This window comes from Podarcis liolepis (assembly GCF_965112155.1).
Source record: "Podarcis liolepis genome assembly, chromosome: 1".
In the NCBI taxonomy this organism is placed as follows: domain Eukaryota; kingdom Metazoa; phylum Chordata; class Lepidosauria; order Squamata; family Lacertidae; genus Podarcis; species Podarcis liolepis.
The window spans coordinates 7,131,100-7,275,278 of NC_139554.1; the positions used below are offsets into that span (position 1 = coordinate 7,131,100).

The window sequence follows — 144,179 nt, forward strand, 5'->3', positions numbered from 1 at the left end:
TTCAGGTGGGCCTTTTGTCCTTGCACAAAGAATTGTCCCTGGACTCCCAACTCGCATCAGCTCCAGTATGCATGGGCAACAGGCAGGGACAAAGATGGCGGTCATTCCTCCTCTGGTCGATGCTATGGATAAACAACCTGACTGTTTGCAGGCACTGCAACTGTCTATTCACTCTCAGCGATTTTGCAGTGGCAAGAGGATGCCACAAAACAGGCAGGAAAGCAGGGTAATTTATCTGTTTATTCGATGAACGATCGTGCACCCACAGGTTTAAAAAAAACACCTCTCAGAGCAGCTAATTCAACGAAAAACGAAAACAAAAATGAAATATACACATAAAAAAGCGAATGTAGAGGAGCATCAGAAAATTGCCCTTCCAAGAGAATGAGGGAGGTGTTCACAGTGAGAGCCAGCACCTCTTTTTCTGGAAAAATAGCACCGGGTTCAACTAATTCGAGTTTTTGTCTCCATCCTCCTCCCTGCTGAGTTCTACAAGGGCAACTCTGAGATTAAGGAGGAGGAAGCTAACAGGCACTGGAGATGGATGTAAGAGACAAGTCAGGCAGGTTGGGGATGTTTAAGAGTCAAAAACAGCACCCTGAATTAGCCCACTTACCCACCAACCCAAAAGAGATGGGGAGCTAGTACAGCTGTCTTAAAACAGCCGAAATGTACCCAGTCCCAGTTAGCAACCTAGCGGGTGCGTTTTGTACTAACCACAGTTTCCAAACTCAACGACAGCTCCACATTCAGTGCATTATGAGCATATGAAGCTGCCTTCTACAGAGTTAGATTATTTGTTCATCTAGCCCAGTATTGCCTTCTCTGGCTGGCAGTAGCCATCACCATAAGGATAATGAATTTTGTATTGATGGTGAGTAATCCTGATTTAAGTCCGAAGGCCAGAATTCAGAGGAAGGTATAAGCTGCTTTATACCATGCCAATGGTCCATCTAGTTCAGTATTGTCTGCACTGACTGGCAGCAGCTCTCCAGGGTTTCAGGTAGGGGGCATTCCCAGCCCAACCGACAGATGCTGGGGATTAAACCCGGAACCTTTTGCATGTAAAGTGGACGCTCAACCGCTTGATTTATGGTCCCACCCCTTTGGATAATTACAACAATCCTGGGATGCCACCAGAAAATTTGTAACTTTTGTTCGGAGGCTGCAAATGGTGCACGGAAAGGAGTGCTGTGCCGATGAGGCTGCTTGGCTCTCCAAATAACGGGCTGGATTTCGTAGCCCTCAAGAGACTCCGTTGAAAGTTCCCATCGACTCGTTTGCAGGGGACTTATTTGGCAATGAGCACCGCTCCTCCGATTGCTCCTGATCTGGCCGAGGGGTGTTGGCACATCTTCTCATCAAGTCTTTCCTTCACTTCTCAATGCATTTTCCTGTTGCTCTTCTGACTGCAAAAAGGCTGTTCCTTTCTGAAAGTGGATTTGTTGCACTTGGGCCACAGAACACTTCCATCTGTTTTAAACACCTGCCCTTCAATTTGTGCACAAACTACTGATAGCATTGGATGACTAAAGGTTTCAGTAAGGTAAAGGGACCCCTGACCATTAGGTCCAGTCGTGGTCGACTCTGGGGTTGCAGCGCTCATCTCACTTTATTGGCCGAGGGAGCCGGCGTACAGCTTCCGGGTCATGTGGCCAGCAGGACTAAGCCGCTTCTGGCAAACCAGAGCAGCGCACGGAAATGCCGTTTACCTTCCTGCCAGAGTGGTACCTATTTATCTGCTTGCACTTTGACGTGCTTTTGAACTGCTAGGTTGGCAGGAGCAGGGACCGAGCAACGGGAGCTCACCCTGTTGCGGGGATTAGAACCGCCGACCTTCTGATCGGCAAGCCCTAGGCTCTGTGGTTTAACCCACAGCGCCACCAGTACTATCGGCAAAAAGAGAAATGCTTCTCTGTTGCTTTCCCAGCTTGCACATTGTTTTTGTTTGTTTGTTTGATGCCATTTCATAAAGCCTCTATCATTTCACCCCTTCCTTAGACTCTCCCCCAGTGCCAGATTTATGTATAAGCTAGCAGTTCGAAAGCACGTCAAAGTGCAAGCAGATAAATAGGTACTGCTCCAGCGGGAAGGTAAACGGCGTTTCCATGCACTGCTCTGGTTCCACATGACCCGGAAGCTGTACGCCAGCTCCCTTGGCCAATAAAGCGAGATGAGTGCCGCAACCCCAGAGTCGTCCGCGACTGGACCTAACGGTCAGGGGTCCCTTTACCTTTAAACAAGCCATAGCTTAGGGCCCCACTCTCTTGGGGCCCCAAAACAAAATTTAAAGGGGGAAAAACTGGATGCACTTTCCCAAAATATAAGATAAAAAACCAATAAAATAAAACCTACATACAGCAGCAGTGCTTTGTATTGTGTAGGCTCCTATGATGTAAGTCATGGGCCCCGCCTGCTAGCCTGCTCCCTAAAATATCACTGGTTTGCCCATTTCTGTATCAATTACTTTGATAAAACACATATTTTGTTATGTGCAAATGGCTTTAGATACCTGTTAGGTCCATCAATTACCATATAGCATATATTCAACATAAAAAACAACGACCATTTGTTGTTGACAAAGGACAGCTGGACATATAAAGGGCCCCATTACCTTTAGTAGCTTAGGGCCTCATCAATCCTAAATCTCTCTCCATTTTTTTAAGCAACCCAGAGCTTGGCTTCACTTCCACCCATAGACTGTTCAACTTACATTATCTTCTTATATTTCATTATTTCCCCAAGAGTTATTTTCTATGTGTTGTCCACAGCTCCTTCACTTTGTGCCTTGCTGAAAAGTCTCCCCACCCTTTTTCATTTGTCTCAACCCCCGAAGTTCCTTCTTCAGGTGTTTCACGGCTTGCAAGATACTGCCCTGCTGGGGCTCGTCTTCCGCTTTCTCCGTGTAAAGAAGGAAGTGCTTGATGGCTTCTGACAATAGCAGTTCCGGGTCTTCCCTTTCTGGCTGAAGGTGCAACATCCTCTCACAGGCAATTGCGTAGTTCTTGTGCCAGTTGACCGGGTGCACTTTGTGCGTGCTGACAATCTCCCTGTACAGCTAGGGACAACGGGGGAGAACTCAGTTTTGAAGGCTCTTCCGAACAAGATGGATCTGATTTAAATCACTAGTCAAATATTTACAACCAGATGAAGGTTTCATTTTGGGAATAATAAATTTTCAGAGTAGTTTTTACAGTTACAGTGGTACCTCTGGTTACGTACTTAATTCGTTCCAGAGGTCCGTTCTTAACCTGAAACTGTTCTTAACCTGAGGTATCACTTTAGCTAATGGGGCCTCCTGCTGCCGCCACCACCGCGCAATTTCTCTTCTCATCCTGAAGCAAAGTTCTTAACCTGAGGTACTATTTCTGGGTTAGCAGAGTCTGTAACCTGAAGCGTCTGTAACCCGAGGTACCACTGTATATCAAAAATTACTGATTTGGTTATACTGTTAGAAATACATAGACCGATCATTATGAAATTATTGTGAGGTTTAGTAAGTTACCGTATACAGTGGTACCTCGGGTTACTTACGCTTCAGGTTACATACGCTTCAGGTTACACACTCCGCTAACCCAGAAATAGTGCTTCAGGTTAAGAACTTTGCTTCAGGATGAGAACAGAAATTGTGCGGCGGTGGCAGCAGCGGGAGGCCCCATTAGCTAAAGTGGTGCTTCAGGTTACGAACAGTTTCAGGTTAAGAACGGACCTCCAGAATGAATGAAGTATTTAACCCGAGGTACCACTGTATATCCGAGTGTAAGCTGACTTTTTCAGCACATTTTTTATGCTGAAAAAGCCCCCCTCGGCTTATACTCAAGTGTGGCGGGCGCTGTGCCCCTCCTATGCCTGCTCTTGCGAGTGGCAGCGGCAGAGGGACAAGTGGCCCGAAAGCAGCCCTTTTGGGCTGTCGCCACCACCCATAGCTGTCAACGTTTCCCTTTTTTTAAGGGAAATTCCCTTATTCCGAATAGGATTCCTTGCAAGAAAAGGGAAAAGTTGACACCTATGCCACCACCAAGTTTGTGGTGTGGTGAACCGGCTTATACTCGAGTCAATAAGTTTTCCGAGTTTTTTGTGCTAAAATTAGATGCCTCGGCTTATATTCAGGTCAGCTTATACTCGAGTATACATGGTAACTGTTTATATTTGGACAACTTTTCCACTGCACTTTATTAGAAGGAGAAAAATAATAATTTCCTTAATAACAATTTAAACAATCTATTTAACTAAAACAATAACATTATAGCATATGTATGCACGTTTGTTGACTAATGTGGTCAAACGTTTTTTATAAAAAAAAACTTAGACTGAGTTTTAGCACAGATGAAAAACTTAAAACAAATTCTTATTTCCTGATGAATAGCCTTTGGACAATAATGTAACTTAAATAGAAAACTATCCTTAGAAATATTTTTCCTCCAAAAGCATTTTATTTTAAAAATCCGATTTATTTATTTTTTAAAAAAGTTAAATAGAAAAAAATCTGATTTAAATAAAAAAACTTTTTAAAATTTATTTTTTTTAAAAAATCATGGATTTTTATCCACCCTGCTTCCAAAACATTTGCAGAAAACCCGCAGAAATGTCGCATGTTCATACCACGCCCTCATTCTTCTCAAATTTTAAACTAACACTCACTTAGGGTTATTTTTTTAAAGGTCGCGCTTGATGCACCAAATATCCATAAAAAATAAGTTATATATTCGTTCAAAACTGCAGAAAAGTAGTACATGTTCAACAAACACACATCGTAAGACACAGCTCAATCTGATGCATATCTATGCAGAGGGAAGTCCCGCTGAATTCAATAGGACTTACTCCCAGGTAAGTGTGCACAGGATTGAAACCTTTGAAGTTTTGTGCCTGCAGCTGACAAAGCCTCAGGCAGTAATTGGCTGTGCTGCTGTGATGCCACAGGAAGACTGGTCCAGCAGAGCGAAAGGAAAGTAAAGGAGAGAGCTTTGGAAAGGAAGATGCTAGGGAAGGGAGCGAAGAATGGAAGTTTCCTTGGATATCCAGGTCAGAAAGCAGGACACCACTCCATCATACAGACTAAGCCTTCCTCTCTGCTTCTTTAAGTTAAAGAATATAAGGTACCTACCTTGTAAGCGTATGTATAAAGCTGGGCTTTCACATCCGTAGACACACGAGCCGTTTCCGCTAGGTCAAAAATGAAAAAGGCTGTCTTCATCCTGCAAAAAAGTGGAAGCTGTTAGGAGCTTGTCCCACACTCGAGTAGGACCCTGGCAGAGACACATGCCCGACTGGCATGTTCTCTCCCTCCTGGTCGATCGGGAGCTTCATAAGCTTTCTTCAGCCCGAACGTCACAGCGACTGATGCCAACCGACATCGGCACACTTAGGGATCCGCAGAGTTTGTGCACCTTGCGTAACAGGCCTCAGCAACTCAGCATTTTGGCTAATCTACTTTATTTACCCATAAACACACAGGGAGCACTGCAACATGGCTCCCTCTCTCTCTAGCATCAGACAACAAAGAGAAAGAACAAAGGACAATAGTCCCACTACATGGAACACAGTAACACAAATATCCTGTCTCCGTCACTTCCCACTCTGTGGAGTCAAAATATATGCCATCATGTGATAGACAATAATCCCATGACTGCAATCATAGAGCAGGAATTCTAACAGAAGCACATGACTGTCAGGGTTAAAGGTTCTTTAAATACCAGTTGGTGCCCATGAACCAGGGTTGGCTGAGGACACAGAGCCAGAGAAACTATGCCAGAGGTGTGGTGCCCAAGATGGTGGCAGTAAAGAAAAATAAAATTCTAGAGTTGGAAGGGAACTCCCAGGGTCATCTAGTCCAACCCGCTGCAATACTGGAACCTCAACATGCAGGGGGCCCCATCCAATTTGAAACCGTACAGGACCCTGCTTAGCTTTGCAAACAGGCTAGCAGTTGTATTGCTGTATTATTGCTGGGTTGGGGCTAAGCAAAGGAGGCTTCCAAGCAGCCTTCCTCTACTTGACGGTGTTGGACTACAACTCCCATCATCCCTAGCTAGCAGGACCAGTGGTCAGGGATGATGGGAGTTGTAGTCCAAAAACAGCTGGAGACCCAGGGTTGAGAAACACTGCTTGAAATTATTTGCATTCACAAAGGTTCACGCAGACACTATTTGCATCTGACTGCAGGTCACCAAATGCTGCTTCCTATATTTCTCCAGTGCCTTCATTGTGTCACCTGCTTATTAATTACAGAACTGCGGAGTTGGAGGGTACCCCCAGGGTCATCTAGTCCAACCCCTGCATTGCTGGAATCTCATCACCGAGCTCCCCCACCCAATTTGAAACCATACGGGACACTGCTTAGCTTTGCAAACACGAAAGCAGTTTTACTGCTGCAGCTTCTGGCGCAATTCTCACAGGAAGGTAGGAAGCTGCCTTATGGCTGGACCATTGGCCCATCTAGCTCAGTATGGTCCACACTGAACGGCAGCAGCTCTCCAGAGTTTCAGGACAGGGGATCTGGAGATGCAGAGGATCGGAGCTGGAACCTTCTGTGTGCTCCACCAATGAGCCATGGCCCTCTCCTTAAAGGAAGCAACCTTACACTGTGTTGGGCCATTGGTCAATCTAGCTCAGGATCGCTGTCACTGATTTGTGGTGGTTCTTGGGGGGTTTCAGGAAGGGGCACTCTCAGTCCTACCTAGAGATGCTATCAGGGACTGAATCAAAGACCTTCTGCATTCAAAGCAGGGGCTCTTCTACTGAGCTATAGCGATTCTTCAACATCAACTTCATTGGACTGTTCATGTTGTTCGGATGCCTGATTATCGTCTTCCAAAGCAACTACAGTCATACCTCGGGTTACAGACACTTCAGGATGCATTTTTTCAAGTTACGGACCCACCGAAACCCGGAAATACCAGAACGGGTTACTTCTGGGTTTCAGGGGTCACACACACGCAGAAGCGCTAAATCACAACCCGCGCGTGCGCAGACACGCTGCTGCAGGTTGCGAATGCTGCAGGTTGCGAACGTGCATCCAGCACGGATCACGTTCGCAACCCGAGCGTCCACTCTACTCTACTTAAAAATGGACTACTTAAAAACTACTTAAAAATGGAAGGCGTAATGCTGGTGGTCAACAAAAGAGGTTTAAAACTCTAATCTAAAAAAAATGTAGTATAAGCACTGACAACTGGGAAACACTGGCCTGCGAGCGCTGTAACTGGAGAACAGCCTTCGCCAAAGGTGTCATGGACTTTGAAGACGCTCGAACTCAGGACGCGAGGGAGAAACATGCTAGGAGGAAGATACGCTTGGCAAATCCACACCGTGATCAACTCCCACCTGGAAACCCATGTCCCCACTGTGGAAGGAAGTGTGGATCCAGAATTGGCCTCCACGGTCACTTACGGACTCAATGCTAAAACCCTGTTTTGGAAGACAATCTTACTCGGCTATGAGGGATCGCCAAAGAAGAAGAAGAAGAAGATAGTCGTTTCCCAAATGAAGGCCTGTATGGACACCATGCTGTCTCCCTTCCTTTTAAAACCCATTCAGAAGGGGAAATGTGGGGGGTGGGTGCATTGGGGGCTCTCACCTGGCTTGCCACATCTCTTCGTTTGCCACCAACTCCCATGAAGATGAATCGAACCTTTAAGAAGTGAACAACAGGAGCTGATTAACTGGCTCATCAGACATGAAAAGGTCACAGAGAGACTGAGAATATTAAACAGGGTCACGCTGTACAAACACTGGAATCTGGCGCTCAAAGACATTCTAAGTCGGGGACAGCAGAATTCTGTGGGCCGCCTGAACTGTGGGATGTCGAGCGCATTTGCACACCATGCCTCATTCTGCAAAGCATTCTAGTTATGATGGAAGAGCAAAGAGCAACACGGGACAAAAAAACACCCCTCCCTCTAATTCTTATTTAGTTGCCACTCCAGCTCCTGAGATTTCAGAAAGCACAACCCACGTGCCCACAGACATATCTTCACAATTAGAAGGACTAAAAGCTTGATTTTTAAAAACGCCTTTAATGTTTTGCCCGTAACCTAGCCCTGTGGATGCTGCTGGGCTACAATTTCCATCACCCTTGACCACTGGACCATGCTCGCTGGGGCTGATGGGAATTGTAGTCCAAAGCTCCCGGGGAAGTCTGGTGTAACGCACCATATTTTTCGCTCCATAAGACGCACCTAGTTTTTAGAGGAGGAAAGGGGGAAAGCCCCATTTTTGGGGAGCTCTGCTCACAGTTGTGCAGCTTCTTTTGCAAAGGGGGAAAGCCCCCTTTTTTGAGGATCAGCTCAAAGTTTTGCAACTTCTTTGCAAAGGGGAAAAGCCCCCTTTTTGGAGGATCAGCTCACAGTTGTTGAGCTTACTTTGCAAAGGGAAAAAATCCTGTTTTTATGGGGTTCAACTCACAGTTCTGCAGCTTCTTTAGGAAAGGAAAGGGAGCAGTTTCTACAGTTTCCAGACAGATAATCAGCCAGTCACATGTTGCTGGGAAAACATACAGCCTCATTCCGCAGAACATTCAACAGTGGAGACCTGGGCAAGGGTTCAGGGCCGGAAAGGGAGCCAGCGGCAGACCACACACTCACTCCATAAGACGCACAGACATTTCCCCTTACTTTTCAGGAGGAAAAAGGGGTGTCTTGTGGAGCGTAAAATACGGTATAAGCCACCCCACCCCCCATTTCTGAGGCCAACACCAAGGCTCAAGAGCTAAGGTTGCCAAGGAAGATTGGGGGCAACTAGGCCAGATGTAACTGCACCCAAGTTCCTCATCCAGGTTTGTGAACTTTCAAACCCAGCCACCAGTTCTGCTGTTCTCACCTCCCATATTCCTCACTCCAGTTGTAGAGGTTTCTGGTTCTCTCAATCCACTCTCCGGGGTCGAAGGGAGTTTCCGAAGGCACCAGCTTCTCGCAAGAGCCCCACGGCCAAAGGGAGTGGCTTTTCTTCCAGGTGGGGTCACCTTCGTGGAGCCCAATGCAGACAAAGGTTTCTTTGCTGTTGCAAACAAGCCACACAAAAAACAAAATACAAATGGGAAACTATTTTTTTAAAAAAAGATTTTTATTGATACAGCAAGAAAAAACAAAAAACAACACAAATACCAAATTACACACTAGAATAACCATAGACACATAATTTTCTTAGCAAACAATAAAACATATATTGGTCTTAACACTAAAGACCCAACCTCCCATCTATTCCATATTTCGATTTCATATTACTTATTGCCAATACACACTTTTATCATAATTAAACTTACTCTTAATATATCTAATTTCTTATATCTACTTTGCAACTATTACTGAAGTTCCTCGAATGCTGCAACAAAATTTAAACTACTATATTTATTTTTCAGATATTCTTTAAAAACCTCCCATTTTGAAACAAATTCCTGTTCTGATTTATTCTTTATTTTTTCTGATAGACCATGGGAAATGGGAAACTAGAGCTGCAAAAAAAATCACCACCACCAATATTATTTATTAATTTGCATTCAAGATTGGATTTACTGCAATGCACTCTGTTAAAGCAGCAATTAAAACATTCACAGCAGGGGGTTAAAGTTAAGAGAACAGGTGGAACGCTCATCTAAACATGGGTCCTTTAAGAACCGGCAGAATGCCAGTACTGATGGAGGCCTCTCGTATGTCAACAATGTAGCTTGGTTCTGGGTAACAAGGAAACCACCACATGCAGAAGGCAGAGTTTAACAATTAAAACTGTTAAGAGAGTGATTAATTAGGCTAGACTTCCCACAGCAATTTAGAATCTGTGGAGAAGACGTTGCTGGACTAGAGAAATCTGTGGTCTGCTCTCACCATAAAATTAAAGACTCAGAGGACCTTGCAGGTCATGTGTTCCAGCACTGTACACAACTGACACCCACCTTCCTGTAACTCACGGTCACTCTGGAGCAACACAGAACATATATTTTGCCTTCTGCTGTGCAATTAAAAGGTGTACCATCTCAGGATCACTGGGGAATGAGGAGTGGGTAGCGAGACGATTTGCAAGGTACTCTGGTCACATCCTGGCTTCAACGGCCAAAACTCAACACTTTCAACTGAGCTCAGAAAAAGACTGGTAACCAATATGTACACAGCCCTCCACAGAAAACCAATAATTGCAAGGATATAGCTATTCCTATTAACAGACTAAACATACGGAATAACTTTCTGACAGTAAGAGCTGTTTGACAGTGGACGTTGTGGACTCTGTGTCCTTGGAGGTTTTTAAGCAGAGGTTGGACGGCCATCTGCCATGGATGCTTTAGCTGAGATTCCTACATTGCAGGGGGTTGGTCTGGATGACATTTGGGGGCCCCTTCCAACACTATGATCATGTTAAGACTTCTTAGTTCTTTGTTATGCAAATGTCTCCAAGCAACTGACGACACACTTAGAAAACATGGCCAGAAATACATTACACCAACAAAAGAATTTGTACGGAGTACCCACAACTCATTATTTTTAAGGACCCACCATATTAACTTGTTTTAAACTGTTTTCAATACTCCCAGTACATTTCCGAGCACAATTCAAAGTGTTGGTGCTGACCTTGAGAGCCCTAAATGGCCTAAGCCCAGTAGATCTGAAGGAGCGTCTCCACCCCCATCGTTCAGCCCGGACACTGAGGTCCAGCACCGAGGGCCTTCTGGCGGTTCCCTCACTACGAGAAGCCAAGTTACAGGGAACTAGGCAGAGGGCCTTCTCAGTGGTGGCACCCGCCCTGTGGAACGCCCTCCCACCAGATGTCAAGGAAATAAACAACTGACATTTAGAAGACATCTGAAGGCAGCCCTGTTTAGGGAAGTTTTAATGTATTTTTAATGTTTTAATGTATTTTTAACATTCTGTTGGAAGCCGCCCAGAGTGGCTGGGGAGACCCAGATGGATGGGCAGAGTAGAAATAAATTATTATTATTATTATTATTATTATTATTATTATTATTATTATTATTATTATTATTATTATTTCAATAGTTTTGCTGTAACCCACCCTGGGACATCATTAGGGTGAAGGTAGGTAATGAATTATAATCACAAGAAAAACGTGTGTGTGCTCAACATATATACATACACACAACACACACCTATACCCATTCTTGATGTAAACATGAGTGTTCAGGAGGAAAGCTGTATTTTGGATTGCAGGTTCAGACACTATAGAAAGCAAGGGTGGTTAACTTTATTTTTTAATGAACCCAGGAAGAATCAGAGCTTTATGTGACACCAGAAGCCTACTTTGTATTTAAAAAAAAAAAAAAAATGTTGCCGCTATCAAACTTGGGCCGGGCGAGTAGTTTTTGGGGACACAGAAAAACGCTTAGACGATCCCAATAAGGGCTCCAGGTGGGAGATTAGCCTCCCCTAACACAGAGCAATTTGAGAATGCAACTGATGCATTTTTTATGGGAAAAAGGAATGCTATTACGTGAACAGGAATGCTTACTGTTTATTTACTTTGAGAAAGTGATGGAGATTAAATGTGGTCGTCCCATCGGGCAGCGTCCCTTCCAGAGGATTCCACCGGTTCCCAGGAAAAATGACGCCAGGCAAATGTTTTGACATCTTCAGTAAGTACCAGTGGTAAGTCATCATCTAGCGCAGGCAAGACGAGATGAAATTAAAAACGAGGCCTGTGGGCTTCTCCAACACGAAGCACCATCGATGTAAATAAACATACCTAAAACCTGACACTAAGGCTGCTGTGATGGCCTGGGATTCGGACTTGGAGGCTAAACCTGAGGAATCCCAGCCTGCACAGGAGTCCCCGCCTCCAGAACCAGCTGATCCAGGGCTGGGGCTTGAGCCTGAAGGGTCCTCACCTGTGCTGGATCCTCAGGTGCAGGCATCAGCTGAGTCTGCTCTGGCTCCTGAGGTGATGGAGGACCCATTGCCTGCAGGTGCTCTACTCTCAGCCCCGTCAGGGGAAGGTGAGGTTGCTTCTGGGTCCGGTAACCCTCCAGCCTCTCCTGAGCTGCAGAGGCTCAGGGCAGAGAGGCGGAGGGAACTAAGGTTCCGCAGGAGGAGTGCTTGCCTCCAGGCCAGGAGAGGCGAGTCACCAGAGGATCGGTGCTTTCCCATAGAAGGTAATGCAAAACGGATTAATCCGTTGCAGACTTTTAAAAACAACCCCTAAAACATTGTATCTCACTATTAATATACTTCTTCTTAATTGTATTTCAGTTCAAGAATTACTTTGATAAAATACATTTTTTTGTTATGCCCAAATGCCTTTAGATACCTATTAGGTCCACAAATTCCCATATAACATATATTCAACACAAAAACCAGTGACAATTTGTTGTTGACAAAGGACAGCTGGACATATAAAGAAGGGCCCCATTATCTTCAGAAGCTGAGGGCCTCATCAAACCTAAATCTGGCCCTGGCCAGGAGTGTCACCTGCCTGACCTGAAACTCTGGTTTAAACTGCTCTCGGCATAAGCAAGACTGAGCTACATGGACCAATGTCTGGCCAGCACAGCAGCTTCTCATGCCTTGCAAGTAACTGTCATCCCGCACTCTGTAATGTATGCAAACCTCGCTTTCCACCTACTTCTTGGTCCACCAAGGTAACGTCAGGTCTCACTCCCTCACAATAATGGAGGTAACGGAGAGAATTGCCAGGCAAGTCCCCTCTCAGCAGGACGATGGCGTCCGGAGGCATGGAGGACAAAAGGTTCCTCCCAAAGCGGTCGACGACGTAGTTCCGGCTTTGGTCGCAGACGCTGGGCGGAAAGAGATAATGGGAAAGAAAAGGGAAAGCTGTTTTGTGTTGCTGTTAGTCCATCCCCAAGTAGCTCAGCTAGATAAACAGGAGAGAGAGAGACACAGCGCGGCTTTGAATCCCAGGATTTGTAGCATTTGCAAACCCTTCCAAAAGCAATGACAGGCCACCCGGCAGCGTAGTGTTTGTTTATTAAGGACCTGACATTCTCTACATTCAATGCAATAATAATAATAATAATAATAATAATAATAATAATAATAATAATAATAATAATATAAATAAATAAATAAATAAATAAAAATAATAATTTTTTATTTATAATCTGCTCCTTCCCGGTTCAAAAACCGGGCTCAGGGCGCCTAACAACAAATTTAAAACACTTAATTGTAAAAGCAGCATAAAATGTGGTATACAAACATGAATAACAATAAAATTCAAAAATCAAAAATCAGATAATCCCCCGGACTAGCTGGCTGAATTAGTCCTACTTGGGCCAGCGAGAAGGCCAGGGGAGAATTAGCTGTGGGGTCTCAGAGCGGGTGATCTTCATAAAAGGGGGAGGGGGAGGGAAGAAAAGGGAAATAAAAGATCAGGCTGAATTCAAATTAAAGGCCAGGTGGAATAGCTCTGTCTTACAGGCCCGACAAAAGGATGTTAAATCCTGAAGGGCCCTGGTCTCATGGGACAGAGCATTCCACCAGGTCGGAGCCATCACTGAAAAGGCCCTGGCCCCGGTGGAGGATAGTCTGACTTCCTTAGGGCCCAGGACCTCTAAACTATGGTTGTTCATGGACCTTAAGGTCCTCTGCGGGGCAGACCAGGAGAGGCGGTCCCGTAGAAGAATGACACAGGCCCTGCCCTCAGGCGTATTATCTGTAAGAGGCAAGAAAAAAGGAGTGCGGAGGGCAGAGGAAAGGCAAGAGAAATCATTGCTGCCTCCAGCAGTGGAGGGAAGAGAACAGGCATCACGGCTGGTATCCATCAACAGCCCTCTGCTCCATGAATTTGTCTAGCCCTGGTGATCATCTAATGTTTATTGGATGGATTTCCCCCCTAAATTGATTTTTGAATTCTGAATTTATTCTTATTCACGTTTAATACTGTATTTTATGCTGTTTTTTGTTGCATCAATTAAGTGTTTTAAATTTGTTGTTGGCCGCCCTGAGCCCGGTTTTCTGAACCGGGAAGGGCGGGGTATAAATAAAAAATTATTATTATTATTATTATTATTATTATTATTATTATTATTATTATTATTATTATTTCCTCTGGCAAAGGAGTTTGCAAAAGAACAAGGCTCCACATCCATTCAGCAGACAGAGATGAACTCGACCAGAGATGGAGGACTTGTTGGAGTCGATCTCGCAGCAGGTCCAGCCAGCATCTGATGTTGGGAGTTGCATTTAAAACATAGGGAGGGGCAAAGATTCCCTGGCCTAAATAGAGCCAATCATCTCACATAGAGCCAATAGGCCTAAATAGAGCCAATCATGTCACATAGAGGAGGGAGAAAGGTTGTTTTCTGCTGCTCCAGAGAAGCGGACACGGAGCAATGGATCCAAACTACAAGAAATAAGATTCCACCTAAACATTAGGAAGAACTTCCTGACAGTAAGAGCTGTTCGACAGTGGAATTTGCTGCCAAGGAGTGTGGTGGAGTCTCCTACTTTGGAGGTCTTTAAGCAGAGGCTTGACAACCATATGTCAGGATTGCTCTGATGGTGTTTCCTGCTTGGCAGGGGGTTGGACTCGATGGCCCTTGGGGTCTCTTCCAACTCTATGATTCTATGATTTTATGATCTCATTCAGCAGACGGCAGCTTTGGATGGTCAATGGCAGAACTAGTATTGAAGCCCTGATGCAAGGCTGGATTTAGGTTTGATGAGGCCCTAAGCTACTGAAGGTAATGGGGCCTTTGATATGTCCAGCTGTCCTTTGTCAACAACAAATTGTCACTGTTTTTCTGTGTTGAATATTTGCTATATGGTAATTTATGGACCTAATGGGTATCTCAAGCCATTTGCACATAACAAAATATGTATTTTATCAAAGTAATTCTTGAACTGAAATACAATTAAGAAGAAGTATATTAATAGTGGACGGATGCGGGTGGCGCTGTGGGTTAAACCACTGAGCCTTGGGCTTGCCGATCAGAAGGTGGGCGGTTTGAATCCCAACGATGGGGTGAGCTCCCGTTGCTCAGTCCCTGCTCCTGCCAACCTAGCTGTTCTAAAGCACGTCAAAGTGCAAGTAGATAAATAGGTACCACTCTGGCAGGAAGGTAAACGGCGTTTCCGTGCGCTGCTCTGGTTCGCCAGAAGTGGCTTAGTCATGCTGGCCACATGACCCGGAAGCTGTACGCCGGCTCCCTCGGCCAATAAAGCGAGATGAGCGCGGCAACCCCAGAGTCGGCCACAACTGGACCTGATGGTCAGGGGTCCCTTTACCTTTCTATATTAATAGTGAAATACAATTAAGAAGAAGTACAAAGTGAGTCTTTTAAAAGAGGCCCCGTGGAACATGGGTACTCTGTATCCACAGGGCCTCACCCTGTATATTAATAGTAAAATAATTATTAAGCTCTAACTTTAAATGATTTTTTATTCATAGCAAACTTAATAATGCAAACACATTGGCATTTGGCAATAACAAAAGTTCCTTTAGAAACAAAATTTACAAAGACTCATAATTTTTGGGGGGCCCCCAAGAGAGTGGGGCCCTAAGCTATAGCTTGTTTAGCTTATACGTAAATCCGGCACTGCCCTGATGCAGCGTTTTTGCTAAGATCCCAGGTGGCACGTTTTTAGAAGACGCTCCCATCCTGCCCAAGCAGTGCGAAGTCTTAAAGGGTTCTAAGCAAGAGCTAGTGTAACAAGATGATTGGACTACAAGAAGGGAGACCTGGGTTCAGATCCACGCTAGGCCCTGTATCCCTGAAGGAGCGTCTCCACATTCATCGTTCAGCCTGGACACTGAGGTCCAGCTCCAAGGGCCTTCTGGTGGTTCCCTCACTGCGAGACGTGAAGCTACTGGGAACCAGGCAGAGGGCCTTCTCAGTAGTGGCGCCCACCCTGTGGAACGCCCTCCCGTCGGATGTCAAACAGATAAACAACAATATGACTTTTAGAAGACATCTGAAGGCAGCTCTCTCTACAGTATAGGGAAGTTTTTAATGGTTGATGTTTCATTGTGAATACGGTGGTACCTCGGGTTACATACGCTTCAGGTTACAGACTCCGCTAACCCAGAAATAGTACGTAGGGTTAAGAACCTTGCTTCAGGATGAGAACACAAATCATGCTCCGGTGGCGTGGTGGCAGGGGGAGGCCCCATTAGCTAAAGTGGGGCTTCTGGTTAAGAACCGTTTCAGGTTAAGAACGGACCTCCGGAACGAATTAAGTACTTAACCCGAGGTACCACTGTACAGTGGTGCCCCGCAAGACGAATGCCTCACAAGACGGAAAACTCGCTAGACGAAAGAGTTTTCCGTTTTGGAGGTGCTTCGCAAAACGAATTTCCTATGGGCTTGCTTCGCAAGACGACAATGTCTTGCAAGTTCTTGCTGGGGTTTTTTTCCTCCCCCCCCCCTTTTTCTAAGCCGCTAAGCCGCTTATCAGCTGATCCGATCAGCAGATAAGCCGCTAAAAGCCGCTAATAGCGCTAATCCGCTAATCCGTCAATGGGCTTGCTTCGCAAGACGAAAAAACCGCTAGACGAAGAGAATCACAGAACGGATTCTTTTCGTCTTGTGAGGCACCACTGTATTTTGTTGGGAGCTGCCTAGAGTGGCCGGGTACGAATAAAAGAATAAAAAAAAACCTGTAGTAGTAGTAGCAATAGTAGTAATAGTAATAGTAATAAATAGGCCAATTGTTATCTTTCAGCCTAACCTATCTGGCAGGGGTGTTGTGAGTAGGGACATCAGACAATTTCAATGGAAATGGAAACGGAAGGGGAAATGGCTGATGTTGCTTACATGTCCCATGTGCAGAATGGAAATCAAACCAGTTCGGGATTTGTTGTTGTTCCTGCTCCTTCTGATATGTAACTGATTATGTCCCCCTCCCTGTTTGCATTCCCTTTCCTTTGCCCAGGGTGGAATGGGATGTAGCAGCGAGGCAGCGAGATGAATAACGTAGCATTTGGCGGAAGGCGAACTGCAGTGGAACGGAAGCGGCGCTGCATGCGATGGATACAAGGCAGAACAGAAGACGATGCCTCCTTACAACACGAGTTGCGTGGCTAAATAAGGAAGCAAGAAGCAGGTGTGGCTGCCCTGAACCACTTGAGGGAACAGTGGGAAATGAACACGACGCTATTGGGCTTTTAAGCCCACTCTGCAAAGCTGAAGCCACTGTGCTCTTTCTTGCAGTTACCTGTAATTAGAGTAGATTTGCCTGGTAACCAGAACGGCAGCAAGAAGCCATTCCAGGCAGCAAAGCACTCGCCTGTTTCCAGCTACCCCCTCTGCAAAAGCGAAAAGCGAGGAGAAACCGAGGCCGGCTAGAACAGCAACCACCGCATTGCTCTGCATCCAGAATCGCTCGACCTGCGGAAGGACAGACAGACAGTGTTTCCCCAACTGCGTAGAAATGTGATGGGTATTAGACTCATAGAAACGCAGAGTTGGAAGGGGACTACGGGGGTCATCTAGTCCAACCCCCTGAAATGCAGGAATCTTTTGCCCAACATGGAGCTCAGGCTCCACCAACTGAGCTATCCTAGGTATCATAGTAAGGATATATTAATTATAACTGATTCTCTAGAGACCCGTGTGTTTGGATTAACACAAAATGGCTTGTGCATGTTTTTAAAATGCAGGGCTTGCACCTAAAGAGACCCAGTACTGGAGTTTAAATCTCACTGTTAGGCAGATTTACTGACGCCTAAGAATAGGTTTTTAAACCTTTTTAATACATCCCAGCTCTTAAGGCACCTGGCCTTAAGACCACAGACTGCAAGGTAAGTTTAAAATGTTTTACTTACAGTCACTAGGTCTCAGAGTTGAATTTTCCTTAGTAACAACAATAAAATGCAGGTAAATGTGCTTAGATGAAATATATACAGCAAAGCAGCCTCAGATACATATGAGAGGCAGAGAACAAAGTTGATGTATTTCTGCTTCCTTGCTTGCAGCGTGATAGAGAGACAGAGAAAGGATGTGACATCACAGAGGCTACTCTAGTAATTGAGAACTCTGTGGTCCTTAACCCCTTCACATACTAACTAGTACTGTTAGGTTTGACTGCAAATCTCCCACACAATGCATGTTTGCAAAACGCTGCATGGAGTTCAGCTTTAGTGAATATAGACCTGGGAGATTGTCTTTCGATTTTCCAAAATCTAGAGGAAGGGCCACAGCTCACTGGCAGAGCATGTGCAGAAAGCCCTAGGTTAAATCCCTAGCATCACCAGCAAAGAAGGTAATCTCTGCCTGGGAGAGGTGGAATTTTCAGGTTTAAATTTTAGTTGCTTGTAATTTTAGTTACAACCTGGCATCTTCTTTCATTTTGCAGGTTTATAAGAAGCAGGTATAAAACAACAGAAACAAGGGAACACATCAACATTATAGAAAAAAGAAAAAAGTATAAGGTATGCTGAAAATTATTAGGTTTTCTCCAGTCCTCAACAAAGTCAAGCAGAGATACAGCACTCATGTCCATAACATGTTTTCTGCGAAAAAGGGAAGGAACCAAGAGTTGGTGAATACTATAAATTTAATCAGTCTCATTATCTGAGATATCACTATCAGTTTCTCTTTTGGCTTCTTTGTATTTGTCACCGTATCTATCACAGACTTTCTAAAAGCCGAAGGTTTGCCCAGATTGAAACAAACTTCTACAGCCTTTCACATGTCACAGTGCTTTTCCTTTTTCATTCTTTTCCAGAAACAACCTCTCCCCCCTCCAAAGAAATTGGCTTTGGGGGGAAATGGAAAAATACTTTCTTCCCCCTGAACTTTTCTCTCCTTCCCCCAGACATTCATCTCTCTACTCAGATATCACAGAGCAATTTCTAAATCCTGAAATAAGCTTTAAATTAAATTAAAACCATGTATTTTGTTGTTGTTTTTTTAAAAAAACATAAATAGCAACCTTGAAAGCAAACCTACCACTCCTTTAAACAGCGGCTTTGAAATATCCAGATTTGCTCTCCAAGCAAAGAAAAACGAATAGGCGAGGAGCATTGAAGTGAACAGCCAGACTAAATTTGGCTTCTCCACCTTGGGCCTAGGAGAGGGGAGAGGGACTGCGATTAAGAGAGTGATTAAGGTGGAAAAATGCAAAAGACAAAACTGTGTTTTAATTGAAGAACGGCAGAAGATGCAGCACACACAACTAACATCGCGAAAGGTGCAACAGAGATGTGATTCCAAAGAGAGCCAGGCGAAAGGTGGTTGCCGTTGGCTTAAATCATTATTTTTAATGTGATTGCTAAAACTACGCTTCAAACAGGGTTCCCAGGGTGGAATACAAAGACTGCAGTGAAATAAATCAGCTACACAGCCATAAAATCACTAATCGGTACAATAAGCGGTCCAAACGCTCCACAAAGGCCTGGGTTTTAGCAATGCACAACGGAGGAGGATACGAGAACAACTTTTTGAAGAGTAAACCAACGAACAAAAAACGGCTGCTACCTCACTGCTGCACACAAACACGCGATGATAGCAAGGGCTTGGGTGATGGCGGAGAGCTCCGTCCCCATGTCAGTCACTTGGAAACTGCAAAGGCATCAAAAGTCAAAATATAAGTAGTGCAATAGCTAAAAGCAGATGTTGCAAAAGCCGTCAGATCAATGCATCCACAAATCACAGCACTACAACTGCTGGCAGAAAAATCACGGGGTCTCAGGAGCCATGGAGTGGAAGTCATGATGTCCTATTCTGACAATTGGGAAGACTAAGTTGGGGCCCTGCATGGCCCACAGTTGACACCTGCCCTGAGCCACCCTTTAAAGACGTATTTTGCCTGAGGTTCCAATGAATATTTGGCCGCTGGTTCCCATGGTGTTTCAGGGTGAAGTGACGCAGCCTGCGTCAAATTCAACTGTGGTTTCCCAGACATCTACACCGTCAAATTGCCATATTCATCTGCACATTAAAGGTAAAGGTAAAGGGACCCCTGACCATTAGGTCCAGTCGCGGACGACTCTGGGGTTGCGGCGCTCATCTCACTTTATTGGCTGAGGGAGCAGGCGTACAGCTTCTGGGTCATGTGGCCAGCATGACTAAGCCACTTCTGGCAAACCAGAGCAGCGCACGGAAACGCCGTTTACCTTCCCGCCAGAGCGGTACCTATTTATCTACATGCACTTTGACGTGCTTTTGAACTGCTAGGTTGGCAGGAGCAAGGACTGAGCAACGGGAGCTCACCCCGTTGCAGGGATCTGAACTGCCGACCTTCTGATCGTCAAGTCCTAGGCTCTGTGGTTTAACCCACAGGGCCACCCGCGTCCCCATCTGTGCATTAATCCTCTCAAAAATGTGTTTAAAGATTGTTAAACTCATTTTTTTGAAAAGCATCTTCTTTCAAAACATGCATGTCCAGCGTTACATCAGTATTTTTTTTTAAATACAGTGGGCGCTCGGGTTGCCAACACGATCCGTGCGGGATGCATGTTCGCAACCTGCAGAGGCGCACCTGCGCACGTGAGGGTTGCGATTCGGCGCTTCTGCGCATACACAAAGCGCGATTTAGCACTTCTGCGCATACATGACCGCCGGAACACGGAAGTAACCCATTCCAGTACATGTGGGTTTTGGTGGGTCCGTAACCTGAAAAAACGCAACCTGAAGTGTCTGTAACCCGAGGTATGACTGTACATTCTGACAGAGACCCGTGGACAATGAAGTTCCAATCTGCACATTGGTTCCAGGAGGTATGAAGGTGGTCAGCTGTGTGAGAATTCACGGAGCTCAACCCCCCTGAGCATCCCTGCCCTGGAACAATGTTATTACACCAGCGGTATTGTGGGAAGTCAAAATGCTGCTGCCTGATGCAGCCGAATAATCCCCAGGGCCTTCTGTGTGGCTGCTCCAAAAATTTGGAACTCCCTCCCTAGAGAAGCCAGCCTGGCTCCCTCCTTGTTATCCTTCTGCCAGCAGATGGGAGACCTTTCTATTCCAATGTGCTTTGGGGAACGGACCATTTTTCATGAAAGGCTTGGTGTGCCGTGCTGCTTTTATTAAAATTATTTATATGATGTGTGTGTGTGTATAATTTTTTCAATGTTTAATTGGATCTTAAATGATTTTCCCTATGTTTTTAGCAGCTCCTATTTTTATCAATTGCCCTGAGTCCCTAGCAGTGAAAAAAGAAGGATATACATATAATACACATAATAATACACATAATAATAATAATAATAATAATAATAATAATAATAATAATTTATTATTTATACCCCGCCCACTCTGGGCGGCTTCCAACAGAATATTAAAATACAATATTAAACATTAAAAGCTTCCCGAAACAGGGCTGCCTTCAGATGTCTTCTAAAAGTCTGGTAGTCGTTTTTCTCTTTGACAAAGAAGAAGAAAAAGAAGAGGTCACCAGTGTAGGATTTTGTTATGAGCCCTCCCAGACCAAGAAAGAAATTAAACGATTCACTTACAGCAATATATCAGCCATACTCGATCCATTCTCTAATTTTGCCTACACAGGAAAGAAAAACATTCAACAAATGCTGCAATAGGTTCCTGCCCTCTTTTTCCAGAGGTTAACCCCAGGATTTTTACATATTGTCAGAGCCAACTCCATGGGCGGAAATACACTTTATTTTCCCTGTCCTGAATTTGCCAACATTCAGCTTTGTCGGAGGGTCCCAAGTTCTAGAAAAGAAGAGAGGGAAAAAATCCCCATGCACTTTTGTAGTGGTTGGGAGTTACTCGTGCGTAATCCTGCCCCATTTGAGCATCGGATTGCCTGGTTAAACCCTCCGGACTGCGCAGCCCATCTCAGCGTGGCTGCCCTTAGTCACTCGTAGAATCTGACTGTGGGCGTTTCTTAAAGAGCTGCCAACATAACAGTTGTTTGACGCCCAATCGTTTCCGCCTCTAACTGCGCAGGAGTCTCCGGCGCAGGGTGGGCGTGGGCAGCGGGGTGCTTGGGCTCTCCTCACTAACTTCCAACGAAGAGTCCTGGAGCCCCTGCACCTCCCTGTCCCGTTGTTCTCCTGGATATCTGGTGTTACACTCATTCTCTTCCCCTTCTTCCCAGCGGAGTCTCCCTCTAGCGCTGGGACCTTCTCCTGCAGAATCAGAGACCCTCTCCTTCTCCCGTGCCTCTGATGGCAGTTCCCTGACAACTTTCTCCAGGCATAAATTTTTGCGCCACTGCCATGTCCTCCCTTATCGCGGACTTTCCTCAGAGTCACTTGCCGCTGGTCCCGGTAACGTAAGGAGAGCCTACAGGATCAGGCCAACGGCCCATCTAGTCCAGCGTCCTGTTCTCACAGTGGCCAACCAGATGCCTGTGGGAAACCAGGGAGCAGGATTCGAACACAGGAGCCCTCTCCCCTCCTGCTGTTTCCAGACAATGCTCAGAAGCATTGCTGCCTTCAACCGTGGAGGCAGGGCAGAGCCATCTTGGCTCATAGCTCTTGATAGATTTATCCTCATTTTCTGAACCGAATCCACTACCTTTTCGGAAACTGCTAGCAGCTGGATATCAGTTGGACACCCCTTGCCCAGGGCACCTCCAATCATGGCTGTCAACTTACAGATTTGAAAAGAAGGGACCAGCAGCCTCGAAAATAAGGGATCAGCAGCCAAAATAAGGGATTTTGCGAGCACAGGTATGTTCAACTTCTGAGCCCCTCCAAGCCAAAGGCAGAAAGCCCAGCCAGCAGCCAAACGAAGCCTCAAGCGGTGGTTCCCACAGTGCAGCAACCCGGCAAAGGGGATGCAGCAAGGAAAACCACCGTCACCTCTCCACTGGGAAGCACAGAGCAAAGGCGAGTCCCCGGCAACGCGGCCGATTTGATTGGCACAAGGCATGCAAGCTCCACCCCCAGTCGTTCTTAGACTCCTTATTGGGTGAGCAACGCAGCCAAGCAACACAGTTGGAGCCTTCCTCCTCCCTGGCTGGCAGGGAGGGAGGGAGAGGAGCTGCTTCTTTGAAACCCGGGAAATTTAAGGGACATCATCAATAAGGGACAGCAGCGGGACATGGCGCTGGGATAAGGGACTTTCCCGCTAAATAAGGGACGGTTGACAGCTATGCCTCCAATTCATTGCATATGTTCAGCCTTCCCTTTCCATTGACACGAGCAAAGCAGAGTGTCACACCGCAGCTGTGACGGCCTCACCGGCCTGCTCATTTTCCCTTCGGAACAAAATAACTACGATTAAGCGGCACGAGGGAGATCGCATTTATTTCTCTAGCTACCAAGTGGTTTAGCCACCCCAAAGAAGAAGCACAGGGGCTACGAAACCGCTATTTGAGAAATAACAATTTTTAAAGCTCTTCTGCCACTAGGATCCCAGGCTGTGCGTCTAAAAGATTCGGAGCCACGCGGACTCCAGATACATAAGAGAAATCTTGTTCTCTGGAAGAGAGCCCCTCTCCACCCCCGCAACCCCCGGTTTACCAAATTGAAGGTTCCGTATTCTTCCCTGAGAAGATGGGTCGTAAATCCCTTAAGGGTCGTCTGGTCTCCCCAGGTCCAGCGAGCTTCGTTGAGGTAGGAAGAGGCAGGCAGGTAGAGATACGGCAGGCAGCCAGCCAGGAAGCAGAAAGTCAACTTTAGCATGTGGCCTAGGGTCAATTCCTGCACCAATATAATGAAATAAAATAAAATGTCAAATTGCACCACCGTGATTATTTCGGTGGGGTCGTGCCGGAACTTTGCCATCGGACATCAAGGGTTGGGGAGGAAAGGCAAAGGAAATATGTGGAGATATATATATTGACACACACAGAACTGATCTCTCAATTTGCACGTTAAGTCCCTGCGAAAAGGCGATGTTGAAAACGGCACCATCTCCGTGGATTACTCGGGGGAAATGACATCGCTCTGATCTCTTCTGCTTGGCAGGATGAATTTTTAAAGTGAAGCGAATAATATTAGAGGCTCCCCGAAAGATCATGTTTGTGGCGCGTTTCGCCACTGAAACTGTGCCATGGGTGGTGGGAAACGCTGCAATGCGGAGATAAACCACTTTGCGATGATCAGACTTGGCTGGTTTTCCACCTGCAACCCCCTTCGCCCATAATTAAATTAAATAACTAAGGCTTGCCCCCCCCCCCCACACACACAACATGCTCTTCGTCAATAACTTGATCCCATTTATTTTTCTAGCTCTGGAGTGCCAGGACACAGCCACACAGGATTCAGAAGAGAACGGGTGTATGTCTAACGGTAAAAGACAACGGTTCTGTTTGCATGTCACAGTAAACCATGGTTAACGGTTTACAGATTGTCCTCTCCACTGGGTGAGAGGAACCACAAACCATGGCCTGCGGCTTAGCGTTTAGTCTGAAGCACTGACTATCATTTCTTTTGCTCACACCACAATTAGTAAGTAAAGAACAAATCTTGGCTTTACATTACAGCTTTTTGGGGAGCAGAGGAACCCACAATCCCTGGTTCAGACATCCCACTAAGCCTAACATTGGCAAACCACAGTTTACTGTGACAGGAAAACGCAGCTAACAGGGCAACTGAAAGGATTATTGCATTCTTTCTGAGGCTAAAGTTAGACAAGCTCTTGAAGGAAGATGTTTATCAATAACTACTAGCAAAGCAAAACCTCCATGTTCATGCACTTTAACACATAACAAGCAACCCATTCTAGATTGTAAAGTCCTTGGGAACAGAGACCTATTTTTTGCTGTCTGAAATGATAATGAGGATGATGATGATGATGATGATGATGATGATGATGATTTTATTATTTGTCCCCTGTCCATCTGACTGGGTTGTCCCAGCCACTCTGGACAGCTTCCAACAGCTATAAAAACATAAGGGCTGTATTTTTATATATGGTTTTAATATGTTAAAAAAACCTTTCCAAGCAATGTATAGAAAACTAAAACAACAAATAATGTTACAAAAACACAGAATAAAACCATTAATACTAACGAATACTGACTATTCCCAGTTCTTTCTCCTTCTGAGACACCTGCCAGCTTCCTGGCTCTCACCCAACACTCCACGCATCTACCTTGGCTCTCTCCCAGGACAGAAAAATAATTCACAAAACCACCCCCTCCTCACAATAATGGGGGTTCCTGGAACCAACTGGCAAACCCCCTAACCCTTCACTGTAGGCTTGCTTTTATGCGCAGGTCCCAAGGGGAATAGCACTTCCTCAAACCACCCAGAGATGTCTTCCATTTTGCACTCGGTCAGTTGCACTGCAAGGGACCAGTTCCAAGTTACCTCCTCCAAGCTATTAGAATCTCCCTCCTGCAACTTTGGGTGGCAAGCTCTGCCCCTTTCTGCATGCCCAGGTAAAAGGCAAAGGACCCCGGGACAGTGAAGTCCAGTCAAAGGCGACTCTGGGGTTACAGCGCTCATCTTGCTTTCAGGCCAAGGGAGCCAGCGTTTGTCCACAGACAGCTTTCCGGGCCATGTGGCCAGCAGGACTAAACCACTTCTGGCACAATGAAACACTGTGACGGAAACCAGAGTGCATGGAAATGCTGTTTACTTTCCCACTGGAGTGGTACCTATTTATCTACTTGCACTGGCATGCTTTCAAATTGCTAGGTTGGCAAGAGCTGGGTCAGAGCAACAGGAGCTCACTCCATCGTGGGGATTCGGACCACCGACCTTCCGATTGGGAAGCCCAAGAGGCTCAGTGGTTTAGACCACAGCGCCACAGAGAGAAGGCTGCGAAGAGTGTCTGGCCACGCTCATCCCTGGACTCTCTCAGCCACCCAAGTCTTCTTTCCAAAGTGCACTAGTGAGTACTCACCCTCTCCCTGAGCAAGCAGGAGAAAACCCACAGAGCGACACAAATCACATAGACGACAATGGTGTGCTGGTTGCACAAGCTGAGGCCGCAGCAGAAGGCGCCCGCTTTGCAGATCTGCAAAAAGGAAACGAAACGAGCATCTAATCGTTGCTTTTTAAATTGTTCTTTCATAATTTTTTTTATAAATATTTATTAAGTTTTCACAAATTTTAAAAAGACATACAACACACACAATACAAAAATATACATACAATAACAAACACGTATAATTTCCACACATTTCCCCCCCTTAAACTTACTTCATCGACTTCCCCATACCTCCCCTTTCTACATTCCAATTCCCAAAATTATTTCAGCAAATCTTTCCCCTTGATTTTATCCGATTTTTTCCTTTCCTTTACTTTTACTTAATCTTTAACAGCTGTAAACCCTTACTTTATATAACCACAACATTTTAGCAATCATTAATTTTACAATATTTCTTAAGATAAATTTTAAATTTCTTCCAGTCTTCTTCTGCCGTCTTTTTCCCCTGGTCTCGGATTCTGTCAGTCATTTCAGCCAGTCCCATATAGTCAATCACCTTCATCTGCCACTCTTCCAGAGTGGGTAGATCTTGTGTCTTCCAATACTTTGCTATTGTTTTTTCAGAACGTAAGAAGAACGTGCTAGATCTGGCTAGTCCAATTTCCTGCTCCCACAGTGGCCAACCAGATGCTTGTGGGAATATTTTATATAGAAATATAATAATCAGATGGATGGGCTATAAATAAATTGCTGTATTCTTATTAGTAGTAGTATTGTTATTATTATTATTTCTGAAAATACATTTCCTAATACAATGCATTTCTAACTCCCCTCCCCCTCACTAATCTGTGCATTTTTATACACACTTCAGTCCAATATATGCATTTTTGTGCACACTATGCTTTGCTGGAGAACTGCATTGCACATTTCAGAGAAGTGCAAATTTCAAAGGATCACTGTGTTTTGGTAACCAGAGTCCAGGGACGTCCAACTAACTCCCAAGGGACTGGGATCAACTCACAGAAAAAAAAATATGGCAGTGATCAGAGTTGTTGATATTTGGTCAAAGTTGTTGACCTTTTGGGGGGAGGAAAGTCAATGTTGTTCACCTTTTTTTAGAGGGGCAGGTATAAAATGTTGAGCTTTCTTTAGGGGGGAAAGGGAAAAGTCGCTCACCAAACTATCAATCAGGAAACAAACAGCCTCGCAGCGAAAACTCCGTCTTCCGATCATGTGTAAATGGAGGACAGCGCTGGGCTGGATCCTCTTTTTCGCCCCCGATCGACTGTGATCGACTCTAACATCCTGGGAATCGACCAGTCGATCGCGGTTGACCGGTTGGACAGCCCTGCCATAGTGTTTCTGAAAGTGTGAATTAGGTAAAATCTCTTTCAGAGGTGAACTGAATTGAATTTTGCCCCCATCCCTAATAACCAGGGACTGAGGTTAAATGGGATTAACAGGGAGAAGACTGTTGTTTTTACTGGTTGACCACTGAGGGAAATAAGACTAAATGGACCTTTGGCATGAATATTTCAAAAATTAAAAACGAGGGCAGCCTGAAAGTTATTGAGATTTTTGTTACAAAAATACAAAAAAAATGTAATTTTTTGATTGACTTGCCTAAGATCCAGGACAAAGCTCCACCTTTCAGAAATTCTTACATGCTTAAGTCTCTTCTCTCAACTGTGAGACAGGCTACAGAGATAAACTGTTGGGGCAGTAGCATCTCAACTCATGCACCACATTTTTCATTAAAAAAATAAAAACCCCACCACCGCATTTTTTCTATAATCAGAGAAATTAATTAGAAAGAGAGAGAGAGAATGCCTCTCATTGGGGCAGCACATATATTATCATTTATTAATTTATATTCTGCTTACTGTATTTTTCGCCCCATAGGACGCATCAAGTTTTTTGGGGGGGAAATAAAGGAAAAAAAATTTATTTCCCCCCCAAGCGCTTCTGGGGCCAGCAGCGGGGAGAAGCGCTCTTCTCCCCGCCGCCCGCCTTCAGATCAGGTCCGGGGACAGCGGGAAGACGCGCTGAGCCTCCCAGCTGTCCCCGGAGCTTGCGGGGCTGGCGGCGGGGTCTCCCCGCCGCCAGCCTCCAAACCATTCCAGGAGACAGCGGAATGGCGGCGTTCCGCCTCCCTCTGTCCCCCGACCTTGTGGGGCTGGCGCTGGGGCTCTCCTGAAGCCTGGAGAGCGAGAGGGGTCGGTGCGTACTGACCCCTCTCGCTCTCCAGGCTTCAGCGAAAGCCTGCATTCGCCCCATAGGACGCACACACATTTCCCCTTCATTTTTGGAGGGGGAAAAGTGCGTCCTATAGGGCGAAAAATACAGTATATGCGAAAATGGCTTCTACACGGTTTACAGCTATAAAATAAATTCATATTTAAAACACACATTAAAAAGATAATTAAATTAAACAATGAATCATTAAAAAAAACGCATAACAAGTAAAACAAGTGAAAATAAAACAAACAGCTGAAACAATAAAACAAGAAATTCTGCTCAAGGGAATGCTTGCGTCTTCAGGAGCCGACGGAATGCCGACACTGATGGGAGTCTCTCATATTTCAGCAGGGGGGGAATTCTACAGCACTGGTGCCACCTTCCAGCCATCTATGGGTTTAGAAAGAGGCTCAGGTAGCAGGTGTTGTGGAAGTCTCTGGGAATAAGAGCAGGGATGATGGGATAGGTGGGCTTTTGGCCTGATCCGGCAGCCGAGCTCTTCTCATGTTCACAGGAGTTGCTGCCTGTCCGAGCGGACTATACTGGGCTAGATGGACAAGCAGTCTTAGGCAGTAGGAAGAAGTCTCCCGCGTTCCTACAGGAACAAATCCGGGTTTAGTGGAAGAGCATCTGTTTTAAATGCAGACGGCCCCAAGTTCAAAACTTGGCAGCACCTCCAGGTAGGTCGATCTGAACCTCAGGAGTGCTGCTGCCAGTCAGGGCAGGTAATATTCAGCTACACGTCCAATGGTCTGACTCAGTAGCAGACAGTTTTGTCTGTTCCAGGTGTCTTAAACCATCATGTGCCATTCGGCCCAAGATAAACCTTCCCAGACTCAGCTTCTTCCAGATGTTTTGGACTACAACTCCCATCATCCCCAGCCGTCACGGCCATGCGCTGATGGGATCTGTAGTCCAAAACATCTGGGAAGGCTGAAATCCAGAACGCGGCAGCCAGACTGGTGACTGGGAGCGGCTGCTGAGACCTTATAACACCAGTCTTGAAAGACCTACATTGGCTCCCAGTACGTTTCTGAGCACAATTCAAAGTGTTGGTGCTGACCTTTAAAGCCCTAAACAGCCTCGGTCCAGTATATCTGAAGGAGCGTCTCCACCCCCATCATTCTGCCTGGACACTGAGGTCCCGCTCCGAGGGCCTTCTGGCGGTTCCCTCCCTGCGAGAAGCCAAGTTACAGGGAACCAGGCAGAGGGCCTTCTTGGTAGTGGCACCCGCCCTATGGAACGCCCTCCCAACAGATGTCAAAGAGAACAACAACTACCAGACGTTTAGAAGACATCTGAAGGCAGCCCTCTTTAGGGAAGCTTTTAATGTTTGATGTATTACAGTATTTTAATATTTTTTTGAAAGCCACCCAGAGTGGCTGGGGAAGCCCAGCCAGATGGGCGGGGTAGAAATAATAAATTATTATTATTATTATTATTATTATTATTATTATTAGGCCCGGGTTGCTTCCATTAATGGTGTAGGTGGGGAGGGAAATAATCTATCGTGATGGCTTTTGATCGTGAGCGGTCTACCTTTGATCTCTCCTTGGCGGTCGCAGCCTCCCGGAACAGCACGCAGAGAGTCATCAGCAGCCCCACAAACAGATTGTTTAAGCTGAAAACCTCTGCCGTGATGGACCACTGCCATGTGAGGCGAGAAAACGAAAACATCCCCACAGCAAAGATTCCTGCAGCATGCTTGCCAGAAAGCCTGCAAACACAGATAACAAGAAAATTGTACCGTCTCATCCAACAACTCTTAGTACACACCCCACCCCTCACACGGAAAAACAAAATTGAAGAAGCCTTCGTTGTCCTTCTGGGCTGACGCCCCCACCCATCTGCAAACCCAAAACAGCAGCAGCAAAATACAACTTTCTGGGGGGACGCACCCACTGCAAGGCTTTTCTTGTTTTGGGTTTGGGGTCTTTTTAAAAGCATGCCTTAATCTGGACTTCTGGATCAGTTCTTGATTACAAGCTGTCAGGGGCTCAGGAACAGAGGCACAGGGGAGAGAGGAAATGGAGAGCGAAGGGGAAGAATCGGAGGGCAGCGTAGGGGAGTATGGCAGTGACCCGAGAGATTCCATGAGCTTCTCCAGCGAATCAGAAGATTCCCAGAAGGAGGCGCCGATGGTCATGGCAAGGGGGGCCAGCGGGGACTCCCAAAGCAGCAGCTGGAGATCAGGACCAGCTTCCCCACCAGAGCGTAGTGGGGGGGAAGAGTCCCATGTGTCAGGGCCAGCATCTCCTCCAGCAGGGAGAGAAGATGAGTCGGGACTGACCACGCCTCTATTGGAAAGTGGGGGAACGGAGGGAAGGTCAGGTCCAGCTAGCCTCCCCGAAGGGGGAAGCAGTGACAGGAGCAGTGTAACGGTCAGGAGGAAGGTTGCCGGCTGGGCGCGCGCGCCAAGTTCGAATGTACAGGCGCGCGGGACAGCAGAAAGCCCGGATTGGGAACCAGGTCCTAAAGCCCGCCGGAGGCAGGGGGAAGAGTCAGGGAACTCAGCGTCAGAAGAGTCTAGGAAGGGCGAGACCCCAGCTGACAGGCGGACCCAGAGGAGGAAAGAGCAAAGGAAGAGGTGGAGCAAGGCTAGAGCCTTAAACTGGTGTCTGGGGGGAGGAGATTCAGACGGAGCTTCAGCGGTCTAGAGTTTCAGACGTAGAGCTGCACGCTGCGGCTGTGAAAGCGAAAATGAACTTCAATAAAGACTTTTGTATATAACAACGAACTGGCGTTGGTCCTTTGTGAGCTGGGACCTAGGGCAGCTCTGACACAAGCGTTCAGCTCTGAAATGCTTGGGGGAAGCAGGACGCATTGGTTGAGAGTTCAGAGACAGCAAGTGAGGGCTGGAGACTCTGTACATGCACAGGAGTGCTCTCTCTCTCTCACGCGCACACACAAAAACACCCGTTGCAATAGCTTTCACATCAGTTTCCAAGCATCCTGCAGCAGCCCCGGGTTCAGCAAAAGTGTGGTTGAGGGGACCGAGGATGAAACTGGACTGCGGTTCTAGATTCAGGTAGGTAGCCGTGTTGGTCTGACGCAGTCAAAATAAATTAAAAAATTGTCCAGTAGCACCGTAGAGACCAACTAAGTTTGTTCTGCATGCTCCCTTGTTCAGATACGAACTGTGGTGGTGGTGATGGGGGGGGGAATCTCCCATTTGCACAGTTGAATACCATAAACATAGGGGCCTCAATTTCCACCAGGACTGCTGAGCGAACAAAGGTTTAAAGAGCTCTCAGAGTATATGATTTTTGAAGCCATTATGTACCTTAACCTTCTCGTACTCTAGCTAGGCGTGCCATCCATACCTATTGTCAAAACTTTCTAGATTTAAAATACTAGTGTTTTCCAATATAATCCATTCTTTTAGCCACGCCAGACATTCTGCTTCATAGTATAATTTTAGATTTGGTAATGCCAGTCCTCCTCTCTCCCTTTTATCTGTTAATAGTTTATACTTTATGCGTGGAAGGGAAGTAGAGGGTGGTGGGTTTTATAATTAAGTGTATAATTATGCAGCTGTTGTAATTTAGATATTATATTTCATGTGAGGGAATCATTGGGAAGTTTGGTTATTATGTATATATGTTAAGTTTCAATAAAGATCTTTGGGGAATTTTTTTAAAAAAAGTTTAAACTGCTCTCACCACGATCTTGGTCCATCTCAGACCCTCCCAATGCAATGTCTTATTTTTATTTTTCAAAACAAAAAATAAAAAAACCCTTACACCTTAAGGCTGCATTCAAACATGACTTGACTGGCCTGCACAAACCGTTAATGATAGTTTATTGGTATTTTTATAAGAGAGAACAGGGTCTTGGGGTTATTTTTCCGCCATGGGCTGGCTGGCTCTGTGCCAAAAACCAGCCCTGTGGTTCTGTTCGCAGGCTGTCAGGTGTAGTGTTTCGGTGTTTTCCAAGGACGAAATTCACTGACCCCTCCCGGCTACGCTAACGCAGCTTCCTCCCGAGGAATATTTTGAGAGAAACAAAATGGCGGACCGCCACGCCAACAGGGAGCCAGTTGATTGTGTGTCCACATGTGGCTTCCTCCTGGAGCGTTCCAGAACGGCAGCCAACCGCTGAAATGTTAGTGATTGTTGCTCTCTGCCCCCTCCCTGCACAAAAAAATGACGTAAAGCACTTTCCTTGCACCGCACTTCCTCCCCTCAAATATTAGCCAAAGGTTTTGCTTTTTAAAGAAAAGCAATCCCAAAACTTTTGACCCAGGCACACATTAATGCTGCTGTTCAAACAAGCATGGACAAAAAAAATTGGGGGTCAGCTATGAGACTGTGTTGCCCCCCACCTTTTTAAGGCCTGGACTACACAACAGCAACCACAGATATCTGACCGGGAGGCTCAGTTTAATGGACTTTGGCACAGGTAGGTAAGGAAAGGTAAAGGACCTCTGGACAGTTAAGTCCAGTCAGTCTGTCTCCACATCTGGGATGGGGAAAAATAAGGAAGGGTGGTGGGCAATGCTTACTTCATTTTGCTTCATTTAGTCAACTACCTAATTTATATACCACTTCATGGCATAAAAGGACTTCTAAGCAGTTTAAAAGTATGCAAACACAGGCTTTAAAATATAAAAGACCTGTAATCAAAATATGTAATTAAAAATACACAGTAAAACAGCAACAGCCATTGATTGAAATATGCGATAAAGCAATGTAATATGTTGTAATTTTTCTGTGCTCTTCCCATGGAGCCAGCTCAAGGTCTTATTTATAAAAATATTTGCACATCACTATATCATAAAATATATCAAAGCGGTTTACAGCAATGTCTATATGTAATAAGCACACGTTGAAAAAATAAAAAATCACGTTCCAACATTATAGCCACTACAATACGCCAGTGGCGCCTTCTGCCCCGATCCCTAAAAAACACAAAAGCCCTATGCATAGACAACATCCCTCTAGATCAGTCACCAATTCTAGCCTGATCCAGGAAAGTCTTACAATCAGCTACCAATAAGGACACTGTGAGGAGAGAGACTCCATCAGGCAAGGCCTTCTTCCACCTGCCTTGCTCCACCCTCTAGTCTTTGCTTCTCAATTTGTATTGTATTATTTTATGTACTGTGGCTTGCCGTTGTTTTATCGATTATAGTTTAGAAATTATTTATTGTAACTGTTGAGTGGATTTCTCTTTAACTTTTATATGTTGATATTATTATTTTGTACTTTTCTAATAATTGTTCTAATAATTAGAGGGACGCAGGTGGCGCTGTGGGTTAAACCACAGAGCCTAGGGCTTGCCGATCAGAAGGTCGGCGGTTCGAATCCCCGCGGCGGCGTGAGCTCCCGTTGTCCGGTCCCGGCTACTGCCAACCTAGCAGTTTGAAAGCACATCGAAGTGCAAGTAGATAAATAGGTACCGCTCCGGTGGGAAGGCAAACGGCATTTCCGTGCACTGCTCTGGTTCGCCAGAAGCGGCTTAGTCATGCTGGCCACATGACCCGGAAGCTGTATGCCAGCTCCCTCGGCCAATAAAGCGAGATGAGCGCCGCAACCCCAGAGTCGGCCATGACTGGACCTAATGGTCAGGGGTCCCTTTACCTTTACTAATTGTTGAATGTTACTTTATTTGATGTAGGTTGCTTATTTTAAAGTTTTGTTTTATTATCACATTTTGGTATTGCATTAGATTGTTAAAAGGTGTACATTTTTTGTTTCTTCAGCTTGTAAACGGCCTTGAGTATTGTAAGATAGAAAGACGGTATACAAATAAGAAATGATGATGATGATGAAGACACGCTGCTGCATCAGGCCAATGGTTCTCGCAGTGGGAAACCAGATGTTGTGTGGCAAACCCACACTCAGGATTCGAACACAAGAGCCTTCTCCCACTGGCTTCGAGAGCCAGTGTGGTGTAGTGGTTAAGAGCAGAGGACTCGTAATCTGGTGAACCGGGTTTGATTCCCCGCTCCTCCACATGCAGCTGCTGGGTGACCTTGGGCTAGTCACACTTCTTTGAAGTCTCTCAGCCTCACTCACCTCACAGAGTGTTTGTTGTGGGGGAGGAAGGGAAAGGAGAATGTTAGCCGCTTTGAGACTCCTGAAGGGGAGTGAAAGGCGGGATATCAAATCCAAACTCTTCTTCTTCTTCTTCTTCTCCCCTCCTGAAGTTTCCAGCAACTGGTATTGGAAAGCACTGCTGACTCCAACTGTGGAGGACAGAGCGTAGCCATCCTGGGAAAAAGCCATCAATGGCTTCTCCTTCTCCATGAATTTATCTAATCCTCCTTTAAAGCCATCTTGGTTGGAGGGACGGAGGGAGTTCATTCCACAGTTTAACCAGGTGCTGTGCGATGAAGTCCTTTTTTTATCTGCCCTGAAAGAGAGGGTCTCCTTCCTTCTCACCTGAAGTGAACCATTAGTAGCAGCTGTACGAATAAAAAAACCAAACCAATAAGAATTGGGGGCTCTCCCGCTATTTAAAAGAAATTCTTTCAGAAGTCTAAAATGAGCAGTAGCTGGAAAAGTGAGCCAGGAAACATTTCTCAAGAGCTACGAAGCGCTGTGGGCCAATGTGTAAGATGGCTCCAGAATCACATTTATTTATTCGTTTTGTTTTGGAAGATTTATTCAACCACTCAGTCAAGAAACTTTCAAAGTAGCCACACAGAGAATAAAACCGCACATCAAACACAGGCGAAACCTACCTGCAAAAAGAATTACCGTGAAAAGACACAGGTAAAAATTGGTAGAAATTGGTTTTAAAAAAATATGGGTGCTTAAAATTGCACGCCTGGGCAAGCTTGCTGAAATAAAATGTTTATCGCTATTTGCAAAGCTAACACCATTTATTTAATACAGCGGTTCCCCATTAACTAAGTACTGCTTTTCAAAATCCAAGCCATGGACTTTTGAAAATTTTGATATCTGTTTGGTTGTTTTTGTTATGTGAACGGTGCCACGGACCCCCTCTGCTGACCAGCAATTGGGAACCATTGATTTAATGTATTACTAATTTATTCATTCTATATATTTATATCCTGCCCAATAACAAAAGTTTTCAGGAGAACTCACAACTACCATGAGAGGTGATTTAGGGTAAGTATGATTGACCCAGTAAGCTTCATAGCCGAGCGAAGATTCGCGCCAAAGTCTCCCCTTTACATGCTGCATTTTCTTGAATTGGGCCCCAACCTTAAAAATTTGGTGGGGCTATCAGATAAAATTCCCTTGGGGCTGTTGCATCTGCGCAGTGAGGACAGGAAGCTACGTCATACTGTGTTGGACCACTGGTCAACATCGGCCAATGTCACCCACTCTGACAGGCGACAACTCCCCAGGGTCTCTGACACAGAAAAGTCTCCCCAGTCACCTGTCATCTGAGATCCCTTTAAAAATGGAGGTGCTGTGTGGACTGAAACATGCATTCACAACACGTGCTCTACTGTAAAGTTACGGGCCCTCTGGGGGCCGGTCCAGTCCCCCAGACCTTGTCGGAGGCTGGACTATATGGGGGGATGAACGAATTCCTATGCCCCACAAATAACCCAGAGATGCATTTTAAATAAAAGCACACATTCTACTCATATAAAAACACACTGATCCCTGGACCATCCGCGGGCCAGATTTAGAAGGCGATTGGGCCGGATCCAGCGCCCAGGCCTTAGTTTGCCTACCCATAGGCTAAGGATACGATACGATAATCTTTATTGTCATTGTCCCATACAGAACAACAAAATTGAAAAATCTACATCAGACATTCAAAAACTAGCAAGCCTGCTATCCCAGCCTGGTTAACCCCCTAAAAACTCTGATACCCCATAATTAAATGTAATATACTCCCATAGAGACTACCTTACACTGTGTTTAAAACCAAAATCGCATTTGGATAGAAACTATTTCTCAGGTGGCTAGTCCTAGTCTTTATAACCCTGCACCTTCTTCCAGAAGGCAGAAGCTGAAAGAGATCATTTCCGGGGTGCGCACTATCCTGCGCTATCTCTGCAGCTTTCTTATGGCACCTGGAAGCAGAGATTTGATCCAAGGTGGGAAGAATGCACCTAATTATTCTCTCCGCAGTCTTTACAACCTTGTAAAGTAAACCCTACACAAATCTGGAGAGGAATCCCTAAGGCAGTTGGATGTGGCACTTAGTATGTCTCCTTCCAGCAACTCCTGCAGCCAAGCTGGTGCCAAGCGTCTTGCTTGGTTGGGGGGGTGTGTCTTGTCGCCTGGGGGCAGCCCAGGGCCTCCATGCACACTGCCTAGGCTTGTGCCATGGGGAGGTCACTTCAGCGCTGCTAACGCAGCAGAAACAATGCAGGAGGCAGCAGATATGAGTTACTTCAACCACAGCAGGAGTCCCCGGAGGTGAACTCTGCTATCTCTTGAGACAGATGGACGAAAACAACGACGCCACATGGAAGGTGTTTTTTCCTGCTCCAGAAGAATGTAGGATCCAAGCCAATGGATTCAAATGACAAGGAAGGAGTGTTAGGATATTTTTAACAGAGAACAACTTGAGGTTTATATACAGAGCTTGCAATTGGGTTGAACCACAGGTGCTACACGTTACACGGAAAGGGGGAGGATGTTAGGATATGGTTCCGTTCCACCTTAAAAGGAGCAGGCATGACTGTTGTGTGTCACATGCCTGTTTACTTCCAGCACAGTCTGCTGGGAACTTCCGTTTCCATATTGCTTTTGCTATGCTGCTGCATGCTTGGACACAAAGGGAAGCAGACATGTTTTTTCCTTTGTTCCTGAACTATACTGAATAAATGCCTGTAAATAATGCTTACACATGTCTCTGTCCGCCACTTCCGTTGTGAGACGTTACTCACTCTGCTGATTAGAGCGTGCCAAGTCTCTAAAGGTCTCTGAGGCTTGTGTCGCTGATTGATGCTGTTTTGAGAACCGCAGAACCGGCTGCCAGCCAGTGGCTGGAGCCAGCTGGGGGCCTGCCAAATGCCCCCGTCTCCCAACAAGGAGATGCTGACTCAACATCAGGAAGAACTTTCTGACGGAGAGAGCTGTCCAACAGTGGAAGGTGGTGGACTTTCCTTCCTTGGAGGTTTCTAAGCAGAGGTTGGACGGCCATCTCTCAGGGCTTCTTCAGCTGCGATTCCCACTTTGCAGGAGGTCCCTTCCAACTCTACAATTCTACGATTCTCAAACAGATCCCAGGGTGTGGCCTGAAGGCAAATGAGCAAAACCTTTATTGTTTTATTGTTTGTGGGGCTGAGAAGGACCATGGGATGCTGATGCACACTGAGTCAGACTGTCTAGTTCAGTAGAGCCTGCACTGGCAGGCAGCAGCTCTCCAGGGTTTCAGCCCGAGGTGTGCTACTGGAGACTTTCACCTGGAAATGCCGGGGGCCTTCTGAATGCCTGGCGTGTGTCCTCTGCCGCTACACTATAGTCCTTCAATGGTATACAGTGGACGCTCGGGTTGAGAACATGATCTGTGCAGGATGCATGTTCACAACCCGCAGTGGCGTGTCTGTGCACGCGCGGGTTGCGATTCGGCGCATCTGCGCATGTTTGATGTATTACGGTATTTTAATATTCTGTTGGAAGCTGCCCAGAGTGGCTGGGGAAGCCTAGCCAGATAGGCAGGGTATAAATAATAAATTATTATTATTATTATTCTGCGTATGCACGACCACCGAAACCTGGAAGTAACCAGTTCCGGTACTTCCGGGTTTCGGCAGTCCGTAACCTGAAAAAACGCAACCCGAAGCGGCTGTAACCCGAGGTATGACTGTACTGACGACTGGTGTCAGAAAGGTACAAAACACACACCTGGTGCTGCCTTGGTGATGGCGAGCCAGACAGGAAGCTGGAGGAGGAAGAGGAGGAGCACTTCACCCACTGAACTTTGACCTTTCCCAGAAGGGGCGACTGGGATGACAGGGCAATGATGCAATACTCTGCGAGGTTTTCCCTGCCAGATTTTGCTTCCTCAAAAAGCCTTGTACAGTACACGCCATACACTTAAAAGCACCTTTCCTCGCCCCAGAGATTGCTGAGAACTGTTGCTCGCTCCTCACAGCGCTACAATCCCCAGCAGCGCTACAAACCCCACCTGGGTTTTCGACTCCTCCCTTTGGAGACCCTAAGGCAGCGGTTCTCAACCTGTGGGTCCCCAGATGTTGTTGGACTACAACTCCCATCATCCCTGAGCTCTGGCCTTGCTAGCTAGGGGCGATGGGAGTTGTAGTTCAACAACATCTGGGGACCCACAGGTTGAGAAAGGCTGCCTTAAGGCAACTGAAAACCTGAAACTTTAGGTCAGACCTTGGGATATAGCCCCATAAAGATGCCTAGCTAGCAGAAGCAGTGGTCAGGGATGATGGGAACTGTAGTCCAAAACCAGCTGGAGACCCAAGTCTGGGGATCCCTGCCTTAGACCAAGAGGTCTAAATATCCCACCCACTTCTAAAAGGCCACAGAGAGTTAAAGGCCAAAGGCTTGGTTACAGAGGGACGTTTTTGCCTGGCACCTAAAGATATGTAATGAAAACACCAGGCCAGCCTCCCTGGGGGAGCGTTCCACAAATGGGGAGCCACTGCAGAAAAGGCCCCGTTCTCATGATGCCACCCTCCAGGCCTCTCACGGAGGAGGCACACAAAGAAGGGCCTCAGGGGATGATTGCAGAGTCTGGGTATGTTCATATGGGGAGAGGTGGTCCCTGTTTAAGGCTTTATAGGTCAAAAACAGCACTTTGTATTGGCCCCAGAAACTAATTAGCAACTAGTGCAGTCGGGCCAGGTTCAGTGCTCAAGCCATCTTGTGTTGGTGAGCAACCAGGCCACTGAATTCTGGACCGGTGGAAGTTTCCGAACCATCTTCAGAGGCAGCCGTGTGTGTGTTTGTGTTTGTGTGTGTGTGCATGCGTGCGAACTGCAATACTAACTAAATTAATGCATTATCTGGCAAAGCCTAACTGAACGAGGACACGATCCAGAAGCTTACAGAATCACTAACATAGGGATTTGTTATATAATCTGTGCAGTCATTACCGTAAATGGGATCCAACTTCCTATTTGGTTTTTGCACTTGTTATTGGTTGCAAAAAGTTAACTTATTTAACTTACCTGATTTCTTTTATTTTATTATTTGCTAGTGTCCTCTGAAATGCAAGATATAACCTTTCATACTGAAAGGAGAAAAGTCATATTAATTCAAATGTCAAGTTTAAGCATTTCATATATTAGAATTTCATATTAGAATGAGCTGCAAACCTTATACTAAAGGTAGAATGCAATTCTATCCAAAATTAGAACACACCTATTTGTAGATCATCAGTCCCCAACTTGTCCTGTCTACATTATGGAGTTGGAAGGGACCCTGAGGGTCATGGTGTCCAACCCCCTGGAATGAAGGGATTTCAACTAAAGCATCCATGATAGATGACCATCCAACCTCTTGTGCTAACTATGAAAACTTGGCTGAGAATTGTGGGCAGTTGCCGTCACCACGGCCCCACCCATTTACATGGGGAAGTAATGGGCGGGTTGTTGTTGTTTAGTCTTTTAGTCGTGTCCGACTCTTCGTGACCCCATGGACCAGAGCACGCCAGGCACTTCTGTCTTCCACTGCTTCCCGCAGTTTGGTCAAACTCATGCTGGTAGCTTCGAGAACACTGTCCCACCATGTAGTCCGCTGTCGTCCCCTTCTCCTTATGCCCTCCATCTTTCCCAACATCAGGGTCTTTTCCAGGGAGTCTTCTCTTCTCATGAGGTGGCCAAAGTCTTGGAGCCTCAGCTTCAGGATCTGTCCTTCCAGTGAGCACTCAGGGCTGATTTCCTTCAGAATGGATACGTTTGATCTTCTTGCAGTCCATGGGACTCTCCAGAGTCTCCTCCAGCACCATAATTCAAAAGCATCTATTCTCCGGCGATCAGCCTTCTTGATGGTCCAGCTCTTCCATACATCACTACTGGGAAAACCATGGCTTTAACTATACGGACCTTTGTTGGCAAGGTGATGTCTCTGCTTTTTAAGATGCTGTCTAGGTTTGGGCGGGTTACAAAGGAGCATTTCTGGTGCCCCAATCAAAGGCTCGATCCTATTTAGAACAGGTCAAGTCTCTTTCTCTTTTCCAATTCTACCAATGAAACCTGGCGGAAATTCAGCAGGTCCAGTGATTAGAAAACACTTGCTCTGGAGTGACGGTTCTGAGGAACGTTTGAAGAAGGTGGAGCTCCTACGATTTCTCTCGCACGAGAAGTATTACGTGAAAGCAGCCGCACAGTGCAAACACACTCCAAAGGGCACTTTCCCCCAGAAGTTGCAAAAATGGTGTCATCAGAAGTTGCTCCTAACTCTACGGCGGGCGTCTATCTCCTTAAGGCAGCCAGGGCTGACGTTACGACCCAATCACACTTTTTCCCAAAAAATCTCTCTAGATACATACTTTTTTTAAAAAAACCCAACCTGCACTTTATTACAGCTTCAACTGGTGTAGTTTAAGCAGAGATGCCCAGATGCCAAGTGGTGGAACGGAAAGTTAGGGGTATGGGGTAGGAAGGGGGGAGGTTAGAGGGGGGAGGAAGGAAGGGAAAGAAAAGAGGAAACTCTGCAGGAAACAGATTTAAGCAATTTAAATGTTTTATAAGTTTTTTTTTGTAATTGAGGAAACTTTTCATAATCTGACATTTGTTTAAAAAAAAAAGAGCCCACTTATTAGAAATTATGCAGCAGAGAGGGCTGTGGAAATATGAGCTCGCTTCACAATTATGAAGGCAGGCTAGGAAGCCCTCCTCTATTGTGTGAAGTGGCATAAACCCCACAGAGGGGCCTATCAGCTCACTAACAGGCGGGGGGCTGCGCCTTTCAAAGTGAGAGATACAAGCTTCAGGGCAAAAACCTGCCAGCTCCCTTCTGACCCCGCAATCCCCTACTGGTGACAGATCCAAGCTCCATAGCAAATTAGACCTTCTAACATTACAATTGCAGAAGACAGATTCCATTAGCGGTATCTGAAATTGAGTGGAGAGCAGCCGCGTTATCAGACCTGACTCATAAGCGGTGCTATTAATCAGAGCTATGATAGCATTTATATATTTCAAGCTATCTGCCTCGGCTGTGATATTCGGCTACAAAGGGTTGATGGGACTTAGGGACGGGGACAATGGAGCTTTCTTGGAAAAGCAGAGTAAATCAAGAAAGTCTATGACTTCCGCACATTCTGAAGGGATTGCGGTTTACATAAATTTTCTCCCAATTGGAGATTGAGCTCTTCCCCATCTTACACATGGGATTTAGTTGTCACTCAATGGGAACAGCTGTGAAAAGGTGAAGCAGCCCACCGTTCAGAATACTGCCTCCGCTTTTAAAGCAATTAACCCGTGAACAGGAGGATACCTGGCGATATCAAGAGGATTAGGCCAGGCAGCGCTTTATTAACATTTCCTTGAACTAATTCTAACTCTGACTAGCTGTCACGAAAGACTCCCTTTTTTGGGGGGGGGAGAAAATTAAGGGTGGGAGGGGGTGCGCTGGCCTGCTTTTTTCTTTCCAAAACCCCCCTCCCGGCTCCCAAAAATGAAGCATGGATCCTTGAGTCTAAGAAGAAAAAAAACAACCCCAGCATGTGCTAAAAAAAATTTTTTTTAAGCAAATGCAAATGAGGGAAATCGGTTAAGGTCCCTATAAAGTCTAATTCAATGCAACTTTGCTGCAAGTGAGAGAGAGGGGGAAAATATCTCCCCGTGTGTGTGTGTAAGAGAGAGAGAGATCAATTAGCCAAGGGGTCACGGTAGATAGTCTCCTAAAAGGGAAATTAATACAAGAGCTTTCTACAGCCTATTATTCCACACCCCCACTTTGCTAAAACTTAGAAGCTACTTGTTACTTAAGTATTAGCTGCTCCCGAAATTATAAAGAGCCTTGCAAGAACCGCAGACAAAGGGGAATAGTCTAATCTGGGAGAAATGTACCCAAATATACCTTAAATCAGAAGATTCCGCGCTCCCTTTTCAAAGCGCGGCGTTTTAATTTTCTGCTCGTCGGTGAATGGGATGATGGTCAGAGATACAATGTTTGAAGAGAATAAGCTCTGGGCTTAAAGAGTAAAGTCTCCATTTGCTCCAGGCTGGCATATGAAAGCAAGGGAGACACCCGGGAAGGTGGAAAATCTGATCAATTAATTTGCCTGACAGTAGGCAGGTAAGGATTCTTTCGGGATTGGGGGGTGGGGTGGGGAATTGATACAGCGGCCTCACCAGGCCATAGAAGGAAGGAGTCAAAACTGCATGGTCAAACAAAGGCAAGCACCCTCAAATTCTTCAAAGAAAGCCGAACAACTCCTCAAACGAGCCACAAGTTTATAAAAGATCGAGAGGTGGCTGGGAAAGGGAATATAAATCCAAATTGGGATTCAACTCGTCCCGTTTAAACTCAGGATCCGAGAGCTGCAAAATGGGTGCATTGCAAACTCGCAGAAAAGAGCTAGCCTTTCACTTTAGCAGACTGTGACTTGAAACCAAATTTACCTTCCGATTTCCACAGTTCTGGCTTAACTTTGGAGAAGCCGCCTTCGCCCCACCCCCTCCACGGCATATTTAAGATTCCTTTCACTTCAGGGTAAGGGGGGGGGGGGAAATGTCAGTGCTGTTCTGTGACTTTCGGCTGCGGGTGCAAACTGGCAGGAGCATCGATGTGGCTCGTCAGCTGCCCTGTGGACGCCTTGCTTTTATTTTAGATGAGCCATAAGTCACGGCTTCCGCTTCCAAGAGTTTCCACACGCCAAGAATGAAAGCTAAAAATTAAGGGAAAGGGGGCAAAGCTTCCTCTTGCTACGTATTTCTACCTAGGAAAAAATGTAAACGTCTCCTGCCATAATATAAACGAAAGAGAATTTTGTAGTGATTTCGCCCTTCACACACACAAGCAAAAAGTTAACGTTTGCTTTTAATTTATGCTTTTGTCCTCTCCTGAATACACACAGAGGCAAAACAAACATGAGGGTGGCCTTATAGCCTAACGCCCATCTTGCAGTTTCAAACCTGGATGGGATGAATTATAACTTTCCACTTTGGGAATGCTGGTTAATGTGAATTTGTTTCTTTTCGGCAGTCTTGGGAGAACGCAACATTCTCCAGCACAGCTGCGAAACCTTAGGAAGAGGCATTTTGTAAAAAAGAATTACATCCCAGGTCTGCAGATTTCTGCTTTTTTTCCTTTCTTCCTCCATGTGCAAAGCAGCACATGTTTCACAACTGCTAAAACGTGTATTGCTAAACACCCTATAACGCCATCCCTGCTTAACGAAAAAAATGCAAGGGTTTCACTTAGGAGGAAGAATAAGCAAATATTATGGCTCACCTAAGATTCTATAGAACTTTTGCTTTCAATGATGTTGGACCTCACAGGTAGATTAACACTTTTGTCTTTCCACTTTTTCGTTATTTGCAAAGGGAATCCTGGTATGAGTCAATACTTTACTTATTCTTTTGGAGCTGTGCTGTTATTTTGTACTTTTCCCCTTCCACTTTATGTTTTACGTTTCTGATTCCTTGCTTACTTTATTTTCGTTGTTTGCACTTCCTGACAAATAAATAAAAATATTTTAAAAAATAAATAAATAAAATAAGCAAGAGAATGAATGCATATGGATTGTATTGAACAACCACTGCAACATTTGTTGAAACATGAAATGCTGAAACGTTAGCATACAAAACATAAAAAGGTGCTCCCTCCTCAAAAGGAAAAAGGAGATGGGGGAACCAGCACACCCACGCAAACCAATTCTGTCAAAAGGATATCTTAAAAAATTAAACTGGCATTAAAAAAACACCAAAAAGTTAAAAGAGGGAAAATTCAGGAGCCGAGTCGTTTTAAACCTAATCAGTAACAGCTGTTAAAAACAGTGGTTTTCATATCAAATCTGCTCACGCAGAAATTGAAGTGATAAAAATTAAGGAGATGACTAAAAGAGATTTTTCTGGGAGGGAATTCCTATTTCAGGCAAGAAGTATAGATGGAAACTGGAAGACGGTTGTTGTTTTTCATTCACAGAAAAAGTGGGGGGGGGGAGGGAGTCCTAAATACCTGGCAGAATTCAAACCATGATTAGAAGAACAAAGTGTCAGAATACAGTTAACACTAATCCCGCGTGTAGAACAATGTCCTCTTAAGTGGGAATGAATGAAACTATTGTACGAATCAAAAAGCCTCCTTCAATTAAGCATTAAAATGAAACTATCTTGACCCGAAAACGAAGAGGAAAACTTGGGGAAGATGCCTCAAAACACAACACTGGACAAAGGACCAGAATCTGTTAAAAGAACTGATTTACATAGCATATACAGAGAGGAAATTGTGGAAAGTGATGGCTGGGGGGGGGGGGAGAGAGAGATGGTTCGTTGGTTGGTTATAAAACAACAGAACCAAATTAAAATAATACACACAAAAAACAAACAAAAAATGCTAGCGAGAAGCCAAGCAACGATTCTTTACTGTACTCAACTGTCAGCGCCGCAAACAGCCTCCGTGCGCTTATATGCGCACGGAAGGAAAAAGGTTTCCAGAAGGTTAAGTTCAGGTCAGGCAACAAATGAAATTGTTAACAACCCCAACTGACACTGTATAATGTCTTCTTCTGCCAAATCAATAGGCCGCTCTCGGCTCCAGATTACCATAGAGATGGTCTGCTCCTTTCTGAAGGGTGCCTATTGTCTGAGGGGGGAAACAGATTTGCCACTTGAACTGCCGTTGTTCCCTGGAGGATCCGCACTTCATTAATTATTTGCTGCCTTAAAAAAAAAGGGAAAAAAAGAAAAGCGACAGACTTTCCGTATATTTGCAAGCACCTATCGGGTCACAGAAGGAATTTGAGATATATATTTTTCTTGTTTCTGAGCCCCACCACCCAAAAGAAATCCCGGAAGACTTTTTTAAAGGTCATTCTGCAATATGCAAATATAGGGGGTTGATATCGTATTTGGAGACACCTCGGGGGCACCTAGAAGTCAGTTGCTCCCACTCCCACTACCCTGAAATGACGTACCTTGGAATTTCTGCAACCTGGGGCACGGCCAGATGTTTTGGACTGGTGGGAGTTGCATTCCAAAACATCTGCAAGGTGCCAGGTCGGGAAAAGCTGCAGTAACTCTTTCCTGAATCTCTTTGGGTAGAAGAGCAGAAGGCAAACTCTTTAGGCACTTAAAATAAATTTAAAAAGCAAGAATGTCCCAAAGCATTCCTGTGGCTGTTCTACAGCGAGTCATTTAGACTTAATTTCACTTTAAAAAAAGAAAAAAGAGTTTATCACCGGGAGGGGGTGGGGAAATGCATATAAACGACAGCTGAGGTACGTGTGGTCTGCAACCCACAGTGACAGCGCAACATCACAGCGTACAACGTCCCGCAAACATTGCTGGAGTGGAACACTTCTGTGGCTTATTGTCAGAGCTGGCTGTACAATATGTTCCGCGCTGGAGGTTGCAATCTATGTCTGCCTTTGGTGTTCAAAGCCCATTAACGTGGCAGGAAAGCTCTGTCCTCAAATTGTAAAACTCCAGAGAAGGCCTACTAGCTGCAGCGAGCTGGGACAGAGTGGGTGATGTAGAAGAAGTTGCGACTGCACCCCTCCACTGCTGTTCCGTGGGTGTATTCTGCAACATCATCGCTGATGCAATGAAAGTGCATTACCGGTGGGTTTTATAGTGGACAGTCCAAGCACCCTTCTGAGTTAACAGTTGCTCTGTAATGCTTCCCAAGGCACGCGGGTGGCGCTGTGGGTTAAACCACATAGCCTAGCACTTGCCGGTCAGAAGGTCGGCAGTTTGAATCCCTGCGACGGGGTGAGCTCCCATTGCTCGGTCCCAGCTCCTGCCAACCTAGCAGTTCGATAGCACGTCAAAGTGCAAGGAGATAAATAGGTACCGCTCCGGCGGGAAGATAAACGGCGTAAGCGGCTTAGTCCTGCTGGCCACATGACCCGGAAGCTGTACGCCGGCTCCCTCGGCCAATAAAGCGAGATGAGCGCCACAACCCCAGTGTCGGTCACGACTGGACCTAATGGTCAGGGGTCCCTTTACCTTTACAGCACGATTGACGTCTAGAGCAGCACCCCAGCGCTGGAGCCCAAAGAAGGTGGTCCAAAAAAACAAAACAAAAAACAAATTAAAAACCTGGAACATTCGTGGTTCATTCTGCAGGAAACTACAGGACACACACGGATTGGAAACGAAACACTTGGATTTATTGGGTATATGAATGATTATTGTAAAAATGTGAAGACACTCGCAGGACTGATATAAACTCTGTGAAGAAAAATCGTAAATTCTAAAACCTTTTGACCAAAGAGACAGAGTTGGCTATAAGGATATAAAGGTCAGAGGTGGAGGATATAAAGTGTGAAACCAAGACTTGAAAATAAAAAACCTGTTGAAGGGATGGAGGGAAGCCACAAGCTCAGTAGAGCAAAGAATTTATTTGCTTTGTTATTGGTATGTTGAAATATTGTGTTAAAAAGAAATTAATATAAATTGTATTTTTTAAAAAGGAAATGAAACAGTTGGTCTGCCCCAAAACGTTTTAACAAAACAGTGATTGCCCCAAATACTGTCATAAGCAGAAATCATCATGAATGCACACTAAAAAGGACAGTTAAAAGAGCCTTATTGACATGTTCCTGTAAGACTGGGTTTGTGGATGTGGTGTGTAAAACAAAAAAATGCTCTTCAAGATATTTGAATGACACATTTGGCCACTCTTTCCCAGTAAATACACCCCCTAATATTATACAGAGTTTCAAATGCCTGGTGTCTGAGGCATGAATTGTTAATGCCCTAAAAAAGATGTTTTTTTAAAAAACCTCCCAAAATTAGCTTGCCACTGCGATTTTATTTTCAATTTACCTGTTTATTATTTTTCTCTTTCTGCTGTAGGACAACAACAACCACAAAAAAACCCACACGCAAATGTAATTCCTTTGTAAGGCTTCATCCTGTGATGTTTAGAATAAACAGAGGATGAGGTCGTATCCTTACAAAGAGATGCATCATTAGGAATGCATTAGAGATTAATATAAAATAAAATGTATAGACGAGGGGATTTCTGCCCCCTCGCCCCCCTGCGCCACCACTAATGGAACTTGAGAGTATTATTATTTATTCTTCTCCAACATTAGGCTCAACGCTGCTCCCAGCCGATATGACAAAAGCACTCTTTGCCTTGAGAATTCGCGCTTTATATATTTCCTTCCGAAAAGCTTTGGGGCCCTTTCCCCATATTATTGCTATTAACCCTACTCCTTTAACGACGCTGAAAATTAGTTAAGGATGAATTATCTGATAGGGGAAGCCCCTATTCATGAAATATTAGAGAGGTGTACTTAAGCAAATAAGGCACTGAAGGCAGCTCTGCCAGAAGGCACACAGTATGTAAAACATTTATCACAGCCTCGGAGCAGCCAGCCAGCCAGCGAGAGCGCGGAGTCCACCAGGCGCTTTCCCCTGAACAGCCTTGCAATCTCTTTCAAGGAAGCCTGGCAGGAGTGCTTGGCGGAGCAGGTCTGGGTTTCAAGCAATGTTAATTCTTATTTGGTAGAAAAGAAAATGTGTAATGAGGATCTTCAAAAGAGGCTGGCTGCTCCCCTCTCTGCTTGCAGGAGGCTGCTCACGCACAAGCCCCGCAAAGTTCCCTTTCCCTTGAAATTTCACTCATAAGGAATTAAAGGGTGGCTGATCTAAGGTGCCCAGTCTGCCTCCGAAACAAGTCGTCTGCAGAAAGCGGCATTTGGCATTTCCCTAGGAAAGCCCCAGAGCCATAAAAACGAGCATGGCTACACTGCTGGCATTTGGAGGTGGGCGGCTTGGGTTCAGCGCATCACCCAGCCGTGAAATTTTTCATTGAATATCCCGGGGGCAACTTGGTATCGGTTGGCCTCAGCTCCACGCCCATTAAACGGGATTATTAAGGGTGGGTGGTTTCCGCCCCCGAAAAATGAATGGAATAAGGATTGTCAAAGCACTCCTGAGCTTTGAAAGCAATATAGGAATGGTTAATAATGAATAACGGGGGTTCGAAATAAAAGGAGGCACCTTTGACAAAGTCTGCCCATGGGCAGTTGGGTAAGGCCAACGCATTGCCATCGAACTAAATAATTTGCTAGCATAATAGGGTTGGGGGGCAGGGAGAGAATGTTATGCTTTATTTGAAGTATCTTCGAAACTGCCCCTGTACAGAAATACTCATAAACCTTCAGTTTCAGTTGGAAAAATGATTGGTTTAGCTGCACACCCATACCAGTCCAAGAAACCTCTCTTGGCAGAGTGCTATCGGTTATAGCCAAAACAAAAACTGCATTTTGATGTGGGTGAGGCAGCCTTTGCCGATTTGGCACAGTCCCAAGGCAGGGTTTCTTAAAAATTGCCTTGACACTGGTCTTGTTCGCATGTAACACTAAGCCATGGTTTGTTTAAGAAATCACATCCCACAGATGATCAAACAAACGAACGCTGGTGTCTCCAAAAATCTGGTTTGTTTCCCAGCTGCTCTTGCATCAGTGAGGGATGAGGTGGAAAAATGATCAGTGGTTAAGGGAAGGATTCCACACAGCGGCCAAGCCACGGTTAGAACAAACCAAAGTTCATTGGCACCAAAAAATCACTGTGCCAACAACAAACCATGGTTTCAGGCAGGAAACAAACTATTGTTAAGTGGCTAGGCAGGATTAATACAAAACGCTAGGCATGTGCAAAACAGGCTGCTCTCCTCTACAAAGTCATACAAAAATAGATCACCAAAGCAACTACTCCAGAGTAAGGACTGTGGACAAGCAAACAAATAAATCACATTTATTTCTGCAATTTATTTGCTTGCTTGTCCACACTCCTTACTCTGGAGTAGTTGCTTTGGTGATCTAGTTTGGTATGATTTTGCAGTGTGCCAGTATATCACTGGCCTGTATATTGCTTGTTGAAATGCTCTCCTTTGCAGTATTTATCTCCCTTATACTGTTATCCCCAAGTCATTAAACAAGCCCTATTTCTCTGACCCTTGTCACACATAACAATCCTTCCACAAGAAGCCACAGAGGTGTGGATGCTGCTTCTCCTGTGTCTACTTCATGCATGTGACTGCCCAGGTGGGTGAGGCCTATCATTTGGGTTTTCCCCACCCGGCTGATGCCCAGCTGAGAGAATGGGTGAGAGGAAAGACTGTTATGGCTGGCCTTGGGCCCGAACACTGTGGTCAGTGTGGTTGCATATTGCAGCTACAAATCGGGAAGTCACCAGTTCGAATTCTCTCATTAACTCAACAGGTGGCCTTAGACAAGCATGCCCTTACACAGAAAAATAGACAGATACCCCTCAGTCCTTCCACCTGTAGCATGGGCGATGTTGACTTATCTTACAGGGTTGCTGGAAGACTTACAAGTAGATAGTGCTCTCAAAGCGCTTTGAGCACTTGAAAAAATGGTATTAATTGTAATAACAAGATGATAATAAGATTAGAAAGGGAAACCAGGTAAGGCAGGAGATACAGTGGTACCTCGGGATGCGAACGGGATCCATTCCGGAGCCTCGTTCGCATCCCAAACAGAACCTAAGACGCGACAGCGCGTCTGTGTGTGTGCGCGGGTCGTGTTTCGCGACTTCCGCGCATGACGTCATTTTGACCTTGAAGTAATGCGCTCCGTTACTTCCCGGTCGCAACCCGAAAGAGCTCAACCCGAAGCATATTTATCCCGAGGTATGACTGTATAAGCATCCTGAATAGGAACACCACCACGCTGCAACATTTTGCTGCAGCGCCAATTTGTTATCAGCGTACGTAACAGGGGCCACTCGCAGTCTTACGCTGGACATTTGGGAAAGACCCACATGGCTGCCCTCTCTAAATATATCACAGTTGCCTGGGATCACAGTAGGGAGGGAGAAGGGGGCAGTTTCCCACCCTGCTGGAAGCGAGGGTGAAGAGGGCCGGCACCAATTCAGGTATCCACCAGATTCTGGAATCCTCTCCCGGGGAACACAGCTGGCATCTCCAGTGACAGCTTTTAGATGCCAGGCAAAAACGCTTCCATCCACCCAGGCCTTCTGTGGTTAAGTTAGCCCAGGGGTCAGCAACCATTTTCAGCTGTTGGCCGGTCCACCGTCCCTCAGACCTTGTGGGGGGCCGGACTATATTTTTTTGTGGGGGGGGGGGATGAACAAATTCCTATGCCCCACAAATAACCCCGAGATGCATTTTAAATAAAAGCACACATTCTACTCATGTAAAAACACCAGGCAGCCCCACAAATAACCCAGAGAAGCATTTTAAATAAAAGGACACATTCTCCTCATGGAAAAACACGCTGATTCCTGGACCATCCACAGGCCGGATTTAGAAGGTGATTGGGCCACATCCAGCTCCCGGGCCTTAGGTTGCCTACCCCTGAGCTAGCCTCTACAGCTGTGGTCATCTTTGAGCAGAGTCAGGAAAGGCTTGTCCTTACTGTGTTGTTGGCTGAGGGTTTGGGGAAATGTGCGTTGTACGTCATTGGTTACATTTCTGGCTTCTCGGGTTGTATGTTATCTTCTTGAGTCACCCTGAGACTGAAAGAATTAATATAAACTCCTGTGAGCCCCTGACAGCACAGGCAGCACAGTCTGAACTCTCTGGAGGCCACTGGGCTGGCCAAAGCCGGCCCAAAAAGATGGTTTGAACCGTCCAAAATACCATTTCTCACCTGTGAGTTAGGATACAGAAAGATGGGGGGGGGGGAGCTAATGTACGGTAATACCATTATTTAAATGTAATTTTGAATTACTGTAGCAGCTGCCACCCTGGGCTCCTTTGGAAGGAAGGACAGGGGTATAAATTTAGCAAATAACCAAGCCAGGCCACCCCAAAATGCTTTCTCTTTTGCACATGGTTAGAAGCAGAGAATCCTGCAATGCAAAAAAAGGGAAAGATTGTTCATATTTTCTTGCAAGTCGGTATAACCTGAAAATTTCCCGACACACACTTCCAACTGATGATCTTCCATTTCCACTGCAGCCCCTGGCAATCCAAGCTGCATCTCAATATTATTTGGTCAGTACAGTATTCCAAGTCACTGTACTGTACACACAGGTGGAATAACGCAAATGACGCCATCAGCAGGCAGCTGCCTCCCCTTCGTAACGCCAGCAATTAAAAGTTTGCCAGTGCAGTTGATGCATGTATTGTTAACTTATTAAAAAAAAGACATCTGTGTCTTTTTGTAATGACAAACATTGTTACTTCTGGTTAGATAAACCTGATCAGCATCAACAAGACTGAACAATGTTGCCACTCTTTTGAAATAAATTAGTTGGGGTTTTTCCGGCAGGCGGGGGGGGGGATGTTGTCTGTGCATGTGTTTTTAACTTTTGTGAAGACTCCAAGGCCCGATACAAAATTTAAATTATATAAACTGTAGCCAGATGAATCAATGAGCAGTTTGCAGCAAGCGCTGGGGTGGAAACTGACAATTCAGCAGCCGTGACGATTCAGCTGAATGTTGTTTTTGACTTTAATGTAGAGTTGTACAGCTAAACCAAAGAAGGGAAGGGATTTTAGTATATAGCAGATATTTCCTTGTGTGCGCCGTTTGTTTAAAGCAAAAAAGTTCACGGAATGTATCCCAATGAATTTAGATTGATTGCAGATATTATTATTGTTTTGGAAGACAATTTATGAATGACGTTTTCCCACTAAGGATATGACTACGAACGACAATAAGGTTAAGAGAAAGGGAGAAAGAGGAAGTGGGTATAGAAGGGAGGGAGGCAGAAACAAGCAGGAAATTGAGAGGGGAAAGGAAGGGGATACAAGATTGATAACTAGATCAGCTGCTTACTTCTAAAATCAGGGGGAAGGGCCGTAGCTCAGAGGCAAAACATCTGCTTTGCATTCAGAAGGTACCAGGTTCATTCCCAGGCTTCTACAGGTAGGACTGGCAGAGACTCCCTGCCTGAAATGCTGGAGAGCTGCTGCCAGCCAGTGTTGACAATACTAAGCTAGATGGACTCAGCAGAAGGCAGCAGCCTATGTTCCTAAGATCATGTCCCAACGCCCCCAGAAATTCAGTCCGGGGTACGCTCTTGCAAGGGATGTTTGAAAACGAAATGCTTTATGCTTGGGGATTTGTGGGGCCAGCACATGCACATGCCTTGGCTAAATGCACATCCAGGGCGCATGATGAGCTCTGCTGGCCCCCAAAGACTCCCCTCCTTCATAGGCAGGCGGTGCCAGCTCTGCTTACGCAAATGGAACACGCCACGGAGAAGCAGTCTGAGTACAGGGACTCCAAATTCAGGCAATGGGTCCTCTGCCTATTTCCCCACAGGTGAGAGTGGCAACCAGGATAAGTGCAAAAGCTGTACAATCTGCATGGCATACTTTGCCCTCTGATACATGGGCTGGGCGATATCCAGTTTCCAACATCGCGATATATCACCAGCTAAACACCGTGATATATCACAGTGTCTGAAATAAGGAAGGAGCTACGCAGAGGCATCGGCTGGCGTCAGGGTTTTTCCTACATTGTGATTTCTGCGTGGCAGACACACCCACACACCACGGTTCACAATATACTGCCAGGTCAAAAATGAACGCCCATCACAATTCGCAATATCTTGCTGGGTCCAAAACGATGGACTTCAAAAAGCAGTTTGGGGACGATATATCAATACAGAGCTTCCCAAGCCTTGCGTGCTGGTGATGTACTTTTTAGACATGCATCCTTTCGTGGCACAGCAATTCAGTTTGGCTAGCAAACCACCAGGCCGCTCGCTCCCTTTCCAGCCCTGGGGGGAGCGCAGGGAGCATTTGAGCAACACACCTACACACTGCAGCCGACACACAAACATGTTGTGACGCATCATTTGGAAAGCTCTGTGTCAATAGACTGCCCAGCCAGTGGCGTAGCGTGGGGGGTGCAGGGGGGCCGGCCGCACCGGGCGCAACATCTGGGGGTTAGGGTTAGGGTGCGCAAATCCACAGGTTAGGGGGCACAAATTACTTGCCTTGCCCCGGGTGCTGACAACCCACGCTACGCCACTGTGCCCAGCCCTACTGATACGGTGGATTTTCATTTCCCAAAGTATCTGGTTTGTTCCGTAACCCCAATCGGGCAGCTTCCACGAGGGAGCATCCGCCAGCTTCCGCTTCTGGAATGGAGCCAAGATGCATTAGGGCAGACCGAAGTTAGTTCTCTGATGCTCTGTAGTTTTTTCCACAATCGACTGAGCTTGGGATCCAAAGGCCAGCTTACACTCATGCAAGGGACCTGAGCTAGCCCTGCACAATTTCTGACATCCCCTGTCCCCGCCGCTTTCCCAAAACTGAATCCCCAAAACACCCATGTTACAAACTGCTCTTGAAACTCCTTCGGTGTTTCAGAAGCCATTTGCCGCTCCAGGAAAGCAAGGAGATGGGGGGGGTGAGGAGTCCTCCCTTGGACTCACACAGAGCTAGCACCATGTCCTGTCAAGCCCGGCCTTCACCCAGAAAATTATGCATTTTGTTCGGTTCTGCATGCACAGCCTGTCACGGACAGCAGCCACTGCCGCCGCCGCTGCTGCTTTTGTGTCGGGGAGAAGCTCATCTCCACAATTAAAGATCCTACCCAGTAACCGCAGATCCCGGGAAAGCAGGGGGGAAATATATACCAGCAGCATCTACTTTACCTGGCCACGGTGTAAAAGAAAAACGGCGCTGCGGCGGCTCCGAGCACAGCGCAGAGCAGGTTCACGCGGAAAGCGACCGAGCCAAAAGGGAGCAGCTCAATTGCCAGTTTAGCCAAAAGAGTGAAAAGAGGATAGCCTGGGGGGTGAGCAACCTAGGAGGGGAAAACAAACAGAGAAGGCTTTGCAGTGAAGATGTCACACAAGGGCTGTCTGATGGAGAAATAAGTGCCTTATCAGCCTCATAATAAACACACAAGTCAGAGCACAGTCCCTTTAAAAAAAAAAAGCAGATTTTCTTCCCCACCCCTTCTCATCTCATCTTGTCTCTCTAAAGTGCCAATTCTAAACTTTGCAGAAATATTTGCCTTAGTGGATTTGCTACACTCATCAAGGAGATGAATGCACCACTTAAGAGATGCGGTGGGACTCGTCGCCATTGTCCTTTAAATGGCTTGAAGTTTGGGTTCATAGTATATTAAGGTCATTCAAAAGGCTGGGATTCCAAATATATATATACATATACAATTCGACCAAAATAGAAAGAACAGATTCTGAACTATTTTATTGGTTAGCAAGCTGAAAGACCACACTGCTATCGGATTACCACCGCGATGACAGTCCTAAGGTCTCGCCTAAAGGGGATCACACGCCGTAATAAAAGTTTAGTAAATAACAAAACTTATTAAAATTGTTAACCCGATTTATTTTATTCTCCCCAGCTTATACAAAATTTGGGTTGATAATAAGCCAACTACTGTATATACAGTAAAGCCTTTGCTTTATAATTTAGTTTAATTGGATTTAAAACTTGGGAGTAAATTGTCGCGTGCTGTACTTATAAGTTAGCAAAAACTGTGGTTTGAAAATAAATTAATCTACTTTAACTCCATGCTTAATTAAACTTCCTTAATTCCTAAAACTGTTAATGAGAGCATTGATTAAACAATAAAACTAATACTTACTCCAAGCTCATAGGCGGCTGTGATCAGCTCCCCTGTGAAAAAATAATGTAAAACCAATAATTACTATTAGGGAACGACACTCCTCCCAAGTTTTGAAAATCCAAACCCTTGCGTTGGGGGTTTTGCATTAATTTGACTGGATAAAAGTGTAAATCTGTAGAGATTTAACAGCATGAAATTTTTCCAAGAATATTTTCTTCCCCCACTGATGTCGTTGCACAAAATATCTTTTGTTGCATGTTTTTCTCTCGGCACTTCTATCAGCAGATAAATGAAGGTGCATTGTAGTAATAATAATAATAATAATAATAATAATAATAATAATAATAATAATAATAGAACTATTTGGGTTACGCAAACAGTATTGCAGGAGGGGATGTGAAATAACCATGAAAACTGCATTTCCACAGCAGCTCAGCTCATTACCGATTTACCGATATTGCTCCTTGTCTCCCAAAATATCTGCAGCTTCGCATTTTGAAGCCGGGGGACCGCCCTACCATGGCCATATACCTGTGGCAGTGTATTCCCAAGGGACTTGTGAATTCTCTGCAGCGTTGCCATTATATTTGGCCTCAGTTTATCATGTGCGAAAAGCCCTGTTTTGAATTATTTTTCCACCTTTTTTGCAATTTCTTTTAAAAAAATGAATGAAAAGAGTGGTGTCAAGTATGTTTGTTGAGAACTTCCTTCGGCCAGTTGCATCTTCAAAGCACCGTACATGGGATCAGATGCACTGTAAGATAAGTCAGACTGCATTAGCCAAATCTATTTCACATTACTGTTGGAAGGATAGTACTTTTGGGCAGGTCTGAATTAATCACAAGCGTCCAAACCAAGGCACTCCCACTGGCTCCAGCGCCCACCACCAATAAATATTTGGAGGTGCACCTGACATATTATTTAGGTGGTTTTCATCATATGCCTGAAGACACACCTGTACCATGGCTTCTGAAACATGAGATACGTTTTAGGACCAACCCTGGGCTCTCTCGATTGTCATTTGTTGTAAACCAATCTTAACTTAAAAAAAAAATTTGTTGCAAACCGCCCTGGGAACTTACTGGGAATAGCGGCAAGAAATCAGATTATCTACTTATCGAGCTAACTGGCTGTGAAATGGATACCAATCCTAGCACTGGTGGAATTTTTTGCTCCGTGCTACGTTGAATGAAACCCCTGGAGTCCAACAGTATCTGGAGGGAATCAAGCCAGCTATTTATAGAACCATACAGTTTAAAATAAAATAAAAGCAAACTTGAAAGGTTTAAAGGCACTTAAAAAGCACCAAGAACGTTAAAAGCAGTGGCGAATTTCAAGGTTGCCAGGGCCAGTATCTACCAGCCATCAAATGCCTGGGTAAGCAAGGATGCCTTTATAAATTTCCGCTGGGAGCCAATAATGAGGGAGACAGATGCAGCTCACTGGGGAGGGCAGGGAACAAACATGGAGCCACCACCAAGAAGGCCCTGTCATGGGTCAATGCCAACTTGGCAGTAGCAGGAGGCAGCACCACCACTGGGTCTCCCCTGGCCAACTGTAGGGCCCAAGATGGTTGTTACTGGGAAAGTCGCTATTTTAGGTACTTGAGTCTCGTACTATTTAGGGCTTTTTGCTCCAGCACTGACACCTTGGGCTCAGTAGCTCACTGGCAGCCAGTGCAGAGCTACAGCGTCCAGACCAACTTCAAGGCTGACTGACCGAACCCAAAGGGTGCTCATCAATGGTTCCTCTTCATCCTGGAGAAGAGTGACTAGTGGGGTAACACAGGGTTCTGTCTTGGGCCCGGTCTTATTCAACATCTTTATCAACGACTTGGATGATGGACTCAAGGGCATCCTGATCAAATTTGCAGATGACACCAAACTGGGAGGGGTGGCTAACACCCCAGAGGACAGGATCACACTTCAAAACGACCTTGACAGATTAGAGAACTGGGCCAAAACAAACAAGATGAACTTTAACAGGGAGAAATGTAAAGTATTGCACTTAGGCAAAAAAAAATGAGAGGCACAAATACAAGATGGGTGACACCTGGCTTGAGAGCAGTACATGTGAAGAGGATCTAGGAGTCTTGGTTGACCACAAACTTGACATGAGCCAACAGTGTGACGCGGCAGCTAAAAAAGCCAATGCAATTCTGGGCTGCATCAATAGGAGTATAGCATCTAGATCAAGGGAAGTAATAGTGCCACTGTATTCTGCTCTGGTCAGACCTCACCTGGAGTACTGTGTCCAGTTCTGAGCACCATAGTTCAAGAAGGACACTGACAAACTGGAACGTGTCCAGAGGAGGGCAACCAAAATGGTCAAAGGCCTGGAAACGATGCCTTATGAGGAACGGCTAATGGAGCTGGGCATGTTTAGTCTGGAGAAGAGGAGGTTAAGGGGTGATATGATAGCCATGTTCAAATATCTAAAAGGAAGTCATATAGAGGAGTGTGGTGGAGTCTCCTCCTTTGGAGGTCTTTAAGCAGAGGCTTGACAACCATATGTCAGGAGTGCTCTGATGGTGTTTCCTGCTTGGCAGGGGGTTGGACTCAATGGCCCTTGTGGTCTCTTCCAACTCTATGATTCTATGATTCTAAGGGCAGCCCCGTAAAGAGCACACTGCAGTAGTCTAAGTGGGAGGTCACTACGACATGGGCAACTGAGGTCACGCTATCCGAGTCCAGGGGCATCCACAGCTGGCAAACCGGCCTAAGCTGGGCATAAATACTCCTGGCCACAGAAACAAACCAACCAATAAATAATAATAATAATAATAATAATAATAATAATAATAATAATAATAATAATAATAATAATTATTATTATTATTATTATTATTATTATTATTATTTATACCCCACCCATCTGGCTGGGTTTCCCCAGTCACTCTGGGCAGCTTCCAACAAAATACTAAAAATACAATAAAACATGAAACATTAAAAACTTCCCTAAAGAGGGCTGCCTTCAGATATCTTCTAAAAGTCAGATAGTTGTTTACAGTATTTGCTTGACATCTGATGGGAGGGCGTTCCCGCAGGGCAGGTGTCACTACCAAGAAGGCCCTCCGCCTGTTTCCCTGGAACGTCCCTTCTTGCAGAGTCCGGGCAGAACAATGGGGGTGGAAACGCTTCTTCAGGTATACTGGGCCGAGGCCATTTAGGGTTTTAAAGGTCAGCACAAACACTTCAAATTGAGCTCGGAAATATACTGGGAGCCAATGTAGGTCTTTCAAGACCGGTGTTATGTGGTCCCGGCGGCCACTTCCAGTCACCAGTCTAGCTGCCGCATTCTGGATTAGTTGCAGTTTCCGAGTCACCTTCAAAGGTAGTCCCTCGTAGAGCGCATTTCAGTAGTCCAAGCGGGAGATAACCAGAGCATGCACCACTCTGGTGAGACATGAGAATGTCTGGTGCACAATACTCCCGGATCTGTGCAGCCCCTCCCAGAACACACCTAATACTTTATTTCCAGGAATCAGCCACCCTCAGCTCCCCACTGCTTCCAGGGACTGGTCTAACGCCTTCACAGCCTCTCCTGATTCAGAGGGAATGGAGAGATAATAGCTGCTTGTCCACAGCATATAGGTGACATCATGCTTCAAATCCCCAAATGACAGCTCCCAAGGGGTTCCTATAGATGTTGAACAGCACAGGGGACAGAATGGACTAATTTTCAACTCAAATGCCATGGGGCCAAGCAACAATCTCCTAGGACTAATTTCTGATCCTATTGGCTTCCAAATATATTCCAGGCAAGACTACCTGGGAGACTGTCTGTCATACATTTCTACACTTGGGGGACAATTTGCTTAAAATACTGCTCCACCTTGGTTGTACTGTACGTGCAAATCACAAAACGTTGCTACTGTAGAGTGCAACTGCATTTTCAGGGCGGGACTGAACTGAGAAAAACAATTGCAAATTATATTTTTGGTATTTGCCAAATCCACACTCTGCAACAGCGGCGTAACGCTAAAGTATCTCAGCAGCCTAAACTGCAATCCTATAAAGGCAGTAAGCACCACTGAACCTGTAAGTTTGTTATCTGGTTAGTGAGGAGAGCGCCAAACCATACTCTGGGCGACACTCTGAGACAAACCTTGGTTTAGCTTAGCAAGGCACGGCAGTGGAAAGGACCAGGGAGAAGCAAAGTTCTGCTAAGGGAGACTGACGTTTGCACAGTCCCAGTAACAACCCTGACGGATGAATGGCTGGCACTTGCAAATATAGCATTAGGCAATCTGAGCAGTTTCAAAATTTCTTTGTTTACTAAGCATGAGCGAAGCAAACATGCTAAACTATTACCACTCTCCAATGCAGCGGGGAATTTTCCTGGTGCAAACTGAAACAATTCTGATGTACGGGGGGGTGGGGGGAGAGAGAGAATCTGATTCAAACTTTTTCCAGGAAATCCATACTTGGCAATGCCGCAGTGATGTGCAGAATGCAGAAAACAGGGAGCACCTCCTTTTTTCCAAGACCCACTTCTCCCATCCTATGGCATGCAAGATCAGTACTGCTGCAAAGGAGTGGGTATCAGCCGGCTTAGTTGAATCCCAAGGTCAGGTTTAAGGTAAAGGTAAAGGGACCCCTGACCATTAGGTCCAGTCGTGGCCGACTCTGGGGTTGCTGCGCTCATCTTGCTTTACTGGCCGAGGGAGCCGGTGTACAGCTCCTGGGTCATGTGGCCAGCATGACTAAGATGCTTCTGGCGAACCAGAGCAGCGCACGGAAACGCCGTTTACCTTTCTGCCGGAGTGGTACCTATTTATCTACTTGCACTGGTGTGATTTCAAACTGCTAGGTTGGCAGGAGCAGGGACCGAGCAACGGGAGCTCACCCTGTTGCGGGGATTCGAACCGCTGACCTTCCAATCAGCAAGCCCTAGACACCTTGGTTTAGACCACCCGTGTTTGTACAGAAGCACAAAATACCTTCATGGGGAACTCCCCCAACAGCCCAATGAGAAGCAACCATAAAGGCATAAGAAAGGACGTGCTGGATCAGGCCAGTGGCCCATCTACTCCGGTAGGCTCACAGTGGCTGACCACCAAAAGCAGGATTCGAACATAGGAGCCCTCTCCCCTTCTGCGATTTCCAGCAACTGGTATTCCAGAAGCATTGCTGTCTCCAAAAGTGAAGGCAGAGAACAGTCATCATGGCTAGGAGTCGTGGAAAGCTCTCTCCTCCCTGAAGGTCTAATCATTCAAGCCATGGGTAGGCAAACTAAGGCCCGGGGGCCGGATGCAGCCCAATCACCTTCTAAATCCGGCCCGCGGACAGTCTGGGAATCAAGAGTGTTTTTACATGAGTAGAATGTGTCCTTTTATTTAAAATGCATTTCTGGGAACTCCTACTTGGGGACTTCCCTGGCTTTTTTTCTGGCCCACGTAGGACCGGTCCGGATAGTTAGCCCTGGTGAAGACTTGACATTTTCACCCCCCTAAAAGTTTGTGAGTTTCTGCTGAAATGAGGCTGCATTTTAATGTTGTATTTTAATCTTGTTTTTCAAGTTGTATTTCAATCAATTGTTTTATATCTGGTGTTAGCTGCCCTGAGCCCGGTCTTGGCTGGGGAGGGCAGGGTATAAATAAAATGTATTATTATTATTATTATTATTGTTATTATTATTATTACTACTACTACTATTATTATTGGTTATTTGTGGGGCCTGCCTGGTGTTTACTTGAGTAGAATGTGTGCTTTTACTTAAAATGCATCTCTGGGTTATTTGGGGGGCATAGGAATTTGTTCTTCTTTTTCCCCCAAAATACAGTCCGGCCCCCCACAAGGTCTGAGGGACGGTGGACCGGCCCCCTGCTGAAAATGTCTGCTGACCCCTGGACTCTAATCATCCAAGCCATCTGAGTTGGTGGCCCCACTGCCTACTGTGGAAGGGAGTTCCACAGTTCAACTATGTCCTGCATGAAGGGCTTTCTCTCATCTACCCTTAATCTTTCAACATCCAGCTTCGTTGAAAGCCCCGAAGCTCTAGTGCTATGAAAGGAGAAAAACTTTTGTCTATCCAATTTCTCAATGCCATGCAAATTTTGTAAACGTCCATCAGGCACTGCGCTACACAGGGAGACTTTCTTGAGGAGCGGCTTTCCTCTGCCCTTTAGAAGCTCGCAGGGCCTTCTCTGTGGTAGCCCCAAAGTTGCGGCACTCCCTCCCCACAGACGTGCTTCTGGCACTTTCCTTATAAATTCACCCCGGCTTTTGACACACGAGGTGTATAATTTTAGAACTCACCCTTTTTCCATGACTCTAAGCTGTTTTAAAGTGTTTTTAACATGTTTAATTTCTTGCAACTCTGAGAGCTGGAAGTCAGGTAATAATAATAATAATAATAATAATAATAATAATAATAATAAGTGCTTTAAATGTATGTTGTGGATGTGAGTTTTGAACCTACCAAATGGGCAGTAACAGTGACCTCCTTAAAAAGCTTTAAAGTAGGGTTGAGAATTCTTGATTTAATTGTTTTATCTTTTTGTAAAATGCCTTGGAGGGGTTTTTGTTTTTTACAATCAAGCAATGTATAAATTTTATGAAAGTAAAGAAAAACCCATGTATTTAACTGTTTTTCAAAACGTTTGAATATGCAGCATTTCTGCCATCCTGTCTTGCTGTCCAAGAAGCCAAAGCTTAAACCCATCGCCGTCACTTGCCATAGTCTTGGCCAGCGCAACCTGCCTGCTTTGAACATGCATGCGCTGCGCATGACGGCTGCAACATCTAGAGATGGGTGTACAATGTGGCCCATGGCCGACTCACCTCGGCTTAGCTCAACGCTTTTCAGAGGAGGAGCTACCATTACAGACGTTCAACTGCCAAAGTGAAGTGCAAAGAAACAATGGAAGGACCTCTCTGGGCATCTGTATGGGGGGGTCATTCCATTTGAATTCCTCACAACAACGACCCTCTGAGGTAGGCTAGGCTGAGAAGAAGAGAAAGGGTGGGTTTTTGAACTGGCAGGGTCAACTCCAATCCATATCGCCATCGTTGCTCTTTTGAACCTCGGAATCATAGAATTGTAGAATTGGAAGGGACCGTCGCAAGAACCAAGGATCTAGGAGTCTTGGTTGACCACAAACTTGACATGAGCCAACAGTGTGACGCGGCAGCTAAAAAAGTCAATGCAATTCTGGGCCTCATCAATAGGAGTATAGCATCTAGATCAAGGGAAGTAATAGTGCCACTGTATTCTGCTCTGGTCAGACCTCACCTGGAGTACTGTGTCCAGTTCTGGGCACCACAGTTCAAGAAGGACACTGACAAACTGGAACGTGTCCAGAGGAGGGCAACCAAAATGGTCAAAGGCCTGGAAACGATGCCTTATGAGGAACGGCTAAGGGAGCTGGGCATGTTTAGCCTGGAGAAGAGGAGGTTAAGGGGGGATATGATAGCCATGTTCAAATATATAAAAGGATGTCACATAGAGGAGGGAGAAAGTTTGTTTTCTGCTGCTCCAGAGAAGCGGACACGGAGCAATGGATCCAAACTACAAGAAAGAAGATTCCACCTAAACATTAGGAAGAACTTCCTGACAGTAAGAGCTGTTCGACAGTGGAATTTGCTGCCAAGGAGTGTGATGGAGTCTCCTTCCTTGGAGGTCTTTAAGCAGAGGCTTGACAACCATATGTCAGGAGTGCTCTGATGGTGTTTCCTGCTTGGCAGGGGGTTGGACTCGATGGCCCTTGTGGTCTCTTCCAACTCTAGGATTCTATGATTCTAAGAAGTAACCCAAAAGTTTCTTCTTAAAATAGTAATAATAATAACCATGCAATTATACATAGAGAGAGAGAGAGAGCACCCACCATTGCCCAGCAAAAGCAAAGCTCCACTTAGCAATGTCAGGTATATGAGTTTTTAGTCTATTCTATTGCGGTTTTAACTTTCTATGTTTTAATTCAATTTAATTTGTTGTTTTTTGTGATACTTTTATTGCTTTATATTTTTGTAAAACCACTCTGAGGCGCGTATTTCCCCCCACCTACAATTCTCACATTTTTATTGCATAAAATTAATACGCTGCTTTTATTAAAAAAAGGGGGCATTACTAAAAGGTAAAGTAGCAATAACTTGAGTGTGGGGTGGGGTGTAGAAAAATCACAACCCTACTTTTAAGCCTATTTTTAAACCTAAAGTACTGAAACAGATTAAGTTCACCTCCGCTTCCTAAGAACCTGGGTAAGCAAGGCTTGTCTGAGGAGGAATATTTTTAGCCCTCAATAGGCGGGGAGTTCCAAAGTTGAGATGCATAAATTTTATGAAACCAATAAATATATAATAAAATATGTAATACATAATAAACAGAGGGAGAAGGAGAAAGGGGGGGCAACCCGCACAAACCAAGGATGTTCCATATTAACATAAATTAGAATATGCAAATATATGCAGATTAGGCCAAGAGGGTACCGCCTCCCTCGCCCCGCGGTGCATCATGGGGATGAGAGGAGGGGGACGGGTACGTTACCAGAGTCTCCCCCGGGCACGGAGAGGGGCAGGGCCGCCACGTACAAGGCCGCCACCCCCGCGCCCACCGCGCCGGCCCCACTCAGCGGCCCCATGGATCGGAGCCGCGCATGCGCGCGCCCAGCCAGTCTCGCCGCCCGCTCGCCCGCTGGCTTCCGGGTTGTGGGCGCGGCCAACGCCGGCCTGTTCCATTCCCCGAGGGCGCGGAGGAGGGAAGCTTCCTGCACCCCTTTCGCGGTGGTTGCGCCCACGCCGGAGCGCTCTCCGCTTGCCTGGCCTGGCTGCGGCGACGCGCTCCCCCGCCCGGCAGGCAGCGGTACTGCAGGCACGAGGGGACCCGGGAGATTGCGGGGAAACGGGGTCGCTAAGATGGGGAGTCTTTGCGGAGGCGTGTAGTTCCTTGAGGGGTTCCTTGAGGCCCCAGATCGCCGCATCGAGGGCAGACCTCCTTCTTTGCACCTCCTTCCCGCGCACCACGCTGGGGGAAGCCTCACTTTGCTACTGAGAAGGCGCAAATGAAGCTCCCAATTGCGCCTGGTGCGCAGTTCTGTTGCTGTTGTTCTAGTTCCTTTCTTCTGCCTCTGACCACTCATCCTTGTCCCACCACCACTGCCCAGGCTCTGAGCCTTCTTACCTTGGGGGTTCCCCAGCTGGTTTCTCCCACCATCCCTCTGCGTCCATGGCACATGTTCCTTATTTGTCATACAGATGGATTATCTATCATCTTCTCTATCTATCTATCTATCTATCATCTATTTCTCCACCTGTGGGTCCCCAGATGTTGTTGGACTACAATTCCCATCACCCCAGCCAGCAAGGCCAAAGCTCAGGGATGATGGGAGTTGTAGTCCAACAACATCTGGGGACCTACAGGTTGAGAACCGCTGAATCATCTCTATCATCAATCAATCAATCAATCAATCAATCATCTATATACAGTATCTATCATCTATCTATATCATCATCTACTTTGTATACTGCTTTATACCTTTTGCTGCATACCTCAACAAAAATCAACAGATATTCCTTAAATGAAGTGAAGGCGGTGAAGGTCCTGTGTGAGTGTCTGGAGGCGGTTGGAGGGTGGATGGCGGCTAATGGATTGAAGTTGAATCCTGACAAGACAAGTATTATTTTGGGGGGACAGGGGGCGGGCAGGTGTGGAGGATTCCCTGGTCCTGAATGGGGTAACTGTGCCCCTGAAGGATCAGGTGCGCAGCCTGGGAGTCATTCTGGACTCACAGCTGTCCATGGAGGCACAGGTCAAATCTGTGTCCAGGGCAGCTGTTTACCAGCTCCATCTGGTACGTAGGCTGAGACCCTATCTGCTTGCAGACTGCCTCGCCAGAGTGGTGCATGCTCTGGTTATCTCCCGCTTGGACTACTGCAACGCGCTCTACGTGGGGCTACCTTTGAAGGTGACTCGGAAACTACAACTAATCCAGAATGCGGCAGCTAGACTGGTGACTGGGGGCGGCCGCCGAGACCATATAACACCGGTCTTGAAAGACCTACATTGGCTCCCAGTACGTTTCCGAGCACAATTCAAAGTGTTGGTGTTGACCTTTAAAGCCCTAAACGGCCTCGGTCCAGTACACCTGAAGGAGCGTCTCCACCCCCATCATTCTGCCCGGATGCTGAGGTCCAGTGCCGAGGGCCTTCTGGCGGTTCCCTCATTGCGAGAAGCAAAGCTACAGGGAACCAGGCAGAGGGCCTTCTCGGTAGTGGCGCCCACCCTGTGGAACGCCCTTCCAGCAGATGTCAAAGCGATAAACAACTACCTGACATTCAGAAGACATCTTAAGGCAGCCCTGTTCAGGGAAGTTTTTAACGTGTGATTTTACTGTATCTTTGGTTTTATGGAAGCCGCCCAGAGTGGCTGGGGAGGCCCAGCCAGATGGGCGGGGTATAAATAATAATAATAATAATAATAATAATAATTATTATTATTATTATTATTATTATTATTTGTCATACAAATGGATTATCTATCATCTCTATCTATCTATCTATCTATCATCTATTTCTCTACCTGTGGGTCCCCAGATGTTGTTGGACTACCATTCCCATCACCCCAGCTAGCAAGGCCAAAGCTCAGGGATGATGGGAGTTGTAGTCCAACAACATCTGGGGACTCACAGGTTGAGAACCGCTGAATCATCTCTATCTATCAATCAATCAATCAATCAATCATCTATCTACAGTATATATCTATCTATCTATCTATCATCTATCATCTATCTATATCATCATCTATTTTGTATACTGCTTTATACCTAGAATCATAGAATCATTGAGTTGGAAGAGACCACCAGGGCCATCGAGTCCAACCCCCTGCCAAGCAGGAAACACCATCAGAGCACTCCTGACATATGGTTGTCAAGCCTCTGCTTAAAGACCTCCAAAGTAGGAGACTCCACCACACTCCTTGGCAGCAAATTCCACTGTCAAACAGCTCTTACTGTCAGGAAGTTCTTCCTAATGTTTAGGTGGAATCTTCTTTCTTGTAGTTTGGATCCATTGCTCCGTGTCCACTTCTCTGGAGCAGCAGAAAACAACCTTTCTCCCTCCTCTATGTGACATCCTTTTATATATTTGAACATGGCTATCACATCACCCCTTAACCTCCTCTTCTCCAGGCTAAACATGCCCAGCTCCCTTAGCCGTTCCTCATAAGGCATCGTTTCCAGGCCTTTGACCATTTTGGTTGCCCTCCTTTTGCTGCATACCTCAACAAAAATCAACAGATATTCCTTAAATTCCACATTCACTACAGCTGCTCCTCTTTGACACCCAGGGTCAAAAATCACAGCAGAGCTGCCGGTGTCTGTAAGAGCAAGAGAACACAAGAAGCGCTGTTCTGGATCAGGCCAGTATCCTATCTAGTTCTTTTCTCACAGTGGCTGACCACTGGGGGAAGCTTGCAAGCTCAGACAGGAGCACAAGAGCCCTCTGCCTTCCTAAAATTTCCAGCCACTAGTATTCAGAAGCAAATGAGGCACAGCACAGACGTCATGGTTAGCAGACATTGGCAGCCTTTTCCTCCATTATTTGGAGCCATCCAAATATGTGGCCATTCCTGCCTCCAGAGAGACGCAAGCAATACACTAATGGCAGGACAGTCAAGTCACATTCTGTTGTTGTTTAGTCGTTTAGTCGTGTCCGACTCTTCGTGACCCCCTGGACCAGAGCACACCAGGCACTCCTGTCTTCCACTGCCTTCCGCAGTTTGGTCAAACTCATGCTGGTAGCTTCAAGAACACTGTCCAACCATCTTGTCCTCTGTCATCCCCTTCTCCTTGTGCCCTCCATCTTTCCCAGCATCAGGGTCTTTTCCAGGGAGTCTTCTCTTCTCATGAGGTGGCCAAAGTCTTGGAGCCTCAGCTTCAGGATCTGTCCTTCCAGTGAGCACTCGGGGCTGATTTCCTTCAGAATGGATACGTTTGATCTTCTTGCACTCCATGGGACTCTCCAGAGTCTCCTCCAGCACCAGAATTCAAAAGCATCAATTCTTCGGCAATCAGCCTTCTTTATGGTCCAGCTCTCACTTCCATACATCGCGACTGGGAAAACCATAACTATACAGACCTTTGTTGGCAAGGTGATGTCTCTGCTTTTTAAGATGCTGTCTAGGTTTGTCATTGCTTTTCTCCCAAGAAGCAGGCGTCTTTTAATTTTGTGACTGCTGTCAGCATCTGCAGTGATCATGGAGCCCAAGAAAGTAAAATCTCTCACTGCCTCCATTTCTTCCCCTTCCTGTAAATAGTCCACTGTATATAATAAACACCTAACTACAAGTTCCTGGTTCCTGTTTCATCCATCCTGTCTGCAGCCGAGTTGCCAGTTGCTTCCGTGAACTCTGGGTTTTCTCTGCTAGGTCTGGTTAAGGTCCTGCAACTAGTCAGAAAGTTGCGAAACACCAACAGGTTTTGCCAAAAATCCTTAGGTTCTTTTGACTAAAGTTAGTGAATACACTGCTTCATTTTCTGTAATGGACCAGCTTCCACTTCTTGCAGAATTGTCCTGCAGCTAAGCCCCTGATCCCTTGCAGCAAGGACAACATATGCATGTGATTTATATGTAAAAACTGTTGGGAGGTTGTGTGTGTGTTTCTCTCACCTGAATTCCCATTTTCAGACACTGGTCTTAGTGCATCATGCGGAGCATGTTTGTATGCCAAACAGAAGGATATCCAAGAAAAAACACACACAGAGAGAGACGCAAATCTGGCCAAGGATAGCAGTAAAGGATATTTTTTTATTAAAAAAAACAGTAGTTCAACGCGTGGCAGTAGTTTAGAAAGCAAATAGAGTACAGGGAAGTATTGATAGAAGAATAAAACACACATTCACAGAAATCATTATGGGATTGTAACAAAAGACTAGAGAAGCTGTACCTGGAGTACTGGAGGAGATTAAAGAAAGGGTTTTGAATACAAATGGAGAGGGGGGGCTTGAGAGATATAGCGGAACGCATAACCGGGATGATAAAACAGTCATGTGGATTAAATCTAAGCAGAGACGTTTGGGAAATTAGGTTTGCATTTCATTTATTTATTTTTTTTAAGGAAAGGGGGGAGTGGAAAAAGAGAGGAGATTAAGGGATGGCTTGATTGAAATGTTGCGTATCAAATTCTGAGCAGGTGGGCGATCGTGGACTATCTAAGGTAGCCACCCCGGTTCAGAGGTCTGGGTGTGCCCAGGTGCTCATGTGTGGTTTGTGTGTCCCCCTCCCACACACACCTTTTCAATGCACATAATGTTGCTCCGTATAGTTAAAGCTATGGTTTTCCCAGTAGTGATGTGTGGAAGTGAGAGCTGGACCATAAAGAAGGCTGATCGCTGAAGAATGGATGCTTTTGAATTATGGTGCTGGAGGAGAGAGTCCCATGGACTGCAAGAAGATCAAACCTCTCCATTCTTAAGGAAATCAGCCCTGAGTGCTCACTGGAAGGACAGATCCTGAAGCTGAGGCTCCAAGACTTTGGCCACCTCATGAGAAGAGAAGACTCCCTGGAAAAGACCCTGATGTTGGGAAAGATGGAGGGCACAAGGAGAAGGGGACAACAGAGGACGAGATGGTGGGACAGTGTTCTCAAAGCTACCAGCATGAGTTTGACCAAACTGCGGGAGGCAGTGGAAGACAGGAGTGCCTGGCGTGCTCTGGTCCAGGGGGTCACGAAGAGTCGGACACGACTAAATGACTAAACAACAACAAATGTTGCTCCCTCCATTGAAATGAATGGAAGTGCTGGCGGGGGGGTCAGATTCAAGCTGGATGGTCAGTGATTTGTGTTTTCCAGGAAATGTTGGACTTGAACAATTTTCAGTGCAAGTCAGGTCATTTGCATGGGGTAATTGACAGTTTGCAAAAGGAATTCTGATGCCGTAGAGAGTGATCTAATTTACCGTGTTTTCCTTGCATTTAGGAAACGATGGTAGAAACTTTTTTTGGGGGGGGTAACAAATGTTCATTCACTTTCAGTATCTAACATGGAAACAGTAATTCCTTCTCCCCCACTCACCCATTGAACAGATCAGATTAATAAATTTTGTGAGAGTCTTTTGTGACAATCTTCAGGGTTATCATCAGAAAACGTTATGAAAGGATAAATAAAGTTAGAAACTTTGAAAATGTCAAGCTTGCCTGGTGTTGTATTTGCAACCTGCATCCATTCATTGTTACTAACAGTCTTACGAAAGGGACATTTTTATGTGGAAAAATAAGCACTACAAGTTTTTCAGGGAAATCTTTCATTCTGGGAAATTTAAGACACACATGCGCACAGACACCACTGGGGAGGAGTGAGACAGAAGCGATCTGGCTACATCCACTAGCATTCTGCTCTAGTCTATGATTTATTATACCAAATTTATTGTCTCACAAATAATCAGTGCCTGTGAAACTGGTGCCCTCCAGGAGATTTTGGACTACAATTCCCATCAGCCCCAACACCACAGTGTTGCACTGGATGATGGGAGTTGTAGTCCAAAGGATCTGAAGGACACCCAGTCAGTGAAGCCAAAGTCTGCATTTAGCGGGTTTTTGGGAAATGAGATGGACATGACATTTTTAGCGGTGTGCTTTTTTTTTTGTTAACCTTATTTGATTCAATTAATATATTTTGCTGTAGGTGTGGATTGGTGTTTTCTGTAGTTTTCTATAATTAAGGTGTTTTTTTGTTTTTAAAAAAAAGCTGAAGAAAAAACAGGAAAATACTTTCCCCTTCCAGGTATAGAGCTAGTCCTGAGATTAAGCTTTAAGTTTCTAACACTTCACCTTGCGCTGTAACTTGTGACACTTGAGCATACTCTAGTGGAGAGACAGCGAAACAGAACTGGAGGAATCTGGGGGGGGGGGGATCAGTTTAAGGAACGGCCAAAGCTAAGACCCTGAACGAGTCAAGAAAAAGTCAAGTATCAGTATTGTCTAAAGAGAAAGGAAATTAAGGATATAAATAATGTCAATACAAATTATGAAATGCGTAGTTAAAATAATGACTATAGATGATTTGCGGAGAAGATGAAGGAAGTCCAGAAAAGAAGCAATTTGTGAAAACTGGATGTGAAATTTTATGTATGTTTTGTTTTGTTCTAAATTAATAAAAATTATATATATATATAAAAGAAAAAGTCAAGTATCTTTAATAAAATCAGCAAGAGATGCAAGGAGGGACTTGAGAGCATCGGAAATGGAGGAAGGCAACAGCAGGAAGAAAATGAGGTGGCGAGGGGCGAAGAGGTGGGTCTGAAAGAAAGGAAGCCCAGTATAAACTCAAAATTGTGATATGCCAAATGCACGTCGCATTGCACAGCAGAGTGTAATAGATTTAGAAAACCTTTCCTCGCTGCTATCGGTTAGCCGGAAAGCGTTTTCTTTTCCCCCCTTTTTAAAAAAATAATTTTTATTAAGAATTTCAACATAACAATTTATCAAAAACATATCATCTCCCCCCCCTAATTTTCCCTCCCCCCCTCCCCAAAAGAAACCCACCGTCCCACCCCCCGCCCAGACTTCCCTCAGCTCCTCTCTCTGGTTTTTCAACACATGCTATTCTCTGCATATTATAAAATTGTAAAGATCCTTAAATTATCTGTCTATATGTTACCAATAATACATTTGTGTTTGTTTATTCAAAACCTGCCAAGAAGTCCAGTTCGTTTTGTTGTTTCTTTAAGTACTTTGTAAAAGGTCCCCATTCTTCTCAAAAGTCACAGTTGTCCTTATCACAGAGTTTGTGCGTCAATTTCGCCAGTTCCACGCCGGAAAGCATTCTGTAGCTCTGGGGAAACTGAGGTATCATCTGGGCAGTGGGAAAGCCATGTGGTTCATTCATACCCCCAAACATCCTGGTGCAGGCAAACGAAAGGTGGTCTTTGAGACCATGTGCATAAGCCGTAAGATGGCACAAGATTGGATAGCTTGGTGCTGATAACAGCAAGGTTGAAGGTTCAATGCCCGTGGGGTACGGCTGCATATTTCTGCATCGCAGGGAGCTGGACTCAATGAATCTTCTAACCCTACAATTCTGTCATTCTATGACTGTTCCATGTAGTCCGCACACAATCTAGACCTCACTGAATCAGGCTGATCAGCTTTGCAGGGTTAATTAAACCGAATAGTTTTACAGTGGTGCCTCGCAAGACGAAAATAATCCGTTCTGTGATTCTCTTCGTCTAGCGGTTTTTTCGTCTTGCGAAGCAAGCCCATTGACGGATTAGCGGATTAGCACTATTAGCGGCTTTTAGCGGTTTATCTGCTTATCGGATCAGCTGATAAGCGGCTTAGCGGCTTAGAAAAAGGGGGGGAGGAAGAAAAAAACCAGCAGGAACTCGCAAGACATTGTCGTCTTGCGAAGCAAGCCCATAGGAGATTCGTTTTGCGAAGCACCTCCAAAACGGAAAACTCTTTCATCTAGCGAGTTTTCCGTTTTGCGAGGCTCTCGTCTTGCGGGGCACCACTGCAACTGAATTTTGGTGAAACGTGCAATTCATTGTTACTGTTTTGAACTTTATGATGTTATTTTGCTCCTTAACAGGCCGTGCAAACCGCTGTTTTGAATAACGCTTTCATCGGGTAGCATACCCTCCAATATTTCTCTGATGAAAATAGGGACGTCCCTATTATTACTACAGCCGCCCATCTGATTAGTTTGCCCCAGCCACTCTGGGCAGCTTCCAACATATATAAAAACATAATGAAACATTAAACATTCAGCAAACTTCCCTATACAGGGCTGCCTTCAGATATATTCTAAAGGTCGCATAGTTACTTATATACTTGGATCATGGGTTGCATAACTCCAACATCTCTCCTATGAAAATGAGGACATCCTAAGGAAAAGTGGGACATTCCGGGATCAAATCAGAAACAGGGATGCTTTCTGCAAATCCAGGATTGTCCCTGGAAAATAGGGACACTTGAAGGTGTAAGAGGCAGGGCCGGATATAGGTTTGATGAGGCCCTAAGCTACTGAAGGTAATGGGGCCCTTGATATGTCCAGCTGTCCTTTGTCAACAACAAATTGTTGCTGTTTTTGTGTAATGAATATATGCTATATCGTAATTTATGGACCTAATACAGTGATGGCCAAACCTGGCCCTCCAGCTGTTTTTGGGACTACAACTCCCATCATCCCTAGCTAACAGGACCAGTGGTCAGGGATGATGGGAATTGTAGTCCCAAAACAGCTGGCGGGCCAAGTTTGGCCATCACTGACCTAATAGGTATGTATCTAAAGCCATTTGCACATGTTGCCGTGCGACCAGTCCATGCAGAATGTAGGCACCCTATATATAGAAATGAGCAAACCAGTGATATATGAGGGAGCAGGCTAGCAAGCGGGGCCCATGACTTACATCATAGGAGCCTACACAACACAAAACACTGTTGCTGTATGTAGGTTTTATTTTATTTGTTTTCTTATCTTATATTTTGGAAATGTACATCCAGTTGTTCTTTTTCCTTTACGTTTTTGGGGGGCCCCCAAGAGAGTGGGGCCCTAAACTATAGCTTGTTTAGCTTATACATAAATCCAGCACTGGGATGAGGCACCGGGGATGAGTTTATCTACAGTATGGGAATGTCGGTCCTGGATATGAAGACTTGCTTAACCCTTAGAAAGTCCATTGCACACGGGCAAAATTTGAATCCGGGACTTCCTGCTTTATGGCACCGCCTCTCTCTCTCTCTACGATGCCCAACTCTTTCTCTCTCTCGCTCTTTTGCCTCTTTTCCCCTTCCTGCTCTGTATTAGCAAGTACACAAGGTGGAAAGAGAGCAGGGGGAAAAATAAACAAGATATTTGTAAAGCAATCTCAAACGCAGCTGGAGCAGGCATCTCCAAAACCAACCGAAGCTGTGTGTACTCAGCGAGGTGCCTCTCCTGCCGGGCTCTGTTGCAGCTTTTCTCCTGAGAGGCCTAGTTTAGAGGAGAGGCGGGAGATAACGGAAGGGAGAGAGAATAATACTTAGAGCAAATTCTCTTCACCCATGGCATTGTCATTACAAACTCCAATGAGCACAGTTATTGCAAATAAATAAAAACAATGGACCAGAACCAGTTTTACATAAGAAAATACAGAAATGCCACCCAATTAGGCCTAAGCTTCCGTTAAACCTTTTCTTTCGCCCATCAGGTGATAAGGTTAATAGGAAAACACTCAGAGGCACTTTTTGGGGTGGGGGTGGGGGGCAGGAGACAGGCGAGTCATTAAAAAGAGAACTAACAGGCTGATCATAAGACAAAACAGTATTCACACACTTAAACTGGTTTAAGAGTTAGGGTGGCCATGTTCCCCACTCTGCAGAGGATACTCCTCTATTTGGAGAAATAAGAACATATGAAGAGACCCGCTGGATCAAGCCAATGGCCCACCTGGTCCTGTGGGAAGCAGCAAACAGGTTGTCTAATTGCAAACCCCCCCCCCCCAATGCAGAAATATTGCATTGCAAGAATCTTTTTGCCCGACGTGGGGCTCAAACCTGTAACCCTGAGATTAAGAGTTTCATGCTCTACTGACAGAGCTCTCCCTCATCTTCCGACGTGATCTATGCCGCCATCTTCCCATAACGCCCTTCTCCATGAACCATACTGTCAATTACAAGCTTGATCAGGATAGATTGTGGGTTTCTAATCTCAGTGACACAAATTGTCCTCTGACATTACAGTGACTGAGCAGCGCCTATATTTACACAGCTATTGAATGCATTTAACAGGACCAGGGTTCACTGGTGGAGCCTCTTTTCCCCCCTTCACGAGGTCTCAGCTTGAAATCCCCAGCGTCTGAAGTTCCGGGAGAATGTTTAGTACTTTGTCAAATGACAATACCCAGGATTCTTTAGAGGACGCCAGGACAGAAAAGGGGATATAAAATCAACCACTCGGCAGGGCAGAATATCGTTGTCATGTTATGTACTAGCTGCCAACTAACCACTGGGGTCTCAGTTGAAGGTGCACACATACCTTGCTCTCCAGTTGAGAAGATGGCCTGAGTGGTTGTGACGTTGTCAGTTCCTAGGCCCATCTTCTTCCCATCTGACAACAACATCTCGTAAGGCTATCTCTGCTAAAATGCCAGTAGTAACTGGGCAATGATGAAGTTTGCAGCTGGAAAGATTCCCAAAAGTCCACATTCCTATTGTGCACTGGCTGGATGAAGAAGAAAGGAGGCAGGCACTAGCTGGGCTCAGTGGGAGAAGACTGGAAGGAGGAGGTGTCAGAAGCTGAAGTGGCAACAGGTTGTAGTGAGCAGGGAGAGTCTGTAGCAGAGAGCAGTCCAGACTCAGAGGCAGAAGCAGAGGCAGGAGAAGAGGAGGGCCAAGAAGCAGAGATGAAGCAGGCTGGTGAGGAAGCCAGGTTCTCTCCCCTTCCTGCTGCAACCAGCTCCCTTCCCCACTGGTCTGCCAGGACCAGAAGAGGTATGAAGAGGGCAAAGCAGAGACAGATAGGGAGACAGAATCTCAGATTGCTTAGAAAGCACCTGGGAGAGGAGGAGACGTAGGGAGCTGTGGGAAAGTGGAGACCTTCAGCCTACACAACTGCCTCATTGGGGCAAGATCTGGGAAGAGTTGCTGTGCTCACTAGGCCTGACCTCCTGAGCTGTCTTGTTTCTTTGACTAACGAATTAACTTCACGGACGCCATGTGAGTTATTACTGATCCTCTCCTGGCACCTGCCCCTGACCATTCCTTTTTGGGCAACATTTTGGGGACCACGTGCCAGTGATGGGCAGTGCAAGAGGCAAAGGTGGGCAAAGCAACGAGTGCTAATTTTACCTTTCTAAAGCAGGTTCGTTTCTACATACACACCAGTGTGTATGTAGCCAGTGTGGTGTAGTGGTTAAGAGCAGTAGACTCGTAATCTGGTGAACCAGGTTCGATTCCCTGCTCCTCCACCTGCAGCTGCTGGGTGACCTTGGGCTAGTCACGCTTCTCTGAAGTCTCTCAGCCCCACTCACCTCACAGAGTGTTTGTTGTGGGGGAGGAAGGGAAAGGAGAATGTTAGCCGCTTTGAGACTCCTTAAAGGGAGTGAAAGGCGGGATATCAAATCCAAACTCTTCTTCTACCTCTCTATCCTCTACCCAGGAAGGCAAGAGGTGTGATCAGAGTTCAAGGATACATTCTAGCCTGGTACTTAAGGAGGGTGAGGAGCAGGACAGGTAAGTGGAGGTAAGCTGGCTGCAGGGGAGATGTGGTTTGGCCAAGGGCCACACGGAGATCCCCAAAGGGCCGCGCTTGGGTTTCCCCACCCCGAGCCAAATTTTGGTCCTCCAGTCGTAGCCACGGCCTCCCTGGCCACCAGTCATGAACTGTCTCTGTAATCCGTTTCTCCACAATCAGTTTCATAATGGCTCTCAAATCTTTCTTTCTCCACTAATTGGAGGGGGGGGGGAGCAGAAGGGAAGTGATGTTCGGAGCGTAATCTAGTCTCCTCCGTTGATCTCCACGTATTTGGCTGGTCCCCTTTCGCTAATGCATTTGTTTCATAAACATATGTTTTGTCGCCAAAGAGAAAAGGGGGACGCTGCGGCCCTCTCACGCTCTGTGCCAGTTACAGGGACTAATGCCTTAAATATCACTTTTAATACTAATGTCAGATTATTAAAATCATAATCCATTCTGCTGATTGGAACTGGCGAAAGCGAAAGGATAAGAGGGGTTCTATCCGTGCATTAACACATTTCATGGAGTGCAAAGCTACTTTCTTCCGACTGAAACATAAGGTTGTGAACTAATAGATTCTGCACTTTGAGAAGAGTTAAAACAAAAAACAAAAACATAACCCAAACACATATACGGACACATATGCAGTTTAGTGGAAATCTTAATCTATTGCAATTTATTGTGCCGCTGAGCTGCGTTGTAAACAAGACTCAAATGGGGCACGTCTCCAGTTCGCTCTTAGGCAGCCCACCCCCCTCCTCCACCCACCCCAAATGTGCTTTTAAAAACATTTTTATATGTTTAAATAGAAACAGAAAAGGAGACTAAGAAGCACTCAGCCCAAAGCAGCTTTGCAGAAATGTGTTGGAAGAGACTAAAATAAAAAGTAAGCTACCAAATCTCTCAAAGATGGGCAGATAAAAGGAAGAGGGGGGATCCAGCTGTTTTGCCCCCCACTCACCTCCCCCCGCCTCCCCAAAAAACATGGGGACTTTCCCAAGGATGAGATCGGTTCCAGAGCAAGATGACGTCTTGGTCCCTTTGTCCTGAGAGTTTGGAGCACTTCTGAACAGGAGCAGGCGCATCATCCCTGAACCTTTGCATTGTCCCTGGACATAAGACACTGCTTTATAGCGAATCGGACCATTGCTCCATCTAGCTCAGTATTGCCTACACGGACTGCCAGCAGCTCTCTGGGGTTTCATGCAGGAGACATTGCCATGGGGGACTGAACCCGGGACCTTCTGCACGAAAGGCAGAGGGGAGAGCACTGAGCTTCCACTCTTCTGTGTAGTTTTCTTCTGCCAGCCCTGAGGGGAGAATGACCAGGGGCCACAGCCCAGACGGAGTGGGAGGCAGGACCAGCAGGAGCTAGGGGGGCGTGAGAGACAGGGCCAGGAGACCCAGGCCAGCTGGGCACCTGTCCAGAGCTGAGTCCGTAGGGATAGGCATTGCCCACTGGTTCTGAAAGGGTGTGGCGGAAAGATTCATGGACAATCAAGGAAATGTTTGAACAAGGCATGAGACTCTTAATCTCAGGGCTCAAGCCCCACGTTGGGCAAAAGATCACTGCATTGCAGGGGGTGGGACTAGAAAACTCTCGTGGTCCCTTCCAACTCTACAATTCCATGATTCTATTATTTCAGTGTAGTGTAGAAGAAGAAGAGGAGGAGGAGGAGGAGGAGTTTGGATTTGATATCCCGCTTTATCACTACCCGAAGGAGTCTCAAAGCAGCTAACATTCTCCTTTCCCTTCCTCCCCCACAACAAACACTCTGTGAGGTGAGTGGGGCTGAGAGACTTCAAAGAAGTGTGACTAGCCCAAGGTCACCCAGCAGCTGCAGGTGGAGGAGCGGAGATGCGAACCCGGTTCCCCAGATTACGAGTCCACCACTCTTAACCACTACACCACGCTGGCTCTATACTCTATACTCACTGTAAAGGTAAAGGTAAAGGGACCACTGACCATTAAGTTGTGACTGACTCTGGGGTTGCGGCGCTCATCTCGCTTTCTTGGCCAAGGGAGCCGGCGTACAGCTTCCGGGTCATGTGGCCAGCATGACTAAGCTGCTTCTGGCGAACCAGAGCAGCGCACGGAAACGCCGTTTACCTTCCCGCCGGAGCGGTACCTATTGATCTACTTGCACTTTGTGCTTTTGAACTGCTAGGTTGGCAGGAGCAGGGACCGAGCAACGGGAGCTCACCCAGTCGCGGGGATTCGAACAGCCGACCTTCTGATCTGCAAGCCCTAGGCTCTGTGCTTTAGACCACAGCGCCACCCGCGTCCCCTATACTCACTGTAGTATAGCATCAAAATAATTTGGGGGGATGTACCACCAAAAACATTATCCCTGCCTCCTTTCGAGGGTGTTGGCTATTCTTCAGCAGTTCTCCACAACATATTGTTGTGAGCAGTGCTTTTCAAGTCTGACAAATATGAAAGATTGGGAGAGAGAAAGGCTTCTTTGTGTTGATGAGGAACTGAGAGGTTTTTTTGCCTCAAATTAGATCTGTTATAAATGAGGTTGCCCGGCAAAAGCAAGTTCACACCTTTCATTGAGTTTGTGTACATACTTAAAGTACAAATGTAAGAGGCTCATTTATTTTGGAAATTATTGGTATTCTCTTGTAGCTGCTTTATACTTTCTGGATATCCTGCGATCGTATTATAAAGTAATTGTGTTCTGCGTTATAAATCAAGCACTGCTAGGTGGTGTTTCTTCTTGTTTCCCAATGTATTCCTTATCAATAAAAAATTTGGTGTGGCACGAGCAAATTTTTATTCTGAAAGTGTGGCCCAGAGGAAAAAACCCTTGGAGAACCCCTGGCATAATCTACAGCTAGACTGGCTCCTCATTTGTCCTTCCGCCAGCAAGTGAAGACTGTTTTATTCTGCCAGGCCTTTGGGAACTGACTGTTTTCTTAAGAATTTTGCTTCCATAGTGCCATGCTTTTCTTTTGATCTGTATTTCAATACATTTGTTTTTATATTGTTTTGATTCTATTAGAGTTTAATTACTTTTTGATGAGTCTCTTTTATAAGTGTTTAGCTTTTTGCATTTTACCGGTGTTGCTTTAATTTTTGCAAGCAGCTTTGAGTCCCAGTCTGGGGAAAAGTTGGAAAATAAATTGTTGTTGGCGGCATCCGTCTGTCTCAGGAGTCAATAGAGGAGTGACTAAATATAATAATCATAATAAATCTATATACCCATGAAGGGTTTTGAGCAAGAACTCGGGGGAACTAAGTTCCCTTACCTTTTTAAAATTAAATAATTGTTTTTTTGTTGGGGGCTGGAACAGACGTACACCCAAAGCTGATTATCATCTTCCAAAGCAACTACTCTATTCCAAACTTAAGAATGGAAACCGTAATGCTGGTCGTCAACAAAAGAGGTTTAAAGACTCTCTCCAGGCAAATCTTAAAGGAATGTAGTATAAACACTGGCAATTGGGAAACACTGGCATGCGAGAGCTCCAATGGGAAAATAGTCTCTACCAAAGACGTCATGGACTTTGAAGAAGCACGAACTCAGGATGAAAGGGAGAAAGGTGTTAAAAGGAAAGCACATTTGGCAAACCCTCAAACCCAAACCTATGTCCCCACTGTGGAAGGACGTGTGGATCCAGAATTGGCCTCCACGGTCACTTAGGGACTCACTGTTAAGACTGTGTTCATGGAAGACAACGAGTGATTGCCAAAGAAGAAAGAAGAAGTAGTGTTAGTGTAACACTCAGGTATCTGATCTTCTGTTGTCGGCCTTTGATGAAAAAATTAGAATGGCCACTACTGCTAAACGTATTTAGAAAGCCATTTATTTAGAAATATCAGCTCATTTGCTTAAGCACGGCAGTTCTCTTCGTTGTGTTCAGGGATGGTCTCTAGAAAACCTCACCAACTTCAGAAATCCAGAATACAGGGAGCAAGAGACAAGGACCACTTGGCAGCATCACCCAACCACCTCTGCCAGCTTCTTCCAATCTCCATCTTGCCAACTTCCCCAGGCCTGTCTCACTATAGGGCAGCTTCCCACAACCCTATGTCTCTTGACCCTCAATCTTTGTTGTTGCTTAGTCGTTTAGTCATGTCCACCTCTTCGTGACCCCCGGACCAGAGCACGCCAGGCCCTCCTGTCTTCCACTGCCTCCCGCAGTTTGGTCAAACTCATGTTCGTAGCTTCGAGAACACTGTCCAACCATCTCGTCCTCTGTCGTCCCCTTCTCCTTGTGCCCTCCATCTTTCCCAGCATCAGGGTCTTTTCCAGAGAGTCTTCTCTTCTCATGAGGGGGCCAAAGTCTTGGAGCCTCAGCTTCAGGATCTGTCCTTCCAGTGAGCACTCAGGGCTGATTTCCTTCAGAATGGATAGGCTTGATCTTCTTGCAGTCCATGGGACTCTCAAGAGTCTCCAATCTTACCAGACCCTCAATCTCAGGAGTTTCCAGTGCCAACATCAAATTTGTTAGGTTTATTGCAAATTTGTTAGGTTCCAGAAGTGGAGAGACAGGTATCAGGAAGTGGGTGGGTGGGTTTGGTTACAGAAGAGTGATAGAAGACAGAAGGGATCTTGTTGCAAACTTGGTGGGAGGGGCCCCCCGTCATATTTGAAAGCGGATACTCTTTAGCAGATCAGGGAATTTTGAAAAGAAAGGGGTCCAAAAGCTAATTATATGGAAATATTTCTATTTGCACATTACACTGGAAGGCAGAGTGGAGTGGGCAACTAATATCTGCACAACTGACAAGAATATTAAGTTCCCCATCCCTTTTCACCCAGCCTGCCTTACCTTCCACAGCAGGGATTCTGTCCTAGTTCCTATTAAGGTGAGCCCAGATTCAAACTCATTAATGGGCTGCATTTTAGATATGATAAGAATTTAGTGGCTGGTGTTAATTAAACTACAAAACAACTCCTCTCGCTGTGATTTGCATTCCAAGTTGGAGCAATTAATTCGCTCACTTAAACTGATCAAGATTTAATTACCATCACTCTGTGCAATTACTCCATAATTAAAGTAATTTGCTTCTTTCCACTCGCTGACACTGTCATTGAACAGCCATTCAGGGTACCCAAAGAAGTGATAATTAACTTAAAGAACAGCTCAAGGCAGTTTTCTTCCACAGATATTTTCTTTCTCTCTCTGTAACTCAAGGCCCTTTCTAAAGTCTTCTTTGGCACCGCAAAGCCAGGGGCAATTGGGGGGGGGGGAGAGAGAGAGATGATGTCAGCAACTCTCTGTAGGGCCTCACTCACACTGAGGTGGGGAAACCTGTGTCTGTTGTGCAGCACTTTGAACTGCACCTGGAGGCACACAGAATTAAAGCATCCTCCTTTTCAAAATATCCTTCCATCTCAGGGAGGTGCTTTCTGCTAGTTTTCTGTGATTTCTGGAAGGGCACCAGTTCAGTGGGAGAGCATCTGCTTTGCATACAGAATGTCCTAGATTCCATCCCCATCGCCAGGCAGAGCTGGGAGAGACATCCTGGACTCTGGAGAGTCACTGCCAGGCAGGGTATACCGTACAGAGCCTGCTAGATCAATGGTCTGGCTCTGTACAAGGCAGCCGCCTATGTGTCAGAAGCAAGCCAGCAGTAAACCACACAAAGTGAAAACTCTTCGTCAGAAGAAACAGGATCTGCTCGGGAGTGCCAGGCCTAATGAGCACAGCAGCTCTTCTGCAAAATAAAAAAATTCCTTCCAGTAGCACCTTAAAGACCAACTAAGTTAGTTCTTGGTATGAGCTTTCGTGTGCATGCACACTTCTTCAGATACACTGAAACAGAAGTTGCCAGATCCTTCTATATAGTGAGAAGGTGGGGAGGGGTGTTACTCAGAAGGGTGGTGGGAATGGGAGATTGGCAGATAGCTGAGATGAGCCTGTTGACGACTCTTAACGACTGTAATAGGTCTTACAGGAAAAGGCAAGGGGTGAGAAGGTGAGAAATGGCTTAGTCATGTATAATGAGATAAGAATCCAATGTCTCTGTTCAGACCAGTTCTCTCCATGGTTTTAAGTTTGGTAATGAGTTGCAATTCAGCAGTTTCTCTTTTCAGAAATAGACTGAATTTTTTTATTTTGACTATGGCAGACCAACACGGCTACCTATCTGTAACTCTTCTGCAATTAGTCTTGCCCCTCTGAGGCAGCTGCAGAGTCTGAAGGTCCTTGACTTCCCACAGCTGCTGAAGGTTCCTCCTCTCCTGGGACTTTCCCAAGCGATCGGAGACTATGCCGGTATGCCTGCCTTTGCTCTTCCCACTTCATGCCTCTCCTGGTCCTGGGAGACTGGGGGAGGGAGAGCTTGCTACCGGGAGGTGAGGCAGGGGGAGAGACATCTGAGACTCTTCACCAGCCTGACTCACCTCTTCCTCTTGGTCTCCCTCCTTGCCTGCTTCAGCTTTGGATTCTGGGCTGCTCTCTGCCACAGACTCTTCCTGCTCACTAAACCCTGTTACATCGTCAGCTGCCAACACCTCCTCTTCCCAGTCTTGTCCCTCTGACCACTCATCGTTGTCCCACCACCATTACCCAGGCTCTGAGCCTTCTTACCTTGAGGGTTCCCCAGCTGGTTCCTCCCACCATCCCTCTGTGTCCATGGCACCATGTTCCTTATTTGTCATACAGATGGATTATCTATCATCTTCTTGTCAGGAAAAAGCAGCAATGCGAGAGCTAGCTGCAGGTGGCTGCAAAGCAAAACAGGATGTTGATGTTTGGGACTGTAGCATGGGAACGAAGGGGTAGTCTATTCACTGTTCTGAGCACCAGATGTTAGCTCAGAGTGTCATCTGACCTGTACTGGAAGTACAGGGGTGGAGTATTCTCTCTCTACTGTTGGAGTCTGGAGAGTGCAGACGTGTTTCTCTGTACTGCTGTAATGACAGAAATAAAGACATGTAAATAGATTTCTGTCTGTCTCTTTCCCCTCCCTGAGGGAAGCAGGGAGGAGGGAGGAGTGGTGTGTCCCTCTCACGCTGAGTGGGATCGCTGATAGTGACCTTGCCTGTATCCTGCCGGGAGACGCAGACGGGGAGGTCAACAGGATCTTAAGCCGAGTGCCTGGAGAGTGGCCAGTTACCTCTGACTGAGGCTTAAGACCCGACACTTCTCTATCTATCTATCTATCTATCATCTATCTGTCTATTTATCATCAATTTCTCAACCTGTGGGTCCCCAGATGTTGTTGGACTACAACTCCCATCACCCCTAGCTAACAAGGTCAGAGCTCAGGGATGATGGGAGTTGTAGTCCAACAACATCTGGGGACCTACAGGTTGAGAACTGCTGAATCATCTCTATCTATCTATCTGTCTATCATCTATCTATCTATCATCTATCTATCTATCTATCTATCTATCTATCTATCATCTATCTCTATCATCATCTATCTTGTATACTGCTTTATACCTTTTGCTGCATACCTCAACAAAAATCAACAGATATTGCTTAAATTCCACATTCACTACAGCTGCTCCTCTTTGACACCCAGGGTCAAAAATCACAGCAGAGCAGCCGGTGTCTGTAAGAGCAAGAGAACACAAGAAGCGCTGTTCTGGATCAGGCCAGTGTCCTATCTAGTTCCTTTCTCACAGTGGCTGACCACTGGGGGAAGCTTGCAAGCTCAGACATGACTTCTGCTTGCAGAGTAGGGCCTTTCTCCCCCTCTCACCCCCTGGGTACTCCATGCCACCCCCAAATCTGCTCTGGGGGGCTGGGGGGAAATCAGAACAAATTTAGGGGACACGCAGGGGGAGGACGTTCTGTTGCTCAGGTGGGCATATTATTCTGCTGTGATTAGCTGTTCTGAGATGCTTCTGCAATGTTGCCATATTAGTGCCACCTACTGGGGCACTCTTGCCTTCTGCTGGCATCCGTCTGTCTCGAGATGGAAGAGTGTGCCTTCAAACAGTTGCAGAGTTACAGCACCAGCTGTAGAGACCAGTATGGGAGAGACATGTTTTGTTGGAGCCGGGACAGATAGAGGCCTCCAGTTTTGCTGCTCTGCTGGCGTTTCTTCTCTCTGCGCTCCTCCCAGCGGTCATTCCTCCTCTGGTCACTGCTGTGGACACACGACTTAGCCTGGAGAAGAGGAGGTTAAGGGGTGATATGATAGCCATGTTCAAATATCTAAAAGGAAGTCATATAGAGGAGGGAGAAAGGTTGTTTTCTGCTGCTCCAGAGAAGCGGACACGGAGCAATGGATCCAAACTACAAGAAAGAAGATTCCACCTAAACATTAGGAAGAACTTCCTGACAGTAAGAGCTGTTCGACAGTGGAATTTGCTGCCAAGGAGTGTGGTGGAGTCTCCTGCTTTGGAGGTCTTTAAGCAGAGCCTTGACAACCATATGTCAGGAGTGCTCTGATGGTGTTTCCTGCTTGGCAGGGGGTTGGACTCAATGGCCCTTGTGGTCTATTCCAACTCTATGATTCTATGACTTCTATGATTTCTATGACTTGACTGCCTGTCTCCAAGCACTGCAAGAGATTCCTACCAGGCTGGTGTTGCCAGGCTTCATGTCACATTGGCAGACATCTTTATAACGCACAGTTAATCTGCCAAGGGGCCTGGTGCCTGAAGCTAGCCACCTATAGATCACATCTATATATAAAATAATAATAATAATAATAATAATAATAATAATAATAATAATAATTTATTTACATCCCGCACTCCCCAGCCAAAGCCAGGCTCAGAGTGGCTAACAACAATAAGCATTCTAAAATCAATTCATTCTAAAATCAATTCAAAATCAAATTAATGGCATCTATCTATCTATCTTTCTATCTATCTATCTATGTTTTTACATAAATTTTCTAAACAAAACAAATCATCTCATCTTATACATCATTTTGGCTAATTTAGCCTGAGACTTCCATCAACCATGCCCAACGATTTTCCAACCTCCTCTCTCAATTTTGCATTTGTTATCATAACTATTACTTTTAATAATCAATAACTTAAAATCTATTCTCATAATTCTTTCCTGCAATATTTCATATAGTACAAAACTTCTTGTAGTCCTACAAACGTAGTCAGTCGATTACAATTGTCTTTCAAATAACTTGCATATTTACTCCAATCCTTCAAGAATTTCTGGTCCCGCTGATTTTGAATTCTCCCTGTCATCTTACCCAAATCTGCATAGTCCATCAATTTCATCTGCCATTCCTCTTTCATCAGTAATTCTTCCTGCTTCCATTTCTGTGCCAATAGTACTCTAGCTCCCATAGATCACATCCTTGCGGATCAAGCCAGCAGTGACATTGCTGAGACAGCAGTGTGACCACGCTGGGGATTTGGGCTTGGGAGAACACACCTGTGTTTGAGAAACTACCCCAAAATCTTCCCGGCACAGTGCATATGGAATAATAATAATAATAATAATAATAATAATAATAATAATAATAATAATAATTTATTATTTATACCCTGCCCATCTGGCTGGGCTTCCCCAGCCACTCTGGGCAGCTTCCAACAAAATATTAAAATGCAATAGTCCATCATACATTAAAAGCTTCCCTAGACAGGGCTGCCTTCAGATGTCTTCTAAAAGTCTGGTAGTTGTTTTTCTCTTTGACATCTGGTGGGAGGGCATTCCACAGGGCGGGCGCCACCACCGAGAAGGCCCTCTGCCTGGTTCCCTGTAACCTCCCTTCTTGCAGTGAGGGAACCGCCAGAAGGCCCTCAGCGCTGTACCTCAGTGTCCGGGCAGAACGATGGGGGTGGAGACACTCCTTCAGTGAACAAAAGTGGGACTACGACACACATACCCAGGAACATTTTTGGTTTGGAAAGTTGCAGGATTCAAGGACATGCACAATTTGAAAACAAGGATGTTTGTCTGCTCTGAACATTTTGCGGGTGCAAACAATATTTGAAGCTGGATCAGATATAGCCACCCTGATAGCTTCAGGAGCACAAATCATGGATGCACAATGCGAAGGGCGTCTACAGAGGCCTGCTGTTTGACTGCAGAACTTTGGCAACTTTCTGAAATGGTTTCATGGCAGTGGGGGAGGCAGAGATCAGTTTGGACCTCCCTGCTCCTCCCATCAAAATTCAGGAAATGGTTCTCTGCCACTGGGGGGGGCACGTCTAAAGCGTTGCCTCCCTGCACCCTCCCCAAAGGCAAACGGAACAGCTCCTTCCCTACTTGCAGCAGCCTGGCCATGTGCTTCCCTTGCACTCATGTTAATCCCTCGTTAATGGACACTTTCTCCTAAGCCAGCGGAGATCCAAGTCACTTTGCAGCCAACTTCCGGCAGATTGCATTACTTGCATCGCCTTGTTTTCGTTATTTGGAGATTTGAGGATTTGGCCAGTTACATTTAGATGGAATCTCTCTGAGGCTGGACTTGTGAGATTGATCTGGAAACAGCAGCCTTTTCAAGCTGCGCCAGCGGGGGCAGGAAGCTGGGGAAGGGCTGTGGCGCAGTGGTAGAGAGCGTCTGCCTTGCATGCAGAAAGTCGCAGGTTCAATCCCCGGGATTTCCAGGCAGGGCTGCTGCCAGTCAGTGTAGACAATACTGAGTAAGATGTCTGACTCAGTATATTCTAGGGCTGGGCGATATTGTTGCGTATTTAGCAGATTAATTGTGGTGCAGAAAGCGTGCCGGGGAGACCACACGTTCAGGAAACAATGAAGAAACGCAAGAGTATCTTTTGCTTGGCTTTAATTACAAAACCAAAAACTCCTCTTACATTACAGTGGTACCGCGGGTTACATACGCTTCAGGTTACAGACTCCGCTAATCCAGAAATAGTGCTTCAGGTTAAGAACTTTGCTTCAGGATGAGAACAGAAATCGTGCTCCGGCGGCGCAGCAGCAGCAGCAGGCCCTATTAGCTAAAGTGGTGCTTCAGGTTAAGAACAGTTTCAGGTTAAGTATGGACCTCCGGAACGAATTAAGTACTTAACCCGCGGTACCACTGTAAATCTGTAAGTATGACCCATCCATTCACCAGGGTACTGAGAGATGTACACGCTGCTCTTTATATACTATACCCATTTGCTGACACAGCTTAATTAACACAACTGCTCTACTGCTTCACAGCTGTAAAACTAGGTCATGTTATTTGCTCTGGCCTTTAAAGAGATACACGTAAGGTAAAGGTAAAGGGACCCCTGACCATTAGGTCCAGTCGTGACCAACTCTGGGGTTGAGGCGCTCATCTCGCTTTATTGGCCAAGGGAGCCGGCGTACAGCTTCTGGGTCATGTGGCCAGCATGACTAAGCCGCTTCTGGCGAACCAGAGCAGCGCACGGAAACGCCGTTTACCTTCCCGCCGGAGCGGTACCTATTTATCTACTTGTACTTTGATGTGCTTTCAAACTGCTAGGTTGGCAGGAGCAGGGACCGAGCAATGGGAGCTCACCCCGTCGCGGGGATTCGAACCGCCGACCTTCTGATTGGCAAGCCCTAGGCTCTGTGGTTTAACCCACAGTCCTGTTGGGATGTATTTTGGCTTGCCTGCTGCTGAAAGTAACCATGAGGTGATTGATAATATCATTTTTCAGTTTTAGATCTTTAAGTAGTAGCAGTTGACAGGACATTGTCCTGTTCACCTCTGCATAGTTCCTTCCTTTAGCTGGTGATTTATCGCTATATTGAAAACCAGTTAATCACCCAGCCCTAATACAGTATATGCCAGCTTCCTATGTCTCTGTGCACATTCCTAATGCACATGCCAGATTCCAACTTTGGACCAGGGTGGGGAAATCTCTTCAGCAGTGTGTCGTGCAAACATTCCCCACTCTCTTCCTGGAAAGGGGCTAGTTTAACCTCTGTTTTGCAGGAAGCAAGAATTGCTGGAAGCGTAAAGAAGGTGGTTTTTTCCACATGTGGTGGTCATGCGATAAGGTAAAAACTTTTGGGGGAAGTATATACTGTCAGTTAAATTCAGCTCCGATCCTCCGAGCTGATACGGCTCATCTTGGCTTGAGCCCAGCAGAGTATTCCCAGAGTCCGCAATGAAAGGATGAAGCAGGTATGGTGCTACATTGCTAAGCTTTATTTCTAAGCTATGCTGAGAGCATACAAATATACATCTTGTCTCTGTGAGAAGCAGAGAGCAACTGCGACAAAGAAATGACAGAACAAAGAAACAGGAAACAGGTAAACGTCACATCCTGTCTCCCTTTCCCGTGGGAATCCAACAGTAACTTGACTGTGGAATGAAAACATAGTCCTGTGACTACCAGCTGCTGCTCAGCGAGGGAAACAGAAACCAACATATACAATGAATTAAATAAGATCTTTAGGTACACATTTCTGAAAAAAACAGAGGCATTCTTATTGGGAATGGTGGGAGAGGATATTGATAAGAAGGATGAGAAATTGTTCCTATACACAACAGCGAGGAGATTACTCAGGTGTGGAAACAACAACAATTGCCAGCAGTAGAAGAGTGGCAGTACAAGGTCATAGAATATGCGGAAATAGCCAAATTAATGGGGAAAATTTGACAACAGGGTGATGAAACATTTCAGAAAGAATGGGGAAACTTTATGTTATACATAGGTTAAGGTGCGGATAAAGTTGAAAGAAGAACAACAATATACAAAATTGATAAAGACAATGCGAAAAACTTAGAGACAACATAAAAAAGCCGGAAGAAGGAAGGAGGGAAGTCAACTCTTAGGAGTAAACGTAAATGTAATGTCTATATGTATAGTATGTAATCATAAAATCAATAAAGATTATCTTAAAAAAAAAAGAGTTTAACCTCTGTTTTGCTAGTAAAACTGAATTACTGTGTCATGAAATGATGCACGAATAAAAAGTGTGTCACCATCGTGAAGTTTGCCTATGCCGTGGTTAAAGAAGTTATTTTATCTGTCCCGAATCCTGTAACAGTTATTGGAGTTACTTTTTTCTGTAGATGCCAATCTTTCTGTACATGATTATTGGTTGTGTGTTTTGCAGAACTGAGAATTGCGGGGAGTGATATGGTGGGTGCAATGAGAATGTGGTTGTTGAGCAGTTGTGGGTGTCAGCACAGTTTCTGAATTCCTGGCTGTATTACATGCTATCCTATGGGGGGGGCACCATTTATGAGATTATGCTGTAATTACCTTGCATTCTGACGCTGCTGCTGTGTTTTGATGTTTGGTGTATTATTTGCCTCTGTGCTTTTTATTTATTTATGTCCTTCCGTACATTGTTTCGAGATTTATTGTTGTGCAATTATGTTACTTAAAATGTGGGAATAATTATCCCCCTCCCCATTGGTGCAGCAATAAAATTGACAGCACGGTTGCAAAGCTAAGTAGTGTCTGGTATGGTTTCAAATGAGATGGGGAACCGTTTGTTGAGATTCCTGCATTGCAAAGGTTTGGACTAGATAATAGTTGGGATCCCTTCCATGATTTTAGAATCATCATTGTTAGTACTAGCACTGAATGCGGAATTTGTATTGTTTTATTTTTGTTGATTTTCCCAGTAGTGATGTATGGAAGTGAGAGCTGGACCATAAAGAAGGCTGATCGCCAAAGAATTGATGCTTTTGAATTATGGTGCTGGAGGAGACTCTTGAGAGTCCCATGGACTGCAAGAAGATCAAACCTCTCCATTCTGAAGGAAATCAGCCCTGAGTGCTCACTGGAAGGACAGCTGAGACTCCAAGACTTTGGCCACCTCATGAGAAGAGAAGGCTCCCTGGAAAAGACCCTGATGTTGGGAAAGATGGAGGGTACAAGGAGAAGGGGACGACAGAGGACAAGATGGTTGGACAGCGTTCTCGAAGCTACCAGCATGAGTTTGACCAAACTGCGGGAGGCAGTGGAAGACAGGAGTGCCTGGCGTGCTCTGGTCCAGGGGGTCACGAAGAGTCAGACACGACTAAACGACTAAACAACAACAATTTTTGATGATATATGTAAATGGCTTAGAGATTTATGTTGAAATGCAAAGCTGTATACAAGTTGAACAAACAGACAGACAGACAGACAAACCGTTTGCCCCAGAAATCTCTTTTTCCTTTTGGTTCTGTGACTCTGCGCTTGCTGCTGAGCCAAATGTCACCATCTGGTTCCATCTAGTGGGGAAGGTTAGGCATTGCATGAAGTGTGGACCAAAGCATCCCTAAATAGAATCATAGCATCATAGAGTTGGAAGAGACCACAAGGGCCATCGAGTCCAACCCCCTGCCAAGCAGGAAACACCATCAGAGCACTCCTGACATATGGTTGTCAAGCCTCTGCTTAAAGACCTCCAAAGAAGGAGACTCCACCACAAATAACTTGTAACCTACCGGGAAGAGATGATAGAAAGTCCTCTGCCAAATCGAGCTTCTTGCAAACCCCTTTGGGTCAACTGGAAAAGCAGGAAAAGAAGTGCCGCTCAGGAGCAGAGCACGTGCATTGTATGCAGAAGAAACCAGGTTCAATCTCAGGTTTATCTCCAAGAAGTGCTGGGAATGGCCCTAGGAGAGCAGCTGCCAGTCAGTGTGGGGCATAGTGAGCTAAATGGACCAATGGTCTAATTCAGGGGTCAGCCATTTTTTTCAGCAGGGGGCCAGTCCACTGTCCCTCAGACCTTGTAGGGGGCCGGACTATATTTTGAAACAAAAAATAAACGCATTCCTATGCCCCACAAATAACCCAGAGATGCATTTTACATAAAAGCACACATTATGCAAAAACACCAGGCAGGCCCCACAAATAACCCAGAGATGCACTTTAAATAAAAGGACACATTCTACTCACGTAAAAACATGCTGATTCCCGGACTGTCCGCTGGCTGGATTTAGAAGGCAATTGGGCTGGATCCGGCCCCTGAGCCTTAGTTTGCCTACCCATGGTCTAACTCTCTATAAAGTAGCTCCTTATGTTCCTGTGGGAATTTTCTGCCTTGGTATCAGGTAGCTTCCTAGATTTCCACCCTGAAAATTAAAGATAGTGGTGATTTCGAGTCCCTACTGGAGGCTTGGCGTGGTTTTAATTGTTGGCATATGGAGTCTGTATGCAACATCAGAACTTGAGTCAAGCTATGAAACCTTGCTTGCATCATGCTTTCTACCTGAAATTGATCACTTAAGAAAATGAGAAAGCTGCTGTTTACCCCAGGAAATACATATTGGGTAGTAAAGAATTCCTATTCTAACTAACCTAAGTTGGGGGCCCTGCTTGCTGTTTGATTTCTGCAGGAGAAGGAGACAAGGGGAAGATGTCTCCTCTGTCTTAAGAAGGAGAAAGGAACAGGAAGTGAGGTCCGCATCTCTAAGATGCGGTTACAGGGAACCAGACAGAGGGCCTTCTCGGTAGTGGCGCCAGCCCTGTGGAATGCCCTCCCTTCAGATGTGAAGGAAATAAGCAGCTATCTTCTTTTTAAAAGACATCTGAAGGCAGCCCTGTTTAGGGAAGTTTTAAATATTTAATGCTATATTGTTTTTAACACTTGATTGGAAGCCGCCCAGAGTGGCTGGGGAAACTCAGCCAGATGGGTGGGGTATAAATAATAAATTATTATTATTATTATTATTATTATTATTATTATTATTATTATGAAGAATACCCGTCTAGCAATTGCTGAGAGGTCTGCACAGAGATCAAGGGGCAGTGAGACCGTTCAGGAAGCTTGGCGGTTCCTCTCTCGAACCGTTTTCTCCCCATGCAAGCCCACCAGCCCTAATACAAGCCGAGTTGCATCCCAGCACTGCCAACACTGATTCCATTGTACTGAGCTTTGAGAGTGGGCAGGGGGCTGCAATCATGGGGAAGGGGCTACAGCTCAGCAGTGGACACCTGATTTGCCTGCAGACGGTCCCAGGTTCACCCTATAGCATAATCTCCCAGTAGGGCTAGGAAAAGACTCCCTTGCCTGAAACCCTGGAATGCTCCTGCCAGTCGGTGTATTTATTTATTACATTTACCGTATTTTTTGCTCTATATGACTCACTTTTTCCCTCCTAAAAAGTAAGGGGAAATGTGTGTGCATCTTATGGAGTGAATGCAGTGCTGCTTTCGCTGCGCAGTGATCCCTCTTGCTGTTCTGGCTTCTGAGATTCAGAATATATTTTTTCTTGTTTTCCTCCTCCAAAAACTAGGTGCGTCTTGTGGTCTTGTGCGTCTTATAGAGGGAAAAATACGGTATATACCACTTCTTCCTCCAAGGGACTTCAAGGTGCTGCACATGGTTTTCCAACTCCTCATTTTATCCCAGTGACATAGCATGGGGTGGGGGTTGACCTGGGTGCAAAACACCTAGTGCTACCTTGAAATAGCAGCACATTTCTGTCGCTGGGCTCCGTTGAAAACAGCTTCTCCATGTGAACCAGGAAGTGACCTCTCCAGACAACGAAATTTCCTTATCTCTGCGGCTGCGATCTCCTGGGTGAAGCGGATGCGCATACATACTCCATCCGTTCCCTCCCCACCCTGCTCTGAGTGGCCCCGGGAACTGGCAACCCATGCTACACCACTGTTTTATCCTCACAAGAACCCTGTGAGACAGGTTAGCCAGAGAGGCAGGGACAGGCCCAGGGTCACGCAGTTGAGCTTCATGGCCAAGGGGGGATTCGAACCCCCGGTCTCCCCGGTCCTAGTCCAACACACTACCCCACAAAGGCTCATGCAACACTGTAGGACATACTGAGCTAGGTAGAACAACACTGCAGAAGGTAAATTCCTCTGTTCTCATCATCTGTGCCCTGGTCAAGGGGGACAGTCCATAGGGCGTCCAGTCGCCTCAGCCGCTTCCGGTGCTTGTGACGCAGGTTGGCTGCCTACTGAAAGTGAAAGAAAGGTATATATTTCTGCCATATATAATCTGGAATATTGATACCAGAAAGACTTGTGGTTAAAAATAGGGTCTGTTTTCCAGATGCTGCCGTATTCCCAGATTGCCGGCGTGCGGCGAAGACTGAGCGCACTTAGGCCTTGATTCAGCAAAGCCCCAGAACGTGTGCTTAACTTCCAGCGCGGTAATCCTAATGGAATGCCTCCCTCGAGAGTCTGATTAAGAGCTTTGCGGGCTATATTTGGTAGGTGGAGCAGCAGGGACCTCCTGCTGCACGGCAGCGACCTCTGCTGGTCAGACCGCGGCACGACTATCTCCTGCACTGTTTTTCTGAGATGTGAGCTTGTCGCCTTTGCCATCCCTTTTATAAATCCTATATTCGTCACTGCTAACTTGGAAGAGGGAGATTTTCCCGAGATGCTACAGCAAAACACCTTTTTGTTTTGTTTTTTTGCTGAGGGCTGTATTTGGGGTTAATGGGGTCCAGGTGCGAGGAGAGACGGAGGCTCTAGAACAGAAATGGACAGCCTTTCAGCCCTCCAAGGGTTGTCAGATGCCAATCACTTCTGCCTCGAGGCCAGCAATGAAACATTAAAATGCAGACAGTTCCACCGTCAAACAGCTCTCACCATCAGAGCGTTCTTCCTGAAGTTTTGCTGGAATCTCCTTTCTTGCAACTTGAAGTCATGGGTTCGAGTCCTACCCTCCAGAACAGGAGAAAACAAGCTTGCTCCATCTTGCAAGGGACAGCCCCTGAGATATTTGAAGATGGCTGCAGTATAAGGCATAGGGACACGGGTGGCGCTGTGGGTTAAACCACAGAGCCTAGGACTTGCCGATCAGAAGGTCGGCGGTTTAAATCCCCATGACGGGGTGAGTTCCTGTTGCTCGGTCCCTGCTCCTGCCAACCTAGCAGTTTGAAAGCACGTCAAAGTACAAGTAGATAAATAGGTACCACTCCGGCGGGAAGGTAAACGGCATTTCCGTGCGCTGCTCTGGTTCGCCAGAAGCGGCTTAGTCATGCTGGCCACATGACCCGGAAGCTGTACGCCGGCTCCCTCGGCCAATAAAGCGAGATGAGCGCCACAACCCCAGTCGGCCACGACTGGACCTAATGGTCAGGGGTCCCTTTACCTTTACAGTATAAGGCAGTTTCCTATGTTCCCACTTTCCTAATAATAAGAATACCTTTATTGTCATTGTAGAACCTGTGTACAATGAAATTATACGAGCCTCACCCCCAAAACACTCAATCTCTTATCAAACAACACACCACCTCGCAAGGCAATTTTGCTATGTTATTTTTCGTTCAACAGTCTAACAGCCCACAGACAGAAGCTATTTTTTAGCCTGTTGGTATGGCTGATTATACTTCTATATCTCCTGCCCGAGAGTAGAAGATTAAAGAGGTGATGGCCGGGGTGCGAGTCATCCCTGAGATTTTTTCTCTCTCTCCTAAGGCAACGATCCCTTGTGATGTCATCTAGCGGACTCAAGCAACAGCCCATGATATCATGTGCTGTATTCACCACCCTCTGTAGAGACTTTCTGTCCGTGGCTGTCAGGCTAGCATACCACACTGTGATACAATATGCAGTGGTGCCCCGCAAGACGAATGCCTCGCAAGACGGAACACTCGCTAGACGAAAGAGTTTTCCGTTTTGGAGGTGCTTCGCAAAACGAATTTCCTATGGGCTTGCTTCGCAAGACGACAATGTCTTGCGAGTTCCTGCTGGGATTTTTTTCCCTCTCCCCCTTTTTTCTAAGCCGCTAAGCCGCTTATCAGCTGATCCGATCAGCAGATAAGCCGCTAAAAGCCGCTAATAGCGCTAATCCGCTAATCCGTCAATGGGCTTGCTTCGCAAGACGAAAAAACCGCTAGACGAAGAGAATCACAGAACAGATTCTTTTCGTCTTGCAAGGCACCACTGTGAAAGGACACTTTCTATTGTGGACCGGTAAAAGGAGTTCATCAGTTGTTGTTTAAGAAGAGGAGGAGGAGGAGGAGGAGGAGGAGGAGGAGGAGGAGGAGTTTGGATGTGATATCCCACTTTATCACTACCCGAAGGAGTCTCAAAGCGGTTAACATTCTCCTTTCCTTTCCCTTCCTCCCTCACAACAAACACTCTGTGAGGTGAGTGAGGCTGAGAGACTTCAGAGAAGTGTGACTGGCCCAAGGTCACCCAGCAGCTGCATGTGGAGGAGCAGGGAATCGAACCCGGTCCACCAGATTATGAGTCCATTGCTCTTAACCACTACACCACATTATTCTTTTGCAAGACCCTGAGGAAATGGAGTCTCTGTTGTTCCTAATGCACATTCCAGAATTCAATGGGGAAAGCCAAGTTGAGTGGGGGATATCGCATGCTCCTCTATTTAACATGGACTTTCTGAATCCTCTGGGGGTTCACGGAACAGCCTGCCCCACCTAGGAAGATATGTTGGGAAGAGCTGTAGCTCCATGGAAGAGCATGCACTCAGCAAGCAGAAGATCCCAGGTTCAATATATGCAATGAGGACTGTGCTCTGATTTCATGCAAATACAGGATTGTGATGAGGCACTACAGATCCTCCAGTGGGGGCTGTGTGACGACAGCCTTACATTTCTATGTATATAGGAAGATTAATACACAGCTTCTGTGTGCAACTGAGTGCCAGGGCCTTCTTGGTGGCCGTTCCCAGACACTGGAACGCCATCCCTGGAGAAACAGGACTCGCTCCCTTCTTGCTGTCCTTCTGCCAGCAGAATTACGTTTTGTATGTTTTAAATTGATTTTATATACAGTGGTGCCTCGCAAGACGAAAAGAATCCGTTCTGTGATTCTCTTCGTCTAGCGGTTTTTTCGTCTTGCGAAGCAAGCCCATTGAAGGATTAGCGGATTAGCGCTATTAGCGCTATTAGCGGCTTTTAGCGGCTTATCTGCTGATCGGATCAGCTGATAAGCGGCTTAGCGGCTTAGAAAAAGGGGGGAGGAAAAAAACCCAGCAGGAACTCACAAGACATTGTCGTCTTGCAAAGCAAGCCCATAGGAGATTCGTTTTGCGAAGCACCTCCAAAACGGAAAACTCTTTCGTCTAGCGAGTTTTCCGTCTTGCGAGGCATTCGTCTTGCGGGGCACCACTGTATTTAAATAGTTCAATTGATTTGTAATGATTGTTTTTTCCCTATGTTTTTAGTGGTTCTTATTTTTGTTTATCAGCTACCTTGAGTCCCATCAGGGGAAAAGGCAGCGAATAATAATAATAATAATAATAATAATAATAATAATAATAATACAGTGGTACCTCAGGTTAAGACCTTAATTCATTCTGGAGGTCCGTTCTTAACCTGAAACTATTCTTAATCTGAAGTACCACTTTAGCTAATGGGGCCTCCCGCCGCCACCGTGCGATTTCTGTTCTCATCCTGAAGCAAAGTTCTTAACCCGAGGTACTATTTCTGGGTTAGTGGAGTCTGTAACCTGAAGCGTATGTAACCAGAAGTGTCTGTAACCCGAGGTACCACTGTAATAAGACTCTGCATAAGGCATAAAAATGATAATAGTTTAAAACATTCCAAGAAAACATTAAATCATCTGTAAGCTAAAAACAGATTAAAATGCATGACAACATTCTGCAACATCAGGATAGGTTCGTCGACACAAAAATGCCTTAATCAGGCACCGAAAAAATGTACAGTAAAGGTGCCAGCCTGATGTCAATAGACAGGGAGTTCCATAGTGCGGGAGCTGCCACACTAAAAGATTGGTTTCTTAAAAACGTGGAATGGGTGTTAAGTGTCACCCTTTTACAGTGGTGCCTCGCAAGACGAAAAGAATCCGTTCTGTGATTCTCTTCGTCTAGCGGTTTTTTCGTCTTGCGAAGCAAGCCCATTGACGGATTAGCGGATTAGCGCTATTAGCTGCTTTTAGCGGCTTTTAGCAGCTTATCGGATCAGCTGATAAGCGGCTTAGCGGCTTAGAAAAAGGGGGGGAGGGGAAAAAACCCGCAGGAACTTGCAAGACATTTTCGTCTTGTGAAGCAAGCCCATAGGAGATTCGTTTTGCGAAGCACCTCCAAAACGGAAAACTCTTTCGTCTAGTGAGTTTTCTGTCTTGCGAGGCATTCGTCTTGCGGGGCACCACTGTATAATGATACTCACATCCTCACTGTTTTCTCTATCTAGCTGTATGCACACATCAGTATCACTATTTGTTGCGAATGTTGATGGTTGAATCTTCGATAATTCCTGAGAGGTCCCAGAGAATAACAACAGGGACATCAATTCATAATTAGAAGCCTTTTTTTCTTGCTGGTATTTTTGCACTACGCATCGAACCAACCTCCTCTTTCGGCTCCTGCTTTCCTTTATAATTCCGCCCCTGTGCTTCTATTGTTATTTACTCTTTACAGATAGCGGAAGATCTTAATAAACCACGAAGCACGTCAAAGTGGCCCTACTCTGCTCCACAGGCTGTGACATTGTCTTTCTCCCCCCCCCCTTCTCATTCGTCCTTTGCGAGATATCATACTTCTTTTAAATAAAATAAATAAATAAGAAAGCATGTGTTAAACCTTGTGCAACAATCAATTCAAGCTATACAAGTTTGGCTATTCAAATTACTTTTTCCAAAAGTACTTTAAAATGCATTAAGTTATTAATTGCCTGCTGGTACTTTAATCAAATGGGGAAATTGACATAGCCAGAGGCATGTGTCTTTTCTGTGGAAAGGAAATTTATTTAAGAAGGAACAGCAGCTCTTACTGCTTAATTTAAACTGAGAAAACTGTGGAAAATCAACTGCTATGGAAAATTAATAAAACATTTCCAGCTGCAAACAGTGACTAATTGTACAAGACGAAGACTGTCTGGAATTAATAACTTGCAATCTTCTGTGTGAAGAACCCCCTACCAGTTCAATTTACTGGGAGATTAAATTACTTCTAAGTTTGCCATATTAAAACAGAACATGAATCAAATGTTACTGAAAGAACATCTATTATTTACTGTCTGTGATATGGATATAATTATTTCCAAACAACCACAATGTAACGTGACCGGTAATATTTAAATGACTCTCCGGCAAACGTCGCTCTCGACTCTGTGGGATCCTGGAAAATGACAGCTCTGGAGAGGCTGCCTCAAATTGGGCTCTCCTCTCCTGGCCCAGAGGATCATTTGCAAGCTTCAGGAATTTAGCAAGAGACAACTAGTCTCGCTTCTCCGTTTTTGCAGCAAGGGAGCTACTGAAACACCCCCCAACGCCCCCCAAAGCAGAAACTCCATGTAGTAACATTGCTAAGAATTGTTTTTTAAAACAGTATCTAAGAAGCACCTCGCAGGGTCAACCAAGACTTACATTTCCTGGAACATGGTTTTTATTTTATTTTTTAAATAATTTTTATTCATTTTTAAGCATATTAATAATCGTACATACCACAAAATTTCACATCTTATACAATCTTTTTGGACTTCCATCAGCACCTCTGATGACCCCCCATTTTTATCATTTCTTAAATTCATATTGCCTTTAATTATCTTAACTAACATCTTCCTTTTTATCCAACGATGCAATAATTCAAATTATTCACCTCACAAAACTTCTTGCAAACCTACAAATGTAATCTGATCACCACAATTACTTTTCAAATAGTCCGTAAATTTACACCAGTCTTCTGTGAATCTCTGGTCCCGCCGGTTTCGAATTCTTCCTGTTAAGTTTGTCTAATTCTGCATAGTCCATCAGTTCCATCCTCCGATCTTCTTTCGTCGGTAGTTCTTCTTGCTTCCATTTTTGTGCCAACAATATTCTTGCTGCCGTCATTGCATACAAAAACAGCTTACAATCCTTTCTATTTATATCATCTCCTACAATGCCCAGCAGAAATGCTTCTGGTTTCTTAATAAATGTATATTTCCTGCCTGGGACATGGTTTTTAAATGTGTGCATCAGAAGGAAAGCTTGCAAGGTTGGGGTATTTTTATTTCTGTGAAGAGGGAAGAAAGAGGTAGCATGATAGAAGTGTGTAAAATTATAAAATCGTAGCATTTTAGAATTGGAAGGCACCACGGGGGTCATCTAGTCCAACCCCCTGCAATGCAGGAATCTCAACTCAAGCATCCCTGACCGATGTCCATCCAACCTCTGCTTGAAAACCTCCAAGGAAGGAGAGTCCGCCACCTCTCGAGGGAGACCGTTCCACCGATGTGTTTAAGGGTGACAAAAAGGTGGGATTTGACGACAAAAAAAAATATATCGAAATTTCAAATTGAAATATTAGGAAGCAGATCCAAATTACTATCGAAAATGTACAATTTTTTATTAGAATGGAACACAAAAGATGAACTGATAAAAGTGGCAATGATAAAATGGGCAATAGATTTTGGGCATAATATCGAGTACGATGCATGGGTGAAACTATGGCACGAGAATTTAAAATTCACATCATGCACTACTTTAAAAGAGAATGTAATGAAAATGATATACTGCTGGTACCTAACACCTGTCAAACTATCAGAAATGTATAGGATGAGTAGAAAAAATTTGTTGGAAATGTAAAGAGAAGGATGGATATTTTTTTCACGTGTGGTGGACATGTGAAAAAATGAGGAAAAAATGGGAATTGATCTACAACAAACTAAAAAAGATGCTTAAATAAACTGTCCCAAAAAAGTTTTTTTGCTAGGTTTGATGGGGGAGGATATTAAGAAGGATGACCAAAGATTGTTCATGTATGCCATGACTGCTGCTAGAATCTTGATAGCCCAAAAAATGGAAAGTACAGGAATTACCAACAGTAGAGGAGTGGCAGACGAAGATGGTTGACTATGTGGAATTAGCAGAACCGACCCACAGGATCAGCAACCAAGAGGAAACAAAGTTCCAAAGAGAATGGAGTAAATTTATGGACTATATAAGTGTGTACTGTAGAAATCTGAAGACGTTGTTGTTGTTTAGTCGTTTAGTCGCGTCCGACTCTTCGTGACCCCCTGGATCAGAGCACGCCAGGCACTCCTGTCTTCCACTGCCTCCCGCAGTTTGGTCAAACTCATGCTGGTAGCTTCAAGAACACTGTCCAACCATCTCATCCTCTGTTGTCCCCTTCTCCTTGTGCCCTCCATCTTTCCCAACATCAGGGTCTTTTCCAGGGAGTCTTCTCTTCTCATGAGGTGGCCAAAGTATTGGAGCCTCAGCTTCAGGATCTGTCCTTCCAGTGAGCACTCAGGGCTGATTTCCTTAAGAATGGATACGTTTGATCTTCTTGCAGTCCATGGGACTCTCAAGAGTCTCCTGGGTTGAAATAAATCTTATGACGTGGACTAGAAATTATCAAGGAACTGTGGACTAGAGACTAGAGTAAGAAAACCTGCTGGAGGGAGGGAGGGAAGTCAGTGCTCAGTAGAGCGGGAAGAAAGATAGTTGTAAAAGGATGTGAAATATCTGTGTATTTCGTTTATATGAAATGAAAACCTAATAAAAAGTATATCAAAAAAGAGAGAGAGAGACCGTTCCACTGCCGATCAGCTCTTACTGTCAGAAAGTTCTTCCTGAAGTTTTGCTGGAATCTCCTTTCTTGTAACTTGAAGCCATGGGTTCGAGTCCTACCCTCCAGATCAGGAGAAAACCAGCTTGCTCCATGTTCCATGTGACAGCCCTTTGAGATATGTGAAGATGGCTATCACATCTCCTCTTTTTCCAGGCTAAACATACCCAGCTCCTTCAAACGCTCCTCATCAGGCTTGGTTTCTAGACCCTTGATTGTCTCGGTCGCCCTCCTCTGCACATGTTCCAGCTTGTCAACATACTTCTTAAATTGTGGTGCCCATGCATGGCGTGAGGGAAGTGGCTAGAGAAAAGCTTTTCTCCCTCTCTCGTAACGCTACGAGTCAGGGCAGCTGAATGTTGGAAGATTCAGGGTGGACAAGAGAAAATATTCCATGCAAAGTTAAATTGTGGAACTCCTTCCTGGTGGCAGTAATGGCCACCAACATGGACGGCTTTTAGAAAGAACTGGACAAATTCATGGAGGAGCAAGAATCAACAGGACAAGATTCCTCCTGGACATTTTATCATATGTGGTGGGGTTGTAAGGTAATTTAAAAAAATTGGGAAATGATATACAATGAATTGAAGAAAATGTTCCATTTAACATTTGTTAAAAAACCCAAGGCATTTTTGTTGGGGATTGTAGGGAAAGATCTGCCAAAAAAGTTGAAAAACATCTTCATGTATGCGGCAACGGCCGCGAGAGTTCTGGTAGCACAAGGATGGAAGACTGAAGAAACCCCAACTAAAGAATCATGGCAAGAAAAATTGATGGACTATGCAGAACTGGCAAAATTGACATATAAGCTACGGGACAAGGGTAACTGTGACTTTAAGGATGAATGGGAACCCTTTACAAAGTATCTGAAGACGCAACAAAGCGAACTGGACTCCTTGGCAGGTTTTGAATAAACATTCACAAACCTTTTATTGATAATAATCAGCTAAATAGTTTGAGGATCTATATAACTATGTAACATGCAGAAAACAGCATTCTTAGAGAAACCAAAGAATGGAACTGAGGGAAGTCGGGGGGTGGGGTGGGGGTGGGTGGGTTTTGTGTGGGAGGGGAGGGAGGAAAAATGGGGGGGGACAAGGATGATATGTTTTTGGATAATATGTCTTGTTACTATTTTAAATAAAATAAATAAATAAATAAATAAATAAAGATTCCTCCTAACCCATAAATCTGTTTCAAACATCACACGTCTGTGTGCTGCCATAAAGTTAACCCCCAGAGCATGAAGGCAAAGGCCTTCCTTGCTGTTAGCAAGTGATAGTCACAGAAACACTGCTCCTCAGCATGGGGGCTCCATTAACCAGCACAAGTAAGAGCTATTTCCTTCGACCAAAAGAGGGGGAGACAGAAGGGAGAAGACTCAAAAGCTAGAGCTGCCAGCTTCGAGAATAATGGCTGCCTGCTCACTTCTTGTGGTGACATTAGCAAGCTCTAGCAAGCACTTTGCGGGCAGAGCTGGGAAGTGGGGAGCCCACACAGAGCTGGAGGAGAATCTGGTATTTGCTGGCTCTTGAGATGGCAACAGGGACGCGAGTGGCACTGTGGTCTAAACCACTGAGCCTAGGACTTGCCGATCAGAAGGTCGGCGGTTTGAATCCCCGCGACGGGGTGAGCTCCCATTGCTCGGTCCCTGCTCCTGCCAACCTAGCAGTTCGAAAGCACGTCAAAGTGCAAGTAGATACAGTGGTGCCCCGCAAGACGAATGCCTCGCAAGACGGAAAACTCGCTAGACGAAAGAGTTTTCCGTTTTGGAGGTGCTTCGCAAAACGAATTTCCTATGGGCTTGCTTTGCAAGACGACAATGTCTTGCGAGTTCCTGCTTTTTTTTTTTCCTTTCCCCCCTTTTTCTAAGCCGCTAAGCCGCTTATCAGCTGATCCGATCAGCAGATAAGCCGCTAAAAGCCGCTAAAAGCCGCTAATAGCGCTAATCCGCTAATCCGTCAATGGGCTTGCTTCGCAAGACGAAAAAACTGCTAGACGAAGAGAATCACAGAACGGATTATTTTCGTCTTGCGAGGCACCACTGTAAATAGGTACCGCTCCAATGGGAAGGTAAACGGTGTTTCCATGCGCTGCTCTGGTTTGCCAGAAGCAGCTTAGTCATGCTGGCCACATGACCCGGAAGCTGTACGCTGGCTCCCTCGGCCAATAAAGCGAAATGAGCGCTGCAACCCCAGAGTCAATCACGACTGGACCTAAAGGTCAGGGGTACCTTTACCTTTACAGATATCAACACTAGATTCCTTTCAAAACTGTTATCTGGTTCAGGGCAGTAATAATAATAATTTTATTATTTGTACCCTTCCTATCTGACTGGTTTGCCCCAGCCACTCTGGGCGGCTTCCAGCTAATATAAAAGCATAATAAAACATCAAACATTAAAACTCCCCAATACAGGGCTGTCTTCAGATGTCTTCTGAAAGTCAGATAGATGTTTATTTCCTTAACATCTGATGGGAGAGCGTTCCATAGGGAGGGTGCCACTACCGAGAAGGCCTCTGCCTGGTTCCCTGTAACCTCACTTCTCGCGAGGAGTCAACTGCCAGAAGGCAGTCGGAGCTGAACGATGGGGGTGGAGACACTCCTTCAGTAAAACACTAGTCACCTGTTGGCAAGCCTGCCAAACCTCTTTGGAACAAGGGTGATAAAGCTCAGATTTTACTGTGCTGCCAGCTTCCTAGAGACCTAGGGAATAATGAGCATTTTGCCCTATACCACATGAGACCATTGGTCCACCTATCTTAGTATTGTCTGCACTGACTGGCAGAGGCTCTCCAGTGTTTTGGGCAAGGGACATTTCCTGCCATTCCTGGAGATGCCAGAATTTGAACCTGGGACCTTCTTCATTCAAAGCACATGCTCCATCACTGTGCTATGGCTTTTACCGCTACCACTTCCTATTACCACTTGCAAGGGATGCGGGTGCCACTGTGGTCTAAACCACTGAGCCTAGGGCTTGCTGATCAGAAGGTCAGCGGTTCGAATCCCTGCAATGGAGTGAGCGCCTATTGCTCTGTCCTAGCTCCTGCCAACCTAGCAGTTTGAAAGCACACCAGTGCAAGTAGATAAATAGGTACTGCTGCGGTGGGAAGGTAAATGGTGTTTCCATGCGCTCTGGCACTCGTCATGGTGTCCTGTGCACCAAAAGCAGTTTAGTCATGCTGGCCACATGACCTGGAAAGCTGTCTGCGGACAAACACCAGATCCCTTGGCCTGAAGCGAAATAGCGCCACAACCCCAGAATCGCCTTTGATTGGACTTAACTGTCCAGGGGTCCTTTACCAATTGTATAGGCTACTGCAATTTTCTTGCCAAGATAAGTGAGGGTGTGGAACATGGGACACGCCAGATGCATCCCCACCCTCACCCACGGGGTGGGGGCCATGACAGGTGAGGGTGGGGAGGCATCATCAGTCAATGTGAAGCGGCAAAAACACACAAGTGAGTCAAATAAGATGTTTGAGGCTGTTTAATGGGGTGTCATGGCCTGGGACTCGGGCTCGGACTTGGAACCAGAGGAGACTCAGTCCGCACCGGATCCTCTGCCTCAGGCGGCATCTGAACCGAGTCTGGGGCCTAATTCTGAAGAGTCCCAGTCTGCACAGGTGCCCCTGCAACAAACACCAGCTGGGCCGAGTCAGGGGCCTGAGCCTGCCCTGGCTCCAGATGCGAGGATGACCTCGTTGCCCTCTGCTGGGCCATCACTTACAGCTGCTCCACTACCGGTTGGGTAAGGAGAGGCTGAGGTGGCCTCTGGGTCTAGTAACCCACCAACGTCTCCCGAGCTGCAGAGACTCAGGTCTGAGAGAAGGAGAGACCTGACGACTTGCAGGAGGAGTTCTTGCCTTTGGGCGAAACAGGGAGGTGAGTCGCCAGGGGATCAGAACCAGCTGTTACCCCATCAGAGATAAAAGGCTGCCAGACCCCGTCCCAGGTTGAGGGAGCAACATTGCTGCTTGCTGGAACCTGCCTGTTACCCTGTGCCTGACCTAGCCTGGTTTCCTGCCTTGGCCCTGTTGGACTGACTCCTCATGGAATCCTTGGATTCAGGACCAGACCTGGACCGCATTGCTCAGATTAACCCCTGGGCCCAGCACATGGATCAAATAATAGGCGGGGCATGAATAACTTTGATTTAACAAATTAAAGATAAAAAGGCCATCAAAATGGAGCAGTATTACTGAGAAGTAAGCTAAGTAGGGTCTGCTCTTTCCTCACTGTATGGTAAGAGTGGCTGGGGCGACCCAGCCAGATGGATAGGGTAGTATTAGTATTAGTATTACAGTGGTACCTCAGTTTAAGATCAGTCCTGTTTATGAACGATTTGGTTTACGAACTCCGCAAAACCAGAAGTAGTGTCCCGGTTTGCGAACTTTACCTCAGTCTAAGAATGGAATCCAAATGGCGGAAAGGTACCAGCGGCGAGAGGTCTCATTAGGGAAAGCGCATCTCGGTTTAAGAACAGTTTCGGTTTAAGAAAGGACTTCAGGAACGGCTTCAATTCGTAAACTGAGGTACCACTGTAGTATTAGTATTACCATATTTTTCGCCCTATAGGACGCACTTTCCCCCCTCCAAAAATAAAGGGGAAATGTGTGTGCGTCCTATGGGGCAAATGCAGGCTTTTGCTGAAGCCTGGAGAGCAAGAGGGGTCGGTGCGCACCGACCCCTCTCGCTCTCCAGGCTTCAGGAAGCTCTGTGCAAAGGAAGTCGCGCTGGTCTCCCAAGGGTTGCACAGAGCTGCCTGCATTCCGAAGCCTGGGATGCGCTGAAGAGCGCGCCCGGGCTTTGCGCAGCTCTCTGCAAGCCTGGGGAGACCGGCGCGACTTCCCGCTGGGCTCCCTAGGCTTGCGGATAGCAGGCTGTTCTGGGGGCTGGGGTCGGGGGAAGCTCAGTCTTCCCCCGAGCCAGCCCTGCGCCTGGGGGGGAAATAATTCCCCCCCCTTTATTTCCCCCCTAAAAAACTAGGTGCGTCCTATGGGGCAAAAAATACGGTATATCCGCCTTACAAAAAAAAGACAATAAAATTACGTTGCACAAAACATCAGATGCTAGAACCCAATGCATACAAAACCATGTATATTAGGGGGAAATTGCATTCCAGTGCTGGTGAGTTTCCCTGAGGAAAAAGAATATTCACAAACTAGTGGGGAACTGAATTAAAAATTAAAAATGAGAAACCAAGGGGAATTGAAATGGACAGATTTGGCCCTGGCTGGAGCAGAGTCATCTGTCAGGCAAGGAGCGAGGAAATGAGCTCCTCGTATCTGTATTTTCTTTGGCTGGTGGATTGGGCTCTCCGTTGCCTTGGTGTTCTTCCTGGGAGGCCAGGGGTGCCATGTCCATGTGGCTCATGGTCCCTTCGCATCGTCCCATGTGGTGGCCTCAAAGTGCTGCAAGGCTGGGGGGGGGGTGTCAGCAGCCGACAACATCAGCCGCAGAGAAGCTGACGAGCAGCCACAAAATTCAGAGCTGACAAGGTCCGCTTTTCCTTGTTGCCGTCAAGTTTGTGGCTAACGCCAACTCTAGGGAGGTGGGCCTGGGAGGATAGCTGAACACATTTCCCGTTAAAACAAAATGAGAAAGCTAATGAGGACAAACCGTGTCGTCCCAGAGCCTGAGCCTTTAAACCTAAAGTTCTTTCCCCTGGGAGATCTTTGGAGCTCAAAAGCCCAAACGAATGTCCTGCTTCTTCATCCAACTTGAGCAAATTGAAAGCCACCAAGAGGCTTGCCCCCGGGCTGGGCTGGCAATCTACTTCTCTTTGTTTCAGCGAGAACAAAATCCGCCTTTTGAAGTCCCCCCCCCCTCCACTTGTTACAAGGGGAATTTCTTCTGTTTAATCCACTCCAGCCTTTAATACCCGACCTGGATCAATCTCCTTGCTTAGATCATGACGGGGCTCACACCAGCATGGTGGTAGCCTAAAGGTAAGCCCCGCCTCACTCCCCCCTCGCCCCCCACCCTAGTATTAATGGTCCCAGAGTCTCCAGAATTATCAGCATCTCAACTTTGAGGTCATCTTTCACTTTGAACCCATCACCTGCCCTTTTCCTGAAGAGAGAGGGCACCAAAAACCTGTCCAAATATCAAACAGGTTTAATCCGATTTCAGGAGTCTTAACCTTAAACGGGACTTTCTGTGTTCGGTTAAAATACCAAGAAAAGGTTCCGCATCTTTTACACGTAGTCCGAGACACTTCCTTTCTTTGTAAGCATTTTAAAAAACAACAACAACCAACGCGTCAAACTACAAGCGAAATTCATGGATGTTGCTCTTTGTTCAGTGGCAAAATCTCCCACGTCAACACGGCACATATCAGTATATATGCAATCGTATCCAGTTTATTTAGCAACACTAACCTTATCCGAAGGGACGCAGGTGGCGCTGTGGGTTAAACCACAGAGCCTAGGACTTGCTGATCAGAAGGTCGGCGGTTCGAATCCCCACAACGGGATGAGCTCCCGTTGCTCGGTCCCAGCTCCTGCCAACCTAGCAGTTCAAAAGCACATCAAAGTACAAGTAGATAAATAGGTACCGCTCCAGTGGGAAGGTAAACAGCATTTCCGTGCGCTGTTCTGGTTCGCCAGAAGCGGCTTAGTCATGCTGGCCCCATGACCCGGAAGCTGTACACCGGTTCCCTCGGCCAATAAAGCGAGATGAGCACTGCAACCCCAGAGTTGGCCACGACTGGACCTAATGGTCAGGGGTCCCTTTACCTTATCCGAAAGCTTGGTTGTATTGTGTGCTTGCACAACTACCAAGAAAAACACTTCCAGTGGGGTGTAGTTGTTAAGAGAGTCTGGCTAGAACCTAAGAGACCTGGGTTCAAATTCCTGCTCAGCCATGAAGCTCACTGGGTGACTTCGGGGCAACTGCTGCCCCTCAGCCTAGCCTACCTCACACGGTTGTTGTGTGGATTAATTGAGGAGGGCACTGAGCCATGGACAGTACTTTGAGCTCCTTGGAGGAAAAAGGTGGGGTAGAAATGCAATAAATAAACAAATCATCATGTCCTCTGCACCTGAGTCCCAGTGCCACCCTGAGCAGGAATAGTATTTGGGAGGATCACAGGTCACCCCACTCAACATTGTCTTCCACCCCAGGAGTGGAGAAACTCAGGTACTTGGGCAGAATGCGGCCCTCAAACTCTCCCCAGGCCACACCCCTTCTCTGGAGACTACAGAGAAGTTGGTCTCTTACCTTTCCTGCCCCGACCTGGCCACAGTGATCCATGTGACGGTCACCTCCAGGCTTGACTACTGTAATTCGCTCTACACGGGGCTGCCCTTGAAGCTGTCCCAGAAACTCCAGCAGGTGCAGAATGCTGCAGTGAGGCTCCTCACGGGATCTCTGCCATGGGAGCATATTCACCCACTGCTTTTGAAGCTGCACTGGCTCCCGGTGGAGTACGGGGTCAGGTTTAAGGTGTTGCTTTTGACCTTTAAAGCCCTTCACGGCCTAGGACCCTCATACCTATGGGACCGCCTCTCCCGGTATGCCCCACGAAGAGCCTCAAGGTCCATAAACAGCAACACCCTAGAGGTCCCGGGCCATAAGGAAGTCAGATTAGCTTCAACCAGAGCCAGGGCCTTTTCAACACTGGCTCCGGCCTAGTGGAACGCTCTGTCTCATGAGACCAGGGCCCTGCAGGATCTGATTTCTTTCCGCAGGGCCTGTAAGACAGAGTTGTTCCACCTGGCCTTTGGCTTGGAGCCAATTTGATTCCCTCCTCCTCTTTCTTTTTTCTTTTTCCTTTTTCCTCCTGTGCTGAGGCTGCATTTTAATATTTTAATGTTTCAATATTTTAATGTTGTATTTTAATCTTGTTTTTAAGTTGTAATCATTCAACTTGTTTTTATTATTGCTTGTTGGCCGCCCTGAGCCCAGCCTTGGCAGGGGAGGGCGGGGTATAAATTATTATTATTATTATTATTATTATTATTATTATTATTATTATTACACACCTCAAGTGTATTTGTCCAACTGAAATGTAAACTCTGTTAAAGCCTCTCACTTGCTTGGATGAAGAGGGGTGTGTGAGAGAGTAGAACTAGCCAATTGTACAAACAAAAGTTTACACTTGTTGACCTGCCCTTTTGCCTCTGGTCCTGCCCGTCACTGATGTGAGGCTCTCTGAAGGTGGTGCAGAAGGCAAAGCATCCCTTCTGCTCAAAAAGTTTCCCATGCCGATCAGGACCCTGGACAGCTCCCCACGAGCCCTTTCGGCTGAGCTATGGAAGGTGTTGTCCCAGCAAAAGGCCAAAATTGTCTGAAGAATAGTGGAGTCTTCCCTTCTGTCCCTCTTGAGAGAGTCATTCAAGGCTCCATAGTGGATCCTACAGATTCCGTGAAGGCAGAGCAGGAGAAGCTATACCAGAGTAATCTGATGAGGGAGATGGTCTAGAACAGGATGTGACAACCCCTTCCACAGCGCCGCATAAAGCTGTCCAGGGTGCTGATCTGCCATGCCTTGACCTGGCCTGATTCTGCTTAAATAGGCTCTGCTTATAACTTCTGCTTTGCTTGTAAGTCCCAAACATAGGAGCCAACTCCTAGAGGCCGAAGGGAGCCACCCCCACTAAAATATTTGAGTGGTCCGAGACCCCCCAAAAAGTTAATGGGCATTATTATTCAAATAGTGTGTGTGTTTCATAGCATGTGATCAATTTGGGTGGGGGGGCAATATTTTATTCATGTTGGAACCCCTGAACCCAGACCCAAACCCCTGAACCCAGACCCAAACATTCAATGCAAAAAATATATAGATGGCTTGTTGAAGCCCACTTAAAGCAGAGTTGAGCTTTACAGGTCCCCAAATTGTTCTTCAGCTGGGGTTCAAATCCAAGTTGGAAAAGAATCTCTGGATTTGCAGGCTGAAAAAAAAAGCTTGCCATTTGGCCTTCATTTGTCAGGGTCCATGGTGGGGACTTGGGGACTCCCCATGGGAGTTATGAAGCTAGGCTAAGCTGGCTTGGCAGCTGAAGGAAATCTGTTTTGAAATATAGGTCAGTGTGCACCATCCCTGGGAGCCAAAGATGCCCATCTGGCCTCAGGCTAAGGAGTAAAAACACATGGGAGCTGCCTCATAGCAAGCTAGACTCTAGGTCTAGCTAGGACTCTAGACTCTAGGTCTAGCTCAATATAGTCTACACTGACCAGCAGTGGGTTTCCAGGACAGGGGTCTTCCCCATACCTTCCTGGGCATGTTGGGCATTGAACCCATGACCTTCTGCATGCAGAGCAGGTGCTCCATCACTAAACTCTATCACCAGATCCCTAGGGATCTTCTGCTACCACTCTCAGGACTCATCTTCACTTTTGCTTGTCCATTCTTTGCAGGCACAGATGAGAGCGGTTTTCTGTTTGCCCCACTGTTTCCCCTGGGAAAACTCATTCTTTAGTGCTGAATCGGAGCAAACGTCTATCTGTGGAAAACCTGGTTGACGTTTGTGCCAATTCAGCGGTAAAGATTGGGTTGTCTGGAGTGGGGAAGCAGTGGGACAATCAGAAGTCTGCATGAGCCCTTGGTGTCTGCCCCTGCAGCCTCTTATCCCTCACCAGGCCCATTTAATGTAAAAGGATGACATCCTCTTATACAGAGGAGCTCTGTGAGGTAAACCACAGAGCCTAGGACTTGCCGATCAGAAGGTCGGCGGTTCGAATCCCTGCGATGGGGTGAGCTCTCATTGCTCGGTCCCTGCTCCTGCCCACCTAGCAGTTCAAAAGCACATCAAAGTGCAAGTAGATAAATAGGTACCTCTCCAGCAGGAAGGTAAATGGCGTTTCCGTGCGCTGCTCTGGTTCGCCCGAAGCGGCTTAGTCATGCTGGCCACATGACCCGGAAGCTGTACGCTGGCTCCCTCGGCCAATAAACCAAGATGAGCGCCTCAACCCCAGAGTCGGTCACGACTGAACCTAATGGTCAGGGGTCCCTTTACCTTTACCTTTACAACAGTATTGTGTGGGGTTCACCTAACCAGCGCCATCAGCCGAAGCCCTGCACCAGGACTTCCATGTAAACAATGGGGCTTTCCCCCCTCTCCTTCCCCTGTGTGCCCCCCATGACCACCCTGGTAGCATGGGGGGGGGTCAGAAAAGTGCGTGAGGGGTGGAGAGAAGGGGGAATAATTCAACTCGGCAAACAGGAATGCTTGTGCAGACGGCTTGTTTGTTGCGGTTCGGTGGTCTGGCGTGATGGCTAGAGTGTTGGTCTTAGGACCTGGGAGACCAGGGTTCGAATCCCCGCTTGGCCACGGAGCTCACTGGGCGACCTTGGGACGCTTGCTGCCCAACCGTGCTGTTGTGAAGAGGGGGAGAAACCTGGAAATGCCATCTTGAACTCCTTGGAAGAAAATCTGGGATAGAACTGCCATTAAATAAATAAATGACCCCACAGATCGGTCCGATTCTGCCCCTATTGGCATGCATCCCTCAGAAAGTTCCCTATGTGGCCCTTGGGTGAAGAAAGTTCCCCCATTCCCTGCCCTAGATGTTTCTGTAGATGTGGGGAGTGCAGGGAAGTTAATAAACAGAGAGGTTAACAACAACAAGATCCTTCTTTGGCCCATTGGCTTTTGCCCTTTCCCCTCCAATTCACAATCCTGACAGAGCTTCCTGTCAGCTGTTGCCGAAAGAAGACTTTTCTGGCCCCGGCTGTTTTGCCAAGCCTCTCCATTTGGCCCGCAGGAGGCATTGGTAAGTAAATGAAGAAGCGCCTTCCGACGGCGTGAAATTAGTAACCCTCCATTAGCTCCAGAAATAAGTCTGCGATTCATGAGGGTCATTGCACCGCCATTTATCAAAATGAGCTTTTCCTCGAATTAGCTTCCCTGCGCCTCCTTGACAATTGGAACTCTCCTAAATATTGAAATAAATTCAGTAGCCACTCAGAACTCGGCATTGCTAATGCATCCTTCGGAACCCGCTGGCTGGTTTGAAACGCTCTTCCCCCCGCCCGCCGCAACCCCCCCCCCGTCCTCCTTATTCTTAACTAAATACCTATTATATTAATGTTTAAAATCCATTTAAGTTCATCAGGGGTGGCTTTGCCAAAGGACCATGACTTTACTTGGTGTAATTAGATGATGCTTTGCCCCCTAGTGGTGGCTCACGCTTGCAGGGGAAGCTGTGACTTAAATTGGATGATCCTTTGGTGGGGGAAGACGGATTGCAAAACAGAAGGGGAATTACGGTTGCTGGTGGGGAGCTGCGAGATAGAGAGACGGAGATGTATATAGACCTGCAAGTTCGATGTAAACATGCCCAGGCTAAGTAGCAGCTGTTTCTTGTAGAAGAAAAAGCAGATTAAGGCCAGCCAGCAGAATAGCATCATTCAACAGGGATGGCGGTGGCTACTCACTTGGCAGGAAAGCGAGGAGCACTTCAAACTGTAGCTCAGTGGCAGAGCATCTCCAGGTAGGGAGAACCCCTACCTGAACCCCTGGAAGAGGCACTGCCAATCAGGGAATAATAATAATAATAATAATAATAATAATAATAATAATAATAATAATAATAATAATAATAATAATTTATTTATACCCCGCCCATCTGGCTGGGCTTCCCCAGCCACTCTGGGCGGCTTCCAAAAGAATATTAAAATACTATAATACATCAAATATTAAAAGCTTCCCGAAACAGGGCTGCCTTCAGATGTCTTCTGAAAGCCTGGTAGTTGTTGTTCTCTTTGACATCTGGTGGGAGGGTGTTCCACAGGGAAGGCGCCACTACCGAGAAGGCCCTCTGCCTGGTTCCCTGTAACTTGGCTTCTCGCACTGAGGGAACCGCCAGAAGGCCCTCGGTGCTGGACCTCAGTGTCCGGGTAGAACGATGGGGGTGGAGACGCTCCTTCAGATATAATAATAATAATAATAATAATAATAATAATAATAATAATAATAAATACCCCGTCCATCTGGCTGGGTTTCCCTAGCCACTCCGGGCAGCTCCCAACAGAATATTAAAAAGAAAATCAAACATTAAAAACTTTTCTAAACAGGGCTGCCTTCAGATATCTTCTAAAAGTCAGGTACAGTGGTGCCTCGCAAGACGAAAAGAATTCGTTCCGCGAGTCTTTTCATCTTGCGATGTTTTTCGTCTTGCGAAGCACGGTCCATCGCAACTGCACCTCTTCAAGCAGCTTTTAAAAAAAAGCGCAAGACGTTTTCGTCTTGCAAAGCAAGCCCATAGGGAAATTTGTCTAGCGAAGCAATGCAAAAACGGAAAACCCTTTCGTCTAGCGAGTTTTTCGTCTTGCGAGGCATTCGTCTTGCGGGGCACCACTGTAGTTGTTTATTTCCTTGACATCTGATAGGAGGGCGTTCCACAGGGCGGGTGCCACTACCGAGAAGGCCCATTGCATCCCCGTTTGGTTTCCTGGAGATCCCCAAAGCACAGCACAGACCTAGACGTGTCTTTGTCTCCCCCCAGCTTCCACCATCAGTCAAACTCACACTCCCAACTCTCCCTGTTGTCCTCTTGTTCTTCATCCAAGGACGCCATGGTGTTTCCTTTTGACCAAAGGAAGCTTCCTCCGATAGATTCTAGGCTCCCATATGCAGGATCACACATTTGGAAGGGACTAGTGCATCCCTGAGCTCTGGCCTTGCTAGCTAGGGATGATGGGAGTTGTAGTCCAACAACATCTGGGGGCCCACAGGTTGAGAAAGGCTGGACTAGTGGGTGTCGTTCGGACTGATGAGCCAAACCAATAATAACACTGGCAATGGGTTCTGTGAATGTTCCATCAGCACAAGGATTTCTGCTTGTGCAACAGAGAATTCTGCTTTCCTCCCATAAATTGGTCAAAGGGTTCCCCTAATCCTCTGGAACAGAGTTGGGGGGGGGGAGTTCCTTGGCCCAGGTGGAAATTCTTGCACTGATAGGATGTGGCAGTTGACTATCACCCAATATTCAACTTGATGGTCACAGAATCGTGGAATTGTAGAGTTTCAAGGGATCTAGTCCAAACTCCTAAATGCAGGAATCTTTTGCCTAGGGTCTCATCCAGATTGGCCCCACACGCCAGAAACTAAGCAATACAGAGAAATAAAATAAAAGAGGCACCTTTTATCATATGTGGCGGAAATGTAAGGTAATAAAAGAATTTTTGGAAATGATATATAAGGAGTTGAAAAAAAATGTTTAAAATAACCTTTTCTTTAAAAACCTGAAGCCTTCCTTTTAGGAATTCTAGGTGCCGAAATCCCAAGGGAGCAGAAAAGTCTATTTATGTGTGCGACCACGGCTGCACGGATGTTATTGGCCCAGAGATGCAAAGAAGATAAAGTCCTTACCAGAGAAGAATGGCAGATCAAGTTGGTGGATTATGCTGAAATGGCCGAAAGAATCAGAAATCAGGAAGACCAAAATTTTAATAAGGAATGCGGAAAATTTATAACTTATCTTAAAACCATTGTAAACAGTTAAAATCATTAGTAGGATTGGAATACCACTTATAGTCTAATGGTGAATTTTGGAGGTAAAATATTTGAATTATCATAAAAGATGCAGGAGGAAATGATTGACAACAGGATCCACAAAGGGGAGGGAGCAGGTCCAAGAGATTCCTATGAATCTTGTTTTTATGTTGTGAGTTGGATAATGTGACTGTAAATTTTTAATTTGAAAAATCAAATCATTATATTTTTTTAAAAAAGAGAGAGAGAGAAATAAAATAAGCAGCAACAACAAAGAGTATGTCAGGGCAGTTTTGATTCCTTGACACACACTTACACCAACAGCATCTCAAAGGTTTGGGTGGACTGAATGGGCAAATGATGAGCAGGCAGGCAGCTAGTAGGAGCTGTTTGTACACACCTATGGTGCAAATCGCATTTCCCCTCACCTCAAAAAGCATACTATAGAATTGGCAAATGTTTGAAAAAGCACAGAGAAAGTGGACAGAGGAAAGTTTTTCTCCTTCCGAACTTGTAGAAATCCAATGAAGCTGAAGGTTAGAAGATTCCGGATGGATAAAATAAAGTACATCTTACATTTTGCACTATAAAATGTACATTCTAAAATGTATAATTTTCTATTAGCATGGGAAACAAAAGACGAACTCATTAAAGCTTCAGAGACACACTGGGCAATAGATATAGGGTATAATAGAGACCTAAACCTTTGGGAGAAACTTTGGAAATATGGTTTGAAATTTCCTGTATGTTATTCACTGAAAGAGAATTATATGAAAATGATTCATAGATGGTATTTAACACTGAGTAGGTTGGCTAAGATGTAAAAATCAGAATCAGCGACTGTGGTGTCTTTATGATATTTGGTTTTCTTGTATCTACAACCTGCACCTAGATGGAGGGATTGCAGGGAAGATCCGAAACCAGGAAGATCAAGTATTTTCTAAAGACTGGAACAAATTTGCAATTTATTTAAAATACCACTGTAAACAGTTAAAATCTTTGGCATGGATGTAAAGACACTTGTGATGTGAAATTTGTTGTGGCAATTATGGTTATATAACAGATACATAAGGGTAAAATGCAGTAAATTTAATCTTAGATGGAACCCATGGAGGGAAGGAAGGAAGGTCAAAGGGTTCGAAATAACTCTGTATTTTAATATTTGAATTTATTTATTTTTACGTATATTTTTTTTAGGAAATGCAGAGCATTTACATCTTTTGAGGGTCTGGCTTCCCCATTAAGGGCAGCGTTGGATTCACAGGACAGCAAAGAGCCGTCTTTGTGTCTCTTTGTTCCAGCCTATCACAGAATTGTAGAGTTGGAAGGGACCCCAAGGGTCATCTAGTCCAACCCCCTGAAATGCAGGAATCTCAGCTAAAGCATCCATGACAGATGTCCACCCAACCTCTGCTTAAAACCTCCAAGGATGGAGAGTCCATAACATCCCGAGAAAGATCATTCCACTGTCAAACAGCTCTTACTGTCAGAAAGTTCCCCCCTATGTTCTAGTAACTTGAAGCCCTTTGTTTGAGTTTTTCCCTCCAGAGCAGGAGAAAACAAGCTTGCTCCATCTTCCATCTGGACGTTTATTGTTTGTTTACAGATAGTTGCCTTGGGGATATTATCTTGTGACGATTGCAATAGTCACTGCATCACCACCCTGTTCTTTGCTTTATTGCCATCTTCCATGTGACAGGCCTTGAAGATGGCTCTCATATCTCCTCTCAGTCTCCTCTTTTCCAGGCTAAACATACCCAGCTCCTTCGACCGTTCCTCATCAGGCTTCGTTTCCAGATCCTTGATCCTCTTGGTTGCCCTCCTCTGCACATGTTCCAACACCCTTCCTAAATTGCGCTGCCCAGAATTGGACACAATATTCCAGGTGTGGTCTGTCATTGCCAGCTCACTTGGCGTTCTGCCTCCCACCTTCTCCTTCTTGCTGCTAACTGCCTCCAGGGGCCTCTCCCCAGCCTACGTCATTCAAAGTTGGAGCCCTAAGCCTGTCCTTTCCCTCTGCCTACTAACACCCAGCAAAGCAGGGGACCCGCTCCCCCTTGCCTGGCAGCCTTGCCCTCTGATGGTTTCCCTGATGGGCCTGTAATAAACGAAAATCTGCCCTTATTCCCTTATGGGGGACACAAGAGCCCTTATAGAGTCCTTTGTAGATTCTCCATTGGTCGGAGAAAAGAACAGAGGCCAACCAGGGAATATTGAGAAGCAAAGCAGCTCGTAAGCCTGATCTTTATTGAACTGTTGCAACAGGGTGCTCCCCTCACACGCAGGAATGGAGGAGGACCGTGAACGAAGGTGTGCCTGCCCTTATATAGACATTTTAAATTGCCCGCCCTGGAGTCCAAGACCACCCCCAGGAACAGCACAGAAGGGGTGTACCTCAAGACCACCACCCCAGATACATCATACCTACATCACAGAAAGAGCAGTCTACAGCAGAAATCTGAGTGCATTGTTTCCTCCTGTCGTTGTTTACCTCCTGTCTGGCAAGTTACCTGTTAATGCTTACTTGATTGGATACCCTGGGGAGCCTGGCCAGTCTTTTGTAATGATAAATACTTAGTTCCTGAGCCAGGTCGCATGCTCACCCTATTCAAACACAGACATACCCTTAAGACAGGATTTGTGAGGGGAAAGACAATGGGGAGGCTTTTCCATTCTCCTTTGACTTTGCAGAGAAAACATTTGGTCAGTTTGGGAGCCAAAATGGCTTCATGGCTGTTTTCCTGTTCTGCTTCAGATATGTGGTTTATATATTTCTATATGTGTTTGCTTAGTACATTTATGAACATTTATTATATAGACAAGACCTTAATTTTTTTATTTCAGGCCATTGCTTTCCTTTGTCCCCTACTAATGGCCCATCCAGAGAGCTCTGCAGAGCAGGCTTGTCTTGTCAGCATAACTAAATCCAGGGGGTTTCCGTGTTTGGCAAAGTTTAATCAAACCTTGATCAATCCTAACTTTTACTAAACATAACACTTTTGTGACTAACACGGCTATCAATGGCTACTAGACAGAATGGCTCTGTTCTGCCTCCATAGTCAGAGGCAGTAATACTGGTTGCTGGAAACCACAGGAAGAGAGAGGGGTCTTGTGTTTGAATCCTGATTGCAGTTTTCCCACAGGGATTTGGTCAGCCACTGTGAGAACAGGATGCTAGACAAAATGAGCCACTGGCCTGATTCAGCAAGGGGTAGGTCAATATTGTGTGGCAGGCTCAGTTCTCACAAGGCTGCTTTTACAGCCTCACACTTGTCTGCACATAATTCAGGAATTGTTGACCAGGGAGAGGCATTGTTTGGAGAGGCATCACTCACTTTTTGCCACAGGTGGCCTGCCACTGACTTAGGCTCCATTTGGGACTCCTGAATAGAGCTAAAGAACAGTGGCGTAGCGTGGGGGGTGCAGGGGGGGCCGGCCGCACTGGGCGCAACATCTCGGGGTTAGGGTTAGGGGGCGCAAATCCACGGGTTAGGGGGTGCAAATTACTTGCCTTGCCCCGGGTGCTGACAACCCACGCTACGCCACTGCTAAAGAAACAGGCATTCGCATTATCCAAACGTTTGAGTCTCTCTGCAAATATTCACATGGAATAAAGGAGGCCAGGTAGGACAGGATCTCTCCACTAAGAGATTCCCCGCCCATCTTTATTTAACCTTGTTTTGTGACCGGGATTCATTCCGGAGCCCCAGCCGCTAGCCAAAAAGGACGCAGGGCAAAGCACCGCATCTGCGCATGGAGTGGTTTGCGCTTCTCCGCATGCATGAGCAGCAAACCCAAAAGTAACCCGTTCCAGTATTTCCGGGTTTGCTGTGGATGTGGAACGGACACTAGACGAGGCGGACTTTCGCAGAGGTATTACTGTATTTCTCTTTCCCTGAATGATCTTTCTGAAACTGTGGTGTTGTGCGATTCTTAAACCTTTGTGCGCCACCTTCTGACCAACTTCTCTCAGTATCCATACATTTTCCTTTCTTTGCCTTTTGGCCAGAAGATGGCAGCAGTACTTTATTTTTCCCTTTATGGCCAATTCATTCCTGACTTAGTTTGTCTGTTCCAGTTTAGGCTGCCACTGGGGAATTGCTTGTTCAAATGTTCTCCCACATACTTGGGAGAAGAGCCATGCCAGATATTTCATCCCTGACATACTAGCTTTCCTTGTGCATGGAGAGAGAGGGGGGGAGAGAGAGAGAGAGAGAGAGAGTGTATATATATATATATATATATATATATATATATATATATATATATATAAAATAATAGGACATTTGAAACATTCAGAATGTGTGAAGTGTAAAGTGCAGTGTAGTGGTTGAAAGTGGCAGACTAGGACCTGGGGTTCAAATCCCCATTCGGCCATGAAACTCTCTGGGTGACCTTACAGGGTTGTTGTGGAATTAAATGAGGAGGGGAAGAACCATCTACCCCTGACCATTAGGTCTCCTGACCATTATGTCCAGTCGCGACCAACTCTGGGGTTGCAGCGCTCATCTCGCTTTACTGGCCGAGGGAGCCGGCGTACAGCTTCCAGGTCATGTGGCCAGCATGACTAAGCTGCTTCTGGCAAACCAGAGCAGCGCATGGAAACGCTGTTTACCTTCCCGACAAAGCGGTACCTATTTATCTACTTGCACTTTGATGTGCTTTCGAACTGCTAGGATGGCAGGAGCAGGGACCGAGCAACAGGAGCTCACCCCATCGTAGGGATTCAAACCGCCAACCTTCTGATCGGCAAGTCCTAGGCTCTGTGGTTTAACCCACCGCACCACCCGCGTCCCTGAAGTTAGGATATAAATGCAATAAATAAGTAAGTAAGTTCAAGAAGGTTTCCAGCCTTTACTACTTTTAGCACACCTGAATTAGTAATATGCACTAGTACTAAATGAGGCTAAGGCATATTTTGCAGGAGGCATTACAGCACATCCTGGGATATTTAGGTTTTGCATGGTTAAAGTGTATTAATGAGCTCCATAGCCCTAGTACAACAATTCCGCTTTTTTAAAAGGAACGGAAACGCATTGAAAAAATGTGGGATGAACGAACGACTAACAGGAAGATGCATAAACACCCTGCAAACGAATTGGAGCAAATGCTCAGCAAAGGCCGGATGTAATCCAACTTCCTCTTAAGCTTTGTGCAACCAAATCGGGATGAACGATCAATGAATAGGCAATCTGGAGGCGCTCCCACCCCTTCCCAAAGGATCATTGTGGGCGACACTTTGCGCTAAGTGCATGAAATCCAGGAAGAGAGCACTGGTGCTGCCGGCGTGCTACAAGTTAGTCTTTATCTGCTTCTCGTCCTGCCAACCTTTATCGCCCCCCCCCCCTCCAGCTGTCCCTAGGTGCTTTTCACCTGCTATGAAAGTCGCTTTTGCCTGGGTGATAGCAGAACCGTGATGCCTGGTGTGGGGGGTGGGAGTCAATGGAGATCTCTCTCGCCTCCTCCTGCAGTGCTTGAGCTTTGAGTCACCCAGCAGAGTTCTTTGGCAGTACAGTCATACCTCGGGTTACAGCTGCTTCAGGTTGTGTTTTTTTCGGGTTGCAAACCGCCAAAACCCGGAAGTACTGGAATAGGTTACTTCCGGGTTTCGGCGGTCGCACATGCGCAGAGTGCAAAATTGCGCTTGGTGCATGTGCAGATGTGTCGAATCCCAACCCGTGCATGAGCAGACGTGGGTTGCGAATGCTGCGGGTTGCGAATGTGCATCCCGCACGGATCATGTTCACAACCCAAGCGTCCACTGTAGATGCAGGGCACACAAACTGAGCATCCTCCTTGCAGGGCACATCATTGGTTCCTGGGACTCACTGTCACAAGGTGGGGTAATAGCCACTGGCCAGGATCTCTTTAAAGGGGATGAGACAAGGTCACATTCCACTGATGGGTATGAGCCACAAAGGTATAAGAAGAGCCCAAGGACTCATCTAGCCCAGCATCCTGTTCTCACAGTGGCCAACTGCAAGCAAGTTCTGAGCGCAATAGCCCTCTCCACTCCTGCGGTTCCCAACAACTGGTATTCAGCCACTGAAAGCCTTCTCCTCCTCCATGAATTTGCCCAATTCTCTTCTAAAGCCGTCCAGGTTGGTGGCCATCACTGCCTCTTATGGGAGGGAACTATGAGCCAACCTTCCAACACTGGGCTCCGTAGGATTGTTAAGAATAATTATTTACTTGATACTGAACTGGTGAATGACTAAATGTGTATTGGTAACTCTGGGAGAATTCCACTGCAGTGTCCTAAGGGACTCTGAGCTTTAACTGAGTTGATAATGAACTATTGCTGTTTTCTGCTAGCTAACACGGGCGTGTTTAACCTTAGATCACATGAGAGGTATTGAATTGCAAAATCGCCATCTTGGAAGGGTGGTGGCCAGAGTGTCCTTTGTTCTCTGTGAGAGTGAGGATGCGAATGAAGCTTTCTAAGAGCACACAGCCTCAGGCAGGATGCAGGCTGTGAGGAGAGACAGACCTCTGCTTCTAGGTATGTTTGGAGTATTTCATATTTTGTAAGGCGCTGAGCCTGTGTCTTGGACCAGCGTGTGTCTTACAGAATAGGTCGGATGTAACATTTGATGCTTTTGTTTTGAAGAAAGTTCTGCAAGCAGAGTTTTAATTGAACAATGTTTCGTTTGCAAAAAGGAGTCAGTTTTCACGCATCCAGTTGCTTCAAACTGCGCAATATTAATATCTCTAAGTTCTAGAGTTAGGCGATAGGGAGAAAAACCACTCTCTGTCCCTTTTCTCCGCAAAATAAAAAAATTCCAGTAGCACTTTAAAAGTAAAGGGACCCCTGACCGACTCTGGGGTTGCGGCGCTCATCTCGCTTTACTGGCTGAGGGAGCCGGCGTACAGCTTCTGGGTCATGTGGCCAGCAGGACTAAGCCGCTTGTGGTGAACCAGAGCAGCGCACGGAAACGCCGTTTACCTTCCCACTGGAGCGGTACCTATTGATCTACTTGCACTTTGACGTGCTTTCAAACTGCTAGGTTGGCAGGAGCAGGGACCGAGCAACGGGAGCTCACCCCGTCGCGGGGATTCGAACTGCCGACCTTCTGATCAGCAAGTCCTAGGCTCTGCGGTTTAACCCACAGCGCCACCCGCATCCCCAGTAGCACCTTAGAGACCAACTAAGTTTGTTATTGGTTTGAGCTTTTGTGTGCATGCACACTTCTTCAGATACTCTTTCTCCCATTATACATAATTTGACGCACCTTCTTTCATGTCACCTCTTATTTGGCTGTTCTCTAAACTAAAGAGCCCCCAATACAGCAACTTTCCTCAGAGGGGAGACACTACATTCCCTGGATCAATTTGGCAGCCCATTGCGGCACAAGGCGCTCCTGCGAAGGGTGAGCAATTCTCTCACAAACCCTTTCAGCGGGAAACGTGAGCTATTTTGGCAGAGGCCAGACAGATATCTGCCAGGGATGCTACAGTTGTACCCTGAGTCACAGGAGGCTCCGTTCGACGACCTCCCAGCTCCCTTCCAAGCGCTATGATTTCCATGAATCCTGTTTAATCCAGGGAGGAAGGATGTGGGAATATCCCTTTGCTCTCAGCTGTTTGGAAAACACTGGGCTAACCAATATGGCCGTTTGTGTTCAAAGGTTAAAGGTAAAGGTAAAGGGACGTCTGACCGTTAGGTCCAGTTGCAGACAATTCTGGGGTTGCGGCGCTCATCTCGCTTTATTGGCTGAGGGAGCCAGCGTACAGCTTCCGGGTCATGTGGCCAGCATGACTAAGCCGCTTCTGGCGAACCAGAGCAGTGCACGGAAACCCGCTGGAGCAGTACCTCTATTTATCTACTTGCACTTTGATGTGCTTTTGAACTGCTAGGCTGGCAGGAGCAGGGACCGAGCAACGGGAGCTCACCCCGTCCCAGGGATTCAAACCGCCAACCTTCTGATCGGCAAGTCCTAGGCTCTGTGGTTTAACCCACAGCGCCACGCGCGTCCCAACGGTTAGATGCGGGGGAATGCAAAAATTTAAAGTAAAAGTCACTTAGGAAAAACAGGAGCTTTCCATGGCGTGGGTGGATTGGACTAAAACGCCTTGCAGATTTCAGGCATGGGGAGGAAGGTGGGGGGGGGAGGAGAAAAAAATGTTTGCAGGGGTAAAGATAGACATGGGATCTGAGACAGGAGGTGGGGGTGGGCTATGGAAGAGCAGGAAATTTGGTCTGGGTGGGAGATTCTCCTTCCTTCCATTGTCTCTTCCTCCTCCCTGGCAGGCCTCTCATGCGTCACGCTTGCCCTCTAAAAAATAACCTTCCATCCGAGGTCATTTCCTTCCTCCGTTGCAATCAGCAGATACCAAAGCGGTGGCACCAAGGCACTGCGGGGGGAGCCCCAGGTGTGTAAAGGTTGCCTGGGGAGGGAGGCACCCGCAGCGATCAAAACACGACAGCCCCAGGCCCACCCAGGCCTTGGGTGGTCTCGAGAAAAGCCCTGCTTGTTTAAGTGATCTGGCTACCGGAAGCCTGTCAGGGTATGTTTTTTTCGCCAGTGTTTGCTGAGAGAAAGGCTGTTTTGATGGGATTTCCAGATTAGCTAGGAACAGGTGTTGGCAGGAACTAGCCTCCTGAGGAAAGCCTTTGAGGAAGTTTTCAGGACCTGTCTTCTTGACCTATTTTTGAGGCACGGCATTTCTTTCTCAAGGATGGTCGGATCCCACAGAAGACACGCTTGCTGTTCCCTGAGCCTCGCAGCTCAAAAATTACCGTCTTCCCTCAGCCGATCTCTGCCCCCACCCCACCCCAAAAAGCCGAATTGAAAATAGGTTGTGTTTTAGTGCTGCCGATTACTGCCGATGGTAACTTTAGAATTCTATTTTAGAGGATTTGTCACAGTACTGCACACCATCATGAGAAAGGCAGGATATGAATCCCATAAATAAAAATGAAATAATAAATAAATAAAAATGCGCAATTGGTTGGCATTCACTGGCTTTTCCATTTCAAGTGAATGCAAAAATCAAAACGAAACAAAAACACATCCAGATCCTTTAATGTTCAAAAGCTATAGGCTCCTTGGCATCTCTTAATTTATTTCTCTTCCATATCGATCTTTGTGGCCACATAAGGTGCTGTAGCTCCCCAACAATTTTGACTTCACCCCCAAAAGGCACACTCCTCCATTGTCTCACACAACAGATGGATGCCATCAACGAAACTGTCAAATGTTAAATGCCATTGCATGTCACACCGATCTGCGCTGCCAAATCCTATCTACCATTGCATGCCCATTATCAAATGCACTCAAATACTATCGCGTGTCATCTCTCAAATATTCAGGTACTAATATAATAAATGTAAAATCATTTATGAAATCACTCGGAGCTGCAGGGTCTCACTCTGTGCATCTAATTGTTATATGGAATTCCATGACACGGCCACTGATTTAGATGGCTTTGAAAGAGGATTAGTCAAATTTGTAAAGGATATGGCAAATAGCCAGGATGGCTAGGTGGAAATTCCTGATTCAGAGGCAGCTGAAGCTCTGAAGAGCAGTTGTGGCACCAACACGGGAGAGACTGTTGTGTCATATCCTGCTTGCAGGTTTTCTAAAAGCACCTGACTGGATTATTTGACGTTGCACTGGGAACATGGATGTTGGATTTGATAGGCCTTTGGGTCTGATCCAGCAGGGCTCTTCTTAACATGCCACTGCACGTCAAGCTCTCAAACATGCTGAAATATCAAATGTTTAAATCAAATATCCCAGTGCATAACAATTGCATCCGTTCCAAGATGGCGGCACGTTCATACGCTGCGGCTCTGAGCTCCCAATATTTCATCTACTCATGCACAAAAGTGGCAATACAACCCAGGTGGTTAAGAAAGCCCAACAGAGACTCCATCTCCTCAGAGTATTGCGGAAGAACGATGTCAATCAACATTTGATGATCTCCTTCTACCAGTCAACAATAGAACAATAGAAAGAGCCAGTGTGGTGTAGTGGTTAAGAGCGGTAGTCTCATAATCTGGTGAACCAGGTTCGCTTCCCCGCTCCTCCACATGCAGCTGCTGGGTGACCTTGGGCCAGTCACACTTCTGTGAAGTCTCTCAGCCCCACTCACCTCACAGAGTGTTTCTTGTGGGGGAGGAAGGGAAAGGAGAATGTTAGCCGCTTTGAGACTCCTTAAAGGGAGTGAAAGGCGGGATATCAAATCCAAACTCTTCTTCTTCTTCTTCTTTCATACTACATCACGGTGTGGTACGCTGGTTTGACATCTTCTGATAGGAAGTGCCTACAGAGGGTGGTGAATACAGCACAAGATATTATGGGCTGTCCTGTGAATCCGCTGGATGACATTAAGGAAGAACATTGCCTCAGGAGAGTGTGGAAAATTCTCAGGGATGATTCACACCCTGGCCGGCACTTTATTGATCTCCTGCCCTCACGCAGAAGATATAGAAGCATGATTAGTCACACCAACAGGGTAAAGAAGAGCTTCTATCCATGGGCTGTTAGGTTGCTGAATGAAAAGAAAACAGCAGGGCAACTGACTTTTGGGTTTGGTGGGTATGCGTCAGTAAACAAGGGGAATTAAGACTAAGAGAGCTGAGTGGGGGGTGCTCATGTAGTCTCACTGTATACAAGTTGTACAAGTGACAATAAAGTATTTCAATTTCAATTCAATTTCAATGTAGATAGCCTAGTAACTGCTGACCGTACAGCAATTATTTGATTTGTTTTTCTTTTGAAACCCTAAGAACATTGCTCTAAAATGTTCTGTTTTCTGACACTTTAATCTACAAAGCATTACCACTTGCTCTGATGCAATGTCGTCTAATGTCAAAGAGTGAGACATGAAATCACGCCGTTCAAAGTTGGAGTTAACTCTTGATTAGCAAAAACACGTGGCAGGCCTAATGGGCACAGCAGCTCACCTCCGGTAGGTCTTGTTCTGTGAATCAGTTGCCAAGACTAAAAGTCCCTGGCTTTCCACAGCCGTATAAGTCTCCTCCTCTCCCTGCCCCCCCCCCCAGCAATCAGAGACTGTACCTGCATGAAGCCAACCTCTTCTCCTCCCTCTTCATGCCTCTTCCAGTCCTGGAAGACAAGGGGGAGGGAAAGCTTATCACAGCAGGAGGGGGACGCATCCATGACTCTTCACCAGCCTGACTCAGTTCTGCCTCTTGGGCCCCCTCCTCCTGCTTGCCTGCTTCAGCTTCTGATTCTTGACCGCTCTCTGCCACAGACTCTCCCACCTCACTAAGCCCTGTTACCCCTTCTGCTTCCAACACCTCCTCCTCTTCCCAGTCCTCTCCCTCTTCTTCCTCTGACAACTCATTATTGTCCCACTACCACTCACTGGCCACTGGTCCCATCACCTCCTGGCAAATAGAAGGGGAAGAAATGGAGGCAGTGAGAGATTTTGCTTTCTTGGGCTCCATGATCACTGCAGTTGGTGACAGCAGCCACGAAATTAAAAGACACCTGCTTCTTGGGAGAAAAGCAATGACAAACCTAGACAGCATCTTAAAAAGCAGAGACATCACCTTGCCAACAAAGGTCCGTATAGTTAAAGCCATGGTTTTCCCAGTAGTGATGTATGGAAGTGAGAGCTGATCACCGAAGAATTGATGCTTTTGAATTATGGTGCTGGAGGAGACTCTGGAGAGTCCCATGGACTGCAAAAAGATCAAACCTCTCCATTCTGAAGGAAATCAGCCCTGAGTGCTCACTGGAAGGACAGATCCTGAAGCTGAGGCTCCAATACTCTGGCCACCTCGTGAGAAGAGAAGACTCCCTGGAAAAGACCCTGATGTTGGGAAAGATGGAGGGCACAAGGAGAAGGGGACGACAGAGGACGAGATGGTGGGACAGTGTTCTCGAAGCTACCAACATGAGTTTGACCAAACTGCGGGAGGCAGTGGAAGACAGGAGTGCCTGGCGTGCTCTGGTCCAGGGGGTCACGAAGAGTCGGACACGACTAAATGGCTAAACAGCAACAACAACCACTCACTGGGCTCGGCACCTTCTTTCCTTGGTGGTTTCCCAGCTGGTTCCTCCCACCATTCCTCTGCGTCCAACCAGTCCATGGCATCTAACCATGACATCTAACATCACCAGAAACTCCAGGAGCAGGAGCACCACTGTACAAGGCCTTCTGCTTGCACAATGGGGCTTCCCCTCTTCTTGTCCTCCACCCCAAATTACCTTTAGGGGCATGTCAGGAGAACCCCTGAGACAGCGTTCAGGGAGAGGAGAAAGGGAATCATTCTGTCTGGCAAGCCGAAACCCTTGTACTAACAAAACATTCTTCATAGCATGACGTTGAATTCCACCCGTTGTCTGGATATTCTCCAACTAGGGATGGAAAAGAGAACCAACTCAATTCACATTTACAGGTGAAGCGACCAGATCCACACTCAAATAATTTGTTAGCAGAATCACAGATAGCTTCCAAAATTCATACTTCTCTGAATTTTGCATTGTAGTTCTCCTCCCTGAATTATGTTTATAAAATGCCCACCATTTTTGGAGTGGGGGGGGGAGAGAGAGTGTGCACAGAAATGTATAGAATGGTGAAAATAACATGCAAAAAAAAAAATGCATTACATGGAGGGAAGCTGCTTGCCCAAGTGCGCATGTTAAGCAAAATCGCTTGCAAAAATTTGTAGAGTAGGAGAAAGGTAAATGCTAAAATGCTTGTGGATTTTCATGTGGACTTTTCTAAAATAAAAATAATATTGCAAAATGACACAGAAATATGGAGAACCGAACTTAAAGCTGGAAATGGAGAGAAACCAAAATGGACCAATTTGGCGCCCCTTCACCTCCTCCCTGTGCCCAGAAACGGCTTCCTGCCATGTTTTCGCAACAGCCTTCGGTGTTCCTCTCCTGCCGCTCCAGCAATCCTGCTATGGCACACAGTTCAGGAAATTACTGCCTGGCAAGTGCCAGGGGACTTGATAGCAATTTGACCGTCGAAGACTGTGCCCATTCTGCAAATCTATCGTGACACCAAGGCTTCCTTTTTCTCTTTCCTGCTCTCCTTTTATTTCTTTACCCTGCCACCCCCCCCCCCACCTTGCTGGAGTTTCCAGGCTTGCTTCCAAGGCCAGATTAAAGAGAAACACACAAGAGAGAGAGAGAGAGAGAGAGAGAGAGAGAGAGAGAGCGCACTCAGAAATTAAGCAGCTGGCTCTACTTCAAATCGAATTGATCAATATTGTGATTTTGCAATCAGATGGCACGCTTCTTGCTCGGGGGGGGGGGGGACCCTCAGCGAAATCAAAACAGCTCCTGGCAGACGGCAGCAAAATTGCTGGCATATTTCAGGCATAATGATCTTCGGTGCAAACCACCTCCTCCTTTCCCTGAAGTGCCGTCGCTGGCAGGAAGGAGGGGAGGGAAATTATGGCATAGGCCTCTGGTTTTTCCTCTCGCGGGGCTCCGCCAGCATTAAATGAGCAGCCCTCGCTGCCGTTTGGCTGCCTGCAGGCGAGGCAGGTAGATCCGAACGGAGGAAACTCTGCCTTGCCAGCTTCCTCCATCTCCGGGATTAATAACAAGGCGTTTATTGGAACAGAGAAAAAACCAACAGGCAAGAAACAAGCTGCAGAACTGCCGGAACAGACCTGGATATTGTTATGAGGTTTCTGTAGGCAGTCGAAAGCAGGGCTAATTTAACATGTCAACAGTGGCGGTGGGGGTGAGCATCAGCTGTAACCCCCCCCCCCCCAGTTTCCATTCCAATCAACCTCCATGAGTAGGAGGGCAATCTTTTGGAGGGGCAGCACCCCACACATTATAAAACATGGAAAACCAGGGGACTGTGGCCCCCAAGACCCCCCAAATGACATTAAAAGATTGACTGCCCTTGCAGATCCCCCGCTGTGATCCCGTGATGCCTAAAGCTTTTTGCTGGTATCCCAAAATCCCCACATTGTCTTCTTTAGGGTGTGCTTGTTCTCCAGGTTTATCCCACGCTTTTTCCATGTGTCTCTTGCCGCAGTTGGATGCTGAGAGCATGGTCCCAATCCCCAGCCCCACCCTCAAAATTATGTCCCCTGATGACCTCGGCTTCCACACAAGGGAAGAAAAAGTCTGGAGCAGGGAGCTTGCTCTATGGCATTTCACACCCTGAACAAACAGGGTCCAGAATTGCAGTGTGTGTTTGTGTTTGCAGGCTCACCAAGACAGACCTTTCCCTCCAACATGTGGGCAGGAGGATTCATGAGGGATGGCCCCATCCTCTTGCTCCTCTGCCTGTGATGCATGGTTAAGTAATGCCTCAGAAAAACTTATTCTTCTTGCTCTTTCACACACACACACACACACACACACACGCACACACACAGAGAGAGAGAGAGAGAGAGAGAGAGAGAGAGAGAGAGAGAGGAAGGAGGAGTCAAAAACAGGAACAGCTGGCGGGCAGCAAAGTGGGAGATCCCCGGCTGTGCCCTGCCTTTACAGTGCAGGCCACACCCCTGAGCCAGCCAATTGGCCAGCTAGGGGATGACGCGGCCGAGAATCCCCCCAATCGTGTGGGGCTGGCCTCCACCCACCGCGCACGTGGAGGGGCCATGAAGCCCGCAACCCCACCTCCTCCTGAAGGCGGAAGTGGCTTTCTTGATCTTTTACACACAGAGGGGGGGGGGGAGACAAACAGCTTACGCCTGCCTGCTCCCCCTTAGCTAGCTAAAGCACAGAGGGCATTCTCTGAACCCAGATACGGCACTGAAGCACAGATGCCTTTCTCATCAGGAAACCATCAGCTTGAACTGTTATGGAGGCACCCAGGGGTGCCAACTATAGGGGGCTCTGGGTGCCCAAGCACCCGCAACAATTTTGTTGCGGGTGCTTAACACTCACACCACACGGCCCCCAACACAACTTCTGGTGCCTCACAAGGCCTTGGAGATGCTTTCAGAGGTCTCGCAAGGTGCCACCAGAAGTCAGGTTCTGAGGCTGGGTGTGTATGTGTGTGTGATGTCATGAGGTCACATCAAAACATGACATCATGACGTCATGTGCACTGGGCACCCATAACCTGGGGCCCAAGTTGTCTCCCCTATAAGCCCCTTTGAGACCAGCAACGAGGTCTGGGTAACCTTTTATACATGGGTAAAATTTTATTCTGTGAACCACCCAAAGATCTTATGATGAAGGATGGTATATACCGTATTTTTCGCTCTATAACACGCACCTGACCATAACACGCACATAGTTTTTAAAGGAGGAAAACAAGAAAAAAAATATTCTAAACGAAACAGTGGATGTATGATTTTTGTGGTTCATGCTGTGGCCTCAGACATGTGATCTGATGGTGAGTTTGGGGTAGCCCAATGCAAAAATCCTGAGGATCCATGTGGATCCATGCTTTGTAACCACGTTTTTGCACCACTGCGGCCCCAGGCAACAGTGGGTATGTGATTTTTTTGGTGCAAGCTGTAGCCATGGACATGCTATGTGATCTGATGGTGAATTTGGGGTGATCTAGTGCAAAAATCCTGAGGATCCATGTGGATCTGTGCTTTGTAACCACGTTTTAAGTGGGGAGGGAAGGAAAAGCACTCAAGGGACAAGGAACATGCGTGGGGTGGGTGGAGAAGGATGCTGTTAATAATGCAGAAGAGGGGTATAAGAGGAGAAGGCTCCTCTCCTCTCCCGCTTTGCTCCTTTAAAGCAAGCAGGTTCTCTGTCCCTCTCTCCTCCCCACTCAGCGGCTCTTCTCCCGCTTTGCTGTTTCAAAGCGAGCCACGGAGGAGGGAAGGAAGGGGAACCATGGATCCTCTGCTCACGACTGCAGCAGATCCCCCCGCCATCCGTAGGCATTCGCTCCGTAACACACACAGACATTTCCCCTGACTTTCTAGGAGGAAAAAAGTGAGTGTTGTGGTGCAAAAAATACGGTAAATCTAATAGATAGCAACAACAACAACAACAACTATTATCTTCTTTAATGGGGTTGTTCTATGACAGATCACCACAATTTTTAAAAAAAACTACTACATCTCAGTTTTTCCTTAAAATTGGCGCACAGTACTGAATTATTTCACATGTCAAAGTCATTGATGTGAATAAAAATGTCCTATTCCTTATAGTTTTCAAGTTATGGTAGGGATGGAAATTAGGGAAATTATATACAAACATGATGCCTCATAGAATGGTGAAACAAAACAAAACTAAGCTAAACAAAACAAAACACTACAGTCAACACAACATTTTATTTTAGACAACTATGAGACTAAATACTACATGAAGCACATTTTACAAAATACTATTTTTTCTGGTTTTTCTAGCAACATACATACAGTTTCATTATATGAGAACTTCCTTGCAATGCCATTTTCTAGAGACAATATGCTTGAAGAATTTAAGCACTCTTCAGTCATGGTAGACTGAAATTTGTTCTTTATAAAGGATAGCTTTGAAAAATCAATTTCTGCTTCATAGCTCATGATAGGCAATGTCAAGTACAGCTTAAGTGCAGTAGTAATATTGGGGAACACTTCAATTAGGTTTTGGTCACAAATAAGCTGCAGAACCTCTGTGCATTGCATTTTAGATGGCGTGTTTTCTTCTGGGATTTCCCAAAGTGCAAATATTCTTTGAACTGATAACACTCATTTACTAATTTGAGGTCAATGCTGTCTTTGTGATACGATACTAATCAGTTTAATACTGTCCTCATTAATTTCAGGATTGTTCACCAGTTCTGGGAGAAATCTGAACCTTTTCATAACCTGCTCATATGGGTAAATCTCTTGCTCAGCTAGGTTGTCAAGCAGTCATCGAGCTGATATAAATTTGTCAGCTCCTATCAAAAAAGCAATACCACTTGCTCCATCTGAAAAATTATTCGTAACAATGTGTTTGGAAGCATCGGAATAACTTAGGGTGGTATCTTCACACTAACCTTTAGCTTCTGATTCACAGTGTGCATTCCTATTGGCTGAATTTTCTCTTGAGTTCTTTAACAAATGAAAGTAGATAGCAGGAGACAACCTTTAAATACCAGGCGTTTCGAGTTTCCTACTTGTTTTTTCAAACGCTCCAGCACTTCTTCCCAAAAGACTAAAAATAAATAAATAGCATATTCCATCTTTCCCAACTTGTGGTATAAACTCCTTGCATCTCGTTTACCTTCAGGCTTCTCTTCTGAGTCTTCAAAAATATGAGAGTTGTGTAACTAAAATTGGATCTACTAGAGCCAAAATTTTAAAACTTCTGGGATTAAGGGCTCTGAATTTTAAGTTTTGTTAGTTTCATTGTAGATCTGCCCCTAACTGGGGCTTATGACAATTATATTCCAAAACATCTAAGGGCAGCCAGGTTGATGAAAGTTGTCCTAACCTAACCTGCTGATGAAAACATAATCAGCTGATTTTCCTGGAATATTAACCTGTCATCTGCTTAACAAAGGAAATGGCCTGCTAGTATCCCTGATGATACGTCAGTAGCTTTAATTGCAGAGCACCCGGTCAAAGCCAGCAAGTGGGGTGCGTGTTCTCTGAAATGGCTAAACACAAGACTTTCAAAGTCTGGAGTTGCTTCTCCCTCACTCACAGCAGGACAGGGAGGCTGTGATTAGCAGAAGAGAAGCTTCAGTCCGGATGTGGGCACTTAACCTTTTATCCTGCTAAGCACCTACTCGATGGAGAGATGCAGGAGGAAACTGGTGCAAGAGGAAAGGGTTAAGCAACCGAAGGATCTCCGATGCAGATTGTATCCTTCCTTTTCACAGGAGTGGCTTTGAAGAGGTGAGACAGGGCCAGAATGTCCCATTCCCAGCTAAGTTTGCTACTCATTCGCAGTTTTAGAGGGATTGTTGATTCATCTTTCCTGAGGCCTTTCAATGGGAAATGTATTCTGGGCAGAGCTTCCTTATGCTGTTTTTGCTTTCGGCTGGTTGGTTTTGCAAAGGTCTTGAATCACAGAACTGTAAAGTTGGAAGGGAACCCGGGAGTCATCTAGTCGAACCTCCTGAAATGCAGGAATCACTGCTAAAGAATCTCTAACAGGTGGTCACCCAACATCTGCTTAAAAACCTCCAGTGAAGAATTGCCAACGATTGAAGAATGGTGGATGAAGTCGATGGACTATGCATAATCAGACAAATTAATAGGAAGGATTTGAAACCTGCGGGACCAGAAATTTACCGAAGACTGGAGTAAATTTACGAACTATATGAAAAGTATTTGTGATGATCAGATGACATTTGTAGGTTTGCAAGAAGTTCTGTGAGGAGTATTGTTGGAAATATTGTAAAAATGGAAAAGGGGAGATGATTAGTTAAGAGAGGTAAAGACAATATAAAATTAAGTAATGCATAAAAAGAGGTTAAGACGGAAGATCCTCGGAGGTGCTGATGGAAGTCCAAAAAAAAGTGTATTTGTAATAATTTGTGTGGTACGTTTTATAATTTATATGTTAAAATTAATAAAAATGTATTCACAAAAAACAACAACCTCCAGTGAAGGAAAGTCCACCACCTCCCAAACCAGTTGGTTCCACTGCTGAACAGTTCCTACTCTCCTAAAGTTTCTCCTAATGTTTAGCCAGAATCTCATTCCTTACGATTTGAATGCATTGGTTCAGGTCCTACCCTCTGGAGCAGCAGGAAACAAGCTCGCTCCATCTTCCATGGGACAGCCCTTCAGATATTTGATATCTCCGAAATTTCATCTTGCGTCCAGATTTTTGCCTGGTGCTTTGCTCCTTGAACATCTGCCTGATTTCAGCATGCAGAGAGATCAGAAACCGAAGGTTTTCATGGCATAGAGATAAGCAGTACTGCTTCCTCACATCTGCACATCAAAGTGCTTTCAAAGACGCAGTTGCATGACCTGCCATTACAGTTAGCAACTATCACTGAAACATTAACCTGACTTGCTTTCATTTTACATTGTAAACTACTTTAACCAAAACCTAACAAATTAATTAACTAAAAACTGCAGCCCGGCTGTAAAGTTGTCGTTAAAGTATTTGAATTATTAACGAAAGAGATGACCCCAATTAACCAGCCAGCAGATGTTTAATTATTATTTTTATGACTAATTCTAAAGCGTACAGACACAGTCTCCTTCTTAGGCAATGCTTCCTCGCCAGTAAGGGAGGCAAAGGAGGACAGTTCTTAAGATGACAGTTGTCATTTTAAAACAAAGTAAGTGTGCTTTTGTTCTTGAGAACATTTGCTTTTCTCCTTGATTTATCATTTTATCATTTTTATTTATTTATCCTCCGCCTTTCCCCCGATGGGGTGCAAAGCGACTTAGCACTAAAAATAAGAACCGTTAAAAACAGAGAAATACAATAATTAAAAAACAACTGAACATTGGTAGAGTTAAAACTATGCATCTCTATATAAAATCTATTAAAACCATTACAAATAATTAACAATAAAAATAGCACAGCACCAGCCCTTTAATTGAAAGCAGTCAGTTCCCAAAAAACCTGTTGAAACAAGAAAGTCTTCACCTGCTTGCATAAGTAAGCAGAGTTCGTTAATTAATCTGGTCAATAACAGACATGATAGATATTCGTTGAAGGGTGGTCTATGCTACAAATCAGCCCTAAATTGAAGGCCCATATTGTTAGAGCCACACTTTTGAAGCTCCACCCCATAGAGTTGTTTTAACTGGTGTCTTTTAATTTTTTTTTACTAGTTTTTACTCACTCATTTCTTATGCTTAATCAAGTATTCTATGCATATGTTTCAATCTACGTTTGGCTTTTGCTCCCCTTTATTTAATAATTATCCGCTTAGATTCATACTGTTATGCTATTTATTTAGATGTTTTGCTTATGCTGGTCTGTGACTGTAATAAAGTAAATTCATTCAGTAACAGACAAGACATGCACTTTGCAGGAGGCCTGGCCTAAAATTGGTCTGGACACACAAACAGCTCAAGGTTGCCAAGAAGAGTGAACACATTTCCCCCAAAAAATAAATAAACAAATAAACCCACACAGTTCCTAAGGAAAATATACAGTGGGCTTTGCCTCGCATGAGCTCTTTCCAAATGAATTATCAGAGGGGAAGGGATGTTTATCAAGAGCCGTTCTGCAGCGCTGACGTGAAGCTAATGCAGCTGGAAGTACAAGTTATCGTGGAGCATCTACACTCTAGAAACAAACTACTGGAAGGCACCCAAAGTTCACCAAGACCACACACTGAGCCTCGTTTCACAGAAGCAAAGAAATTCCTTCATGGATGTAGCTGCCGCATGGGGACATGCATGCACGGCTCTTGCACGTCGATCGCTGAGTGAGATTGTGTACATGCACAATTACTGTGTGTAATTCAGTGGCAGCCAATGGTGATGCCCTCCAGAGCAGGGATGGATGGATCTGCCACTTTCATCGTCTCACCTTCCCCATCTTAATTTCAGTTCTCCATGTTGCCGCAACAATTTGTATTTGCAACCTTGGAAATTCACCAGCATTTCAGCGCAATTTTCTCCTCTTCCAGTCATACCTCATGTTACGTTTGCTTCAGGTTGAACGTTTTCAGGTTGCGTCCCGTGGCGACCTGGAAATACCGGAACGGGTTACTTCTGGGTTTCGCCGCTCATGCATGCGCAGACGCGCAAAATGATGTCACACACATGCGCAGAAGTGGCGAATTGCAAGCCGCGCGTGCGCAGACGCAGGTTGTGTTCTTTTCAGGTTGTGAGCGGGCCTCCAGAACGGATCCCGTTCGCAACCAGAGGTACCACTGTATACTATTCTTGTATGCTGTTTTGACTGGGAGTGATGGGCACCAGGTTGGGCAAGGCTGCCCTCATCCTGTCATGGTTCTCCTCACCTCTGATGGCAGTGAGACCTGGAGAAGGGCCTCCAAGGTAGATCTGAAGCAGTTGCCCTCACTTGCCCCCAGTGATGTCATCATGTCATATAGCCAAACCTGACTGGTTATTTGGAGCTGTGACTACTAAAATTCACTACACAATCCCTGATCAGGATCACCCACTTGTCTAACCAAAAAAAGGGGAAGCCACTTCAGGTAGAAAGAATATTTAGCCTCCACAGCAAAAAAAAAAAAGAAGTAAAAAAGAAAATGGGAGCCAAATTGGACTGGGGGAAAGGCACGCATTCACCCCATCTTCCAGTTTTCTCCGCCATGAATATTGCTAGAATTTCTCCTCTTCCCCACCAAAAAACAACAACAACCCCACAACCAAATCTGAGAATATTCAGTATAGTCTAGATAACTGAAAGTCAGAAACTGGATTTCTGGTCGAAGAAGGCAAGGTGCATGTTCTAGTTATCTCCTGCTTGGACTACTGCAACGCCCTCTATGTGGGGTTACCTTTGAAGGTGACCCAGAAACTGCAATTAATCCAGAATGCGGCAGCTAGACTGGTGACTGGGAGTGGCTGCCGGGACCACATAACACCGGTTCTGAGAGATCTGCATTGGCTCCCAGTACGTTTCCAAGCAAAATTCAAAGTGTTGGTGCTGACCATTAAAGCCCTAAACAGCCTCAGTCCTGTGTACCTGAAGGAGTGTCTCCACCCCCATCGTTCAGCCCGGACACTGAGATCCAGCGCCGAGGGCCTTCTGGCGGTTCCCTCACTGCGAGAAGCAAAGCTACAGGGAACCAGACAGAGGGCCTTCTTGGTAGTGGTGCCCATCCTGTGGAACACCCTCCCTTCAGATGTGAAGGAAATAAGCAGCTATCCTATCTTTAAAAGACAACTGAAGGCAGCCCTGTTTAGGGAAGTTTTAAATATTTAATGCTGTACTGTTTTTAACACTTGATTGGGAGCCGCCCAGAGTGGCTGGGGAAACTCAGCCAGATGGGCGGGGTATTTATTATTATAAAGGTGATTTTTATCCTAGGATACTAAAATCTAGGACTCTTGATTGCAGTGTAAGCAGGGGCGCCAACTTATAAAAAATATTGGGGGAGCCCGCGAAAGCTCATGAATAATAAATAAGCTCATGAATATGCAGATAAAGTGGCGCCGCCTCCTCGTGAGCGAATAGGGGAGAGCGTGCTGCGCCTATTAATCAGCTCCGAAGGAAATTGGGTGGAGCTTTTGCTCGGGAGGGAGGGCAGGAGGCATGCAGCCCGACCCTGTGCATTTTGGGCTGGGGGAGGGGCGGCGGTGGCGCTCTGCTGGAGGGGCGCCCGAGATTATTGGGGGGGCAGAGCCCCCCAAACGAATTTTTGAGGGGGCTCGGGCCCCCTCAGGCCCCATGGAGTCGGCGCCTATGAGTGTAAGGAACAGGGAACTGAGAGCGACTCATGCGCTCCAGAACAAAAACGGCCCATAAACTGTAGAGACCTCGTGTGAGATGATACTTTCAGAATGAAAATGAAGGTTTGACAAAATAACATGGAGGTTCCTCCTCTTCACATTCCTCTAGGAGACACATGGCAGGAAGACCTTATAAAAGCAGACACCCCCCCCCCCATGAGGCGGACACCGCAGTTAATAAATCAACAACACCCTCTTAGCTTAATTTATAGTTCATGCAAGTAGTTCCCCCCGGTGTCTTTTTGTGTGTGTGCTGTGTTTTTTCTTTTCTCTGAAAGGACACACAAAGAGAACAAAAATTTAGTCGTGGATTCCATTCTTTCTGCTTGCAATAAGGTTACATCGCATTGAGGTTTTTTCTGTGCTGCGTTTACCGTTCCGATTAATCTCTGTTGCTTATTTTGGGGGAGTTTTTACTTCCGCCTTATGAGGAATAGAAACGGGGGTTTGAAGAGAGGGGGGGAGCTTCCCCTGACCCATGGTTCCTCGAGGGGACGCATGTGACAGGAAGGCACTATAAAAGCGCCCCCCCTCCAATAACCAAGACATCATTAATAAATCAATGGCAGGGGAGATGGATCACTGAGCCGTTTGGGTGACACACGAAAGACGAACCCATCAACCGCTCGCTCAGCACATTAACACATAAGGCCCCTGGATCAGTCGGGCTAATGGACAGCATAATGAAGCCCCGAGACCGATTAAAGCATAAATCAATTTCTAAAATGGATTTGCCCCCCCCCTTCAAATGTCAGGAGCGAGACACACACGGTTCCTTTGCAAGCCTCTCCGGCAGCTGCTCCACGTCAGAGCCGCTGATCTCTTCCTGCCATAAGCGGGAGGGTTTGTGTGTCGTAAAACGCACACATGCAGGGAATCGATCGTTGCACCTGAACCAGCTACAGGCGCCAAACACTCCCTAATCAATACGATCAATTCATGCCCGCCTGAGAGATGTGCACTAGCCAGCGGCCGGGAAGAGCTCAAAACGAGCCGTGTTCAATATCGGCACGGATCGTTCCAGTTGTGCCTTGTTACACAGCAGCGGGGTTGACTACTCCATGCGGACAAATAGGAAAACTTGGCTCAGAATCCCAATTGCTATTTCCTAAAAAGCCACTTCCGCCCTGCAGAGGCGGTGGGGGTTGCGGGCATCATGCCCCCCTCCCCGCGTGATTGGGGGAATCCCCGGCCGTGTCACCCCCTGGCCAGCCAATCGGCTGGCTCTGGGGGCGTGGCCTGCCCTATATAAGGAAGGCACGGCAGGGGATCTCCCTCTTTTGCCGCCTACCAGCTGTTCCTGCTTTTCCCACCCTCTCGTCCTATAAGGTTTTCGTTCCTTGACCTTGCTATGGACCTCGGATGGTCGCCGTTGAGGGGCCTGGTAGGAATTTTCCCACTTGGCAAATTGGCACCAGCCACTTGGTTTTCACCTACCTCGTAGCAAATTGTCACAACTTTCTGGGTATTGGCGGTTAGGCATTGGTATTGTTCTGTAGATGGAAGAGGGGAGGAAGCGCCAGCACCTGCTCCACATATTGAAGGGCAGTCCGGTAAAGGATTCTGGGGGGCGTGGCCCTGTCCGAAGCCTATGGAGGTGAGGGCCTAAGGCACGCCCCCGAGCAGTGACCCCAGGGGGGTTCCTAGTTGATGTGCATCAGCAGGACTCCCCCTGCTGGTGTTAACCCTTCCCAGACTTCAAGCAGACGGGCTGAAGCCGGATATAGTCGATTAGGACCAATGCCTAAGCCAATACCGCTCATCACCTGTAACCAATAAAGTTGTGGCCTTATTTAGATCATTAACCTTAATAATTGTGTCATATGTCTTTATTTCCACTGGGGAGGGGGAGAGAACTTGCCACGCAATGTTTCTCAGCAGCCATAGACCTCACTCTCTCCGTAGCGCATGAGAAACGAAACTCTCAGGAGCCGAATTCACTTTCTTGGAATATCACGGGGGCAGATTTCACAGCCAGTGTGATGAACGTGGCAAACTCATGCTCCCAGATCAGGGCCAGATGCGGATAGCTGCACCCCCTCGCTTAAAATTCCCCACAATGCACTGGAGTAAGTTGGCGGGGAAATTAAAAGGGGGCTCACGCCACCTCAAGGCCCAAGGCCCCGCTGAGACCATGGGACCCCGGCAGTTACTATTGCTGTTGATGAATTGATCACCTTCTGTGATGGATGGGTGGACCCTGGGCCAGCCTCCTGGTGACCCAGCAACCAATCGGAGATGGTCTGAACATCAGCCAATCAGGAGGAGCTGGCAATTCAAAAATTCAGAACTGGCAGTTAAACTGCCAGTCAGGGATCAGGGAGGGTTTGGGAAAGCACCTACATAGGAATCTAGATAGAGAGGGACCTGTTTTGTTATTTTATTTATTTATATTTATTAAATTTCTATAGCATCTGCACCAAACCCTGAAGTGACTTAAAACGTCACAAAAAGGGGCAGAATGGGGAGGGGGCTGGATGGGGTGTTTTGCAGGCTTTTTCAAATATACATGATTTCACGGATGCGTGTGGTGCCCCAGAACGTAATCCCCATGTAAATACATAACACAATAAGAAACAAAACAATCACACAGAGAGAGATTTTTAAAAGCCAAAGCTTGTTTAATTAGTCAAAGGCCTGGGTGAAGAGGAACATTTTCACTTGGCACCTAAAGATATGCAGTGAAGGGGCCAGGCAAGCCTCTCTGGGGAGAACATTTCAGAAAAGGGGAGCCACCACAGAAAAGTCCCTGTTCTCATGTTGCCGTCCTCTGGACCTCCCGTGGAGGGGGACACACAAGGAAGGGCCTTGTGAGAAATTAGGAGTTAGCAAGGCAGGGCAACCTGGTTTAATTCCCTGAGGGGAAAGAAAAAATCCCAGAAGAAGCTGCGAGAGTGTTGCTGATATAGTAATACTAATAACCATTCTATTAGTATCCACAGACTAGGTTTCAAATTAGAGTACTCAATAAGGTTTTAAAGCTCTGTGTAGAGAGCATTTGCCTGAAACTAAGCATTGTGCCTCACTTGAATAACTATCGAGCTTAAAAACCTCACTGAGTATAAAGAAATAAAAAGTCTAGTTTTGTTCCAGATGTGTCTCCTCATTAAAATGAACCTCTGCTTGGGGGGAATAAGCAGCCAAAAAGCATCCTTCACACAAGTAAAACACTTGGCTGTGGTATAATAAAGGAAAACACTACCACAGAAAACTGAAACAGACCTCTCTAGCGTTGCTAACAGGGAGAGCTGGTTTTTTAAAAAAATACCCAGAAAAACGGTCAAATTACCCAGTTCTCATTCTGGGGCGAGGGAGTCTGTCACGCCTTCCATATCTGCCTCAAGGCAATCTACAAAATATAATAAAAACTGCTTTAAAAAACGGGTTAAAAAACAACAACAAACAGAGCACAACTTAAAAAAATAAATAAATCACCAAGTAGACACCCATGGTAAAAACTCATTCACCCACCAGTTGGATAGGCTTGCCAGAACAAATATATATTTATGTGTTTCTGGAAATTAAAGATAGTGGGCACCAGTTTGGAAAGGGGTGATAAAAAATGGATCCAGCAAATAAATAAGATGGCGGCATTCTGTTCAGCAGCTTTTGAAAGGTTCGAAACAATTTTGGCATGGTGCTTACAAGCATGCTGTTTAGCAGGGTCAGGGCAGAGAGAAAACGAGAGAGATCCTGCTCCCTTTGGATCTCCTAGCCTGAATCCTGCAGGATCCTTAACCTTCCAGCTGCCACGCTCCATTTTGGGGGAAGCTGCCAATGTTTTCTAATACTGGAAATGGGGTCTGCTGCCTGCCACCCTCCCCTCTCTTGAAGACAGGCTGCTGCAGACATGCCTGTTTGGGCTGAGATTACCTGTTTGTGAGTTATATTAATCGCTGGAGCAAAAACTAATTATTTGGTTCGCTTGCGATGTCTTTCCCGTAGAGGCTAAGGCTTAGACAATTACTTCATGGAATCCAAGGGCCTTGAACTACAGGGGAGGGAGGGAGGGAAAGGGAAGTTGCTCTCTTGCAACATTGCTTCATGTTATTTTATACGTATATTTTTGCACACGCATCTATGAGCCACAATAGTATTTTCACTGTGCAGTGCTGGGGTGAACTATAGGCAACGGACTGCCATTTCCCCACAAATCCCCTACTAAACTCTGAGAGATAAATTCATCGACTCGTGTGACCAAATTCAAAGTGCTGGCTATGACCTTTAAAGCACTACTCGCTTAGGAGCAGGGCTGCTAAAAGGCCCCCATTGCTCACATAAGCCTGCTCGCTTTATTAGGATCACATATGGGGCTCCCCTTGTCAGTTCCAAACCCCTGTTCAGTTGAGACTAAGGATGTGCGAATCTGTCAATTTTGGTTTCTCTCCATTTCTCATTTTCCCAGTCGTAAATTCACATTTGCACATTCCTGCAACAAATTGCAATTTTATTTTGTTCCTTTCAAAAACAAAACCTCATGAAAACCAGGCAGCCTTTGAGAGTGAATGTCTCCTAATTAGACATATTTTGGTACACAGTTTTGATTGATATGCACATCTTTGCAAAAGAATTTGCTATAATGTAATGCATGTTGCATGTCTTTTTCATGACCGTGCAGACTTTTGTGCAAACTTATGTGCCTTTATTGGTTGGAGAGAGGCATTGCAAAATTCAGAGAAAAATCACAAATTGAAATGTGGAGAACTGAACAGAAACGGAGAGAAACCAAAATCGGGACAGACTCATCCTAGTTGAGTGGTATCGAAATTTTAACAATTCAATGAACTATGCCAAGGATTGAACCCATAGCTTCTGCATGCTCTATAACTGAACTACTAGGAGACAAGTGATGCGTAAGCATGTCTCCCAGTAGCTCTATTTCATAGATACAGTGGTACCTCTGGTTATGTACTTAATTCGTTCTGGAGGTCTGTTCTTAACCTGAAGCACCACTTTAGCTAATGGGGCCTCCTGCTGCTGCTGCGCCGCCGCTGCACGATTTCTGTTCTTATCCTGAAGCAAAGTTCTTAACCTGAAGCACTATTTCTCGGTTAGCGCAGTGTGTAACCTGAAGTGTATGTAACCCGAGGTACCACTGTACTTTTCTTTTTCTTAAGAAATCACCATTGGCTTGAAAAATTCTCACAGATTAACAACGTGGACCTAGGCAGGCAGGTATAAATTGCAGTGACCTCACCATGTCTCAGTAAGCACATTGGCAGGTAAAGCAAACCAATCGTTCTGGTGGTCACTGTTTGAGGTCACTTTAATTCAGGGATAGCAGCCCCTGCTTGGCTTGGGGAGAACAATTGATGGGTAGGGACGTAATTCCCCAAGCCAACCTGTCACAGCCTCTGTCAAGAGCTGGCCTTTCCTGCCCTCCCTTCCAAATCAGCACTCATCTCTGAACGGCAAGGCTTAAAACCAATCACTTTCCAACAACAGGAGATGCAGCTAATCAAACAGGGCAGGCGATGAAAGGAAGACGAAGGATGCTGACATAAAAGTTTGAGGATAGAATCATAGAAGCATGGAACTGTAGAGATGGAACGGACCCCCAAGGGCTATAGTTCAACTCCCTGCAATGCAGGAATCTCAACTAAAGCACCCATGACAGATGGCCATCCAACCTCTGCTTAAAAACCTCCAAGGAAGGAGAGTCCACAACCTCCTGCGAGAGGCGGTTCCACTGTCAAACAGCTCTTACTGTCAGAAAGTTCTTCCTGATGTTTAGTCAGAATCTCCTTTCTTGTAGTTTGAAGTAACTGGTTCAAGTCCTACCCTCCAGAGCAGGAGAAAACAAGCTTGCTCCATGTTCCATGTGATGGTCCTTGAGATATTTGAAAATGGCTCTCATCTCTCCTCTCAGCCTCCTCTTTTCCAGGCTAAACATACCCAGCTCCTTCAACCATTCCTCATAAGTCTTGGTTTCCAGACCACTGGTCATCTTGGTTGCCCTCCTCTGTACATGGTTCCAGCTTGTCAGCATCCTCTTCCTTGGCTATTTCCAAAGATTAGCGATAGGTAGACATGAAACCACCTTATCCTGGAAGTTAGACCATTTGTCTACCCGGACCAGTGCATATTTGTGTGTGTGTGTGTGTGTGTGTGTGTGTGTGTGAGAGAGAGAGAGAGAGAGAGAGAGAGAGAGAGAGAGAAACTACTTTTTAAAAAGAAAGAAAAGATAAAAGCACAGGATTTACAGGATATTGGGGTCTGGTTTTTTTATTTCCTAAGTGACCCCAATTAATTAACAACCCAACAACAATTCCACTGCCATATGTAGCAGCACTTTGATGATAAGATCTACAACAGCTCAGGCTAGAAAGTCAATCGCTTATCAAATGTTCTAATCAACGTGAACATGCCGAGATCACTGGCAAGGTCACGTCTACAGCAATTTTCATCTGTCCTCAGCTACTCCCTCAGTCGATACTCTGAACATGTTAATTAACACATCCCCCTCCCCATTGTAACATATCCTACCTTTGGACCAACAGCCTGGATGGCTCAGCTGGTTAGAATTTGGTGCTGATAATACCAAGGTTGCAGGTTTGATCCCCGTATGGGACAGCTGCATATTCCTGCGTCGCAAAGGGTTGTAATAGATTATCCTCAAGCTCCCTTTGATGATTCTATGATGTTTCAAAACTTTCCCTCGAAACACAAACTTGATAGATGTTCTTTGTCCGTCACAGAAATGACCCAAGGTTTTTGTAACAGAAAAGCAAATTCCTTGAATTAAATTGGCTGGAATCACTGCCACAAAGTCACAGTTCTTTCCACAGGACTAAGAGCAGGGAAATATATTTGCGTCCTGCTCTTCCTCCAAAAGTACACAGGGCCATCTCGTTTTAGAGTCACAGATCAACCTGGCATAGCCAGTGTGAACTGGGAGTCCATGCTGGAGGTGGCAACGGTCACTGGGTAGATTGATAGCCTTGTCCCATGGACAGATGCCCATGGGAAGCCCACAAACAGGACCAGAGAGCCATAGGCCTCTCCCCACTTGCAGATCCTAGCAAATGGCGTTCAGGGGCATATAACCTCCACTAGTGGAGACAGAACATAGTCATCATGGCTAGTAGCCACTGATACCTGCCAGGAACTGGCTGCCCACAGAGAAGTGGTGGCTCGATTCTGTGGAGTGGGACCCGAAGCATTTTTGTTAGGGATTGTAGGGAAAGACCTGCCAAGGAAAATAAAGAACTTATTCATGTATGCAGCAACGGCGGCAGCAAGAGTCTTAATAGCACAAGGATGGAAGAATGAGGAAATCCCGACAAAAGAACAGTGGCAAGAGAAATTGATGGATTATGCAGAACTGGCGAAATGGACGTACAAACTGCGAGACAAGGACAACTGTGACTTTAAAGAACAATGGGAACCTTTTACAAATTACTTATAAAAACAACAAAATGAACTGGACTCCTTGGCAGGTTTTGAATAAACATACACAAATGTATTGATTGTTAATATAATAGACAGATAATTTAAGGATCTTTACAATTTTACAATATGCAGAAAATAACATGTGTTGAAAAATCAGAGAGAGGAAAGTGTTGGGGAGAGGGTGGGAGGGTCTTTCTTGGGGAGGATGAAGATGGGGGGATGAAGATGATGTGTTTTGATAATTTGTTATGTTGAAATTCTTAATAAAAATTATTCTTAGAAGAAGAAGAAGAAGAAGAAGAAGAAGAAGAAGAAGGGGAGGAGTTTGGATTTGATATCCCACCTTTCACTACCCTTCAGGAGTCTCAAAGCGGCTAACGTTCTCCTTTCCCTTCCTCCCCCACAACAAACACTCTGTGAGGTGAGTGGGGCTGAGAGACTTCAAAGAAGTGTGACTAGCCCAAGGTCACCCAGCAGCTGCATGTGGAGGAGCGGAGACGCGAACCCGGTCCCCCAGATTACGAGACTACTGCTCTTAACCACTACACCACACTGAATCAAAGATTCTGTGGCGTGGGCACCGGGAGAAGAGGGGTTGGAAGAAGGAATCAGTGAACTGGGAGAACAGCTGAGAGAAGAGATTCAGAGGCAGGAAGAGCTGCAGGACTGAAGAGTGAAGAATGGGTGCCGGAGGAGGGAAGGAGAGGTCAGTCTGGGGTAGAGTCAAGGGCTTCCACAGCTCCTCCTCCTGCCCCCATTGTCTCCCGGGACCAGGAGAGGACTGAAGAGAGAGGAGCAGAAGCAGGATGCACGGAGGCATAGTCTTCGCCTGCTTGTGCGCAGCTTGGGTGAGGGAGATACATAAGCCTAGTTTGGGGGAGGGGCCTCACTGTTGCAGCACTTGCTTCCTTGGGTGTACATCTAGGAGTAGCTGAGAGACGTGGATCTGATGGACATGACTTTTGCTAACTTGCAAGTATACATTTGACATTAAAGGTAAAGGTAAAGGGACCCCTGACCATTAGGTCCAGTCGTGACTGACTCTGGGGTTGCGGCGCTCATCTCGCTTTACTGGCCGAGGGAGCCGGCGTACAGCTTCCGGGTCATGTGGCCAGCATGACTAAGCCGCTTCTGGCGAACCAGAGCAGCGCACGGAAACGCCATTTACCTTCCTGCCGGAGCGGTACCTATTGATCTACTTGCACTTTGATGTGCTTTCGAACTGCTAGGTTGGCAGGAGCAGGGACCGAGCAACGGGAGCTCACCCCGTTGCGGAGATTCGAACCGCCGACCTTCTGATCAGCAAGTCCTAGGCTCTGTGGTTTAACCCACAGCGCCACCCACGACTTTTGACATTAGTCAGTTCCTAATTCTGGACAGCGATTATAAAGAGAGTAAAACCATTCCAAGTGGAACCTAACTGTATAATTTCAGCAAAAGCGGTGGATCCCACAAAACAAAACACCTTAGCTGTCAAAGCCAAGGACAAAGAGGTGAATCTTCAGTGAAAGCTGTACACCGAAGTTGCTAGATGCACCTCTGTGGGGAAGGAGCTCACACATGTGATGGTGACACAAGTAGGTGAGATCAGGAATGGAGAAACTGGCCCTCCAGATCTTGTTGGACACCAACTCCCATCAGGCCCGGCAGGCATGGCCAATGGTCAGAGATGATAGGGAATTGTGGGGTGGGAGCCACAGTTTCTCTCCACCCCCCTGGATTAGATAATCTTATGCTTCTAAGCATAAGACATCAGCTTGCCAACAAAGGTCCATATAGTAAAAGCTATGGTTTTCCCAGTAGTGATGTTTGGAAGTGAGAGCTGGACCATCAAGAAGGCTGATCGCCAAAGAATGGATGCTTTTGAATTATGGTGCTGGAGGAGACTCTTGAGAGTCCCATGGACTGCAAGAAGATCCAACCTATCCATTCTGAAGGAAATCAGCCCTGAGTGCTCACTGGAAGGACAGATCCTGAAGCTGAGGCTCCAATACTTTGGCCACCTCATGAGAAGAGAAGACTCCCTGGAAAAGACCCTGATGCTGGGAAAGATGGAGGGCACAAGGAGAAGGGGACGACAGAGGGCGAGATGGTTGGATAGTGTTCTTGAAGCTACCAGCATGAGTTTGACCAATCTGTGGGAGGCAGTGGAAGACAGGAGTGCCTGGCCTGCTCTGGTCCA

The 144,179-nt window shown here is 46.0% G+C and overlaps 1 protein-coding gene and 1 long non-coding RNA gene across 4 annotated transcripts; one reads left to right on the plus strand and one right to left on the minus strand.

The window, feature by feature from the left end:
* Window positions 1-222: 222 nt before the first annotated feature.
* TMEM260 (transmembrane protein 260) lies at window positions 223-63,127 on the minus strand. Of its 3 annotated transcripts, XR_014528802.1 has the most exons (17): window positions 62,996-63,127; window positions 54,527-54,558; window positions 53,565-53,716; window positions 29,465-29,642; window positions 25,661-25,774; window positions 23,329-23,508; window positions 21,352-21,392; window positions 19,376-19,459; window positions 18,848-18,965; window positions 17,112-17,284; window positions 12,562-12,733; window positions 11,452-11,600; window positions 8,818-8,994; window positions 7,577-7,630; window positions 5,105-5,195; window positions 2,242-3,058; window positions 223-1,558 (listed from the first exon to the last, which is right to left on the minus strand). XR_014528802.1 is itself a non-coding variant. In XM_083515146.1 (16 exons), exons 1-16 carry the CDS (start codon window positions 63,087-63,089, stop codon window positions 2,777-2,779), a joined length of 2,091 nt encoding a protein of 696 aa, XP_083371272.1. In that variant the 5' UTR covers window positions 63,090-63,126; the 3' UTR covers window positions 223-2,776. The 3 variants fall into 3 exon arrangements, 2 of the variants coding, with proteins under 2 accessions (XP_083371272.1, XP_083371273.1); XM_083515146.1 differs by having other exon boundaries at window positions 223-3,058; window positions 62,996-63,126; XM_083515147.1 differs by lacking the exon at window positions 223-1,558 and having other exon boundaries at window positions 3,022-3,112; window positions 62,996-63,126.
* Window positions 21,399-22,485, plus strand: LOC310712967. The gene is made up of 2 exons (XR_014529050.1): window positions 21,399-21,613; window positions 22,055-22,485. It is a non-coding gene; the product is annotated as an uncharacterized lncRNA (long non-coding RNA).
* Window positions 63,128-144,179: the final 81,052 nt, after the last annotated feature.

Excerpts from the sequence above, each read along its gene's own strand:
- TMEM260 (XM_083515146.1), bottom strand. The coding sequence starts at position 63,089 with ATGGGGCCGCTGAGTGGGGCCGGCGCGGTGGGCGCGGGGGTGGCGGCC. Across the intron at positions 29,643-53,564 it reads TTCTTTTACACCGTGGCCAG|GCTTTCTGGCAAGCATGCTG; the intron begins GTAAAGTAGATG and ends CTGTGTTTGCAG. Across the intron at positions 19,460-21,351 it reads AGTATGGCTGATATATTGCT|TTTCCAAGTGACTGACATGG; the intron begins GTAAGTGAATCG and ends ATGCCTTTGCAG.